Genomic DNA, 136,192 nt, shown 5'->3' with positions numbered 1-136,192 from the left:
TTTCCGAAGAAATATTGGGAAAAGCTCCTCATGTGTGTTTAGGAAACAATTACTGACACTTTAAGGTCCTCGAAAGGGTAAATGCAGAGATTCACAAACAGTTACAACACAGGAAAAATGCTGCAAGTCTCAGACAAGGAGAAAATTTGAAGCCAGCAAGAGAAAACAAACTCTGGCTGACAAAGGAATCCTGTTAAAAATAATGGCTGGATCCTGAACAGGGACAATACAGGCAAGGATGCAGTGGGAAGAGACATTAAAGTACTCACAGCACAAACTGACCGCAGAGCCTGCACCCAGCAAAGCTATCTTTATAAATGAAAGTGGAATACTTTCCCAGATAAACAAATAAAAAAATGAGAATTTGCAGGAAATACTGAAAGCAGATAACCTCAGATGATAATTTGAACTCAGAGAAATAAAGAACACCATGAAAGGTAACTATTTGATTATAAAAATCAGCATAAATGCATTTTTCATCTTTTTGTCATAACTGATTTTAAAAGCAATTGTATAAAATGTTTATAATGTTCATCTTGTGACACAGAAAAATGTAGTGTGCACAATAATGTATTTGTCAGCAGTAGCAGGGTAGAGGCAGGTAAGAGCAAAACTGTTGGACTAAGGAGGTAGTGACAGATGGTAAAGTCATAATCACAAGAGCTTATTACTGGGTTTGTAACATTAATAGGTAGAATCTGCATGACAATAATAGCATGAGCAATGGAGGAAGGGAGTAAGGCTATATAGAAACCATGCTTCCAGGGGTGGGCTTTAGGCGAAGCAGTGAAGGTGCCACTTGGGATACCCATGTCCCGCACCCGAGTGCCTGAGTTCCTGTCCCAGCTCTGCCTCCAATTCCAACTTGCTGCCAGTGTGCGCCCTGAGAAGCAGTAGATGATGGAGCGAGTACTTGGTCCCTGCCACCCATGTGGGAGAGCTGGATTGAGCTCCTGGCTCCTGGCTTTTGGCTGACACAGCCCTGGCTGTCACAGGCATTTGGGGAGTGAACCAGTGGATGCAAAATCTTCCCTGTGTCTGAGTTTCTCCTTCCTCCTTTTTCTCTATTTCTGCCTATCAAATAAATAATAACATTTAAAAATAGTGCTTCCACATATCATACTCATTAAGCCAATATAAATCTGAAGGTAATTCTAAACAGTATGTGAGAAACCCAAGAGCAAAGGCAAGGTGAAAAAAATAATTAAGGATATCAAAATGCTGTTTAGAGAACAGTCAAAGCAGAAGAAAGCAGGAGAGGAAAACAGAGGGAACAGTGACGTCAGACATAGAAACGAGAAGCGGAGCAGCCTGTCAGCTGTATCGGTAATGACCTGATGGTGACCATGCCGATGACGCGAGGGTAGGCGTTTGGCACAGCGGTTCAGGTGCCGCTCCGACTCCCACGTTCCCTGGCCGAGGGCCTGCTCTGAATCCCAGCGCATTCACTTCTAATTCAGCTTGCTGCTCATGTGCGTCCAGGGCAGGATGGTGGCTCAAGGGGTAGGGTCCCTGCTCCCCACGTGGGAGACCCAGGTGGAGTTCTGGGCACCTGCTTCAGCCTGGCCCTACCTTGGCTGTTGCAAGGCATTTGGGGAATGAGCCAGTGCATGGAAGCAGAGCTCTATCTTTTTTTTTTTTTTTTTTTTCTTTTTTGACAGGCAGAGTGGATAGTGAAAGAGAGAGGGACAGAGAGAAAGGTCTTCCTTTTTGCCATTGGTTCACCCTCCAATGGCTGCTGCGGCCGGCGCATCGCGCTGATCCGAAGCCAGGAGCCAGGTGCTTCTCCTGGTCTCCCATGCGGGTGCAGGGCCCAAGCACTTGGGCCATCCTCCACTGCCTTCCCGGGCCATAGCAGAGAGCTGGCCTGGAAGAGGGGCCACCAGGATAGAATCTGGCGCCCCAACCGGGACTAGAATCCGGTGTGCCGGCGCCGCAAGGTGGAGGATTAGCCTGTTAAGCCATGGCGCCGGCCAGAGCTCTTTCAAATAAAATGGCATAGATTGTTGAGCTAAATTTAAAAATATGATACAACCATATTCTGAGTACAGGTGGACAAGATCAGATTCAAAGATACAAACACATTATATGTACAAGTATGGGAGGAAATATGCAAACAGCAACCACAGCACATCCAGAGTGGCTCTGGTAATATCAGACAAAATAGACCTGCAAACAGAACACTGGTGCTGGAGATGAAGGAACATTCCACCGTGATGAGAGGGTCACCCAGTCAGGAGACGACAGACGTTGTCAGCATGTACTCCTTGTAGCACCAAAATACACAAAGTGAAACTGCTGTACACAAAGGGAGAACTAGACCGTTCGGCACTAGTAGTTGGACACTTCACCATCCACTTTGAGTAACAGAGACTCGATGGAAGGGCTGCCGCTGTGGTGCAGCAGGTCGAGCCGCCACTGGCAGAGAACAGGTACAAATCCCAGCTACTCTGCTTCTGGTCCAGCTCCCTGCTGGTGCTCCTGGGGAAGGCCTGGGAGAAGCCCCAGGTATCTGGACCTCTGCCGTGCATGTGGGAGATCTGGATGGAGTTCGGGCTCCTGGCCTCATGTTGGCCCAGCCGCAACTGTTGCAGCCATTTAGGAAGGGAGCCATCGATGGAAGATATTCATTCTCTCTGTCTCTCTGTCTGTCTCTCTCTCTCTTTCTGTCTCTGTCTCTGTCTCTCCCCCTCTTCCTTTCTCCTCCCCTCCCTCTCTTTTTCTTTGCCCTTCTCTGTAGTTCTGCCTTTGAAATATAAATAAATGAATGAAGACTAAATGAGGATCTACACTGTAGCATTAGACCCAAACAACACTGTAAACCAACTGGACCTAATAAGCATCTCCAGATGCTCTACTCAACAGCAGCAGAATACGGATCCTTCTCAAGTGCACGCGGAGCATTCTCCAAGATCAACCATCTGCTTGCTTGTAAAACCTCAGCAAATTTAGAATGGAAGTAATACAGAGTGTGTTCTCTGGCCACTGTTGGGATGAAATTAATCAATAATGGAGAAGCCGGTGCTGTGGCGTAGCGGGTGAAGGCACTGACTGCGTGCTGGCATCCCATATGGGCACCAGTTTGAGACCCGGCTGCTCCACTTCTAATCCTGCTCTCTGCTATGGCCTGGGAAAGCGGTGGAAGATGGCTCAAGTGCTTGGGAGAACCAGAAGAAGCTCCTGGCTCCTAGTTTCGGATTGGCACAGCTCTAGCCATTATGGTCAGTTGGGGAGTGAACCAGTGGATGGAAGACCCCTCTTCAGGCAGTGGCTTAACCCACTATGCCACAGTGCTGGCCCATAAATAAATCTTTAAAAAAAAAAAATACAAACCTCCAACTGGTCCTTGTGCATCATTCATAATAGCTCCAAGCTAGAAGCAAGCCATATGTCCACCAATAAGAAAAGAGAGGCAGAAATTGTGGAATATTATCCAGAGGAATACCTCACAGCAGCAAAGAAAGCAGCCAACTGTGGTAACACACAGGGGCAGGATGAACCTCAGAGCACCAAGTAACAACAACAAGTCGGAGAAACAGGCTGGCCATCTGATTCTGTTCATGAATATGTGAAGTGTCTTCAAAAAGTGCATGGAAAATGCACATGGTGGAAACACTGCATGTGGATTTTAGAATGTTTTGCATCAAAATAAACTGGTGCTTTCATTGTGTTTTCCATGCAGTTTCAAGGGGACTCTTAAAATACAAACAAGACACAAAATTCATGTATTAGGAACACGTGCTTAGTGTGATGAAACAGTCAAGGCGAGAGGAGACTCCATCGAGATCCAAGCCAGGGTGGCAGTTACTGGAGGGCAGAGGCGGGGAGGGGAGGTCTCTGGGGTGCTTGCAGGGTTCCACGACCTGGTCAGTGGCTCCATGGGCATCCACCTCGCGGTAACTCACTGGGCTGCTCGTTCCAGGGTGATGCTGGCGAGTGCCTTCCCTCACAACCCCCAGGGAAGACGCTAAGGGGAGCACCTGTGTCTCTGCCTGTGCCCCCATTCATAGTCACGTTCTTGTAGACTCAGCGCTCGCATTCTCCCCAGCACTGAAGGCCCAGGGTGGCGGCTCGCCACGCTCCCCTTTCCCAGCTCGGGACACTGGGGCCGGGGGCTGTGGCTGTGTTCGGAGACAGAGCAGGAGTGCAGCATTCCCTCCCCACCCTGCTTCCGCGTTACACAATGGATACGTTTGGGAGAAAGACGCAGATCACGGCTTGGTAAACGGATTTCATTTCCAATGCGCTGGGGAGCCTGCCACTTACAGAAACCCCAGAGCGGGCTCGGTTGTTAATTGATTCAGCAAATATTTATCGAGTGCCTGCTTCATTCACAGACTGTGAACCCCTTCGAAACCTACGAATTTCCCTCCTGAAGTGAATGGTTGCCCCGATTTATGGGGTTGTACCCTTCTTAAATATCTTTCTCCGTTTACTTCTCCAAGAGTCATGCACTGACTGTAGAGCATGTAAAAATGGAGCAACCAAAAGGAAGACAGTAAAATCGCGTGGGCCCCGCACCGGGGGTAACCATGGCCAGCATTTCGGTGTCCCTCATTGTAATAGCTCTTTTTTTTTGTAATCACAGTGGAATCATATTAAAAATCATATGGTTTTTTTATCTTTTTAATTTTCATTTAAAAAAATTTATTTCATTTGAAAAAAAAAGAGTTACAGAGAGGCAGAGATAGAAAGAGGAAGAGAGGTCTTCCATCCACTGGTTCACTCCCCAGATGGCCGCAATGGCCAGAGCTGGGCCAATCCGAAGCCAGGAGCCAGGAGCTTCTTCTAGGTCTCCCACATGCGTGCAGGGGCCCAAGCATTTGAGCCATCTATGGCTTTCCCAGGCCATATCAGAGAGCTGGATCGGACATGGAGCAGCTGGGACTTGGGCCGGCACCCATGTGAGATGCTGGCACTGCAGGCAGAAGTTTTACCTGCTACGCCACAGTGCCAGCCCCTCATTGTGTTTTAAAAATCCAACTGGAATCCATCCCAAAGCAAAGAGAATTATCTGAAACGTGAGTCACCTCCCCTCCCGTCTGGCTGAAAATGAAGTGGGAGGGGCCCCCTGGGGACTGCAGGGGTGTCCCTTGCCCCAGGGACAGCCCTGGAAGTGGCTGCACGGCTCACAAGTCCAGATGATGTCCCTGTGGCCATCACCGGAGCGGCGCAGGGCTGTGAGGAGAGACCCCGCCCCCTGCTCCAGTAGGGAGAGAACCCCAGGCAGCTCTCTGCAAGCCACCTTTGAGACTTCCCTGGAAGCCTCCGCTAAGCTCCAGATAAGCTGGGCTCTTTGCTGACTGCGTCTCACCGCGGGGGTCTCTGCACAAGGCACTTGCCAGCCTGCCCACATGCTGTGTTTCTGGAAGAATCCTCTGCCACCCCAGGGTGCTGGATCCACCGCAACAGTTTCCTTAGAATGGGAAAAGGTAGTAAGTTACGGCGGGAAAACAGCTGTCAGATGCCGTGTCGTCCTGATCTTCCTGTAGGTCGAGGCACTGCGAAAGGCAGTAAGCGGAGACAAGCCAAGCACAGCGCGTGAGGGACAGAAAAGAGGGCCCGTGATCAGGACTCCCCAGCCAGCCAGCGGCTGGATGCCGACAGCCCACAGCTAAGCCGACAGCATCAGAGAAAGACCTTGACCTGACACCTGGATTCCAGGCGCCCCACGGGAGCGCAGGACGATCACAAGGTGAAGGATCAGGAGAAGCACCGGACGCGGCTACCACGGACAGCGCACACACCACGGCCAGAATCGCATCCCCGTGAGATCCACCTTCCTCCACCTTCTTTGCCAAAACTTCGGTCAGGATTCTATCTTTTTTTTAATATTCAAGTGTGGAATTATATTTTGTAGCCTTTTAAAAATATTTGATTTATTTGAAAGAGTTACAGAGAGAGATAGAGACAGAGAGAGGTCTTCTATCCACTGGTTCATTCCCTAAATGGCCGCAATGGCAGGAGCTGAGCTGATCTGAAGCCAGGAGCCAGGAGCTCCTTCCGGGTCTCCCACGTGGGTGCAGAGGTCCAAGGACTTGGGCCATCTTCTGCTTTCCCAGGCCATTGCAGAGAGCTGGATTGGAAAAAGAGTAGCCGGAACTAGAACCGGCACCCATAAGGGATGCAGGTGCTTCAGGCCAGGGCTTTAACCCACTGCGCCACAGCACCGGCCTCAGGGCCAGGATTTTATCTTAATCTTATAGCACCAAGCACTGCCTTGGGAAAATGCACCTGATGGCTTTTGTGAAACAAAACCATTCTTATATCAAGGACAAAGTCACCGGACCAGACAAAAAGTGAAGAGCGAGCAAGGATTAAAATCATCGTAGCCGGTGAAGAACTGATTCTCTCGCAGCTGGTGCACAGTTTCTCCAAAGCCTTTTCAACAGTTTCCCCAAAAAGTGAAGTGAAAGAGGCCGGCGCCGCGGCTCACTAGGCTAATCCTCCGCCTTGCGGCGCCGGCACACCGGGTTCTAGTCCCGGTTGGGGCACCGATCCTGTCCCGGTTGCCCCTCTTCCAGGCCAGCTCTCTGCTGTGGCCAGGGAGTGCAGTGGAGGATGGCCCAAGTCCTTGGGCCCTGCACCCCATGGGAGACCAGGAGAAGCACCTGGCTCCTGCCATCGGATCAGCGCGGTGCGCCGGCCGCAGCGCGCCTACCGCGGCGGCCATTGGAGGGTGAACCAACGGCAAAAGAAGACCTTTCTCTCTGTCTCTCTCTCACTGTCCACTCTGCCTGTCAAAAAAAAAAAAAAAAAAAGTAAAAAAAAAAAAAAAAAAAAAAAGTGAAGTGAAAGAATCAGCGGAACCCTTGCTTCTGGGTTGGTAATGAGTTTTGCGATGCCTCCAGTCTCTTTTTGGATATCAGCTTCTAGGCCTTTGTTCTGTGCTGGGAGGAATCTCGCCAGAGAAGGACGCTTCCAGAGGTGCTGACCTTGGACGTGGACCTTTTGAAGAACTTCCTTTTCAAGGGCGAATGTGCTCCAAAGCAAGAGTCGTGTTGCACGAGCAGCAGGTGCACGCGTGCAGTTCAGTGTGAGAGTTTGGAGAGGAGGTGCACAGACCGCCGGAGGGCGACGACGCACGGAAACCGGCTGCCCTGTTTGTCTGGGACTTAGTAAACGGGTCCCATGGAAAGGAGCGTCCCCCTGAGCCTTGCCATCTCTGCTCTGGACACACAGAGGCACCGAGCCCTGGAGGAGCAGGGGCCGGGCCCTGAGCAGCCTCCTGCTCCCCAGGCTGCCGCGCTCTGCACACCTGTTTTGCTTTTACCCCGCTCAGGGCACTGTGAAAGCCGTTCTGTGCCACTAGAGGGTCTTCCATCAGATTTCTTTTTTTTTTTTTTGACAGGCAGAGTGGACAGTGAGAGAGAGAGAGAGAAAGGTCTTCCTTTTGCCATTGGTTCACCCTCCAATGGCCGCCGCGGTTGGCGCGCTGCGGCCAGCGCACCGCGCTGATCCGATGGCAAGAGCCGGGGGCTTATCCTGGTCTCCCATGGGGTGCAGGACCCAAGCACTTGGGCCATCCTCCACTGCACTCCCTGGCCACAGCAGAGAGCTGGCCTGGAAGAGAGGCAACCGGGACAGAATCCGGCGCCCCGACCGGGACTAGAACCCGGTGTGCCAGCACCGCAAGGCAGAGGATTAGCCTAGTGAGCCGCGGCGCCGGCCCCATCAGATTTCTTAATGGTGCCCAGCATTCCCGGGTCCGAGTGCCAAGTAGAGGATTAAGTCAGTTCCCTCAGATTGTAGTTGTTTGAGACTTTGTGCTATTCTAACTGCTCCTCCAGGGAACACACTTGTAGCTACATCTTTACTCACTTAATTATTACCTTGGCATAAATTACTAGAACTGGAATTGCCGGTTCAAAAGGTATGCGCATTTTAAAGGCTTTGGTGCATAGTGCCAAATTGCCCTTCCAGAATGTTCCATGAATGTGCTCTCAGACCAGCAGGGTGGGCGTGTTCCTGTTTCCCTACCCACCCCCAACGCTGGGTCTGATCTTTTTGTTTTCCTCATCTCTTGCCAATCGAACTGGGTTTGTTTTTTTTTTTTCTTTTTTAAAGTGTCTTATTGTTGTTTGCATTTGCATTTCTATGATCGCTGGAAATATTCGGCACTTGTCATGGATTTATTAACCACTTGTGTTTTCAGGTCTTTTGTCCGCGCTCCCATCGAGGTACCCGTCTTCTCCTTAATGATTTATAAAAGCTCTCGGCGTACCTGCTCTCCCCAAGCAGAGCCCAGCTGCACCCGGCACCCTCTCTGGTTGCTATGCAGATGCTCAAGTGGCGGCACCGGTCGCCATGGCCACAGATGCCCGGGTCTCAGCGAGGAGCAGAGTGGGGAGAGGTTGCCATGGCGATGCTACCCAAGCAGGGCCTGGATCCCCGCCCACTCTGCAGAGCCGCTCTGGCCGTGCGTGCCCAGGCAGAGGCTCTGCCCGCTGCGGGGGAGGAGTTGAGGGATGCAGTGCCGGACACCAAGGGCCAGGGGGTTTAGCCCACTGCATCCCTGACATAGAGATGCCAGGTAAGATTAAAGGACGAGGCTCCTCACTGCAGAACTTAGGGAGCTGTGTCCGTGGCTGCACCGGGCACCTGTAAGGCTCTGAGCATCGGTTAAAAATCTCTGGTCCCCTAGATGCTGTCAGCACTGTGGGGAAGCATCATGTGCAGTTCGCTTGAAATGCTAACTTGGTAAAGTGGCCACTTAAAATATAGACTGGCGTTTTATCTTTTTAAAGACGGACTTACTTACTTGAAAGGCAGAGTTAAAGAGAGAGAGGAGAAGGAAAAGAGAGATCTTCCATTCACTGGTTCATTTCCCACATGGCCGCAACAGCCAGCGCTGGGCCAGGTCAAAGCCAGGAGCCAGGAGCTTCCTCTGGGGCAGGGGCCTAGGCGCTAGGGCTATCTTGCTCTGCTTTCCCAGGCACATTAGCAGAGAGCTGGATCGGAAGTGGAGCAGCCAGGGCTCAAACCGGCACCCAGATGGTGTACCGGCACTGCAGATGGTGGTTTAACCTGCTGCATCACAGTGCTGGCCCCTTTACCTTCATGTTTTAATACACGGAGACCCCAAAAATGTATAAATAAATGAGCTGCAGGAGCCTGGCGCCTCTGCTGGCAACCTGTGTCCCCATCCCGTGGGCCAAAGTCCGAACCCCTGCGTCTAGAACGTGACTTCACGCAGACGGTCTTCTAGACGTGATCATGTGAAAATGAGACCCTTAGGGTCCTGACCAATATGAGGGGAGTCCTCGTGAGAAGGGGAGATCGAGAAGCAGGCCCTGGATACAGCTGCCAAGGACGCCATGGGAGAAGCCCGCAGCCCGCGTCAGAGAGCTGAGCTCAGACCTCGGCTCTGCTGCTCGCTCCAGCCGCTGTGCACCCCGGGAAGCAGCAGGTGATGGCTCACACCCAGGTTGAGTTCTGGGCTCCTGACTTGGCCTGGGCCGGATGCAGCCAGGGTGGGCATGTGCGGGAGTGACCCAACAGGTGGGAGATTATGAGTTTGGTTCTGGATCGCTCTCTATATTTTATATCTCATGCAAATGAACAACTTTTTAAAAACTGTTTTGAGGGGCTAGCGTTGTGGTGTAGCGGCCACCAGCTGAGATGCCCATATGGGCACCAGTTCGACTCCCTGCTGCTCTGCTTCTGATCCAGCTCCCTGCTAATGACCGGGGAAAGCAGAGAAGAGCCAAGTGCCTGCGGCCCTGTACTCATGTGGGAGATACGGAAGAAGCTCCTGCCTCCTGGTTTCGACCTGGCCCAGCGCTAGCTGTTGCGGCCATTTGGGGAGTGAACCAGCGGATGGAGGATCTTTCTCTGTCTCCCTCCGTGTCCCTGTCCCTCCTTCTCTGTGACTCTGCCTCTCAAATAAATAAGCACAGCTCAGGAAGGAAGCCAGCCCTGGCCCAGGACCTGGTGGATCTTACTTTTCCCCTCGCTGGCATTTCTGTGCAGTCCCCACTTAAATATCCGAGGGTACTAAACAGAATTCCAGGAAAAGGTGAAATCAAAGATCAGTTTATTTCAGTGGGAAACGTCTGGGCCCCATGCCCGCTGTCTCAACGTGCACGGCCCACCACCCCTGATGCCCCGCCCACCCGCTGCACTGGCCCACCGGCCTCCAATTGGCTGGTGTCCCCCGTGTCCTGGATGCCGGCAGCACACAGTGCGCAGTGAGTGCTCCTTACAGGTATCAGAAGATGAAGGAATCGTGTTCGTGATCCTCAGTGTCCAGTCTTAAATTCGCCCTCCCAGTAGAACAACCCTGCATCCTCGCTGAGCGCCCAGGTCCCCACATGGAATCCCGGCATCCAAGTGCTGGCCCCGGAAGCGAGAGAGGAAGTGACGAGTGTGACTTCAGTTTGTGCTATTAGAAAGATGGGCCAGCGCCGTGGCACAGTAGGTTAATCCTCTGCCTGCAGCACCAGCATCCAATGTGGGTGCCGGTTCAAGTCCCAGCTGCTCCTGTTCTGATCCACTGCTCTGCTCCTGATGGGCAGTTAGAGCCGAGAGTTAGAAAACCAAACTCCAAGTTCCACAGGGGCTCGGCCTAGCAGAGGGCAGATCTGCAAACTCCAAGTCAGAACAATAGAGGTTCCTCCACCTGTACAACAGAGAGAAAATAAACTTAAGAAAGGCACAGGATAGGGCCGGCCCGGTGGCTCACTTGGTTAATCCTCTGCCTGCAGTGCCAACATCCCATATGGGTGCCAGGTTCTAGTCCCAGCTGCTCTTCTTCCAGTCCAGCTCTCTGCTGTGGCCCGGAAGGGCAGAGGAGGATGACCCAAGTGCTTGGGCCCTGCACCCGCGTGGGAGTCCCGGAAGAAGTTTCTGGCTCCTGGCCTCGGATCGGCGCAGCGCCGACCGTAGCAGCCAGTTGGGGAGTGAACCAACAGAGGGAAGACCTTTCTGTCTCTCTCTCTCTGTCTATAACTCTACCTGTGAAAGGAAGGAAAGGAGGGAGAGAGGGAGGGAAAAGAAAGAGAAAAGAAAAGAAAGAAATGAATGCACAGGATCTCAGGTTCCCAGGGCCGGCTGCAGAGCCACCATGTGTGTCAACAGAGTCCCAGAAAGAAAACAAAAAAGGGCAGAACTGTCAGACCACGGCTAAGCAAAAGACGTAATGCTCTGGACTCAAGCGATCAAGCCAACCCCAAATCACAGAAACCAGGGTGCAGCCTGTGTGTTAAAACTCCTGAAAGTAAAAGACGATTCTTGGGAGCCGCAAGAGAGAGAAACAACATCCCCTTAAGGGAGGGGGATTTTAATGACAGCAGATTTCTCATGGACACCCAGGAGCCCGGGAGCATTCCTCAAGCCCTGACAGCAGAGACCAGTCAGCCCAGCTTCGGCACTACTGGCATCCCATGTGGGCCCCATTTCAAGTCCCAGCTGCCCCGCTGCCCAATTCCGATCCAGCTCTCTGCTATGGCCTGGGAAGGCAGTAGAAGATGCCCAAGTCCTTGGGCCCCTGCACCCACGTGGGAAACCCAGAAGAAGCTCCTGGCCCCTGGCACGGTCACTTGGGGAGTGAAACACTGGGTGGAAGACCTCTCTCTCTCTCTCTCTCTGCCTTTCAAATAAATAAATAAATCTTTAAAAAAAAAAAAAAGAAAGAAAGAAACGCAGAAGAAACCAAAACGTTTCAGAAGAAGGAAAGCCGAGGGGCTCTGCCCTGCCCACAGGAGTCCTTAAAGGAAGCTGTCCAAGCGGAAAGAAGGAAGGACAGGAACAGAGCTCAAGAGAGGAAGAGAAAGCGGGAGCCTGGGAACCCCAGCAAGGACAAGCGTCGGCAGAAAGCACAGGTGCACAGACGTGAGCTGCTGCCTGGGCTTTTCTGAGTGACGTTTGCCGGTCCAAGGCAACCTGGTGGCACCACCAGGCGTGACTGTCCACGTACGTAAAAGAAGCGTTTGAGACACTAGGGAGTGGCGGAGTGGACACGTAAAGGGACTGAGGTTTCTACACTTTATCTGACTGGTTACCGGTAGTGCAAGTCCAGATGCAGTCAGAAACACAGAAACAAATACAAATGAAATTATAAATATGTATTTATTTGGAAGGCAGAGTGACGGGGTGGGGTGGAGACAGAAGAGAAAGAGATCTTCCACCCGCTGGTTCACTCCCCAAATGACCACAATGGCCAGGGCTGGGCCAGGGCAAAGCCAGGAAGCCAGTCTGGACCTCCCACGTGGCTGGCGGGGTCCAAGCCCTCGAGCTGCCCTCCACTGCCTTCCCAGGTGCACCAGCAGGAAGCTGGATCAGAAGCAGAGCAGCGGGACTGGACCAACGCTGCAGCCCAGCGCACTGGCATCGCAGGTGGCAGCCGAGCCTGCCGTGCCACGGCGCGGGGTCCCCGGACGGAATGTTTCTGAAGGTTCTGGTCATCAGGAGTGGGGACACGGAATGCAGGAAAATTGACACCAGGAGGGACAAATGGAAGACAAAGCCATGGACCTCAGCACAGCGACGATTGCATGAAACATTACGGTGGCACTGGGGGTGCCTGTGAGAGGGAGCAGGGAGCTGGGGCCTGGGGTGGGGCCCTCCTGGGTCTGAAGACGGGGCGGAGGGGTGTCCTTGCAGAAGGGGGGGGAGCTGCTTGTCCCTTCCAGCGGGAAGGGACTCTGTGAGCCAGCAGCCACCGCCACCACCACCGCGGAGCCCACCGGGCATTTTTGTCCACACATATGGGCTAAGACGCGTGCAAACGGTCTGACATGCCCATGAGTGGGCAGCGCCCAACCCAGCCCTGTCACAAGTCACTTCAAAGCCAGCTCTGTGGGTTGGCTAGAAGTCAAAGGCTGGGAGAGGGTGGCGACTGCGCCACCTGCTGGCGAGGGCGCGGAGCTACAGGAACCCGCATTTATTCCTGCGGGCGTCGAGGGTGAACGTTCACGCTGATGGTGGCACAGCCAGGCCAGCAACACAAGGGACAAACGTGATGGTGCAGCAGTTTGGGTGGGAGAAGTCGCACAGGGAACCTTTTTTTCTGCCGAGGGCCCTTTAGATATCTGTAACATCGTCTGCGGAACACGCACAATGACCAGCCTAAAAATGAGCCTGGTATACATTCACTGAATTTTGAGCCCTGCCTGCAGTTACCCTGGCTGAGCTAGAGCAAACACTGCAGGGGTGTCATACAGCCAGTGGGCCAGTGTCCCCACCCCTGCTGCATTTCCATAAAAGTCCCGCTTAGGATGCCAGCTGAGGCGTCGGCGTCCCATAGCACAGTCTTGGGTTCAGTCCCGGGCTCTGGCTGATGACTCCAGCATCCCGCTAATGTGCACCCTGGGGAGGCCACAGATGATGGCCCGAGTCCTTGTGTCCCTTTTGGATTGAGTTCCCAGCTCGTGGCTTTGGCCTCTACCTTAGCCCTGGTTACTGTGAGTACCGGTGGAGTGAACCAACAGGTGGATGGGAGATGTGTGTGTGTGTGTGTGTGTCTCTACCTCTCTAATCAGCCAATAAATGTTGAAATCATTCAGCGAGAGAGCTGAGAGCAGGTAGTAATGGTTGTCAGGGCCGTGTGACAGCCGGGGGGGGGGGGGAATGGGCAGCAGTGGGGTGTTTGTGGTGCGGGGGCAGTTCTGTGAGTGACAGCAGGCGTGGTGACAGGGATCCACCCACGGGACCAGCAGGCAGAGGCACCGCCTCTCAGTGCACTGCTCAGCGCTGTGTCGCAGGGATCACTGAGAGGCCACCGTCATGGGCCTCTGCACTTCCTCTACGGCTTCCTGAAAAAAATCTGAAAGTTTTTCCGAGTTAAAATTTAAGCAAAGTTTAGAATGCAAAGTTCTGTTCCTTCCTGTGAGCGCGTACGTGGGCATTCCTGAGGATAATGACCCGGCAAATCCAAAGATTTGTGGTCAGGATTTTTTTTAAGGAGTTGATGGTGACCATGTTGTTGGTTACCTTGCCTTTTTCTAATAACCCACATCTTCAGCAGTTTCCAGCAGTCTCCTGAGCTGAGGGAAATGAGGCAGAGCAACACCTCCCCCCCAAAAAAAGCTGAAATCCCACTTCCCGCCCGCAGGCCTCCCGTGAGCACGCCGTGCACCTGCGTGGAAGCCCCTGACAGCACGAAGCCCGTGGTGCCACTCCTGATGCCTGGGGCCCAGAGCGGCCCCTGTTTGCCCGCAGTTCTCCAGCCAGGAGCTCAGGGACCCCCAGTCCCATCCAGTCCCGGCTCCCAGCACTCCCTGTGTCCCCTCTGATGCTGCTCTGCTCCCGCCTTGCCCGTCCCCGCTTCTCCGTCTGCTAGGAAGCCCGTTCGTCTGCTCTCTGGGTGTCTGTCTCCAGAGATAAGGGTTGAAGTTCACGTGCCGGGGAGTGCAGGAAGGGAGCACTGGGAGGGCAGGGCCTGCACTAGCAGGAAGCTGGAGTCAGGAGCAGGAGCCAGGAATAGAACCCGGGGACTCTGGTGTGGGATATGGGTGTCTTTATGCCCGGTCAGTCGCCAGCTCCTGGGCACCACGAACTTTAGACGTCCTGGCACAGCTCTGCTGGGTATTCCCGTTCTGACCGCCAAGTGGCGACAGACCGCCCTCATCCGAGCAGGTGGACTCCCACACCTGGATTCTGGCTCTGTGAGACGTGGCTACCCCAGGTGGAAAGACCAAATCTCTGCTCGTCCAAATGACCAACTCACCCTCTGTGCCCTTGCACGACCATCGGCCCCCTGAGGGTGGCCTCTTGGAGCTCGCTCGCGTTCCTCTGTGCTCCATCACAAGCCAGTGTGGAAGCTGGCCAGATCCTTTGCCTCAAACCCAAGAGCAGGAGCAGCCCCCAGGATCAAACCGTTTTCAGAGCAGCCAGAGGGGGAGCTGCCATCTGCAGTGTCATCGCTGAAGCCAGAGGTTTCACACGGTGTCTCCCCGGCCACACTGAGTCCCCAAAGCAGCCCCTTGAGACTCTGGCTGCCACCTGCCCAGCCTGGGCATCAGCCGGACCCACGACCCTCGGGCTGTGCTCCGCGGCAGCCAGACCCCTCACTCCGGTGCTGGGGAGGGTCTCTGTTCCCTTCTGTTCTCTCTAGAAAGAGTCCAGGGCCGCTTCGATGTGCCAGGCGCTGGGGACAGAGCAGCAAACAGCGAAACAACCGTGGGCACCACACACTCAGCCTCTCTCGGCCTCAGGGCCCTCGAGTGTGACCTGGAGCCGACAGCAACTCCCGCATCCTACGCTGGTGCCGAGGGCAGCACCACTTAGCATGCACCAGGGGGCTTGGAACAGGGCTTGGCCCGTAGTAAGTGCTGAGTAAATCTGCTATTATTGGATGCCAGAGCTTCTGTTGAGTGGATGAGACGGGGTCGAGAAGTCTGGGAGCAAACAAGATCATGTTGCAGAAGGATTAGTGAACAGGAAAAAGCCAGCAGCCATGGGGTGCGGGGGGCGGGGCGGGGCTACGCTGGGCAGCGAGGGCTGGAGGTGACAGAGCAAGGTGGCCGAAGGAAAGGGCAGTGAGGCCTGGAAGGACTCCCTCCCTGGTGGGTGCAGGAGCCCCCAGGTCCTGCAGGGCCAAGAGAAGGGGGAGGCAGGGCCGGAGGGGACCCAGAGAAGAGAGCCCCGTCCAGGGATGCAGGATGTACAGCTGCGCCTAGGCCAGGGACAAGGCCCTGCCCCTCCCCGCCACGCCACGCCCTCTCCTGCCGCCCTCCAAGCTCCTCCCCCACACAGGCACCTCCTTTGTCTGCAGAGGCTCCAGCACTGCAGTCCCTTGGTTGCTAGGTGATAGGAACTGGGCGGGGCGGGGGAGAGGGGGGAGAATGGGGCACAGAGCAGGTCCTGGGGTCCCGCAAACTCCCGTGGAACACGCAGCCCCACAGACACGGAGGACACAGCCACACCCTGCAGAGGGGCTCACACACTCACACGCTACACAGACCACCCAACCAACCACGTGCACAAAGACACACAGGCACAAAGCTGCACCCCAGACGCCACTCTTGCCTGCACACGGGAGCACGCGCAAGGCAGGGAAGGGGCCACCATGATGCTGCCAGGGCCAGAGACCCCCAGGGGATCCCCGGTGGGAAAATGGGACACCCGTGGTAAGCCACGTCCAGCAGTGCCCACAACTATATGCCCACCAGGTGAGCTTCCTGAGCCTAGACGCCTGCCCGGGTAGAGGCCTGCCCAGCAAGCATCTGGGGACACCCCGGTGAGGACAGCCCTGGGAAGACGAGCCCCTCGTCCCTGAAACAGGAGGCTCCAACCTGTTGGGGAGCAAGGGAGCCCTGAGAGATCACATAGAGATGAGGAGCATCCCAGGCACGCACACAGGGCCTGAGGACCAAGGCATGGAGCCTAGGGACCAGCCAAGGCCCAGCTGCAGGGACACAGCAAATGCTGAAGAGGGGCGAGGGTGTGGGAGCAGCCAGCCAGGGCCAGTGGGGAGCTGGTGCCTGGGCAGGAGTTAGCACGGGAGCGTTCTAAGCAGGGGGTGCCCCGAGCTCTGAGGGCTCAGGATTGGGTCTGGAGAGGAAGCCAGGAAGGCAGAGGCCACGGCATTCAGACAGTGGGTGAAGGTGGCCTGGGTCAGAGAGAAGAGGCAGATCTGAGACTGGCAGGTGCAGGGCCAGGTGGGGTGTGGAGGGAGGGAGGGAGGGACGGGCCTGCACCTTCCACGTTCTGAACCAATCTGAACTTCATCCGTTCTTCCCACGTGTATCACCGGCGCTCCCCGGCACAGGGCTGGGCTCAGGTGAGAAGCCGAGAGACCGGGAATCTCAGCGCCGAGACCTCCGCAGGACTGCTCATGCCCATAGGCCAACCCGGGTCAGCACTGGAGGGGCCAGCACTGTGGCACAGCAGGTGAAGCCACATTCAGGATGCTGGCATCCCGTATGGGCAACGGGGCAGGTCCCAGCTGCTCCACTTCCCATCCAGCTATCTGCATGGCCTGGGAAAGCAGTAGAAGATGGCCCAAGAGCTTGGGCCCCTGCACCCGCAGGGAAGACCCAGATGAAGCTCCTGCCTCCTGGCTTCAGCCTGGCCCAGCCCTGGCTGTTGCAGCCATCTTGGGAGTGAACGAGTGGATCAACAGTCTCTCTCTCTCTCTTTTTCTGTGTCTCTAACTCTGACTTTCAAATTAAAAAAAAAAAAAGAAGAAGAAGCCGGAACTTCTGTGCATAGCACAGGGACCTGAAAAGAAAAAAACAGACCTCCAGCTCCGTGCGTGTGTTTCTCTAAGAGGGAGAGGTCCGCTGTAGTCATGCACACGTGCAGGGTGCCGCGGGCCCGTGCGGAGCAGCCACGTTCCTCCCCTGGGGAACAGAGGGGCTGGCCCAGGCTCCTTCCCTGGCTGCAAACCCCCCCGGGGAAGTGGATTTGTGGATTAGGGTTTCTGATTTTAATTAAACGAACCCTAACAAAATGAGCAAGTGGCTTAAGACACTCTGTGCAAAGGAAAGCCGGATCGCACCTCGCGGAAGCTGGGGCTTACACGCAAGCCGGTCACGCCGCGCTCTCCTCCCCTCCTGGAGGGAGACCCTTGCGGAGTGCGGTACCCCGATAAATAGGGGGTCTCTCACTGGCCATGACGGCAGGGCAGGCACAAGAATTTGAAGTCTGGTCTGACCTGGGAGAGGTCCCGGGGCACGAAGCACGGGGCAGGACAGACTGTGCCTCATAGTGCGCTCTGGACAGTGGCAGGAGTAAGTGATGTATGTTAGCGTGAGGATAAAAGCCAGCCGCACTCTGGCCGCCCCCAGAGCGGGAGCTTGGCGCTGGGACTCGGCTGATCCAGATGACCATGGATGTGAGTTACAATGAGAAACACAAATGAGAATGCTTAAGTACCCGGGTTTGTTTTTTTTTTTTTTTGACAGAGAGAAAGGTCTTCCTTTTGCTGTTGGTTCACCCTCCAGTGGCCGCCGCGGTAGGCGCGCTGCAGCCGGCGCACCGCGCTGATCCGATGGCAGGAGCCAGGTGCTTCTCCTGAAAAACTCGGAGATTTACTGAAGAGTTACAAAGAGGGTGGGGTTCCCCGCCCACTGCCCTCTCTGCCCCCAGCTCCTCCCAGGGTTAGCACCTGCGGGGTGCACTGGTCGGACCCAGAAGTGCACGTGGCCCCCTCTTTCCCACTTGTCTTTTTCTGTTCCAGGAAACAACCTCTCTGCCCCCACTCCAATCCGTGTTCCTTCATCTCCCCTGACCCAGTCACCCCCCTGGCCAGGACACGGCCGGTTATTTCACGGGAAGTCTCTCCGTTGAGGTTTGCCCCATGCTGCGTTACAATTGTGCTGGAGCTGTGGGCTTTCAGGTATGTGAAGTGAATATTTGGTCCATTTTCACAGTAGGGTGTTCAGCTGAGAGGCCACAGCTAGCTAGCTAACAGCCAGGTTAGATGCACCTGTAAGTTCTCAGGCAAACAGCTGAAGGTGGTAACCCCGGAGCTACTCGGCCAATGAGGAGCCAGGGGAGGGACCTGTGTGCTAGGAGATAACTAGCTGGCTGAAAGCCGGCCACCGTGAGCTGGTTGGTGAGCCACTGCATCTCGCAAGATGTCTTTCACTGCTGTTCCTGGGTGCAGCTTTATTTCTTGAACAAGGGACTTCAGAGGTGAGGTGGCCTTCTTTTTTAAAAAAAATACATATATTTATTTATTTTGGAAGTCAGATCTTCTATCTGGTGGTTCACTCTCCAAATGGCTGCAACAGCCAGAGCTGGGCTGATCCAAAGCCAGGAGTTTTTCGCTGTGCAGGGGCCCGGGAGCATTAGCAGGGAACTGGATCGGAAGTGGAGCAGCGAGGACTCAAATAGGTGCCCATGTGGGGTGCTGGTGCTGCAGGCTGTGGCTTAACCTGCTGTGCCCCAGGATGATTAATCTCTGCCCCACATGCCTGAGGCCTCCGTGGGAACTCTAGGGGCGGCTGGGGGGCTCATACTGCTGGGGGCTGCATCACTGCACTACGTGAAGGGGGCGGGGTGGAGCAGGTGCGCATGATGGTCTCGTGCAGCATGGTCACTGGGCTCCCAGAGGAGCGTCCTGAAAACCGGCCATCGAGGGAGCAGGCAGAGTCTGTGGATCCTCTCAACTCATGCCCTCACAATGTGGCCACACTGCAAAAAGGCCCAAGGCATGGGAGCAGTGTGGAGGGTGGGGGGCCGTGGAAACACGCTCTGCCCAGGTGCTGCCTCTCCTCTGCACCCCCAGCACTGTGCCGGGTTGGTCCAATCCATGACCATGTTCCAGCCCCAGTTTCCCCCACTGGACACTCCATTCCCGACAGTGACCTTGCCCCATGTCTCCACACTGTCAGCAAAAGTCCTCCACCCCGTGAGGGTGAACCTGGTACCAGTTCCATTCGCACCCCCAGCCAGCCATGCTTCCCAGAAGCCATCGCTTCTCCTCTGAGTGGCTCGGATGTCCACAGCCGGCAAGAGTTAAGGGGAGGGGGCTTCTGGGATCTGCAGAGAGAGAAGGAACAGGCGGGCTAGGGAAGGCGGAGCAGTTTGTGATACCGCCCCAGCTGCAGGAACTTGTTCTGTTTGTTTGAAAGGCTGGGGAAGAGAGACAAAGCTCTCCTCCATCTGCTAATTTATTTTCCAAATGCCTACAAAAGCCAGGGCTGGGCCTGGCTGCAGCCAGGACTCCAGGCAAGCATGGCACATGGGTGGCAGGGGCCCAGGTACGTGAGCCATCGCCTACCGCTGTCCCAGGTGCAATGGCAAGGAGCTTGGGTTGGAAGTGGAGCAGCCAGCAGGAACTGACCCTGCAAGCAGGTGACTCGGGCCAGTGCCTGGGCATCTGAAGGCAGATGGCCATTCACCACTGTCCCCAGTTGGGGAAGAGCCGGTCAGTCCCTCGTAGTGAGGGGGTGTGGCCTCAGGAGTGGGCGAGCCCCTTATTAATGAGTCCCAGGGAGGTGTTGTCTGAGTATTTCCCATGAGTACTATTTTAATTAGGATGGTTAAATTTTTTTAACTTGAAAGAGATAAACATAAAGATCTTCTATCCCATGATTCATTCCCCAAGTGCCTGGCCAAAGCCGGTACCCAAGCACTTGAGCCATCACCTGCTGCCTCCTGGGGTACCTGTTAGCAGGAAGCTGAAATTGGGATTGGCGCTGGGTCTCAAACCAAGGCACGTCCCCAGCTGGCAGCTTTGCCAGACGTTTGCCCCTCGGTGGCTGACTTGATGTGTACTAGCTGCTCCTGCCTTGGCCTCCCCGCTGGCCAGCTTACAGAAACATGTGAGCCAGTTCCTTAAAGAGACAGACACACACACACAGAAAGCAGACACACAGACCGACCCATCCTCACCCTACTGATCCATCTCCAGAGAACCTTGGCTCCCAGTCTGAGGACACAGCATTTGCCGCACAGACACGTGGGGGCATGGCTGGTTAGGACTCTGGGATGGCTGGGGTGTGACTTGCTCCGGGAAGTGCCAGGAGGCCCGAGCAGCCGGGCGTGGTGGTGCAAGGGGCCCAGCCGCGTGGGGCCCCTGAAGGGTGCCGAGTGACACTTGGTGTTTGTGGGCAGGTGTGGGAGGAAGGTGGCGCTTCCTCTGGCTGCCAGGCGGGCAGTCGACCACCAGAGGCCTGCATAAGGCAGAGGTTGGTGAGCTGCTGCTGTGGTCCAGGGGACAGAGGACAGCTGGCGATGGCACCAGGGTGACGGCCACGGAGCTGGCACCCCCAGTGACTCTTGACATTTTGGAGCCAGAGTCCAGGGGTCCGACTGCCGGCCTGCCTTTGGGCTTTGAAGGAGTGAGAAGAGGCCAGATGGGATAAGGATGGTTCTGCCCCGGGCCTGGTGATGGCTCCAGATGTCCTGGCGGCCTATTGGTCTCTGCCCATCTCCCCCGGCACCCGAGAGCTCCAGGGAACAGGGGTGTGTGGCCTTGTGAATCCCGCTGCTCCCCTGCACCTGCAGGTTTGTTTGCGAAGTGAGTGGATGGCCTCTACGTGGTGCCTGGGGCCGTGGGGGCCACGCCCAGCCAGGGCAGCAGGCAGCCGCAGCAGGAGGCCCAGCCGGAGCCAGAGCACGGCTGTGCCTGGAGGCGCACTCATGCAAGCTGAAGAAATAAGACACGGAATAATTAGTGAGCGGAGTGTGTCATTAAGCGCTAAATTGCGTGTTTCAGACTGGCTGGGTTGCGGGAGTGTGAGCTGGGGGTTTGACGCCAGGCCGCCGTGGCTGGGGGGGGGGGGCACTCTGCGGGAGCCTGGGGGGTGGCTGGGGGTCCCAGCGAGGCAGTGGCAGGGCTGGGGCAGGAGCAGGGCAGTGAGGAAGGTGGGCACCCACAGTAGTAGGGGGGGGTCCCAGGACTGGACGGGGTCAGCAGTAGGCCACGTCTGTGAAATGGGGTCACAGGAGCCCCCAGTGGGAGAGTCCAGGGGCAGGGGCAGCACGAGGTTTGGAATCCTGGGACATCCAGGCAGGCGGAGAGGCAGGAGACGTTCAGGTAGACACCTGGGCTCCCAGCTCCTGGCAGTGCAGGAGCCCCGACCGCAGTAGGTCCTAGCTCCCCTTGTCCCGCTCCAAGAGGCAGGAAGCCTGGGTGTCCCTAAGCTGGGTCCAGTCCCTAAGGGCCTGGGTGGCAGGCTGTCGACCTCGATGCCTTCTGAAGCCTGGAGTTCTGGGGGAAGCACCCAGTGTGCGCTGCAGGCCTCGGGAGCCAGGTGGAGAGGCCCGAAGGGCAATGGGGCCCAAGCACAGGGATGTGGGAGCAGGAGTGGGCTGCGCTGGGCTGGAAGGCAGATGGGGAGACAGGGCTGGGAGGGTCACCGCCAACCAGGCCAGGCTGGCCCCCCACCAGGCAACCAGGCCAGATGGAGCAAAAGGGACAGCCGTGTCCCCAGCGCCGCGGCACGAGAGGTTCCCTCTTGGCAGTGCCGTGTTTGCAGGCTGGCTTAGCAAGCCGCTGCCTGTTAGACAAATATTGTGACAAGCCCACTCCACGCGGCTGGGGACAGCGGCAGCCGCAGCTGTCACCAAGGGCGGCCCGAAACGCAGCTCTGCCAGGCCAAGCCTCTTGCTGCAAGGTAGAGGTCAGGCACAAGCTGGCCCAACACAGGGGGCGTGGCCGATGCTAGCCACATCCAGAGGTGACGTGGGTGCGGGGCCACGGCAGGAAGCTGGCCGAGAGCTGGCATCTCCGGCTTCTGCACACCCCATGCACTAATTTACCCACTTGGCAAGTATTGCTCGAGCAGCTAGTGTGTGCCACGCGCGGCCTGGGGTCTGGGCTGCTATAACAGGTAACAGGCTCAAAGGCCTGCCCTGTATCACTCGCATCCAAGCACAGGAAAGGGGACGGAGACTGGGGCGACAGGAAGGGAAGGAGCCAAACAGCAATCTGGGAGAACACTCCAGCAGCAGGAGCAAAGGCCCTGGGGCACACCTGAGTGTGATGGAAGTGAGCAGCTGGACAGGTAAACCCCGAGGCCGAGGGGGCACCAGGGCACCTGCCCAGGGCATCGCCTCAGCAGAAAGGGGGTCAGGCTGGACTTGAGCTGCACGGGGTCCTTGTACTCACCGGGGGCCAGGGCAGAAGGAGGGAGGCCCGGCAGGGGGCTGCTGCGATAATCCAAAAGGAAGAGGCAGCTAGGTGTCTGGGAGCTGCAGATGGCCGGGTTCCCTGGCAGACCAGGTGTGGGGTGTGGGGACAGGAGGTGTTGGGGTCCCCTCTGGGTTATAAGCTTCGGAACAGCGCAGTTTCCACAATCATTCGTGTATTCGTGGTCCACCACTTTTTCTTTTCGGTGGGGAGGAGGAGGGGCAGGGAGCCGGTGCCCCATTGTAGCCATAATCCTGAAGGGGGGAGTGGCCCCAGCTACTAGGCTCACAGTGGGGTAATAAATAAATCAAGTGAGCCCAGGCAGATGGAGGCGCAAGCGGCTCTTAAGTTGCAGTCTTTGGAGAGCGTCCAATCCATCAGCCTCTCTGTCCAGCCTGGAGCCCCTCCCAGCCGTGTGCAGAGCCCCAGGGACTCTGAGACAAAGACCTGGCCGAGGGATAGCCCAGGCCAGAGACAGCTCCCCGCCCAGCCTGGGGGAGACACGGGGACCAGCGCTCTGGCAGGCGAGGTGGTGGGCGGGAGGCTCGGGCGGGCAGGGGAGTGGCAGCCTGTCCCTGCTGTTACGTTCACTGCGCTCCTTTCTCCCGGGCTTGGCCAAAGCGCTCTGCCCCTGGGGCCTGCGAGTCCTGGTTCCACTCTTGTCCTTGACGGGGCAGCAGCCCTCAGCAGAGCTGTGTCCACTGTGGCGGCGCAGCTGAGCAGCCGCGTTCAGCGGCTTGACACAGAGCCTCCAGCTGGGACTGGGCTACCGTGCGGTGGGCATGCAGGCACTGCCGGCTAATTGGATCCCCGGGGGAGGGGAGCAGCCGCCAGCCCCTCCGTGCACCCATGCATCCAGCCATTCATTCACAAGTTCACGGGGACCCTGCCACGTGCCCGCGGTGCCGCGCAGATGAACTCGGGCCTGCTGGCGGAGGGCTCGGAGGCAGCGTGTGGAAGGCAGAGAGCTCCACAGGGTGCAGCGAGCCCCTGTCGGGGGGTTGTGGCTCTGCTGGGAGGTGACGGTAAAGTTGGACTCTGGCACATGCTCCCGGCACAGGCCCCTGCAGGCAAAAAATCCAGGGGATCTGCTGGTTACTTGGGACGCTGGGGTGTGTGTGTGTGTGTGTGTGTGTATGTAAGATGTATTTATTCAAAATGTAGAGTAACAGGGAGAGACAGATCTTCCATCTGTTGGTTCACTCTCCAGATGACCACAACAGTGAGTCATGAAAACCAGGCCAAAGCCAGGAGCTTCTTCCAGGTCTTGCAAGTGGGTGGCGGGGGGTCCAAGGACTTGGGTCAGTTTCCGTTGCCCTCCTGGGCACATTAGCAGGGAGTTGGGTAGGAATTGGAGCAGCCAAGACTCGAACCGCACTCAAATACGGGAATCCAGCCTCTCGAACAGAGGCTTACCTCACTGCGTGTCACAGGGCCGGCCCTTTGGGAGATGGCGAGGGATCGCGGAGCCGAATGGTCAAAGGGAGGAGTAGACAGAGGTGGCTGGGGGTCTCAGCAGGCGTCCGACTGGCCATGGCTTGTGTGTGTGGCAGGAGAGTTCGCAGTGCAAGCCAAGGGCCACAGAGGGAAAGACCTGAGCCTGGTGTGCGTCACAGCCTCTGTGGCCATGTGGCTGGCGATGCCACCCTGCCATGCGGCCTTCTCTATTATTAGCACACAAAATCCTCGCTTCATGGATGGGGAAGCCAAAGCTCCGGTACCCAGACCTGGATTGGAGTGGGAGCCCACAGAACCCTTCTGCTTGACCTGCTTAGTTTTTAAACGTTCCATCGGTTGCCAACAGCTAGAAGTTGGGTGGCTTGTGGCTTGTTGGCGTCCCTGGGATAACCAGTATGGGGCTGCCCCCGGCCCCCTGCAGTGGGCTGCAGCTCCCCCCTTCACATGGTAGGGGTGGGGTGAGTACTGGCAGAGCCGCCCCCTCCTGTTTGCACCACGCGTGGTGCTGCCCCTCTTGGGTGCCCTCCCCTGCTGAGCTGACAAAGGACCCCCAAATCCAGCCTTCAAGATGCAAAGGATTTCAGAGACCCTCGCTGTCAGCGCACAATGGAGCCATCCCATGAGGGGAAACTGGTCCCAGCCGCTCCTGGAGCACAGGACCTGGGTGGCAAGCCTCAGTTTCCCCATCTGCTCCCAGGGTGGGGTGTCACTGTGGCAGTGTTGGAGGCGTTTCACATCATGGGTCTATCGATTCAAAGTCCGCCTCCTCCACTTACAGCTGCGTGACCTTGGGCAGGCGGCTCCACCCACGAAGTGGAAATCGGGGCATGAGGTTAACAATGAGACCCCATGAGAGGAGTTGAACAGCACCGGCCCGTGTCGGAGCTCAGCCTGTGTAAGCCAGAGCAGGGGGTCGGGAGCTGACCTGGGTCCTCCCCCCCAGGGGTTAGGTCCTGGTCATGGCACAGAGGCCAGCTGTCGTGTCACCGAGACTGCCCTGTGCATCAGCACCAGGGAGGAGGAGGGGAGGGAGGGAGGGATCTGCCCAGAGGAAGGAGGGTGTCGGGCACGAGCGCCGGGAGTCTATTTGAAGGTGACAGGAGCCCCTGGAGGTGGCCTTGCTGGTTTAAAATGAGGCCATGGGCAGGGTCGGCTCAGCCCGAGTCCGGCGTCAAACCCACAGCTCCAGGCAGCTAAAGCCCAAGGGAGGGCCCGGGGCGTTGCTCAGGCTGGGAGGGCTGGGCATGGACCGCTATATCCGGGTTATAGCCCGAGCTAGGGGGTGGGCAGGGGGGCACGGGGTGCAAGGAGTGGGGTGGGAGGTCCACTGAGCAGGGTCTGGGGGCAGGACCCAAGCTGGAGGATGGGATGGGGTCTCGGGGGGGCTCGTGCTGGATTTGGGAGAGGAGTCCCAGGGTAGGGTCTGGGGTCCGAGCCAGTGGTCCTCACGGGGTGGGCGTGGCTCGGAGCTCTGCTGCACCGCAGGACCCAGGGAGCGAACGGCGCGCAGAGGGCACTGCGCAGCCCGGACGCCCCCTGCTGGCCGCGCCGAGCACCGCGCCCGCCGCTGAGTCCGGGGAGCCCCACCCCCGAGGCTGGACCTGGGGAGCCCTGCTCAGTGTTCACCCTCTTCGTGCCCCTCCCCGGTGTGGAGCGCGCTTCACAGGGGGCCGTGGCCGAGGTCACCCAGCGGGAGTGGCAGGCCCAGTCCGGGCAGTGCTGTCCTGGCCGAGCTGACCTCACGTGTCCACCCCAGGCTCGCAGCCTTCGCCTCTCAGGGCCGTTGTAGTCTGGGCAGGAAGAGCTTGAGTGCGAATTCTCTTAGTGTCTAGTGGATTTAGTTGCAGTCTCCCTGCTCGGCCATTTGTTTTTGGCACTGGGGTGAATGAAACACAGAGATAGAGGAACGAGCTCCCAGCTGCTGTGTCTCGCTCCGGATGCCCACGGCGGCTGGGGCGGAGCCCAGTGCGGGCCTCCCTCCTGGAGGGCAGGGACACAACTGTCTGAGCCATCACCTGTTGCCCACCTGGTTGTGCCCGAGCAAGGAGCCAGCATCCGCTGTGGAGCCTGAGCTTGAACCCTGGCACTCCAGCGTGGGATAGGGCGTCTTCACCACCGGGCCGAGCACCTGCCCGGCCATGGCCGTCTTGAAGCTCTCCAGGACGAAAGGGTGCTCGTGGGTGCTGGTGACTGTGGGAAGAAGCCCTCCAGGAGGCCACAGGTGGTGGCTGCCCAGCACGGGTGCCAGCAGCAGAGACGACAGAGATTCTTAGCCACGATCAGGGTTGTGGCCAAGCCCCATGAGGATCTATTTTCTATTCACAAATTTAAAATGTTTATATAATGTAGATGGCTCTGAGGAGGAGGCAAGAAGCCAGACCGGGAGGAGTATATATAGAACGCTACAGTGTGTGTGTGTGCGTGGGAGGGGCGTTCTCCTGGGAGGGGGCTGCAGGGGAACCCACCTTGCACTGCGGACGCTCTGGGATGGTGCATTTTCTGTCTTTGCCGAATGCAGATTTGGGGGTTTGCAAGTCTGGTGCAAGGCCTGGGCACTAAGATGACCTGCTGCTGACCGTCCCTACAATGCGGCAGGCCCAGAACTGCCCCCAGATGCTCTTGGACCAGCCGCTGGAATACAGAGGGGTTCTGTGATCTTATCCCCACCCTGCCCCACCCGAACACCCTCTGAGCCGGCTGTGTAGCTTTTGCTGGAGCTGTCCCCCGGTCTGACAGTTGGATCCAAAAGCCCCTCGTCAAGCTCAGGACGTGGGCCGCTCTGCCCTTGGGGCCGGATTGCTCCCTGCGCTGAGCTGGGCCCTGTGGGCCCCTGACTGGGGCGCCTGGACTGCTGTTGAGGTTTAGCAGTCCTGACTCCCACGGCCGCCCCTGCTGGGAAGTTCAGGCCCGGCCCTCTCCCTCCCTGGGTCGTAGACAGCATATCCTCCAGGAGTTTTCTTGGAGCTCCACAAGGGCAGGACTGCCCCCACATTCTGCTGTGACTCCGTGCTGTAACCATTTTACTCTTTGGTCTCGCCCATGTTAAGCAAACCCAGACATACCACAGGGCCTTTGCACCTGCTGTGGCCTCTATATGAAAAGCTGTCATCCTTATCAGGATGGTAACTGCCTCAGGGAAGCCTCGGCTCACCCCCCCACCCCCCACCCGCCACCTTCCTTGCTTATGTGTTTGATCTTCTGTGTCCCTGGTAGAGCAAAGGTTCCAAGGGAGAGGGACCTTGTCTCTTGCATTCTCTGCTGGATCACAACACCTAGATCGGCACCTGTCATGTGATAGTCATTCAACAAACACACGAATGAATGAATGCTGCAGATGGTAGCAGGGAGGGACAAACCAGGCCGTGGCTGCACGCGCCCACCCCTGGAGACTGCCCTGAGCAGCCATCGCCCAGCCTCCTGCCTTGAGCCCCGCCCCTCTTCCACGCTGGGGAGAAGAGGCGGGGCTGTACGTTCCAGGTAAAGCTGGGCCTAATTGCCTCGCTCTCCGGGGCAGTTTGTTAACAGAAGGGATCCTGCAGCAGCTAGTCCAGCCTGGCAGAAAATTGGCAGGGAGTTAGAGGCAGAGCGCCGCGGCCCCATGGCCCTGTTCCGCCCCCAGACCTCACCCCGCGGGGCAGGAGAAGGCGGAGGGCGGAGTCCTGGGAAGCCAGGGAAGCCACGGTGGGGAGGGGGCCACTGGGTGGTGCCTCTGCGGCCGGGAGACCAGCTTTTTCTGGCGGCGTCTCTGCTGGCCACTTCCCTAAGCGTGGCTGGGCTTTCTTCTCCTTTGTTTTTAATTTAGGCTCTCACATAGGAAACACATGCTAATAATGCAAAAAAAAAAAAGTTTGAAAGTCAAGCTATAAACAGGTGTGCAGTTAGGTGTAGCTCCACCTGGTCACAGCCCACGGTTCCTTGCCTTGGAATAAACACTGCTACTGGTTTCCTGGGGCTCCTTCCAGAGGTCTGTGTGTGCGCGCACGCAGGAAAATTTGCCTAGAACCGACGGCGTGCTATCAATACTGTTGTTGTTTTGCTCTGGTCCACCTCATACGTCTTGGAGACGCTCCCTCACCACAGCTCGTCTGGAAAGCTCTCTCACACCCGCGGGTCGTACCCTGGGAGGACTCTACCTCCGTTTCTCCGTGGCTCCCCTCTGGCCGGAATTGAGGTTGGGTCCAGCCTCGCGCCTTCATACGCGATTTTCACACGTGCGCGCCAAGTTCACGTTTCTTTTCAAAACTGAGTGGAGAGGGGGTGCCGCCGCCTCATAGCTCAGAATCGCCCGTGGGTACACCCCCGGCAAGTCTCAGGGCCCCTCTTCCACGCTGGCTCTGACCTCCGCCTTTCCCAGGTGGGCTCCTAGCGTTCAGACCACAGCGTGGGCTGCCCTGTTGCTTTCGCTCCATAGTAAGCGGCGCTCGCCACGCGTGCGCTCTGCGGGACGGGATAGCGCGCACGCCGCCGTCCGCCCAGACCGCACCCTGGTCCCCTCGGGTGCCGGACGGTTGCCCGCGCTGTGCTCTGACAAAGCAGCACTGCGGAGAAGTTGCTGGGCTCGGCGCAGGCCCTGGCACAGCGTCCGGCGGCGGTGGAGTTTCCCAAGGGCGTGCACCTGTTCTTTGCAGTGGCGCGTTGGAAATACGTGTGATGTGATGTGTGGCGCTGAGCCTGCCGGCCCGCACACGTCTGCCCCGTGGTTGTGCATCCAGGGGGGTGGGGGCTTTCTCATGCCACGTGTTTCCTGAGCGCGGGGAGGTCACCGCAGACACGTTCCCCGGGGCAGATGCTGGGGTGTGGCGGCACAGATGGCTGCACACAGTGCAGGTCCCTGGCTTCCGGGTGGGACCCCCGACCCCCGCCCCCTCTCCCTGCTTTTGCCTGCTGGTCCAGACGGCAGCTGGGAGTTTGCTGGGGTTGGCCCATGGCCATCTGCGAGGAACCCTCTGCTGTTCCCACGAAGTTGTTTTGTCTCCCCAACCCCCACATGGAATGACAGGGCCATGGCTTGATGCTGAGACTGAGCCGTCACAGATGCTTCTTCCATCCCATATCCTATAGGGCTGGGTTCTGGGCTTCACTGAACTCCTACTCATCCCTCAAAACCCTCCTCAGTGTATCCTCCTCAGGGAAGCCTTCCCTGAGTCCCTTTCAGGCAGGCCCAGGCCAGCCACCTCTGTCCCCTGAGACAGTGCCACTCATCTCCTCTGGGATGGGGGCTTCAGACTTCTTGCCTCATACCCCTTCATGCCATGAAAGGAAACTTAGGGTTGAGTGGAATTTTGATCATCAAAAGGACTAGTACTTTTATTCATTTGTTTGCATAACATATATAGGGAGAGATAGCACTTACCAATACCAAGGCTTGTACTGGGTGCCCCCACAGAGATGAAAATCACGCGTACAGGAGCAACGCCAGCACTGGAGGGGGCTCGTGTGCAGGCGGCCAGCCCAGGGCAGCAGAGAGCGTGGTCCCCGAGCCAGCCTGCCTGGGTCTCATCACAGCTCCACCAGTTACCGGCCGGCTGAGCTCGGCCGAATCATCAGCCCCTCTGAGCCTCAGTTTTATCATCTGCCAAATGGGAACCTGCGCGGTACCTGCCCAGGTCTTCTGTTCAGAGGCAGAGGGTCTTGTGCGGGGCTTGGCTCTGGGCAGGCGCTCCACACGTGGCTGTGCAACAAAACCCTTCCGGGCAATGCGTGTCGTGGGGGCCACTGGTTGCTCGTGTGGTCCAGGGAGGTTGAAAGATGAGAAGGAGTGAATCATGGGAGGAGGAGAGGGAGCCACGGGTGCTCGCTCCGGACACCCCGACCTGCTGCCCGTCACAGTTGACCAAGGAGAAGCAGGAAGGGGAGTGAGAGCGCCCACGTGACGCGTGGTGAGAACGTGACATTCCCCAGTGTTTGAAGAATATACTCCATTTTGGAGAGGAATTAAATTTCCAAATACAATACCTTCAAATATGCAAATGAAGCTTGAATTGGCTTCTATGAATGTGACTTTTTTAAATAGACCAATATATCCGGTTTCGTGCTCGAAATCGCTAAGCACAGCCTCCGATCCAGAATCTCTTTCGGGGGCAGATGTTTGGTTAAAATGCTGCTCAGGATACCCTGGCACCATGTGACGGTGCCTGGGTTCAAGTCCAGCTCTGCTCCCGACTCCAGCTTCCCCGTAATGAGCGTCTTGGGAGGTGGTGGTGGTGGCTCAAGTACCTGGGCCCCTGCCACCCACGTGGGAGACCCAGCTTGAGTTCCTAGCTCCTGGCTTCAGCCTCCTACAGCTCCAACTGTTGGAGGCATTTGAGGAACAGACTGGCAAATGGGATCTGTTTCTCTTTCTATATTTCTATTTTTCTATATCTATCTCTGCTTTTCAAATAAACACGAACACTTTTTCTCAGTCAGCTCCCTGGGTTCTTGGTCACCACTGATGAGGAGTGGCAGGGACAGCAAATGACAAGTGTGTGGCCTCCCTGTGTAGCTGCTACAGAGAGCCCTCTAGTGGCAGGTGGGGAGGCTACAGGATAACGTCACCGGTTCTGAATTACATTTACGACAGATGCCAGGATCGTGTTCTTATGTAATCTGCACTCCTGTACATCTTTGGATGGTTGTGAAAAGGTGACTTTGCAGTGTGAAAATGTACAGTGTAGACCACCTGCTGGCAAGGTGACTGTTAGGGTGTGAAAACTCAGATTGGGGCTGGGAGTGGAGCCCCAGGTGAGGAGGGGCCTCGGGGGGCCTCCTGAGGACCCAGGTGTTCACAGTGGAAGGGGGCTAAGGGATGGCCGGGGCTCGGGGCAGAGCTGTGTTGTGCAAAGATTCGGGGCAGGGTGGAGGGGCAGCAGCACGGAGCAGGCTGGTGCCACTGGAGAGGGACAGAGCTGCGTTTTAGAAACCAAACGCACAGTTCTTGTTGACAGAATGGGGGCGTAGGGTGGCGCTGAGCCAAGGAGAGATGTCGGGACTTCTGAGGCCTGGATCCTGGAACTAGGTGGGGAGGGGTCCCTAGGGGTGGTGGAAGCAGGTTCTCCTTTAGAGGAAGTCAGCCGGGCGGGGGCGGTAGTGAGGGAGGTCGTAGGTGGGTGCACCTGCCAGGGCACTTTGCTGGGGGCAGTCCTGAGGAACTATTGCCCCATCATTCTATTTTTAAGATTTCTCTGAGGCCGGCACCGTGGCTTAACAGGCTAATCCTCCGCCTTGCGGCACCGGCACACCGGGTTCTAGTCCCGGTCGGGCGCCGGATTCTATCCCAGTTGCCCCTCTTCCAGGCCAGCTCTCTGCTGTGGCCCAGGAAGGCAGTGGAGGATGGCCCAAGTGCTTGGGCCCTGCACCCGCATGGGAGACCAGGAGAAGCACCTGGCTCCTGGCTTCGGATCAGCGAGATGCGCCAGCCACAGCGGCCATTGTAGGGTGAACCAGCGGCAAAAAGGAAGACCTTTCTCTTTGTCTCTCTCTCTCTCACTATCCACTCTGCCTGTCAAAAAAAAAAAAATTTCTTTGAGAGGCAGAATTAGGGAAAGAGACAGAGAAAGGTCTACCATGTACTGGTTCACTCCCCCAGATGGCTGCAATGGCCGGAGCTGTGCCAATCCAAGCCAGGAGCTTTTTCCGGGTCCCCCATGTGGATGCAGGGGCCCAAGCACGTGGGCCTTCTTCCACTGTTTGCCCAGGCCATTAGCAGGGAGCTGGATCAGAAGTGGAGCAGCCAGGACTCAAACTGGCACCTGTATGGGATGCTGGCACCACGGGTGGAGACTTAGCCCACTACGCCACAACACCACCCCCCCACAACACAACCCCCCCACACACACACACTCTTAAAAGTAACCTTGTTCTCCTCTGAATGACCCCTAGAGTACGTGGGTCATCAGTGAGGTCCCCGTGAGCGACTGCAGGGAGAGGAGGTGGCGCTCTGTGCAGACAAGTGACCTGCAAATGGGCACAGTGTCACTGCAAACTTGTCACATGGCTGACAGTTGGGGAAGAATCGCAAGTCAGGCTACGGTGTAGCTTCAAGGTGACAAACAGCGTGCACACCCAGGCTCCCGAGTGGAGGGGTGGGGGCGCATTCCCAGGGTGGAAGTCCACAGGACCCTCCTTCCATGATCAGGTGACAGCCTGGCCTTGGGGCCCCTGGCAGGTGCATGGAGAACAAGAGTCGCTTCCTTGACGGTCCCCCTGAGCACGTAACCTGCATCTCGGCACCAGGGCCCATCCCTCAAACCCAAGCTGCAGGACTTCCCATGGAGAACACAGGAGGGTGACCTATGGCATCCAAGTCTCAAAGTCAAAGACCGAGGAATGTTCCAGACTGGGGAAGACGCGAGAGACGGGACGCACAGGTCAGGGCAGGGTCCCACCTCTGACTCGCGGGCAGGGACGTTCATGTGGTCTGGCCGCTGCTGTGCACCCGGCATGAGAAGCGGGCAGAGCGAGGGGGCCGCTGGTGGGGGCAGGAGGGGAGGAAGTGCTGCTGCCAGGGAGGCGAAGTTCAGGCCCGGCCCGGTTCTGGGGCAGAGCTGATTCTTCCCCTTGGTCGTGACTGTTGTGTGGAGATCCCTTCCCCCTCTGTCTGACTTCCTGCTGCTGGGACCCTCCCCTGGGAACAAGCCAGGGTGCAGCCACCCGGACCCCCGCCCGGCCTGTGGGTGGAGCGCTGACTCAGCCCCAGGAAGCAGGTGTCACCTGAGCCCGTGGTTGCCCGGCCTGGGGTGGGACCCGGTCACCGTGACACACACAGATAGTGCCACCTAAGCCATGTTCTCAGACAATTCTGGGGAAGCCAGATTTCTCCAGAACCTTCCAGGTGCTGGTTCCTCCACACAGTCAGGTCAGGGAAGTGAGAAGTGGTCCCCTGGGAAGGGAAGGGCCCTTGTGGAGACAGAGAGTCCCTCTCAGGGTGGGGGTGTCCCCTGGCTGGACAAGGACTCTCCGCTCCGGGTGACTCAGTTCCCCGCAGTGGGAATGGAGTCAGAGAGGCTAGGTTGGCCACATCCCTTTGGCAGCCCCCCCCCCCGGCCCCGGTCCCTGGCTGGGCTGGGCTGCAGTCTCTCTGAGAGATGCCAAGAACACGAGGAGTGCGTCCCATGTCACCGGAGCTGGAGCTGTCTCCCGAGAGGCGCGTGGCAGGGCAGCCAGCCAACGTGGGCTCGTCCCCACCGGCCGGCCCGTTCTCAGATCACTTTGCCCTTGGCGTCCGAGGAGTGGAGCGGGCAGAGCCATACGGCTGCAGCAGCCCGGACGCCACTTCCCTGTGGATTGCCCGTCACGTGGCCCAGCTCTCGGGGTCACGACGCGGGGTCTGTCCCTTGGCAGAGCTGCAGCTCTTGGCCCTCAGAACTCCTTTACCCTCCTAAAACAGTGCGAGGGGTGGGCGTGTGGGGCAGCTGTTAGGACATTGCTGGGGTTGCCTGCATCCCCTATCACAGTGCCTGGGCTGGAGTCCCGGCTCCACTTCCAACCCAGCTTCCTGCTAGTGCGCGTTCTGGGAGGCGGCAGGTGACGGCTCAAGTAGCCGGATCCCTGCCACTCAAGTCAAAATGACTTCCAGGCTCCTGGCTTCAGCCTGGCCCAGCCCCAGCTGTTGCCTGCAGTGGGGAGTGAGCCAGGAGATGACAGACCTCTCTCTCTCTCTCTCTCTGCCTTACAGATAAAGCACCCAGGATAGCTATCAGTAGAAAGAATACTTGGCTGCAGCAGGAGTGGATCTGGGGCCATGTGCGCCCATGACCCCAGCAGTTTCATCCATGAGGATGACCCCCAAGGGCTCCTGATAAAGTCACTTGAAACATCAGAACCTCATTTGCTGTCCGTTTGCTAACATCCCGGATCCCCGGGAGAACTGAAGACTAACATACTGCCTCGTTGATGTAACAGAATAATAGTCATTGCAGGTGTCAACATAGAGCAGCCCCCAAAACCAAACAGGAGGGCACAGCAAGCTGTCAGAGAGGCCATCGGCGCCACCCTCTGATGAATTTCAGAGCACGTGAGACCAGACCTCCTGTTTCGTGTGGATACAGAAACTGCTGCGTGGGGGTCAGGTGAGGGAACAGAGAGGGGTTTCGTTGTATCCGTGATGCCGTAATTCGTCACATGATTGTGAAACGGCTGTGGGTGGGTGTGAGGACGTGGGGAGCCCCATCGACAACTCCCCAGTACTCCTGGCGGAGACCGCCAGCTTCACTCCGACATCTGTTTTCTGTCTGTCTTACTGATTGGGGACAGCATGTGCACAGCACCCCTCCACACCCCCCACACAAGGAAATGCTGCATTTCACGGCCTCCCTGCCACGGCAGCCGTGAAGTGGAAATGGAGGCCAGGAAGCACCGCTCGTGGGACAGTTCCTCCACCAGAAGGCGTGATGGCCGACCGCACTGCGGAGCGAGGCGGGACTGGACAGCTGGAGCCACGGCCACCCTGCTGTGCCCAGGAGGCTGAGGACAGCAGAGGTCACAGGGACAAGGACCACACACAGTTTGGATGGGGTGATGTCACGGGGCCCTGCCCGCGCCTGGACCACACCACCAGAAGCCCCTCCTGGCCAGGTCACGTCCACTCGCAGCCCCTCGCTCTGGCCACGTGGAGCCGCCATCTGCCCTGAGCCATGTGCCCCACACCTGCGTCCCCTTCCTCTCTGACCCTGTCCTGCTCTTGGCCCCGTGGAGCCTGCTTGCCTGTCTCCCCCTGCTGCCCGGTAATGGGATTTCAGCAATGCAGGAGGAGGGACGGCTGCCACCCTCCGGGCCGTGGGGGTGGAGTCCGCCGGGGACACCAGAAACCCGTGCTGCCTTCCGTTCTGGGGGGAGCCCCGGATCAGCAGCTGACAATCCGGATGTGTGCAAGAAGCCCCAGAATACTGAAATTCTGAGAACAGGTTTTTTACGAACCATGTGGCAGCCCACAGAGGATGAGGGGTCGCACCTGAAACCAGAACAAGAGCAGGAACCTTCAGGAAGGCCGAGACTATGGGAGCCTTGGCGCCCGCTCCGGCTGCGGGATTCCCAGGCTGCAGCCCTAGGGGGCTCTCCCGTCTTCCCCTTGCATCAGCCCCTTCCTCGCCTGAAAGCCATTTGTCTCTGGCCAGCGGGAACTGCTTTTGTGTCCCTGGGAGCCCCAGGCTGGAGCCCAGCTGCCAGCATTGTTCACAGCAGCTGCCGGGATCTGCGTGTGCTCCCTGGTCCACGGGAGGGCGACACTGCCCAGGAGCCATGACCAGCGCTGCAGTACAGGTGGGGAAACTGGGGCGCGTCCGGACCCAGCTGTGCCACAAGCACCCTGGCAATTCTGGGGGGGGTCTCCTTGGCACCCCTCCCACCGGCTATGTGTGCTGCAGGTGCCACACCGTGGCACGGCTGCCTGGGAACCAGGCTCAGAGCCCACTCTGTATGGAAGGCGTTTTGGCTGGCTGTGACTGTAGCGCAGTGGTCAGAGACCTGGTCTCTGAGCCTCACTGCCAGGATGCCGTCCCACCCAGCCACATGTGCACCCCCGGGGGTCCCATCTGTCCAGTGGGGGTATCAATGCCGAGAGTCTACACTGCTGTCCCAGCACGGCGCTGGGAGCCCCGGCCTCCCCGCTTCAGCAGAGCTGGCAAAAGCCGGCCTGAGGTTCCCACGCGGGACCCTGTGGGGAGGCCCGGCCTTGCCCACGCTTAGTCTCTGCCCGTTCCTGTCCGATTGCTCTGTCCTGGGGCGTGGCTGTGGCATCACCTGGTGCCACACTGCATGCGGCCACCCCCGCACGCGGCCTTCTCGTCCGGCTCCCCAGAGGACAGCTGGAGCTGGGCAGGGCAGGGCTGGCCCAGATGGCCATGCAAGGGGCAGAGGAAGGACCGCTGGAAACCTCACGGGAGAGGCCGCGACTCCCCCGGCTGGTGACATCTCCCACACACACGCAGGGTCTGGCGTCTGCGTCTCGCTGCGGCCAGCCCAGGGCCTGGGTGCTGGTCCGTGTGTCTTGGCAGAGGGAGCATGAGGCCTGGGGAGCCCCCCAGCCCTTGGGGTTCCGGAAAGGGACAGGCCCAGGCACTGCAGCCCCATCTGCCGCTTTTCCTTTTTATTAAAAAATAGATCACGAAAATATACACGCTTCAGTCCACCCACCCTGGTGGGCTTGGAGGAGGCCAGAGTGCCGTGGGGACGGGGCAGCGGGGCGAGGGAGCTACCCGCTGCCAGCCTGCCCTGGGCGGGGAAGCCGAGGGCAGGCGGAAGGGGGCCCCAGGGGGACTGGGAGCCCCGGGGGCAGGACAGGAAGAGGCCCTGAGCCTGGGCCTGGCCCTGCCACCTCGCCCTGCTGTGCCCGGCCTCGGCCCCGGGTCCCCCAGGGCAAGTCCGCGCCATGGCCCCGGGCAGCTGTGCTCAGGCGTTGATGACCCTCCAGCGCTCGCTGTCTGTGCTGTTGATGCTGCCCGTGTGGCAGGGCATGGAGGCCACGTCGTCCAAGTAGGCGACGCCAGCCGAGTCGAACTGCGTGCTGGAGTAGCAGGCGGCGGAGGCCCCGGCGGCCCCTGCGGCCTCCAGGCCCTCGCGCCGGGCCACGGCGTAGGGCTGGGGCAGGTGCACGTCGGGCTCCTCCGTCTCGTCCACTTGGCATTTGTAGGAGAAGAGGATCTTGGGCTCCGAGCTGCTGGGCAGGAGACAGGGTCAGAGGCAGCTCCCCGGCTGCCTTGGGCACTGAGGCCATCGGATGCGGAAGGGGAGCCGCCAGCAGGTGCCTGATGGCCGGGTCGGCGCCTGCAGCGCGCCCTCGGCCGGGCACTTCTCCAAACGCACGCGCTTGCGAACGCTTGGGGCAGGGGTGCGCGGAGATCCGCGAAGTGGAAAACGGCCATGCGGGACCATGCCCGCAGCCGCGCTCTCCCGGGGAGAGGACAGAGCCCACGTGGGCGCGCACAGCGTACGCCGCGCCCCCGTGGTGCCTGGCGGGGCCGCGCCACGGCACGCGCACGCGCACGGTTCCGCCGGCAGCCACGTGGGGGCGCCGGAGGCCCGCGCACACAGGCCGGCCGGCTGGACTCACCCGAAGAAGCCCCGGAGGAAGGCCACGTAGATGAGCGGCGCGAAGAAGCTGAAGTAGAGGAAGGTGGTGGCGTCCACACAGCTGGAGCGGGGCGCGCAGGTCAGGGCGGGTCCTCGGGGCCCCGCCCCCCGCCCCCCATCCCCGCCCCCCGCGCCCGTACCACAGCCCCTCGATGATGTCGGCGCAGAGCAGCGCGCTCCCCAGCCCCTGCAGCAGGTTGAGCAGCGCCAGGATGGCCGCGTACACGTAGAAACTCCTCCGCGCTGCGGGAGGGCAGGGCGTGAGGCTCTGTGTCCCCTGGGGCCCGCCCCCACTCCTTCCCCCCCCCCCTCCCCAGCCCGCCCCCAGCCGCTCACAAGGCAGGGAGATGCGTTCCTTCAGCGGGGTCTTGGGCAGGAGGACCACCAGGGAGTAGACCTGCGGGGAGAAGGTGGGAGGCGCCGGACTCAAGCCTGCGGCCCAGAGCCTGCACACCGAGCACCCCGGCCGGCCACAGGGCTCACCAGGAAGAAGCAGCACGAGCTGACCAGCCAGAACTGGCGGCCCCCGTGCCCGTAGATGTTGAAGTCCTCGGCTGAGAGGTGGGCGTCCGGGTACAGGATCTCCAGGGTGCCCTGCGGAAGCGGGCGGCGCAGGCTCAGGCTCCTGGCCCTGCCCTGCCCTGCCCTGCCCGCTTTCCCTGGATGCGAAGCCGCATGCGCTCATCACACCTGCCGGCCCACCAGCTGTCTGACTGCCTAGGGGCTGCCCCAGCCTGCTCCCTGCAGGACCTGGGCTGTCAGAGGCCTGGCCCTGGCCCCAGCCTAAGCGGGGACTCTGGACGCTGGTCTGGGTGGCCCTCAAGCCTGCCTTCCCCCTCCTGGGGCTCTGAGCCTCCTGCCGGTCGGACAGGGAACCTTAGAAGCAGCTCAGGGCCTCCCTCGGGGGAGCAAGCACCCCAGGTGTTTTCTCAGGTGTCCCGAGGTGTCCACGCTGTGCTTGGAAAACCTGCAGAACCTGTTCCAGATCCAGACCAGGAGGCCACGGGGTCCTGCCTGGCGCCCCCAGCCCCACTCACCTGGGTGACGGAGTAGGCCAGGGACAGCACGGTGGTGATGGCCAGCACCCGTCTGATGCTTGACTTGCTCTCCAGGTGACCTGGGGGACAGGTGCGGGCCGCTCAGCAGGAGCAATCAGGACGGGCCACCCACCGGGTGGGGGTGGGGAGGCGACCACCCAGGCCCCGGAGCCCCAGCAGCGCACGCACCGAAGGCCAGGCCCAGGATGACCACGCTCAGCTCAATGGCCAACAGGAAGAAGCGGGTGATCTCCCACAGGATCTGGGCACAGAGCGGGCAGAGTGTTGGCCTGGGTGCCCCGCGCCGCCCCCCGAGCCCGGCCTCCCCAGCCCACCCTGCCGCAGCCTCGGCCACACCTTGTCAGCCACCGTCGCGGCATCCGAGGCGCTCACGGTCATGGACACCACGGCGCGGGCGATGCCCACCAGTGCCACCACGAACACCTGGTGGGCAGGGAGAGGCAGGGTCAGGAGCAGGGCCTCGAGGGGGCGGGGCAGGACGGCCTGCCCACCCCACACCTGCAGGGGACTTGGATGCCAAAGAAGGCAAGGAGGGGCTGGGTTGGAGGCTGGGGCAGGGCAGTGGGGAGACCCTCTACTCTCGGGCCACGGTTTCCTGTGTTATGCCAAAGTGGCTGGGCTCACAGCTGCACCCTTCATTGTCTCCCCTCCCCCGAGTGTGGTTGCCGGTGAGGGTGAGCCTGAGCCTGCCCCTCCTGCTGCAGGGGCGGGCCTGCGACCCCGGGCTGGCCTTTCCCAGGCTTCGGGGCTGGGACCCAAGACGGCTTCACGGAGGTCAGACCCAGGACATCGGCTGCGAGCGGAGCGGGCTTCTGCGGGGCTGTGGCGGGGACACGGTGCCCCAGCAGCACCATGGAGCCCCTGAATCTGGCCAAGCCTGATGCAGCATCTCAGTTTGTCAGCCAGCGACTTCCCCGGGTTTTCTGACGCCCAAGAGCCCAGGCGTAGCCACACTGTGGCTCTGTCTGAGCCTTGGGCAGGTGCACTGGGTGGGATGGGCTGCAGCTGCCCCGCTGGTGCTCCGGGAAGGCCACAAGCTAAGGCAGAGCCCACACGTGTTACCCAGGAGGCCGGTACAGTGCAAGGAGGCCCTAGGTCACCCAGCTGCACGGTCAGGGCCCGGGACCCACCTGTCCAAGTCCACTCTCGCCACTGCCTCCGGAGCCCCGTGGGACAAAGTCCCCGAGTAAGCAGGCTGGGACGGCCTGGCTGCCCCGGCCCTGCTGAATGTTCTAGAACATCAGCCCTGGCTCCCTTCTCCCTGTCTGCTCTCCCAGAAAAGGCACCTGCCTGGCACCCAGGCCCCTCGCCTGCCTCCCTGCCTGCCCGCTCCCCTGACGGGGAAGTTCTGAACCAGACCACGAAGAGGGGCCCAGGGCTCAGCCCGCAGGGGCGGTGGCTGAGAGTGACGGCTAGGGGAGGACTCCAGGGAGCAGGGGTTCCCTTGGGCAGGGGAGAGGGGCCCTGGAGGAGGACAGCAGGGACAGCCTACACCGGGGGGGGCGGCCTCTCAGCCCCAACACCCCTCTCTCCCAGGGATGAGGACACAAACACCCCCAGCAGGGCTCGTGGGGTGGGGGTGTGGCGAGTCCTGATGACATAGTCTAATGCCCTGGACCCAGCCATACCTGAAGCCTGTATCTCATTACAGAAGCGGTTAATTCCCTTCCTCCCTTGAGCCATATGGAGTCGGGGTTTCTGTCAGCAACTGGAGTGAACTCACCAGGATGTAGAAGGTGATGAAGATAGGGCTGGGGGTGATGCGGATCTTGGCCCGTGCCAGCGGAAGCTTCCAGAGCAGGAAGATGAAGAAGAGCACGTTGGGGATGAGCAGCAGGAGGTCCCAGTACCGGACCCTGGCAGACAGGGGAGAAGTCGGCTCCCCGTGAGGCCACGCCTCCCCCCCCCGCCCCCTCCCGGCTGTCCCGCCCCAGGGGCCGCACCTGGAGGTGCCAATGTCTTCGTAGAGCAGCAGCAGGCAGCGGTGGGGCACGGTGATGTTCGGGGCCATGGGCGCGGGCGACGCTGTGCTGGCGCCAGTCCCGGTCGCCTCCTCCAGGGTGTCCATCCTGCCAGCAGGGGCCCTGCGGGAGAGCCACCGGGGTAGAGGTGTAAGAGGGCCCGGCGGGGGGATCACAGGGGCTGCACAGGGTGCTGGGGCCGCTCCGCCCCCGACCAGGAGTTCAGCCCCAGGCTTGATGGCCGGGAGGAGACGTGAGGGTCTTGTGCAAGTGTCACGCCCAGGCCCTGGGCAGGCGCCCATCCGCCTGTCCATCTGTCCTTGTGTCCGGCTCCATCTTGTGTCCACCAAATGGTGACATCGATGGAGCATCTCTGTGGGGCCTGAGGATGGAGCCAGGGAGTAAAGCCTTGGGTCAGAGCCCAGCCCTGCCCTACCCCAACTCCATGTCTGTTCTGTGCCTCAGTATCCCGGCTCCCGTGCCTCCTCGCGAGGCACCCCCACCAGGGCCCGCACGTGGGTGACCGCGGCCCCACCCTGCAGAGCTGGCACAGAGGCCACACAGCTGTGGAGGGTCACGGCCAGCCATCACATACTCCTGAGTGGGACCCTCGAGCCCTGTCTCCCTCCGTGGGACGCTGAGCTGTGGCTGGGAGACACACAGGCCCCCAGGTGGAGACCCTGCAGAGGGAATCCCAAGGCCAAGGGCGGCAGGGGCGGGCCCAGAGGCCAGGTGTCTGGGTGGCAGTCAGTCCAGCCTGGGGGACGGTGGCTGGGAGACTAAGACACAGACTCCCAGGTCAGGGGCCTCCGGGGCATGACAGCAGGGACTTCTGCAGAGGCTACCGGAGAGTCCGGGGCAGGATGAGCCAGGAGGGCGTGGGGCATGAGCAGAACCTAACGGGGCCAGCATTCAGAGTGCAGAACACACAGGCGAACGAAGGCCGGCTCAGCCAGTGGGATTCCACGTAGCGATAGAGAGAGTGGTCGACAGCACGGGCTGAATCTGCCAAGCTCGGTGTGCAGTGCGGCTGGGCACGCGACCTGCACGCGGTGTGGCCCGTGTGGAAATGCAGACCGGGGAAGCAGGGGTTGCCTGTGTGGGGGCGGAGTGCACGCCAGCGACTGGCATGTCGCAGGTGACTTCAGCAAAGGTAGAACGTCAGACGTCGCCCTGACAACACGTCAAGGGCACAGCGCGGGCAGCTGCTCGGCCGTGCAGGGCTCGTTGACGCCTATGACATCGGCCCGAGGGAGGGGGGACTTAGAGACCTGCCTGAGCCAAAAGGAAAGAAGACCCCGGAGTGAGTGGAAGAGTGCGGCTTGGGCCCCCATCCTCTCCACTGGTGCTGGGGCTGCACTGCCGCTGGGATCTGTGACACGGAGACCTAGCAGTGACCTCCAAGGTGACTGGGAGCTGATCACTGAAAGGTAACGGCTCCCCCCCTGCTGCCTGCTGATGGGGGATCTGAACAAAGAAGCCCACCTGCTCCTGCACCTGCCTCGCAGCCCTTACCAAGCACCCGCTGTGTGCCAGGCACAAGGGCAGGCGCTCGGACTCAGCAGGGAGCAGAGAGGGCTGGGACGTGATGATGGGACGCACAGACGAGGCCCTGTGGGTCGGCGACAGTGAAGCCTGCAGGTGTGTCCCGGGCGGCTGGCACCCAGAGTCCCGCAGCAGACGGCAGGCAGCCCGAATCCTGCTGCTTTGGATGGCATGGTGAGACAAGGTGACCCCTGTGCGGAGGCCTGAACAACTGAGGAGGAGCCAGCCTGGCAGCAGGCTGAGTGAGGGGCATTCCAGGGGGAGAACAGCAAATGCAAGGCCCCTGACGTCGAAGCAGGCTGGGCCCGGGCAGCCACAGGGCAAGACGCAGGCCGGCGTGGCAGGAGACGAGATCAGGAAAGCTCACGGGGCCAGGTCGGAGGGGGCGATGGGGCCCATGTGCAACGGGAGTTCACTGCGCATGCAGCGAGCAGGGTGCTTGGAAGGGAGGTGACGGGGCCTGGCTTCACACGCACAGGATGGCTGTGGCTGGATGAGGGCGGAACGCGGTGGGACGGTGGACCCTGAGGCGCTACTGCAGCTGTCCTGGCAAGAGAGCACAGTGGCTCCACCTGGTGGCGGCAGTGCAGTGCAGAGGAGGGCTTTGGCACAGCCCTGGGAGGGCCAGGGGAGGGGACCCTCAGTTCCCCTGCTCTCTGGGAGGCTTCCTTCTGGCTGACTCCACCCCTTCCCAACTCCCGGTAATGTGCATGTGAGCTAAGCCTGGCCAATCAGGGTGTCCTGTCACCCTGGCCAATGAGACTGTGCCCTGAGACTTTAGCTCTGATTTCCAGGAAACAGTCTGAGATCAGTGAGTGGGGGCTATGGCCCCATAACTGGGGACCCCTGCCCCAGGAGAGAAACTGACACAGGACTGCACCGAGCTGAGAGACAGGAGCAGTCACATCGCAGGGAGCTCCCTGAGCCCCGGGATTCGGCCTCACACGCTCTGGCTCTAAAACCCAGTGAGTTCCCTTCTCTGCGTGGGCCCATTTGTGTCTGATTTCTTGGCTTTGCAAAGGAAAAGCTTCCAGCCAACACAGGTCACGGAGTTAGGCAGGCCTGTGCTCCACTCCTGGCTCTGCCCCGTGCTTGCTGGTGACCTTGGCTGAGTCACTTCCGCTCTCTGAATGTCACTGGGACGGCAATACCTATCTCACAAGGTTGCTGGCGGGAGCAAACCAAACCGGAGAAGTGAATGTTTGTGACAGTGACACTGACATGGCTTCCCGGGAAGGGACCCCGGGGGGGATGAAGGGGAAGAGGGTGGTTCCAGGGGCTATGAGCCCCTTTCAAAGCCCCCACTGTTACGGGGGCTGCTCCCCCTGCACCCACTGCCCTGCAGAGAGCAAGCCCTGAGCCCTCCCAGCCCCAGGAGAGGGACCCTCACTGTTCCCCCCCCAGACAGCCACCTGCTGGGCCTGCAGTCCAGGCTGGCAGCCGCCGGAGCCCAGCCCCCAGCCACCCCCAAGGCAGGTGTCTGGCTCCATCTCTCGGTTCCTGCAGCCGTGGGTCCAGGGCACAGGCCCTCTCCAGAGCCGCGCTTCTCAGCCCTGAGCGTCTGCAGGGATCACGGACATGCAGGTCGCCACACAGGTTCTGGGAGGGCAGAGAGCACCCTGCTAACGTGGTGACGCTCCACCAAGCTGGCATCCTGCGGCTGTCGCTGGTATGTGTCAATGCTTATAAACCCACTGACGTCATGGTTTTAAAATAACAACAGCGCACACCTCCCACGTGCATACTAGGTGCTGAGTGGTAACGTGTCCCCGCGCCAGTCTCTAAGAATTAACAACCTCAGTACTGGCCCCATTGCATAGAGAGGAATGCAGAGGCTTGGCCTTGGCCTTCTCTGCCCCGAGTCCTGAGAGATGGCCCAGAACACCCACAGTCTCCCCAGCACACTCCCTGATGCTCACAGCGTTGCCCTCGGATGGGTTCCCGGCCTTGGGGACATGGCCCAGGCTGGCTCCTGGACAAGGAGAAGGCAGGATGGCCGGATGAGGACAGGGCGGGAACCCTGGTGCAAGAGAGGAGAGGGGCTTCTCGGAGAAGCCTGCAGGAAATAGAGAACCCGGGGGCAACCCCAGGCCTCAGGACCAGAGAAACTGGGGCAGGCTGGGAGGGAGCTTCCCGGCCTCGTTAACATTGCCCTGCCACCTCTCCTCCCACCCTCTGCCGCCAGCCAGCCGGTGGGGCAGGATGTCACAGGTCATGGGGACCTGCTGTGTGCCCCTGGGCAAGCACCTTCTTCTCTGGGCTCTCCCGTCCATGAGCTGTGCGAGGGGAACCCCTGAGCACAGCAGAGGGGGCTGATGGCGCCCAGGGCTCCCTACCCTAGCAGGTTGTCGAGCTCTCAAACGCTGGGCCCTCAGCGGGGTAGGGAGGGCTCCGGGCCACAGCTGCCAGGTTCCTTTGCTGCGCCCCCATCGCCCTTCTGTGCCGGGGGTGGGGGTGGGGTGGACACTTCCTAGAGACGCAGGGCTGAGTGTTGTGGCACAGCGGGTGACACCACACTTGGGATGCCGGCTCCCCAGATTCCAGTCCCGCCTCCTGCTGGTGCACCTGGGAAGGCAGCAGCAGGTGGCTCAGGTGCTCAGGCCCCACCTCCGTGGGAGACCCTGATGGAGTTCCTGGGTGCTGGCTTTGGGCTGGCCCAGCCTTGGCTATTGGGAGCGTGTGTGGAGGGAACCAGCAGGTGGAAGATCTGTGTGTGTGTGTGCGCGTGTGTCTCTCTACCTTTCAAATACATAAAGCCTTATGAAACAGCAGCAGCAGCTTGGGCAGGAGCCCCCAGGGAGCAGGGGGCCGGCCCTGCTTCCCTAGGCCTCCAAGGCCCAGTCTGAGCTGACCCCTGCCCCCCTCGGCCTCAGTCCCTCCCCCCAGCCCAGCCAGCCGCTGGCTCTCAGTTTGTTCCTCCTGCACACCAAGCTTAGTCTTAACCCCAGGGGCCTCTGTGCTCACTGTGCCCCTGACTCTGCCTCCTCACTCAGGGCTCAGCTGTCTTGTCACCTCCTCCAAGAAGCCCCCCTGTGATTTCCTTGCTACACTTTCATTCTGTGTGAGGTGGCCCTAGCTGTGTGTTTACACAGCCTCTGAGTGTCAGGACCCACACCCAAGAGCAGGGCTCACCAGAACACTGCCAATGTGAACAAGTGACCCCGCAGCCCAGGGCAGCTGGGCTCCTCTGGGAGTGGGGAGAGGGGACCCCACCCTCATTCCCCAAGTCTGGTGGAAGTCTGGTCCCTGGGCCCCCACAAGGGCCCCTCACAGAACAGCAAAGCCCAGGGCAGGGCTGTGGCCCCAGCTGAGAACAGCTCCTGGAAGCTGCAGGGAGGGCCTGGACCCCTGTTTGTGCACCGGGTTGGGGGTGGGGGGCGCTCTGAAGCCCAGATCTCTTCCTGCCCGGCCTGAAGCCAGGTGCAGAAGCCCTCCTGCTTGTGGGCGACCCGGGGCCATTCCCCTCTTTCTGGGCCGTGCCCCGACCCCACTCCCGAGGGGACCCCCAAGTACCGCCGCCCCTTCCGCTGAGCCCGCACACTTCGGGGTCCCAGGCGCCCCGAGACCTGCCCAAGGCTGCCTCCTGAGGCTGCGCCCTCAGTAGGCAGGGGTCACCCAGGATAGAGGAGCGGGGACAGGGACAGGTGGGCCCCAGTCCCTGGGGATAGGGCCGGGCAGCGAGGGAAAGGGACAGAGTCCCCCTCCTTACCTGAGGTCCTGGCCGCGCTCAGGCCCGGCCCCCAGGGCCGCCCATCAGCCGCCGCTGGGTGCGTGAACCCCACCGCACAGGCCGCGGGACCCGGGCCTCCAGGGCCGGCCGACGGTAGCCCAGGCCGGGGAGCGTCGTTCAAGAGCCGCGGACGGCTGACTCCGCGGAAATGGGCGGGAGGCAGGAAAGACAAGACTCGGGGAGCGCCGCGGGTCCGCGGGCCCCCGAGACACCGCGCTGTCCTCCCCGGCAGCGGCGACCCGCAAGACAGCACCGTCTCTTCCGTCCAGCCAAAAATGCGAAAACAACCACCGTCCCTACTTGTGGCACCTAGGTCCGGCCCCCGAAGCCGCAGTAGCCTATAGGAACGGACTTCTCCCGAAAGGCGCAGAAGAGGCCAATCAGGTTTCCAAGGGGGCGGGGCGGACCACTGACCTCTTAAAGAGATAGCACGGCTGCACTGCGTGCGGAAGAAGCCGCTGGGTTTCTCACCGGGAAGGCCCCCAGTTCCGTGCACTCGAGAGCCACAGACGCTCCACCTCTTGCCCTGCTCGCCTTCCAGGTGTCAGCAGCTGGCGACTGGCCAGAACCCGCAGACGGGTGCTCAGCCTACGGCCAGGTCGCCCGAGGTGGAGCCTCCAGGGATAGTCCCCTCGCGGGCCGCCGCCTGGGGGCAGCTGGCAGTGGTGACTCTGGGTCACCCGGGCCAGGGAGGAAGCCAGGGAAGGCCCTCCCTCGGAAGCACGCACTTGCCCAGGAAGCCTCGCAGCCGGGACGGGCGTCTCAGCCCGGAGCTGTACCCCTCTCGCTGCCATCAGGCGGCTTCCTCCGGAAAGCCCTCCCTGGCTGCCCCCACCCCCCAGGACCCCTGTCCCTGCGGGCCTCAGCGCTCAGTTCACTCAGCTCTGCGAGATGGGGCCCCACGTGCCCCCGGGGGCCTCCTCTCCTGCCCGCCCCCTCCTCATTCCCCTCGCCTGGTTCGGGTCCTCCACCCCTCTCTCCGCCCTGACACCTGGCTGGCTCCTTGTCGCATCACCTGCCCAAGGCAGCTTTCCTGGTGCAGCTGTCCAGTCGCCAGCCCATAATGCTCTTTTAGTCCCTTCAAAGCACCATCCCTCCCTCACATGATTTGTGTTCGGCTGCTGCTCCCCACCCCCCACCCCCCGCATCAGTGTCGTGCGGGCGTCTGCTCGGTAGCATCCCGAGGCTGACTCAGTGCCTGACGCAAATGGTAGGCACCCCGTTATTACAGTCGCCCCAAAATACACACCCGTGACAGCACAGCTGGGCTGCAACGAGGGTGGGCCCCGTTCCTCGTTCCAGACCGCGAGGCGGCTGGGCAGAGACAACCTTGTAACCATGTGGGGCTTTTTCTGGAGCTTTCCCAGCCTGGGCCGCGGCCACGGTGTGCACAGCTTAAGTGTCAGTGTCTGTGTTTGCTGGGAGCTACCTGCCGCTTGGATCTCCAGGGACCACAACCTGCAGCTCCCGCCGGTTCATTCCTGCTCATGTTGAACTGGCAGCAGCGCGTCCTTGGCTGCTGCTAGCGTCCAGGGGGCAGGACACTGCCATCCTTGCCATGTGCCGGGAAGCAGGTGTCCGGGGCACCTCCCATCAGGCCTAAGGACGACCCTCTCATTCCGTGCTGAGACACAGGCGGAGGTGGGGGTGGGAGGCGAGCGAGTTTTCTGTCACCGCCACCACCCACGATCCTTGACCCTCCTCTTGACTTTCGGGCCCCATCGGTGAGTTTCTGAGTGGTTTTACTGACTTTGTGGAGGAACCGCAGGGTCCCCAGGGGCGGAGACAGTGTGCCTGTGCCGTATCCCCATATCCCCGGGGGGCATACAGGACACGCGCTGCTTCTGCCCAGATCAACAGTAGTTTGACGTGCAGATGCGGCTCGCAGGAGGTGGCCCTCATCCCACCCTCCCCAGGCCACGGCTGGCCGTGTGGACGCGCTGCTGCGGAACGGGCTCCCGGACGGCAGTGGGGATGATAGCGATCCCAGAGCAACAGAGCAGCGCTCAGATGTCATCAGCGAGTCCTGTGACTGCCAGGTGGAGGGAGTGGCCGGGAAGGTTCCACATATTCCTGGGGTGGACTTGCTGGCACAGTGCCGGGGCTGGCTCCTGGTCTGAGGTGCCAGGGTTGTCATGGTGAGGAGGTGAGGTGTGGGTGGGGCCAGCGTTGTGGCCCAGGGTTGCCATTAGCTGTGCGGATGTCCCACATAGGAGTGCTGGTTTGGGTCCCCGTTGCTCCACTTCCGATCTAGCTTCGTGCAGATGTGCGTGGGAAAGCAGCAGAAGATGTGGGACACCAGTTTGGAGCTCCTGACTTCTGGCTTTGACCTGGCCCAGACTTGGCTGTTGTAGGCATTTGGGTAATGAACCAGTAGACAGAAGATATTCTCTCTCTCTCCCTCCCCCTCCCCTTCTCTCCTTTCCCTCTGTTGCTCTTCCTTTCAAATAAATCAATTTTTTGAAAACATTCAGTTAAAGCCCTTGAGCCCCCCCCACCCCCCGGTCGCCGAAGCCAGTGCCACCTTGGGAGACCTGCAGCACCTGGGGCAGGATTGAGCTCCCATTCACCCACCTGGCCTTAAAAAAACAGTACAGAGAGTGGGCGTGCCTTGTAGCACACTCAACCAAGAAGTCCCAAGGGCAGCTGCAGGCTGGTGAACATGGCCTTGGCGACCCCAGGGGCAGGGAACCATCTGCATTCAGAGCTGTCCCCGAGGCCACGGGACCCACAGGGACACTAGAGGCATAGGGGGTGGGGAAAACGCCGCATGGGGTTTGCTGGCAAACCCTAGCAGCAAAACCACAAAGCAGCCCCTAGGGGAGCTGGAGAAACGCCAGCGCACCCACCGCAGGCAGCTCTGCCAGGCTGCTGGGCCCTGGCCAGCAATGCCACGGGGACATCCAGTGACCAGGAGGCCAGAGCCCCCTAGGCTGGAGATCCAGATGGGCCCAGAGCTGCAGGCCTGTGTCACCCGTCGTCACTAACACAGTGGCGGCTCAGGCACCACCGTGGCCGACAGGCTGGTCCTATTTATGGAGGAAAAGACTGCTCTGGATCACAGGGGAGCTGGCTCATCCTATGGGCCACACGCAGCGTCCGGAGGTGGGACAGCTGAGCGCACCTGATGGCAGAAGCAGCAGGTGGAGATGCCTGCTGATGTGCGTCCAGCACAACTCCGACTGTGTTAGCCGGGGCCTGCAGCTTTTCCCTGCGCCCAGGTGGCTCCCCTGCAAGTGAGCGGTCTGCGGGGTAGGTCAAGGTCAAGCACACCCACTGACTTTTCTCCAGCTGCCTGTGAGGCGCTGGATCCCGGAGCTTGGAAGTAGACCGGCCCCAAGAGCGAGGTGAAGCTAGCCGGACCCTGGGATCATGTATTTCGTGGCAGCAGGTGCAGGCCTGAACATTCCCACCGAGCCCCGCTCCCCGCACCTGGGCTCCCCTGGGTGAGGGGAATTTGCACCGAGAACCTCGTCTGTGAATGCCCACAAAATCCTGGGGTTCTCTGGGTGCTTGTAGCTTTCGGAAAAGTGGACACTGCCCACTCACAAACGAGGCACCAGCAAACACGGCTCTGAGCCTCATCGGCCCCGTCTGTAAGATGGCCGGAGCGCCACCAAGCCCACGCAGCCAGCGAGTGGGGTGGGACCCGGGGGACCCGCCCCCGCGGCGCCCCCGCGGCGCCCCCGCGGCGCAGCCCAGCCCAGCCGCGTCTCCAGCTCTCTGGCCTTCTCCGGGGAGCGCAGGGCCGAGCGGCGTGGGCGGGGCCAGAGCCTGGCCCCGCCCGCAAAACAGACGTCATGACGTCATGACGTCGCCTTCCTCCGGGCGCTTCCCGGGATCGGGCGCGTCACGTGAGCCGGTTTTCGCGCGAAAACTGGTTGTTGCTGGAGGAGCCTGAGGGAAGAGAGCGGCGCGGCGATGGCGGTGAGCTCGGCGTGCGGGGCGCGCGGGGCGCTGGCGGGGGCCGAGGCGTCGCGGCCGCCGCGCCTCAGGTTCTCCGGGCTTCTCCGGGCCGCGGGCGGGACTCCGTGTTCGGGCCGGCGGGCCGGGGGCTGGGGGGCCCGGCGGGGTGCAGTCCGCCTGGCGATCCCTCTGCCCGCGGCAGCCTGGGGTCGCCGGGCACGCCGAGCCGAGCGCGCCCCTGTCATTGTTCACCCTGCACGTGCTGTTTAGGGCGCCCTCTGTAAGCCTGCCGGGGGGCGCGCGCCCGGCACGCCGGGGGCCGGGGTCTTCCTCCGCTGCTTCCTGCTGTGTTTTCCTGTTCCTTTGTCTGGCCTGCTGTCCGCTCCTCCAGCCCGAGGCTCCAGACTGCTGCTGGTTTGGTGCCTCTACCTCATTTCCTTGGGGGGTGCTCAGATGGGTGGGATTCCTGCTGCAGGGGGAGCAAAGAGCCGTAACCCCTGCGTTGCATGGAGAAGACGCAGGGTGCTGTGAGTGGCCGGGGTTCCCCTGTGCTCAGCCGAGAACATTCCAGGCAGAGGGAACCTCAAGTGCGAAGGTCGTGAGGCTGGAAGGGGCTGGGGTGTTTGAGGACCGCTGCTGGTGGTCAGAGAGCCAGGAGGGAAGACCCCCGTGGGACCACTAGGAAGCTGAGTCGCCCCCCACCCCCGGTGCCCCAGTGTTTGACCGCGGCTGCTTCTCTTGCAGGAATCGTCCGAGTCCTTTACCGTGGCGTCCAGCCCGGCCCGGCGTCGCCGAAGCAATGATCCTCTCACCTCCAGCCCCGGCCGAAGCTCCCGGCGCACCGAGGCCCTGACCTCTAGCCCTGGCCGTGACCTTCCTCCCTTTGAGGATGAGTCCGAGGGGCTGCTGGGTACAGAGGGGCCCCTGGAGGAAGAAGAGGACGGAGAGGAGCTTATTGGAGATGGCATGGAGAGGTACTTTCCTTCAGGGCCCCAGACGCGGCCTTGCAGAGCGCCCAGGCGTAGACATCTCGGCTTAGGGGGCTGGGGCGCAGGTGAATTGGACAGCATCCTCCCCTGTGAGCGCAGTGTGGCTCAGGGTCTGGGGGAGACACAGCACAGCTTAGGTTGGTTTAACTTGCCATATCTAAGCTAGAAGGGTCAGGTCCCGAGGCCTGGGTGGGCCCAACTCCTTGAGAGTCGCTCCCAGGGGATGTGGGGGTCTGTAGGCTGGAGGAGAAGCACCAGCACAGAGAGGTGGATTTATTTTATTTAAAATAGTTGTAGAGGGAGAGAGGCAGGCAGAGGCAAAGGCAGAAGAGAGAGAGGGAGAGAGATCTGTCCTCTGGTTGCTCCCCCAAATGGTTACAATGGCTGAGAGTGGGCCAGGCCAAAGCCAAGAGCTTCATCTGGGTCTCCCATGTGGATGCAGGGGCACAAGGACTTGGGTATCTTCGCTGCTTTCCCAGGTACATTAGCAGGGAGTTGGATCAGAAAGGGGACAGCCGAGGGGCTGCGCTGTGGTATAGTGGGTAAAGCCACTGCCTTCAGTGCCGGCATCCCATATGGGTATCAATTCGAGTCCTGGCTGCTCCACTCCCAATCCAGCTCTCTGCTGTGACCTGGGAAAGCAGTGGAGGATGGCCCAAGTGCTTGGGCCCTGCACCTGTGTGGGAGACGTGGAAGAAGCTCCTGCTCCTGGTTTCAGATCAGTGCAGCTCTGGCTGTTGTGGCTGTTTGGGGAGTGAACTAGTAGCTGGAAGACCTCTCTCTCTCTCTCTCTCTCTCTCTCTCTCTCTCTTTCTTTCTCTTTCCCTCTCTCTCTGCTTCTGCCTCTGTAAAACTACGTGTCAAATAAATAAGCAAATTTAAAAAAAAAAGAAAAGAAATGGGGCAGCGGAGACTCAACTGTTGCCTGAATCAGATGCCGGCACCGCAGACGGCGCCAGCCCTCAGTGCAGCTGTGGGCGTAGACATTCAGCTTTGCCTGAGAGTGTGTTTTCGGTTCTCTTGGTATGTTTCTAGGCATGGGGGCCAGGCATAAGACTTTTTTTTTTTTTGTATTCATCTGTGTGCCGGAGAGACCCTTCATCTGCTGGTTTACTCCCCACATAGCTGTGATGGCTGGGGTGGTCCTGGCTAAAGCCAGGAGCCTGGAACTCCATCTGGGTCTCCCACATGGGCGGCAGGGGCTCCAGTACTTGGGCCATCTTCCTCTGCCTTCCCAGGTACATTAGCAGGGAGCAGCCGGGACTCGAGCCAGCTTTGATATGGGGTGCCGAGGACACCACAGGCAGCAACTCGACCCACCGTGCCACAGTGCCTGCCCCGCCTTCCGCGTTCTTAGAAGCGAGGCTTAGGGGTTCCAGTTCTCTGGCTGCTGTGACGGGACACGTCCCTGTGGCTTAACTGGCATTTTCCTGGTGGCTGATGACGCTGGGCACCTTTCCGTGTTTTTTTTTTTTTTTTCAAGATTTCTTTATTTTGAAGATCAGAGTTAGAGGAGGGGAGAGAGAGAGAGAGAGAGAGAGAGAGAGAGAGATCTTCCATCTGCATTCATTCCCCAGATGACTTCCATGGCTAAGGCTGGGGCAGACCAAAGCCAGGAGCCAGGAGCTTCTTCCTGGTCTCCCACGTGGGTGGCAGGGGCCTAAATACTTTGGCCATCCTCTGCTGCTTTTCCCAGGCCATTAGCAGGCAGGTGGATGGGTGTGGAGCAGCCAGGACTCGAACCCACACCCATATGGGATGGAGGCACTGCAGGCAGTGGCTTAATCCACTACATCATAGTGCCGGCCCCTCAAACACCTTTTTTGATTTTAGTGAAATACATAAGAAATTTACTGCTTCAGTCTCTGCAGGCGTTACAGGTGGCGGCTTTACCCGCATGGTTGAGGGATGTTGAATGTGTCCGTATGGTGCAGGCCTTCTGAGCCTGCCGTGTTCCTGGCCTGCCCAGACTGGGGCCTCTTCGGGAGCGGGCCCACGTCCTGGGTGGGATTCTCTCCCCGGCGTTCACCGTGTTCACTCTGGGGCGTCTCAGGGACTACCGCGCCATCCCGGAACTGGACACCTATGAGGCGGAAGGGCTGGCCCTGGACGACGAGGACGTGGAGGAGCTGACTGCCAGCCAGAGAGAGGCGGCCGAGCGGGTCATGAGGCAGCGCGACCGGGAGGCTGGCCGGGGCCTGGGCCGCATGCGCCGTGGGCTCCTGTACGGTGGGTTCAGATGTGTGCTGGCCGGAGAGGCTGGTCCTGGCTTCCAGAGCCCCAGGGGGCTGGCAGGGCGTACCAGGGAAGCGGTGGGAGGTGCTGGGGAAGACTGGACGCGTGGGTGCCCCTCGCCTCCCCAGACAGTGACGAGGAGGACGAGGAGCGACCCACCCGCAAGCGGCGCCAGGTGGAGCGGGCCACGGAGGACGGCGAGGAGGACGAGGAGATGATCGAGAGCATCGAGAACCTGGAGGACCTCAAGGGCCACACGGTGCGCGAGTGGGTGAGCATGGCGGGCCCGCGGCTGGAGATCCACCACCGCTTCAAGAACTTCCTGCGCACCCACGTGGACGGCCACGGCCACAACGTCTTCAAGGAGCGCATCAGTGACATGTGCAAAGGTGCGGCTCCCTACGCCCTGCACGTTGGCCTTGCTGGGGCGCAGTTAGCACGTGTGAGGTGTGGGCAGTGTCCGGCTACAGGTCCCAGACCAGATGGGGCTGGCGCCGGAAACACAAGACGTCCGTCCTCCAGAGAACCACAGTGTATTGAGTGTTTGCAGTTAGACTGTCCTGGCTGTGCAGGGACCACCAACCTGGGTTCATCCCCCACCCCCAAAAAATATTTATTTATTTGAAAGGAACAGTGACAGAGAGCTTCCATCTGCTGGGTCATTTCCCAAATGGCCACAGTGGCTGTGGCTAGGCCAGGCCAAGCAGAAGCCAGGAGGCTGGAGCTCCGTAGGAGTCCACCAGTGAGGGGCAGGGGCCCAGGCACTTGGGCCATCCTCTGGTGCTTTCCCCGGGCCCATTAGCAGGGAGCTGGAATGGAAGCAGATCTGCTGGGGACTCGAACTGGCAACTCACGGAGGGCATGCCGGAGTCACAAGTGGTGGCTTAGCCTGCCGCACCACAACGCCAGCCCCACCAAAATGTTTTTTTATGTGTTTTGAAATAGCCAAGTTTTGTGTAGAAATCTGGACCACTTGGCCGGCTCCATGGCTTAACAAGCTAATCGTCCGCCTTGCGGCGCTGGCACACCGGGTTCTAGTCCCGGTCGGGGCGCCGGAGTCTGTCCCGGTTGCCCCTCTTCCAGGCCAGCTCTCTGTTGTAGCCCGGGAGTGCAGTGGAGGATGGCCCAAGTGCTTGGGCCCTGCACCCGCATGGGAGACCAGGAGAAGCACCTGGCTCCTGGCTTCGGATCAGCGAGATGTGCCGGCTGCAGCGGCCATTGGAGGGTGAACCAATGGCAAAAAGGAAGACCTTTCTCTCTCTCTCTCTCTCTCACTATCTACTCTGCCTGTCAAAAAGAAAACAAACAAAAAAAAATCTGGACCACTGCCTGGTCACAAAGTGGCATCACATTGCTGTGTGGGGAGATGGCTTTAAAAGGGTGTGCAGTCCCCCCCACTCCCTGTGCCGGGCAGTTGACCCATCAGTTTCCTTCCTGGTCCTTGAAGGGACTGTGCATCTGTAGCTCTGCAGGGGTCCTGTTCATGTTCCCTTTAATCCCTGCAGCAACTGACACTTTGGGGCGGCCCATTTTACAGAGCGGGGAGTTGAGGCTCAGGATGTCTTGCTTGTCTAAGTCACGTAGGTAAAGCACGGTAAAATCGGAGGGCCCCAGGGTTGGGCCAGTCTTCCTCTTCCTCCTCGTGTGGCAGAGGGCACCTGCCTGGGCCCAAGCTGGCCCCTGCTCAGTGCCGTTCCCTCTCGCCCACTCTCAGAGAACCGTGAGAGCCTGGTGGTTAACTACGAGGACCTGGCGGCCCGGGAGCACGTCCTGGCATACTTCCTGCCCGAGGCGCCGGCAGAGCTGCTGCAGATCTTTGACGAGGCTGCGCTGGAGGTGGTGCTGGCTATGTACCCCAAGTACGACCGCATCGCCAGCCACATCCACGTGCGCATCTCCCACCTTCCTCTGGTGGAGGAGCTGCGATCGCTCAGGTGAGAACCACGGGTCCTTGGGGTCTAGACGCTGCTCCGGGATGGCAGTGCTGTGGGTGGGGCAGGGTGCGGCCAGGAAGAGCCCTCTTCCCAGGTGGGTTCTGGTTGTGTGGGAGCGCTCTGGGGTGGGTTTGTTGGGTGGGCACTGGGCCCAGTCCTCCCCCCCCCCCCCCCCGCCAGGGGTGTGTCCTCCTGGGCAGTCCTGGCCTTGTGTGGTCAGAGCAGCCTGGCTGCCGGCCTCTGATGTGTCCTCGTCCTCCACAGACAGCTGCACTTGAACCAGCTGATCCGCACCAGTGGGGTGGTGACCAGCTGCACGGGTGTCCTGCCCCAGCTCAGCATGGTCAAGTACAACTGTAACAAGTGCAACTTCGTCCTGGGCCCCTTCTGCCAGTCCCAGAACCAGGAGGTGAAGCCAGGCTCCTGTCCCGAGTGCCAGTCGGCTGGCCCCTTCGAAGTCAACATGGAAGAGGTGAGGGAGCACACGGGTCCTGCTGCTGGCTGCTGTCCTGTTTCAGTGGGTCCCCAAACGCAGGGCTTGACCCACCTCAGGCTCATGAGATGGGCAGCAGAGAGCAAGATGGAATTGTGTATTTGCCACACCTTACAGAACTGCGCTATTTATTCCAAAGACAGAGTTCCAGAGAGAGGTCTTCCCTCTGCTGTTCTCTCCCCAGATGGTCACAGTGGTTAGGGCTGGGCCAGGCTGAAGCCAGAGCCTCGCAGTGCAATCCAGGTCTCCTCTGTGGGTGGCAGGGGCCCGAGCACTTGGGCCATCTTCTGCCGCCTTCCTAAGTGCATCAGCAGGGAGCTGGATCAGAAGTGGAGTTGCCAGGACTTGAACCAGCACTCATGTGGGATGCCAGCATCACAGGTGGCGGCCAAAGCTGCCCCGTCGCTCTGGCAGCCCTGGTAGTTTTGTCTGAAATGTCCAAGTGGACAGCTTCTCCTGTAGTGGGAGAAGCTCTGGCAAACTGGACCCCTTTTGACCTGGCTGCTGCTTTCAGGACACAGCTGTCCCGCCTCTGCAGAGCTGTCACTCACATGCACAGCCCCCATCCTGTGTGGACTCTGTCCTGGTGCCTGCCTGGCTTGTGGGGTCCTGGATTAGAACCACCACAGACACAGCTATGCCACATTCGGGAGGCCTTGCTTAGGCCCGTGGACCTTAAGGACTGAGGCGTGTCACGGGTGCCTTTGCGCTGTCACCGTGGTCCCTGTGGCGCACGTCCAGCTCCCCTCTACTGCCTGGCTGCTTGCTTGGCACACTGCCATTCTGAGCGTTGTTGTACGTGGCTGGGGCTGCCGTGTCGGGACCTGTCTGAGAGCCCCCGTGTGTGCGAACCCACAGCCCAAAGCTAACCGAGGTGAGGGTCTGCGCCCACCTGGCCAGGGTGCTGCTCAGCCTGTGTGGCTTCCTCCGTTCTTCACAGGCCCCTCTGTAGGTTTCTTTCTTTTTTTTAAAAGAATTATTTTAATTTATCTTATTTCGAAAGACAGAGTTGTACAGAGAAGTAGAGCCAGAGAGAAAAGAGAGGGAGGTCTTCCATTCCACTGGTTCACTCCCCAAATGACTGCAACAGCCAGAGCTGAGCTGATCCAAAGCCAGGAGCCAGGAGCTTCTTCCAGGTCTCCCACATGGGTGCAGGGGCCCAAGGACTTGGGCCATCTTCTACTGCTGTCCCAGGCCACAACAGAGAGCTGGATTGGAAGTGGAGCAGCTGGGACCAGAACCGGCGTCCATGTGGGATGCCGGCACTGCAGGTGGCAGCTTTAACCCACTGCACCACAGTGCTGGCCCCTCTGTAGGTTTCTTGCACAAGAGCAGTGTCAGGCCCTGCTCCTAGGGAATGTGAGACAGTGACTAGGAAAGGAGTCATGGTTGCTACGGAAACATGTGGAGTGCTTGCCTATGCCAGATGGTGGGTGACACTAACAGTCTTGATCGTGCCCTGTGGGGGCGGGGTGCTGGACAAGAAGTGAAAGGTTAGGGCAATGGCTGAGGTTGCCCAGTAAGAAGTGGCCCAAAGGACCAGAACTCAGCCGCCTTTTTTTTTTTTTTTTTTTTTTTGACAGGGAGAGTGGACAGTAGGGGGAGACAGAGAGAAAGGTCTTCCTTTTGCCGTTGGTTCACCCTCCAATGGCCGCCGCGGTAGGCGCGCTGCGGCCGGCGCACTGCGCTGATCCGATGGCAGGAGCCAGGTGCTTCTCCTGGTCTCCCATGGGGTGCAGGGCCCAAGAACTTGGGCCATCCTCCACTGCACTCCCTGGCCACAGCAGAGAGCTGGCCTGGAAGAGGGGCAACCGGGACAGGATCGGTGCCCCGACCGGGACTAGAACCCGGTGTGCCGGCGCCGCAAGGCGGAGGATTAGCCTACTGAGCCGCGTCGCCGGCCGGTTTTGTTTATTTTTAAAGTAAGAGTTACAGAGAGGGAGGTTCTCAGGCCATTAGGGAGCCGGATCGGAAGTGGAGCTGCTGGGACTTGAACCAGTGCCCGTATGGGATGGCAGTGTTGCAGGCGGCGGCTTTACCTGCTATGCCACAACGCTAGCCCCATAACCGGGGCATTTTGGTTCAGAGTATGTATTTCCAACTGCTACATCGTTCTCTCTTTGAGACAATAGTGAAATGATGGACAGCAAATGGGCTGGCACAGCCCATCAGAGTAACAGAGCTCTTTCATCATTTGCTGCTTTCCTCCCCAAATGGCTGCACCAGCAGAGCTGAGTCAGGCCAAACCCAGGAGCTAGGACCTGCATCCTGGTCTCCCACATGGGTGGCATGGGCCCAAGCGCTTGGGCCACCTTCTGCCTTCCTGGGCACGTTATCAGGAAGCTGGATCAGAAGCAGAGCAGGTGGGACTCAACGTGGACCCCCAGTATGGGATGCCAGTTTTACAAGCAGCAGCTTGACCCGCTGTGCCACGAGGGCAGCCCCTTGGTGCTGTGTCCATGGGACTGATTCATCCGTATCATGAGTTAGAGCATCGGCGTCCCCGTAAGTCACTTGCCCAGGAGCACGGAGGCAGGATTTGAACTCAGGCAGCGTGGCTCATGGTGGCTCAGCCTGTACGAGATGTGCCAGGTTGGCCAGAGTGGGGACCGCCTGCCAGTGTGCTGGGGCGTGGTGGGCTCCCTCCTGCCATCTTTGGCTCTTTCTCATTGCTCCTTCTCTTTGGGAGACTGGGGCCGAGGTCAGGTGGCCTGGTAAGCTGTTGCTTTCAGGAGGGCACGAAGCGTGTCGCTCAGGACAGGCTGCCCTGACCCTCTGTCTGTCCCTCCAGACTGTCTATCAGAACTACCAGCGCATCCGCATTCAGGAGAGCCCGGGCAAAGTGGCGGCCGGCCGACTGCCCCGCTCCAAGGACGCCATTCTGCTGGCTGATCTGGTGGACAGCTGCAAGCCGGGAGACGAGATCGTAAGTCCTTGGGGGCGGGAGCTGGTGGGCGCGGTCACGGCCAGGGCTGGGGATGGTGGAAGCGGGAGAGTCTGCCTGAGGTTGGTTCTTGAGTCAGCTGGGCAAAGAGCGTTTCCCCCTTGTGACGGCCGGCCGGGTGCTGGGATTATAGGCAGTGTTCCTTTGGTTTTGCTGAGCTACTCGTCTTGGTGTCTACAAGTATGGTGTGGACAACTGGCAGTGGGAGAAAGTTGGGTAAAGGCAGCCTGGAGTTGGACCCAGCTCCTGCTTGGCACCTGGCTTCGACCCTCTGACCGGTTGGCCTCTGCTGTCCCTAGGAGCTGACCGGCATCTACCACAACAACTACGATGGCTCCCTCAACACCGCCAATGGCTTCCCTGTCTTTGCCACCGTCATCCTGGCCAACCACGTGGCCAAGAAGGACAACAAGGTGGCCGTGGGGGAACTGACGGACGAGGACGTGAAGATGATCACCAGCCTGTCCAAAGATCAGCAGATCGGCGAGAAGGCAGGTGGCAGGCGGGCTGGGGGCTGTGGGACGGTGGCTGCTTGGCCGTGATGCCCTGGAACCTTGGTCACGATTCCCTGGTCTTAGAAACCAGGCACCCTCCTTACTTAGCTCCCAGCCTGGAGCTCAGTCATCGCCTCCATGGGAGGCCCTGTCGCCCTGGGGAGGAACCTGGATGTGGGTACCAGGGATGGGCCACCCCAGCTCCTGCTCTGCCACATGCCAGCTGAGTGGCCTGGTGGCTTCTGAGCCTGTGCCCCCTCCCGTGAGACATGGAGGAGCGTCACTGGTTAGGACAGGATTGGGCTGACCACTGGGTGGGTTTCTTTCCCCTTCGGCCTCCTGTGCCCTGCCCAGGCCTGACTCTGGAGCCAAGACAGAGCCTTGGGGTAACTGTCGGCTCACGGGGCATCCTGGCCCCCGGCCCTAACCCACAGCAGTTTCTCCAGGAGGAAGGCTCCCCTGCTGTGGCTTTGTGGTGGTTTCTTTTTTTTTTTCCCCCTCATGTAGACATTTTCACTGGAGGTTAGGGAGATGAGGGTTTAAATTGGATGTTAGATTTTTCTCTGTAAAACTCCGCTGCCGTGTCTCCCGTCTGGACTCTCCTGCTTCCTGGTGCCTACTTGTTCTGAAGTTACTGTTCTCCCTCTGTCTTCCTCAGCTCAGTTTCTTGCTGGTTTTGTTGATGGTGTTGGATTTTCTTTGCTTTTTTTAAACATTTGTTTATGTACTTGGAAGGCAGAGTGACAGAGAGACCTTCCATCTACTGGCTCTCTCCCCAGATGGCTACGACAGCCAGGGCTGGGCCTGGCTGAAGCCGGGAGACGGGAACTCCATCCTAGTCTCCCACGTGGGAGGCAGGGGCCCAAGCACTTGAGCGGTCACTGAGCATCTCCCCAGGTGGTTAGCAGGAAGCTGTATCAGAAGCAGAGGGACTGAGGTGCCTGGCACTCCAGTATGGGACAGGGGACGGCAGTGTTGCGCGTGGTGGCTTCCCCCTCTGGGCCTCGACCTCGGCCCCTCCTCCTGCAGGGTTTCAGTGCAGAGCAGCTCTGTCCTCTCACTTCCACTTGGGCTGTGGAAGCAGGTGCTAAGGGCCGCGTCCACTGCACTTTCCCGTGGGCTGGCTTAGTGAGTGGGCTCATCTCCTTTGCGGGTGTGATCTCCCCAGGGACAAGGGCCACCCCCGTCCCTAGAGGCTGGCTGGAGACAGCACAGTGAGTGAATGAATGAAGGCTGCTACGATTGGGGCGGAGCTGTGTCCAGGCGGCACAGCAGCTCCTCGGTCATCTTTCTCAGTCCACTTGGCCTTGGAGCCCGTGAGCCCTCTCTGCACAGCCGTGCCTGTCCCTTCTGGTCCCCCTCATCTTCCCATGCCTTGTGTCTGCTTGTCAGTGTTCCTGCACGTGCATGGCTGTTCTGCTGCCTGCTTTACTCCTCAGTGTGTCGTCTTTTTTTTTTTTTTTTTTTTTGACAGGCAGAGTGGATAGTAAGAGAGAGAGACAGAGAGAAAGGTCTTCCTTTTTGCCATTGGTTCACCCTCCAATGGCCGCTGCAGCTGGCGCATCTCGCTGATCCGAAGCCAGGAGCCAGGTGCTTCTCCTGGTCTCCCATGCGGGTGCAGGGCCCAAGGACTTGGGCCATCCTCCACTGCCTTCCCGGGCCACAGCAGAGAGCTGGCCTGGAAGAGGGGCAACCGGGATAGAATCTGGTGCCCCGACCGGGACTAGAATCCAGTGTGCCGGCGCCGCAAGGCGGAGGATTAGCCTGTTAAGCCACGGCGCCGGCTGTGTCTTCTGCCAGTTAGCAGAATAGTTTTGTGTCCCATGTCCCTATCCCCGGAATGTTCAGTGGCTTTGAGTCCACGTGAGAAACTGCTCTGTCACCCAGTGGTAAACCCGGAAGGATGAGGCAGCTGGTGTCTGCAGGCCTTGTCAGTGTGGGCTCGGCGTTCAGGAGTTTTCTGGGTTCTTCCCAGAAAGTTAACTTGGCGTGTCTGTTCTGTTCTTCCTCCCCTCATCCCGTCTCCCACCCCTAGTCGTCCCTGATTCGGTCTTTTAGTCCAAGGGTGAAGGAGAGCATCATGCCTTAGCAGTGTGACCACAGAGGAGGGCTGCTTGTTTCATTGTGTGTTGCTGTCATTGAGGAAGTGTGGCGGGAAGGGTTGCTGTGAGTGCCAGTCTGCCCCCGGCTAAGGCAGACATGGCCCCTGCTCTCACGCAGCTCCACAGATGCCCATGACAGCTAGGGCCAGGCTGAAGCCCGGAGCCTGGGACTTACTCCAGGTCTCCCAGGTGAATGCCAAGGAACCAGGTACTTGAGCCATCACCTGTATCCTGGACACACCAGCAGGAAGTTGGATAGGAAGAGGAATAGCCTGGACTTGGACTGGTGCCCCGGTAGGGATGCAGGCATCCCACGTGGTCACGTGGCTCTGTGGCAAACACCCACCCTAGCTTGCTTTGATGTTCGTGTCACATGAGAACCTGGGCGTCTGGGTTTTTTGAAGTCTTAGTGTCTGAGTACTGGCCCCTGTTTCTCTCTGGCAACACTGACTAGGGCTGCGTGGCAGGGCGTGTGCCTTCCAGCGTGTTCTGTACCCCCTCTGGAGTTCTGTCCAGCCTGGTGAGCTCTGTTTTGAGACTCAGGTTGCCTTCTGGGGGGCATTTAATTTTGAGGGCCCTGGGCACTGGTGGGGTCAAGTATTAAAGAGGTACGTGGCACACTGGGCACAGAGATGTAACAGGAGAGGCACACGGTATGCAGCCAGACTTCATTTGGATTTTGGCCTAATCCTTAGTACGACCAGATGAGCCGCCCTCATCTGTAAGTTAGAGGGTAAGAGGACCTACTAGAGTTGTTACAAGACCAAGCAAGGGGCAGGCATTGGGGTGCAGTGGGTTAAGCTGCCACTTGGGACACCCATACCCTGTTTTGGAGTTCTTGGTTTGAAGCCCCAGCTACTCTACTTCCCATCCTTCTGCTAAGGCATCCTGGGAAGCAGCGGATGATGGTTCAAGATCTCGGGCCCTTGCTGCTCCTGTGGGGGTCCTAGATGGAGTCTGGGCTCCTCATGTCAGTGTGGTCCACAGAGAAGCAAAGAACTAGACTGAATCAGTATTTGTAAAGTCCCTGTCCATGGGTAACTGCTCAGTAACTTAGAGATTGTTAGAAAAGAGCTGGTGTAGGAGGGTCAAAAAAGAACTTGTGGTCCAGGCTCACGGTGCCCATGTGGGGTGTGTGTTAGACCCATTTTTGGCGGGGAGAGTCTGAGGAGTTTTGGGAGACTGGACCTCAGGTTCGGTTGAATCTTGGCTCCGGCCCTCCTTCTCACCCAGGAGAACATAGTTTGACCTGAGCCCTGGTTTCCTCCTTCACAGTGGCGGGAAACCAGGGTTGTATGTGGATTAAATGAGATAACATTTGGAAAACACCGTGACTCCTTGGCGCATTTGAGATTTGATTCTGTGCCACTCACCCGCTGTTCAGTGAGCCCGTCCGTCTCCTGGTTAACCGGGTCGGTGGCAGAGGGCACACGGGCAGTGTGGGCCTTCGCGTGTTTGCTCTGCTGGCGCCCGGGAAGGCCTGCCTGGCACCGCCGCCGTGTGTACAGGATCGGCCTGGGCTTGGAGACTCTGCCCCGCATGGTAAGCAGGACGCCTGCCGCCCTTGGTACTGAGGGAGACGTTACCTCATCCTGCAGGGTTGCCCGCTGCCAAAACAAGAGCGGGCGATGTCCAGGGGGAGAGAGGTCAGGCTTGGAGTCTTAGCCGCCTGGCAGGAGGGCAGGGGTGTGAGGAGGCTGTCTGCCCGCAGTCTCCGCACAGCGAGCGTCTGACAAGAGAACCTTGTGCTCGGTGTTTGCTGGGAAAGGTCGAGGCGGTTTCCACATAGTGACAAACGCTCGAGGTGTCCCCTGCGCCCGTTTTGCTGATGAATACGCTGAGCACAAGGGGTTAAGTAAGTTGTCGGTGGTCATAGGACCAGGATTTCCACGTTGGCAGTTGGGCTCCAGAGACTGCTCCTTGGACTCTCGTGTGGCTCCTTCATCCGGTCGCCACAGCTCGTTTTATTTGGGTACGAGGAGTTCCATGGGGGCACTCCATAACGCAAGGCTGGGTTCACACTGGAGAGCTGGCTGTCACAGAAAACTTCATATGCGTGTGCAATGGTGTCATGAATCCGTCTGTCTGCCTAGTCCGTTGTGTGCTGCTGTAGCAGCGCCACAGACTGGGTAATTTTTTTGAGATGCAGAGAGGGAGACAGCATCCATGTGCTGGTTCAGTCTCCCTGGCCCCCCCGTGCCTGCAGTGGCTAAGGCCAGGGGTCAGGAACTCAGTCCAGTCCACAGGAGTGGCAGGAACCCGACTGAGCCGCCACCTGCTGCCTCCCAGGGTCTGCGGCAGCACGAAGCTGGAGCCAGGACCAGGAATGGAACCTTGGGACTCCAGTGTGGGGCAGAAGCAGCTTGGTCACGAGGCTTAACCCAACCACAATGCAATTATCACACTCTAGAAACAGATGCCTTAACACTGAATGATTGGGTCTGTGTTAGATTGCCCTGATGATCTGACCTTTAAAAATCTGTATTTGGGGGCTGGCCTTGTGACACAGCGGGTTAAGCCGCAGCTTGCAGCCCTGGCATCCCCTACCAGTGCGGTGGTTGAGTCCTGGCTGTTCTGCTTCCAGTCCACCTTCCTGCCCGTGTGCCTGGGAGGCAGCGGATGATGCCCACGTGCTTGGGCTCCTGCCAGCCACGGGAGATACCTGGGTGGAGTTCCTGGCTCCTGTCTGCAGCTGGTCCACCCTGGCTCTTGCAGCTGTCGGGGGAGTGACAGTGGATATGATTTTTCGCTCTCTCTGTCCTCTGTGCCCACCTCCTATTCCCCCCAGCTCTCTGCCTTTCAAATACATAAATCCTTGAAATGTTTGTTAGGTGTTAATGGCTTCTTGGAGCCAGCTTCCAAAAAAGGCCCGCGATGATGACCGATTTATTTCTAGAGCTCATCTCTGAATCTCTTCATCTTCAGGTCGCTTCTTTCTCCCTACTCCCCTTCAATTGTTCGGGAGAAACTGGGTCGTCTCCCCTGCTGAGTCTCCCCGAGTCCAGATGTTGCTGATTTGTGCTCACTGCACACACGCCCGTCACCTGTGCATCAGTACTGGCGTCAGTTAGAGACGCTGAGTCAGGCTGTGTTCGGTTTTATTTCTTTTTGTGTGGGGGCCCTGGCTCTCACGGGCGGACTTCCTTCTGATGGGAGTGGCCGCCAGGGACCGCCGATCGTTGGCCTGGTCCATTGGGTCGTGAGGAGTTGCCAGATGAGATTCACTTGCCAGGAATCCTTGGCAAGGAGGAGCTTCTTTGCGAGCTGTGTTTAACACCAGGTCAAGCCCCAGGAGGAAGCGCAGGACGAGTGCTCGCTTGTTCCTCTTTGATTTGCCAGTTTTCAGAATGGAGAGTTGGTTCTGCAGCTTCCTACGACGTGACCGGCGCGTCGATACTGAGTGTCGCTGCGGTCTGTCTTGTGGTTGTCATCCTCACTGAGCTCAGGGTGGCCCATTTTTGTCATGTTGGATTCTAAGAGTCCTGCTGACCCCACCCTGGTTGTCTGGGTTTCTGGCAGAAGATCCCGAAGGCTGCTCTTGTACGTTTCCTGCTCAGACCCGGTATCGGCTGCTTCTCCAAGGAATGGGAGGTCTTCCTTTGAGCGGGAAGCAGTGTTCAGGAATGTCTGACTCGGCGTGAAGGCGGCCGGCAGGTGGGGTGGGCCTCCTCTTCCACCATCACTGCCGGTTTTATTTGGTGTCCTCCTCCCCGGGGCCCTGGTGCCCTCTGAGCTCCTCCTTGCTTTGTCCTGGAAGGAGGGAAGCGTGGGGATTCCAAGCTGCTCCTGCTGGCCGGGATGGGGGTGGGGAGGAGGCAACGAAGGTCAAGGTTAAGCTGTGCAGCTCCTCCAAGCAAGAACTTGGATGCCTCTAATTCTGTCTTTAAAATTCATGCAGATTTGGGTTCTCTCTCCTGCACACACCCTGGCCCAGGCACTTGGCTGTCTCTGCCATGTGGTGACACAGGCTGGGGCAGGGCAGTGTGGTGAAGCGCCCCCGCCCCCGCCCCCGTGTCTATTATGGGCTACACTTCGTCTGCATGGTGCCCTGCTCTCAGATGCGGCTCTCGTCTCATCTCCACTCGATCTGTGATCTTGGGAAATAACTTCCTGGCGTAAGAGAGTCAAGGGGTCTTTGAATTACGGTTCTGTGGTTGTCTAGTACTGTCTAGAACTGATGGAAAGGCCCCGAGTCGGGGCAGGGCCTGGTGGGCCGGGTGCCTGAGAGCTGGGGCCAGAGCATGTGCGTAACCTGATGCGAGCGCTCACATCGGTCTCCCTCCCTGTTCTCAGATCTTTGCCAGTATAGCTCCTTCCATCTATGGCCATGAAGACATCAAGAGAGGCCTGGCCTTGGCTTTGTTTGGAGGGGAGCCCAAAAACCCAGGTGAGTGGCTCGGGCATCACCCCTTCCTCTCTAGGGTGTTAGCGGCTTTTCCTCTACCAGTGTGTTGGGGAGCCAGCACTGCAGTAACAGGCAAGGCCACGTGGATGCTGGGTAGAGAGAGTGGGTCAGGCTGTGTGTGTGACCCGCTCACCAGGAGGGAGGACAGCCCCTGGCCACTGCTCCTCAGGCTGCTGGGGGATCCAACTCCATGGCTGCCTGCCTTTGTGCTTGGAACAAATTAGTCTTTGCTTCTCTCTTATTTTTAAGCTTTAGCTACAACCATAGCATAGAAATCTTTATTTTACATTTTGATAAAAGAAGTCATGGATGAGGCTGCTGTCAGCACACACTGCCCTTTTTTTCTTTTTGATAGATTTATTTATTTGAAAGACAGAGTTAGAGAGAGAGGTAGAGACAGAGAGAGAGGTCTTCCATCCTCTGGTTCACTCCCCAGTTGGCCCAAATGGGATGCTGGCACTGCCGGCTGGGGCTTTAGCCCGCTGCACCACACCGCCCGCCCCAGACTGCTGTTTCTCGTCCCGGTTCCCTCCCTGCCATAGGTCACTCCCGGTCAGGTTGGTGTGTGTGCTCCAGGCCCTTGTGGAACTTTAGCCGATGTGTGCAGTGAACAAGGGGCTTCCTGACATACGTGCGCACTGATATTTGCAAACATAGGCTTCCCTGTGCGTGTGCCCCGTGCCTGCCCACCCCTGAACCACCAGCTGACCTCCCCCCCGCAGCCTGCAGAGCAGGCTCATTCTTAGGTCTCCATATCCTGGTCTGTACAGCGTGGTTTGTTTAGTTCCGGTTGTGGATTGAAATCGCTCACTGCTTTGCGCGTTCACAAAGGCTGCCTTGTGCAGGCTGCACCCTCGGACGTGTTCCTCAGGGTTAAATGCTCAGAGCAGAAAGACTGCTGGTGGGGGCCGCCCCTCCCTGGCAGGGGGCTGCGCCTTAGCCATTGCTAATAAGCAGGCTGAGGGGTGGATGGGGTGCACCCATCTTGCCCCCCCTCCCTTTACCCCCCACCCCGTGCCTCTTCCAGGTGGCAAGCACAAGGTGCGGGGGGACATCAACGTGCTTTTGTGTGGAGACCCTGGCACGGCGAAGTCTCAGTTCCTGAAATACGTTGAGAAGGTGTCCAGCCGGGCCATCTTCACCACCGGCCAGGGCGCGTCAGCTGTGGGCCTCACAGCCTATGTGCAGCGGCACCCCGTCAGCAGGGAGTGGACCTTGGAGGCCGGGGCCCTGGTTCTGGCTGACCGAGGAGTGTGTCTCATCGATGAGTTTGACAAGGTGGGTCCCTGGGTGGCGTGGGCCTCGGCACTTGGCAGAGGGGGAGGGCTAATGGGCTTGGGCCCTCCTGAGACCGGCGGAAGGGGCTGGGCCTTGCTAACGGTTGGGCACTTGACTCTGCCAGATGAACGACCAGGACAGAACCAGCATCCACGAGGCCATGGAGCAGCAGAGCATCTCCATCTCCAAGGCCGGCATCGTCACCTCCCTGCAGGCCCGCTGCACCGTCATCGCTGCCGCCAATCCCATAGGTACCCTGCGGGCAGCTGCTGGGCCTGGGGCCTGCCGTGGGGCTAGGGGGCCTCCCCGGCCCGGCACTGGGCAGCACAGGGTTCATTCTTCGTGTCTTATTGGAGAGGGGAGGAGGTCAGACTGGAGGCACGGGTGTTTTGGTAGAGACAGCATCTTGGACCCACCATGGATGTCCTCGGGAGACAGGCATCGTCCTAGCGGGGGCAGAGCTGGGTCTGAGCCCGTTAAGCTTGCTCTTCAGGCTGTTTCAAAGCATTGCTTGTGGAAAGAGCACTTTGCCTGATGGACAGCAGGTGCTGCGTGGCCATTCCGTGTCCTCCCTTCCAGTGCCCTCGTCCCCTCCACCTCTGATGGAGCCTGGGTCAGAGAGAGGCTGGGGGCACTCGCTGTGATGCAGGGTACCCTGTGTTTCAGGAGGACGCTACGACCCCTCACTGACCTTCTCTGAGAACGTGGACCTCACGGAGCCCATCATTTCCCGCTTTGACGTCCTGTGCGTGGTGAGGGACACGGTGGACCCGGTCCAGGTACAGCCGTCTCTTCTGGGGTTCTGGGGCCCTCGCGTGAGGCTTAGGGCCGTGCAGTGTGCCTGGTGCAGGGAAGTGGGCACTGCATGGGCGTGGCCCGCTGTCCAGTGTTGTTCTCTCGGTCTTGTGTCCAAAAGTCCCGACTTCTCTTTCTTCCGCCGGCTGCTCCCTGGCGGCCCTCCCAGCCTAATCCTCAATCTTCCTGCCAGACCCTGTGAAATCTGGGCTGCCGCCAGCCGGTGGCACACTGCTCTCTCTGCTCCCTGCCTCTGCTGGCACTCGCCTGCTTCCTCTCCTTCCTTTCTTCCCGGCACATGTAACTCTGTCCTAAAAGTTTGGAACTCCTCACCTCCTCCCAGCTGTGTGACATTTCCCAGCAGGCACCGAGATCTGCACCAAGAGGGTGTGACGCGTGCATTGGTGAGAGGCCGTCGCTCTCCTCGCGCACGCCACTCTGTACTCACGCAGGCCGGGCTGACCCTCCCCTTCCTCCCCGCTGTAGGATGAGATGCTGGCGCGCTTTGTGGTCGGCAGCCACGTCAGACACCACCCCAGCAACAAGGAGGAGGGGCTGGCCAACGGCAGCGCCGCGGAGCCTGCCCTGCCCAACACGTACGGCGTGGAGCCGCTGCCGCAGGAGGTCCTGAGGAAGTACATCATCTACGCCAAGGAGAAGGTCCACCCCAAGCTCAATCAGATGGACCAGGACAAGGTGGCCAAGATGTACAGCGACCTGCGGAAGGAGTCCATGGTGAGGGGTGCGGAGGGGACGCGCCGTGTTGTGCGGGCTGTGGCCTGTGTGCTCAGTCCCCAGAGCACGGGGCAGGAAGGCAGTACAGAAAGCAGCACGTCTCTGTGGTCTTGGTCTGTTTTTTTTTTTTTTGACAGGCAGAGTGGACAGAGAGAGAGAGACAGAGAGAAAGGTCTTCCTTTTGCCGTTGGTTCACCCTCCAATGGCCGCCGTGGTAGCGCGCTGCGGCCGGTGCACCGCGCTGATCCGATGGCAGGAGCCAGGTGCTTCTCCTGGTCTGCCATGGGGTGCAGGGCCCATCCTCCACTGCACTCCCTGGCCACAGCAGAGAGCTGGCCTGGAAGAGGGGCAACCGGGACAGGATCGGTGCCCCGACCGGGACTAGAACCCGGTGTGCCAGTGCCGCAAGGCAGAGGATTAGCCTAGTGAGCCGCAGCGCCGGCCGGTCTTGGTCTGTTTTATGCCTTCTCTGTAACAGAGTACCCAAGACTGGAGCTTAGGAAACAGAGGCTCTGGGACCTGCTGTTAGTGATAGCAGGTGGAAGGGTGAGAGGTCACTTAGTGGGAGGGGAGCTGGAGAGCCGGCTGCCAAAGCCTTGCGGGAACCTGCTGACCCTGCGCTGATCCCTCCTGCTGGCTCACTGGTCTGCCAAAGGCACCCCTTGCCAGTATTACGCCAAACCATGGCATACGCCTGCCTCATGGTAGGGCCAAGGTTGTTGGATTGACCAACCGTCATCCTAAGTCAGCCACAAAACTCTGACCTTCGCTGGTTAAATTCCACATCGGCTTTGCGTAAATCTCACCCAAATTAACGTGAGATCTGAGCTCCAGGCTTCGTTTTGGTTCATAATGGAGCAGGAATTCTCTTATTTCCCTTACTCCTTTCATTCTAAATTCTTCTTGTTTTTAAATTTTTGTTTATTTACTACTTTATTTTATTTGAAAGGTAGAGAGCCACACAGAGCTCCTCCGTCTACTGGTTTACTTCCCAGATGCCCACAACCACTGGGGCTGGACCAGGCCAAAGCCAGAAGCCCAGAGCTCCATCCAGGTCTCCCACCTGGGTGGCGGGGCCCCTTGTACTTGAACCATCCCCTGCCGCCTCCATGGTGCCCATTTACAGGACATGGGAGTTAGAAGTGAAGCCGGGACTCGAATGCTGTCACTCTGATACGGGACGTGGGTGTCCCAGGTGGTGTCTGCACCGCTGTGCCAAATGTCACCCTGGGAGGAAGAATTTCAGGGCAGCTCGTAAGCAGCTGGGACGCAGAATCCTCGCGGGTGGCTCTTCTACCCACAGCGTCTCAAGGCAGCAATGTCTTTGTTTTGTTTTTGCCTTTTAATTTTACCCTGTCTTTCAGAGCATTCAACTCCGTTTTCGTAGAAACCACTCTTTTTTCTCACTTACATTTCACTGGATTATGTGGTATTTAGTATGTGACAGTAGATTTTCCAGCCGGCCACAGATAGGACCAGCTCTGAGCTGTGTAGAGGTTGGATGGGGGAGCAGCCCCGTGAAGATGTGAGCAGTCAACACACACTGCACACCGTCATGTTTTAAGAGAGACACAGAAAGGGCCGGCGCTGTGGCACAGCGGGTAAAGCCAGCGCCTGTAGCGCCAGCATCCCATATGGGTACTGGTTTGAGTCCTGGTTGTTCCACTTCTGATCCAGTTCTGCTGTGGCCTGGGAAAGCAGTAGAAGGTGGCCCAAGTCCTTGGGCCCCTGCACCCACGTGGGAGACCCAGAAGAAGCTCCTGGCTTCAGATTGGCCGTTGTGGCCGTTAGGGGAGTGAACCAGCAGAAGGAAGATTTCTCTGTCTCTCTCTTTCTTTGCCTCTGCCTTTCAAATAAATAAATAAATCTTTAAAAAAAAAATAAAATGAAGACAGACCTGGGAGCATGAGTTACCCGGCACCTTCGCTCTGTGAGATAAGCCTGGGTTCTGGCCACCCAGAGTGCCCCCCTCTGCCTGTCCTTGCCTCTCTTCCCCACCTGAGAGACACCCGACGCCGTGCTCCCCCGCAGGCGACGGGCAGCATCCCCATCACGGTGAGGCACATCGAGTCCATGATCCGCATGGCGGAGGCCCACGCGCGCATCCACCTGCGGGACTACGTGATTGAGGACGACGTGAACATGGCCATCCGCGTGATGCTGGAGAGCTTCATCGACACGCAGAAGTTCAGCGTCATGCGCAGCATGCGGAAGGTGGGTGTGAGGGGGCGTGGCCCCACGGGCCAGCTCGGCTCGGGCAGCCACGGATGGCCTGCGCCCCGGCACCCCGGCGGCTCCCTGGCCTGGCGCTGTGAGGCGTGGGGAGCGGCGTGTGACTGTGCTGTCTCCTGCAGACCTTCGCTCGCTATCTGTCGTTCCGGCGGGATAACAACGAGCTGCTGCTCTTCATACTGAAGCAGTTGGTGGCAGAGCAGGTGGCTTACCAGCGGAACCGGTTCGGGGCCCAGCAGGACACGATCGAGGTGCCCGAGAAGGACTTGGTGGACAAGGTATGCGCGTGGGTGGGAGGTGGAGGTCGGGCTGTGCTGCTTTGGGAGCTGTCGACATCAGTGACATCTTAGCGTCACTGAGTGGGCCGGCCTCTGATGATAGCCGTTTGTTGAGTTTCCACAATTCCACATGTGTGTCGTCTTGATCTTGTCGTTTCATTTCCTAGAGGTAGAGAAAGGCACAGGGCCACCAAGGAACTGGTCCAAGTTCCACAGCAGCGGTGGAGCTAAGATTGGAAGCCTGGCTCCCGGCTCCGGCCCCTTAGCTGCCCCTCCGGGTTCTCCTGCTCTACACGGATGTGGATGGCTCTGGGGAACACGGCCTGGCTCACTCCGTGTTTGCTCTTCGCAGGCTCGGCAGATCAACATCCACAACCTGTCCGCCTTCTACGACAGTGAGCTCTTCAGGATGAACAAGTTCAGCCATGACCTGAAGCGGAAGATGATCCTTCAGCAGTTCTGAGGCCCTGGGGTTCTGGGCCTGGGAAGTCGGGCCAAGTGCTCAGTTTTACGGACTTTAGCCGAAGCCACTGGCGCTCAGAGCGTGCTGAGGCCACAGTGTGCAGCCGGACGGCTGGCTTCTGCCCTGGTCTCCTGGGCTCAGGTCGTATCTCGGAGGGAGGGTATTTATTTCTTTGGCTTTGCTTCCTGCTTCTCTCACCTTCCGGGTGGGCAGACTCTGCCAGCGTGTTTTCTCTCCAGCTCAGTAGGCTGCGCCCACACCAGTAGTTGTCACCATATAGCACCTTGCGCCACCAGAGTGCGCTTTAGGGTAATGACCGTCCTTGCACGGATGTCGGGAGAGCTGTGCCCTTTCGCCATGGGTTTTGTGTCCACACTGCTTCTGCCGCCTTTGGCCACAGAGCAGTGTAGACGTCTCTGTGTTCTTTATCACAGCTCTGTCCCGGGGTGGGAGAGCACCGCCCGCCAGCGCTTGCCTGCAGGGCACCTGTGTGCCGTAGGCGTGGTGGGGCTTACTTCCCCAGGCTGGGGCACTTGCGGGAGTCGGATTGGGCCATGAGGCGTTTCCATTAGCCACGACTGTCAGCCAGCATCGCTGTGCTCATCTGTTTCCTCGTTCTCCTGTTTGTACATGCAGGTCTGTTTCTATAGTTTTAATTTTTAATAAAGAAATCCCAGCACTGGATGTATCCGTTGGCCTCAGGTCTGCGTAGTATCCCAACCCGAGCTTCCCGGGCTTCCTGCGAAGGCCCTTTCCATCGTTGGCCTTTGGGTTTTGTAGGAAGTAGGGCAGGTTAGGAAAGCAGCTTTGTGAGTGTGACAGTAAGAAATCACACGGACCTCCCTCAGGAACTCGGTCTTGGTGCTGTCTGTGACGTCTGACTGGAATCCGTGGGGATCCAGGAGCAGGCGTGTGTGTGGCTGGACCAGGGGAGTGCGGCGGCATTGTCCTTTTCCACGGTGTCGCTGGCTGAGCTGCCGGAGGGCGTGGTCCGGGGTGGGGCTGAAGTGTCTCCTTGCTCCCCCTGCCTTGTCCAGTTGCCCCCTGGGGAGCTTTCCAAGGTGCATCTGTTGGAGGAAAGCCCTGCAGATCCTTGGGGAGAGTGAGTGTCTGGGTCCCTCCTCATTTCCCAACACAAGCAATTGCCTAAGAGCCTGCTGAGCACCACCCCTAGGCGGCCAGCAAACCACGCGTGGTTTCCTTTCCTTGCCCGGCCTGCAGCCCATACAGGGCACGGGGGTCGGCACAGAGTCTGCAAAGTCGTGCCATGCCGCGAGGGGAAGCAGGCAGAAGTAGGAGGCTCCGCTGGCAGAGGTGGTGGGGAGTGGGTTGCCGAGGAAGGGGTCCTTTTAAAGGTGAGGTTTCTGGAAGGATGGAGAAGGGGCCGGCCACTAGAGCGAGTGGCTGAGGCGCAGAGCTGGGGCGGTGAGCTAGGCTGTAGCAGGCCTCAGCGCGGTAGGCAGCAGGGAGAAGGGTGTTGCCAGAAGCCAGAAGCAACCGTTTGGCAGGGTCGAGGCCAGCTGGCCCGAGTATCTGAAAGAGCAGGTAGAGTGACAGACCTGTCGACGGCGATGTGAGCTGTGGCTGTGCTGTCACCAGTGTCCTGCGCAGACATCTCTAAGGCGTCCTGATGTACATGCGTCCCTGACACTCGCGTTTGTGGTTGCGTGGAGGGGACCTCAGTCTGGCGCTGAGGGCAGCCCGGGGGGGACAGCTGACTGTATGTGCAGCAGGGGAAGCTTTTCCGTTGCTGTTCACCTTGGGATTAAGCAATTCAGTTCCTTACTCTTGCCATAGTTTATCAGATTAATTTTTTTAAAAGTCAAAAAATGTGATACCATATGCATTAACTTTTCATTAATTTTCATGAAATTATTTTCATTTTTATTTGAAAGGCCAAGAAAGATCTCCCATGCACTGGTTCACTCCCCGAAATGCCCACAACAGCCAGGACTGGGCCAGGCTGAAGCTGGGAGACTGGAACTTAGTCTGGGTCTCCCACGTGGGTGGGTATCAGGGACCCAAGTGCTTTTTAAAAACTTTATTTATTTGAAAGGTAAATCAACAGAGAGAGACAAACGGTTCCCCATTCTCTGATTCGCTTCTCAAATGCCTGCAACAGCAAGGCCTAGGTGACCAGGCCAGGAGTCTGGAACTCCAGTGCCATCTCATATGTGAGTGGCAGGCACCTGACTAGGTGACGTATCAGCTGCCACTCCACTTCCACAGTGCACTAGCAGGAAGCTGCAATCAGAAGCAGAGTAGCCGGGACTTGAGCCAGGCACTCCAGTGTGGGATGAAGACATCCCAAATGTTTTATTTTTGTTGAAGATGTATTTATTTGAAAGGAAGAGTTACAGAGACAGATTTCCATCTTCTGGTTCATTCCCCAAATGACTGCAATGGCTGGGGCTGGGCCAGGCCAAAGCCAGCAGCCAGGAGCTTCTTGTGGGTCCGCCACGTGGGTGCAGGGGCCCAAGGACATGGGCCATCTGCTGCTGTTCCAGGTGCTTTAGCAGGGAGCTGGATCGGAAGTGGAAGAGCCGGGACTTGAACCAGCGTCCGTATGGGAGGCTAGTATCACAGACAGCTGCTTAACCTCCATGTGCCAGCCTCCAAATATGTGTGTGTGTGTGTATATATATATATATATATATTTTTTTTTTTTTTTTGGGCAGGCAGAGTGGACAGTGTGAGAGAGAGACAGAGAGAAAGGTCTTCCTTTTGCCGTTGGTTCACCCTCCAATGGCCGCCGTGGCCGGCGCACCATGCTGATCCGAAGGCAGGAGCCAGGTGCTTCTCCTGGTCTCCCATGGGGTGCAGGGCCCAAGCACTTGGGCCATTCTCCACTGCACTCCCAGGCCACAGCAGAGAGCTGGCCTGGAAGAGGGGCAACCGGGACAGAATCCGGCGCCCCGACTGGGACTAGAACCCGGTGTGCCGGTGCTGCAAGGCGGAGGATTAGCCTGTTGAGCCACGGTGCCGGCCCAAATATGTGTATTTTTAAAATAGAGTTACACTACATGTTTGTGTGTGTGCATACATGGGTGTGCAAATATGTTAAATATATATATATATATAAAATGTTTGTGTATCACTTTTCCTAAGAGGTTTATTGATAATTTGCATATAATTTAATGGTTTTTCATATTCAGGGTTGGGCATCATCACAATGAATTTTAACACTCTCTCATCCTTCCTCCCACCCTGGCCCCGGTCTAAAACCCCATACCAGCCCTAGGCAGCCAGTAATCTGTCTGTCTCTAGGGGTTTGCCTCATCACACGCTTCACGTGACTGGGATTGTCGACTGTGGCCTGCTGTGTCCTTTGAATGTGTCCAGACTTCATTTTGCTTTATTGCTGGGTAGTGCTGTGGTGTGGGTGGGCAGCTACGTCTTGTTTGTCCATTTGTCAGGGTTGTTTCCACCTTTTAATTCTCATGAACACTCGGAGCATCTCCCGTTTCCCTGTGTTTCCTATTCACTTTTTTTTTTTTAAAAGATTTATTTATTTAAGTATTTGATAGAGTCAGAGAGAGAGAGGTCTTCCATCCACTGGTTCATTCCCCAGTTGGCCGCAGTGGCTGGAGCTGTGCTGATCCGAAACCAGGAGCTTCTTCCAGGTCTCCCACATAGGTGCAGGGGCCCAAGGACTTGGCCCATCTTCTGCTTTCCCAGGCCATAGCAGAGAGCTGGACTGGAAGTGAAGCAGCTGGGACTCGAACCAGCGCCCGTTTGGGATGCCGGCACTGCAGGCAGCAACTTTACCCACTACAGCACAGTGCCGGTCCCATGTATTTTCTTCTAATAGTTTCGTTTTCACGGTGTTAGCTCCTAGGTCTCAGATCCACTTGGAGGTAAGTTTTGTATGAGGTAGGAGGTCGAAGCACCAGCCCTCATTCTCTTGTGTGCGTATACAGTCGGCTCGGCACCATTTCCTGAAGAAACCATTGCTTCCGCATTGAACTGACCGGCTTATTGACAATTGACTAGTGATGATGAAAGTTTATTAATAGGCTCTGAGTTCTTTTTCAAGGACATGTCTACCCGTGTACAATTTGTTCTTCAAGTTCTATTTTCGATGCGTTGGATTTTTGTGTGAATTTTAGGGTCAGCTTGTCCACTTGTGCAAAGAAGCCAACAAGAATTTCACAGGGGGATTGCATTGACTCTGTAGCTCACTACTGGGATTGCTGTTCACTGTTAGGTCCTCTGAGCCAAGAAGTTGGAACGTCTCCATTTAGTAAGTCGTCTTTCATGTCTTTCAACAGTGTTTGTGTTTTCAGAGTAAGTTTTGTGCTTTCAAAATTAGATATTAATAGGACTGGCAGTGTGGGATAGCTGGTTAAGCCGCCATCTGCAGTGCTGGCCTCCCGTATGGGTGCCGGTTCAAGTCCTGGCTGCTCCACTTCCCATCCAGCTCCCTGCTAATGTGCTGGGAAAGTCCTTGGGCCCTGTACCCACATGGGAGCCCTGGATTGAACTCCTGGCTCTTAACTGTGTTTGTCCCAGCTTTGGCTGTTGCAGCCATTTGGGGAGTGAACCAGCGGATGGAAGATGTGTCTCTCTCTGTCTCTCCCTCTGTTATTCTGCCTTTAAAGTAAATAAATAAATCTTTTAAAAATTAGATTTATGAGGATTTTTTTTAAAAAAAAAGCTCAGGAAAATGTAATTAAAATAGAAGTTTTTTATGTAATAAAATTTGAAAATCATGAGAAGTTTTAAAAAGTTCATAGAAAATGCATACTATGAAAAAGCTGCCTAAATTTCAAAATTTGATTTTAAATTTTTTGATAGGTGATGGTTGTAGTTTTTCAATCTTATTTGTACCTTTGTTCCCTCTTTCATTCCTTTGCATTTACTTATGCCTTTTCCTTTTTTCTTAATGCTGCTTTATTCCTCTTACCCAGTAACACGCTCTTAGCAATCGGTTCTACTTGGTTTTTGTTTTTACTTCAACAACCATAGAAATTTATTGATTGGCTATTGTGTGTGTTTGTGTTTTTAAAGCTTCCTACATTGAATGCTTCGTGCATTTATTTTTAATGTCTTTTTAAAAAGTGAGTGTATTTGTGGCTATAAGATGTCGGTTGACTTGGCCACATCCCATGGGTTTTGATGGACGGAGTTTTCACGTTGTTAATTTCTGAACGGACTCCGCAATCGAGGAGTCATTAGAGGCGCACGGACTTTGGACTGCGGTTTGCTTTGTCAATTAATGCTCATTTACTTTGCATCTTTCAAGAGATTCCTCGGCCTCTTAGATCCGCCACTGTGCCCTCGGGTTTCCCAGTGCTATTTTCCATGTGTGTGTTGGCACGTGTGTGTGTCTTCCTGTCACTCCTAGGAACTGAACAGGATGGAAGGCAGGTGCACACTTCCATCTTACCTCCCCCAGTTTTTGCTCTTGTTTGTGTGTGGGGGTCTAAAGACTTATTTATTGGAAAGAAGTATGGAGAGAGAGGAAGAGATGGGAAATCTTCCATCCAGTGGTTCATCCCCAAATGGGCGCAACAGCCAGGGCCGGGCCAGACGGAAGCCAGGAGCTTCATCCAGGTCTCTCCAAGGCCCAAGCATCTGGGTCACCTGCTGCTGGATCAAAAGTGGGGCAGCCAGGATTCAAACTGGTGCCCCTGTGGGATGCTGGCACCGCGGGCAGCAGCCTAACCTGCTATACCACAGCGCCCGTCCCCTTGGAAAGTTCTCGAAAGGAGTTCAATCATGTGACGATGAGCTCAATAGGAGGAACCTGGCCTGTGGGCCACAGGGACGCTTTAAAGTCCAAAACTGCTTTACACTCTGTAGCAATGACCCCGTCATGCTCCGGTCTCCCCTTGGCTGGGGAGGGGAGTAGCTTGGCCCGGAGCTGCTGTTTGGATGGAGACCAGCAGAGGAAACACGGCTCAGCGCTGTCATTCTCTGTGTGCTCTGACTTGTACCTCGGGAGAGTTTGCTCTGCTCTAACCCTGCTACGCCAGCCCCAGGTCAGACCTCACCCCTGGCCACCAGGACTCCTGCAAGTCTCTTCACTGGCCCTTGGCTCTTCCTTCTATCACAGGCCTTCCTCCCAGGTGGCCGTCGGATTCATCTAAAACAAATACCCAGTTTACACCATGATGCCTGATAAGAAAGGAAGTTCTAACAGGTTGGAGGGCAAATGTATCACATTCAAGACCCCTTACTACCCAGTACCTCTGATACCCAACCAATAAAACAGGCTATGGCAGCCGGCGCTGTGGCGTAGTAGCCTAAGCCTCCGCTTGCAGCACTGGCCTCCCATATGGGTGCTGATTGGAGTCCTGGCTGCGCCCCTTCCAATCCACTCCGTGCTAATGGTCTGGGAAAGCGGTGGAAGATGGCCCAGGTGCTTGGGCCTCTGCACCCACGTGGGAGATGCGAAAGAAGCTCCTGGCTTTGGTGTGGCCCAGCTCCGGTAGTTGTGGCCACTTGGGGAATGAACCAGCAGATGAAAGGTCTGTCTTTGCCTCTCAAATAAATAAATAAATCTTAAAAAAAAAAAAAAAAGGCCATGAAGCTTAAGTTGGCCATAAGCTGAGACATGGGGTGGTTCCTTGAACGAAACAAGCCTTTACTAAAGTCTAACCTGACATGACTGCTCTGTTAGGTTCTTAGATTAGCCCCTTCTTCCCTGGGCTTACGTTCTTCATGGAAAACTCATACAAGGGCACAACCAAAAACTCACTGAGCTGTTTAGCTGAAGCCGTTTGCCCGTCTTCTGCCCCTGTCTTATCGTGAAATCCACCCAGGCTCCTAACGCTGTGTTTTTCCTGGAAGAACCGTGTGAGGTCACAGTGCTACACCCCGCACGGGGGAGAAGGTATTGTTGGACAAAGCAGACTCCATAGAAAAATCTATTTTCCTAATACACCGCCTATAAGGAAAGCGCCCACAAAACCTGTTTAAGTTGCAGTCATTCTCAAAGGGTCTGGGCGCCTCTCTAGCCGGGGAATCGCCAACAGGTGTTTGCCCTCTGTCTGGAATGTTCTGAGAACCGAACCTCACGCCCCACGCCCCTCCCAAGGGCGGCTACACTGGTGTCTGCAGGTTCCCCTGCCCGCTGTCTGGCTGCACCTGTGCTTGCTAACGGTTCAGCGACAGCACCACCTGCGCGCTGATACAGGTGGGCAGTGGGGTGGGAAGTGGCTGCACCTGCCGAGCTTGGACAGCGCGTGGCCTCTGGGAACCGGGTGGGGAGTCGAGTCAGCTGCGTGGCCGAAGCCCTCGTCCACAGAGCGCACCCAAGCCGAGGTGGACCTGGTGGTCCTCGCCTCCTCGGGCTCCCCCGACGCAGCTGACCACGCTGCCTCTCGGGGGTCACTCCGACGTGCTCCCCCTCTCCGGCGGGCGGCCGACTGACCCGCACGCTGACCTCTTGCCAGGCCCCCAGGGCGCAGGTGCCGCCACAGGTGCGAGGCCGAGGCCCTCGGGCAGCTCGGGACCCGCCCTCCTCGGGGTGTCCGCGGCGCTGATTGGCCGCGGGGGCTGGGGCAGCGGCGGAGGGGCGGCCGGCCGCGCGCCCGCCTCGCCTGCGCGGGGGCGCGCCCGCGGCACGAGGCCGGGCGGGAGCTGGCGTGAGTGACGGCCGCGCGAGCCAATGGGGCGGGCGCGCGCCGCCGCCGCCGCCGCGCGGCCCCTGACGCGGGCCCGGGCGCCGCGCCGCTGCGGCTGCGGGCGGCGACTGCTGCACCATGGGCCGGCTGCTGCGGGCTCCCCGGCGGCTGCGGCTGTCGTCGCCGCCGCCACCGCTCCTGCTGCTGCTGCTGCTGCTGGCCGGGGGTGAGTGCGCGCGGCACCGGGCGGCGGGCGCCGTGCTGGACAGCTCCCCGGGCCGCCAACAAAGGGGCGGGCTCGTGCGGCGCGAGAGCGCGCGGGCCGCCCACCCGCCCGCCGGCTGGCCGGCGGCGTGGGGATGGTGGCGAGTGGCCCCCGGGGAGGCGACACCTGGGGCCCGCCGGCCGCCCGGTCCCGACACACCAGACACGCGGGAGCGGGCCGGGGGGGTGCGAACGCGCGCCGCCATCGCGGGGGGCTCCGCCCGGGACGCGGCAGGTGCGCAGGGTCGCGCGCGCTCGGCGGGGAGGAGCGGCCTGCGTGACAGGGGCTCGGGGAGGCAGGGACCGCGTTCGTGCGGGCCCCGCACACGGCCGCGCGGCGTGGAGGTGTTGATGGGTGCGCGCCCGGGGCCACTCTGTTAGGAGCGGACACACACAAAACACACACAAAAGGGAGTGTCCCAGGCATGGGGAGGGCTCTGCTCGCGACGGCGACACGGCCGGACGCTCCCACGCAGCTGTCACACATGCGCGTGTGTGTGTCTGTGTGTGTCCGCGCGCGGGATGTGTGCAGGTGCGCAGCGGCTGGCGCGGTGTGGGAGAAAGCGCTCCCGAGGGGCGTGCGTGCGTGTGCAGGGGGTGTGACAGCCCGAGAGGGGGGTTACGTGAGGACTTGGCGCGGCTGGCACAGCAGAGGGGCCTGAGTTGTGGTCGCACGCCCCAGCGTGGCGTGTGCCGTGGAGAGCGCTGCTGTCCCCCCGCGTGTGCGTGTGTGTGCGTGGCTGGCAGGTAGCCTGGCCTGGTTTCGTTCCTGAGTCACGCGTGCGTCTGTTGGGAGCGGTGTGCGTGGCTCCGTGGCTGCTTCACGGGCTTGTTGTGCGCAGGTGTGTGGGAGGGGAGGGGCCGCCAGATGGGCTCACGGTGACAGGCTGGGAGGGGACAGCGGCCCTTCGCTGGGATCCGTGAGGCCACCGAGGATGGACGGTGCCTAGAGGAAAGTGTCCGTCGCTCGCACACACCTGCCTGAATCCCGAGTACCTTAACTCCTCTTTGGACCAAGTGCGGCTGATTGGTCCGCCGATCCTTTGTGTGACGGCCACACCAGAGCTGGCCAGCAGAGATGTGGGGCTATGTCCCTGCGCGACCTGCCAGCGGGCTACTGCCCCAGCTTCCGTGCAACCCCGGCCCCCGCCCCCGCGGCCGTCTTGTCCCCCAGCGTGGAGGGCGCAGGCCAGTGTGGCGCCCTTGGCCAGCTTGGCGTGGATCCTTCCCCGCGGGCTCTGCGACGCCCACGGGCACACACGTGTGACGCTGTGTCTGCTAAGGGTGATGGGGAGAGAGGTGGCCCTGGGCTGGTGGTGGACGTGGGAGGGGGAGGTTGGCAGCAGGAGCTAAGGTGGAGCCCGAGGTAAACACGGCTTCCGCCCCAGGGCCGTCAGCGTGCGTGGCTGGGTGGATTTGGGTCAGGTTTTCTTTGAGGCTGATCCCCTAATTCTTTTCTTGTGTTGTGTGTGTGTGTGTGCACACGCCTCTGTCTCTCCTCGCCCGCGCCACCCCGTCTCTGTTAGGAGCGATGAAGTGACAGAAAATTATAGGTGCCAGGAGGGGGAGAAAAGAAAAAAAAAGGAAATCCATCACACAGCGAGTGGAGATCTGCAGTTTGAAGTCACGTGGGCTCTCCAGTACGGCAGATCAATTAGGAAGCGAAACAGTGACTGGACCCAGGCTGGTGAGGCCCCTGCGGATGTCCTGGTGCTGTCTCACGAGGACAGCTTTGAAAACAAGGTCTCCTAATTACCAAAACAATTGTCTGCCAAGGCTGTCGAAAACAGCAGGTGCCGGGGCCTCCGTTGTGGCACAGCGGGCGAAGCTGCCGCCTGCAGCACCAGCATCCCATATTGGTGCCGATTGGAGTCCTGCCTGCTCCACTTCCCATCCAGCTCTCTGCTGTGGCTCAGGAAAGCAGTGGAGGATGGCCCAAGTGCTTGGGCCCTGCACCGGCATGGGAGACCCGGGGGAGGCTCCCGGCTCCTGCCTGGCCCTGCCCTGACCATTGCGGCCATTTGGGGAGTGGGCCAGCGGATGGGGGATCTCTGTTCTCCTGCTCTAACTCTGCCTTTCAAATAACTAAAAAATAAAGGAAATTAGCAAGGGCTATAGGTCAACAACAGTCACCACAAGGAAAAACAAGGTCAAGGCAGTGGAACTGCTTACCAGGGAAAGAATGAAAACCAGGAAACACTAGATTCCTCTTTTTTTCTCAGCAGGATTTTTCAAAATCTTTGTTAAAAAAGGAAGACAAAGAGGAAAAAGAGCGATGTTGGAGGGGGCCTGTGGCTGCCCCAGGTGACCGGCAGGGAGAGGTTCAGAGAATGGGGGACCTCCCCCGAGCTGTGGACAGGGCAGGGGACAGAGCAGTGAATGTTCGGGACTGCCGTCCCCTGCCCAGGCCGCGTGGCCGGCCGACACCTGTCTTACCCCACAGGTGGGCAGTCAGCGGGCTCCCCTACTCGGACTCATCTCACGAGGGCACAGGCGGCTTTCCCGAGGTCCGAGAGTTCTGGGGCGCCACAACGAGGCCGAGGTGGCAGCGGCTTGTCCCCGAGGTCTCAGAGGCCCTGCACATCTGCCTCTTGGGGGCAGAAGGGGAGCTGCAGGCTTCCCCAGGGAGACCACCTTGCCCTTGGCCCGGGAGGGAGAGCCCCAGCTCAGGGCCCTCTCGGCACAGCCGCTCGAGTGCCCTGGGACCCGGACAGGAGCTGTTGGGTGATAATTAGAAGCATTTCTCATCAGTTGGCGCTTTGTCTTCCTGGAATGCATGAATGAGATTTCCAGGTTAATTTCTCCTTTCTGGTTCCGTGCCAGTCGCGCTCCCCATCCCAGGGGGGCCGCTGGTTCTGCAGGGCAGGGCTCTGAAGCATAGAGGTGGCCCCTCCCCGAGGGAGGCTGTCTCCAGGGAGCGCCTGGTGCACCTGTTGGTGCAGAGCGGGAGCTGAGTAGTGATCAGGTTTTCTGTGTAACCAACAGCCCAACACAAATGTTAGCTCTGCCAAGACAGCACAGCCAGCCTGAAGCCAGAGCCAGACTCTCGCCTGCTCCCTGTCTCAGGGGCAGTGTCTTGTGACTCTGATCCACTTCCTAAAAATCAGGAAATAACTGTGAAGTAAGTACAGCGTGTGGATGAAATACTTCCAGATACAGGGCCCCTGTGGAATAAAACAAGGAGGTTCACGGTGGTGGAAACTCGGGGAACCTTCACTGCCTTGGTCTTTAGTGACAGGGTCTTTCCCTCACAGTCTGCTTTAAATGTATGTATGTATGCATGCATGATTGGAAAGGCAGAGTTACAGAGAGATACAGGAAGATGCTCCATCCGCTGGTTTGCTCCTCAGCTGGCTACAATGGCCAGGGCTGTGCCAGGCCAAAGCCAGGAGCCCAGAACTCCTTCCTGGTCTCCCCACAGGTGCAGGGGCCCAGCCACCTGGGCCGTCTGCTATTGCTTTCCCAGGGACAATAGCAGGGAGCCGGATCGGAAGTGGAGCAGCCGGGGCTGGGACCAGCACTCATATGGCGGTGGCTTTTTCTTTAGCCCCGCATCCCTGTGACATATTTAAGCAGTCTGGGGTCTGGTCGTCCTGTCTGTACACTGTGGAGGGAGGGCACCCAGCTCAGCAAGTGGCAGCTCCTGGTTCCTTCTCCATAGAGCTTCTAGACCTTTCTGGTGAGAGGGGACAGCTAATGACAGCTGTTGCGTTCACTTGCTGTTTGGCCTGAATCCCACGACGGCTCACGTATTTCATGTGTGAAACAGGGGATTGAGCCGGATCCTTTTTTGTTTATTCAAGGATTTACTGAGCCCCTATTGTGTGTCAGAGACCAGGAGGCCGTGGAATTAAGGGGCACATTGACTAAGCACTCCTCATTTATTTATTTATTTGTAAGATTGATTTATTTGGAAGGCAGAGTTAACAGAGAGAGGGGAAGAGGCAGAGAGAGATCTTTGATTTGCTGGTTCACTCTCCAAATAGCTGCATAGGCCGAGGCTGGGCCAGACTGAAGCCAGGGTCTGCTTCATCCAGGTCTCCTACATGGGTGCAGGGGCCCAAGGACTTGGGCCATCTTCTGTTGCTTTCCCAGGTAGGTGAGGAGGGAGCTGGATTGGAAGTGGAGCAGCCGGGACTTGAACTGGTGTCCACGTGGGATGCCAGGTGCTGCAGGCAGTGGTTTAACCTATTGCTCCACAGCGCTGGTCTCAGTGCTCCTTGTTTATAATGGAGGTTGTACAGGGGCCTCAGGTGAGGAAGAGTGGTGACAAGAATCTGTCCAGGAGGCTCTATGATAGGGAGGAAGTGCACCTCATCCAGGCTGGAGGTGGGCAACGAAGGTGACTCGGAAACTGAGGCCGGGGTCAGTGTGGCGCAGCAGGTTAAGCCACAGCCTGTGACCCGCCTCCCTCTTCAGAACACTGGTTGAAGTCCTGGCTGCTCTGCTTCCAGTCCAGCGCTCTGCTAATGGCCTGGGCAAGTAGTGGCAAATGGACCAAGGTCTTGGGCCCCTGCACCCAGGTGGGACACCCAGTGGCGTTCTGGCTCCTTGGCTTCAGTGTGGCCCAGCCCCAGCTGTTGAGGCCATTTGGGAAATGAACCAGTGGACAAAAGATGGCTTTCTCTCCTTTGGTCACTCTCTGACTCTGCCTTTTAAGTAATTTTTTTAAAAAAATTTTTGACAGAGTGGACAGTGAGAGAGACAGAGAGAAAGGTCTTCCTTTACCATTGGTTCACCCTCCAATGGCCGCTGCAGCTGGCGCATCGTGGCCAGCGCACCTCGCTGATCCGAAGGCAGGAGCCAGGTGCTTCTCCTGGTCTCCCATGCTGGTGTAGGGCCTAAGGAGTTGGGCCATCCTCCACTGCACTCCCTGGCCACAGCAGAGAGCTGGACTGGAAGAGGAGCAACCCAGACAGAATCTGGCGCCCCGACCGGGACTAGAACCCAGTGTGCCGGCGCCGCAAGGTGGAGAATTAGCCTAGTGAGCCGCGGCGCTGGCCAGTTTTTTTATTTTTTTAAGATGATGTATTTGAAAGTCAGAGTTGCAGAAAGGAGACAGATTTTCCATCTGCTGGTTCACTCCCCAAATGGCCGCACGGCCGGGGCTGGGCCAGACTGAAGCCAGGAGCTAGGAGCCAAGAGCTTCCTCTGGGTCTTCCACATGGGTGCAGGGCCCAAGCACTTGGACCATGTTCCACTGCTTTCCCAGGTGCATTGGCAGGGAGCTGGGTCAGAAACGGAGCAGCCAGGACTTGAACTGGTGCCTGTGTGGGATGCTGATGTTGCAAGTGGCGGCTTTGTCATCCCCACACTGAATAACATTTAACCATTCAGGTAAAGCCGCCGCCCATAACATCTGAAAGCAATGCAGGTGGTACATCTTGTGCTATGTTTACATTTAAAAAAATATTTATTTACTTGAAAGAGTTAAACAGAGAAAGGAGAGGCAGAGAGAGAGGTCTTCCATCCACTGGTTCACTCCCCAGATGGCCGCAGTGGCTGGAGCTGTGCTGATCTGAAGCCAGGAGCTTCTTCCAGGTCTCCCTCGTGGGTGCAAGGACCCAAGCACTTGGGCCATCTTCTATTGCTTTTCCAGGCCATAGCAGAGAGCTGGATGGGAAGTGGAGCAGCCAGGACTTGAACCGGCACCCATATATGGGATGCCTGCACTGCAGGCAGCGGCTTTACCCACTACACCACAGCGCCGGCCCTGTGCTATGTATATTTTACCAAAATTAAGAAGGTGTTGGAGGGGCCAGCACTGTGGTGTAGGGGACTAAGCCAGGGGGAGAGTTGGGGAAAAATGGATGCTCAGGCCGAAGGGCTAGCAGGTACACAGACCCAGAAGGCCAAAGAGGTCATCGTGTTCTGCAAATTGCTGGACGTATGGTTTGCCTGAGGCATTGAGTGTGAGTGAGGGGTGGGTGACCCTGGAGAGAGTGAGTGAGGGGTGGGTGACCCTGGAGAGAGTGAGTGAGGGGTGGGTGACCCTGGAGAGAGTGAGTGAGGGGTGGGTGACCCTGGAGAGAGTGAGTGAGGGGTGGGTGACCCTGGAGAGAGTGAGTGAGGGGTGGGTGACCCTGGAGAGAGTGAGTGAGGGGTGGGTGACCCTGGAGTGAGTGAGTGAGGGGTGGGTGACCCTGGAGAGAGTGAGTGAGGGGTGGGTGACCCTGGAGAGAGTGAGTGAGGGGTGGGTGACCCTGGAGAGAGTGAGTGAGGGGTGGGTGACCCTGGAGAGAGTGAATGAGGAGTGGGTGACCCTGGAGAGTGAGTGAGGAGTGGGTGACCCTGGAGAGAGTGAGTGAGGGGTGGGTGACCCTGGAGAGAGTGAGTGAGGGGTGGGTGACCCTGGAGAGAGTGAGTGAGGGGTGGGTGACCCTGGAGAGTGAGTGAGGGGTGGGTGACCCTGGAGAGAGTGAGTGAGGGGTGGGTGACCCTGGAGAGAGTGAGTGAGGGGTGGGTGACCCTGGAGAGAGTGAGTGAGGGGTGGGTGACCCTGGAGAGAGTGAGTGAGGAGTGGGTGACTCTGGAGAGAGTGAGTGAGGGGTGGGTGACCCTGGAGAGTGTGAGTGAGGAGTGGGTGACCTGGAGAGAGTGAGTGAGGGGTGTGTGACCCTGGAGAGAGTGAGTGAGGGGTGGGTGACCCTGGAGAGAGTGAGTGAGGAGTGGGTGACTCTGGAGAGAGTGAGTGAGGGGTGGGTGACCCTGGAGAGTGGAAGGGGCGGAGGTATCCGTGTAGGAGGCTCCTTCTCTTTGCTGGCCCTTTGTTTTGGCGACAGGAGTGACAGGGGCAGTTCTGTATTCACGAGGGGTTCCCTAAGCTGTGTTACTCGAAGCGCGGCCCGTGGGCCTGCAGTGTTGTTCATCCTGCTGAGCTGGGGCTGGCTAAAGTCTGACCAGTATGGCTTAAATTATTGAGTTCATGATTCCCTGCGATGGCCATTAGGCTGGGGTCAGCTGCGCGGTTCTTCTGGTCTCAGCTGGGCTTCTTCGGGTTTGCTGTCAGCTGCCGGTCACCCTGCTGCTCTTGGCTGGCTCTGTCCCGTTGAGATATCAGCTGGCACGCGGAGCTGACGTGGTGTCGTCCACGTGGGCAGCTGGCGGCCCGGGCTGGTGTGGACAGGGGAGTTCACGGAGGATGGGGGCAGGGCCGGCCTCTCGGGGCCTTGCCTTGGAAATGGCACGGCGTCACCACTTCTCTGCCTTCTCGTGGCTGTTGGAACTTACACGAGAGCAGCTCCGATGCGAGGAGTGGGCAATTAGCCATCAGCTCTGGACAGGGGGAGCATTGCAGTTGTATGATGAGGACCCGTGGCTTGGAGGTTGTTGACTGGCCTCGGTGGACCGTCCATTGACCACAGTGCCTCAGGGAGGAAGCTTAAGAAGATAGTTTTTCATGGTAGGACACGTCACCCTGTCTCTTTGTCATGCACGCATTACAGCGTGGAAACAGTTTTCCGTCATAATGATAGGGCTAGGAAAAAAACCAGGAGTAGTTTACTGTCCCCTGCCCTCCCTGATGGGACAGAGAACTGACAGAAGGGGCCGTGGGAAGGCCTGAGCTGCACGGAACCCAACATCCCTCACTCCCCCTCTCCTGAACAGAAGGGAAGTGGACCCTGAGCTGATTGGCTTGGCTTTCCTGGCCTCTTAGAAACTGCAGAGCGTGAGGATCCCGCACCCTTGTTGGTGCTGGGGACACAGTCGCAGGCTCGAGGATCATGGCGTAGCTTCATGGAGCCAGGGCCTCGGGTCTGGAGGAGAGGTGGTGACTTCCCGGTCTGCATTTAGCAGAGAGCCGTCTGCTGCGAGCCAGGAGTTCCCCGGGGCTGCTGGTGGCCAAGCTGTCCCGGAGTGGCGCAGCGCCTTGGGGCCTGCCCTCCAGAGCTCACAGGAGACGGTTTCGCAGAGTCTCAGAGCTGGACGTGACCACAGTCCCTACCAGCTCTGGGCAGAGGCTGAGGTCTCGGGGTCTGCCCGCCCGTGTCCACCCCAGCCTGCCCCCCACTGACTCTGCCTAGCATTTTGTTGGAAGGCACGGAGAACGCCTCTGATCTTCATTATTGCGGCAGCCTTCCTCTGGGCGTGTTTGAAGATGCTGGCCGACCACGGTCTCCTTTAAACATCCCCTTTTCTAGGCCACGGGCTGCCCAGGTCTGTTCTTTCTTCGGGATGATCACAGGTTTGCAGAATACTCTGGTCTGTGCAGCTCTGTGGAGAACAGCGCGCACACGCTGCCTGCTGGGGTGAGCTCATCTGAGGCCCCTCCCCCGCAGGGGCTGCGGGAATCACTGGCCTCGTTGTGCACACAGGGGCTCAGCCAGCAAGCCAGAAACACAAGCCTGCTTTGCTGGCACCCGGCTCTGGCCTCCAGAGCATCCTTCTGTCTCAATTTCAAGGCCCGTTTATCCTCTGCCTGTCTCTCTTCCTCCCCATTTACGCTGCCGCAGAATGCCTCCCTTGTGGCTGCCCTGGCGTTCCCCGTCCTGCGTTTTCCGGCGGCTGCATCGTGCGCGGAGCCTCCCGCACAGCCCAATGTCCCCTCTGTTTCTCCCAGAACAGCCGGCAGCATTCTCCCTTTCTCCGGGGGCCCGTCGCTGGCTTGGCACGTCCCTAGCTTCAGGCTGCTGCTCCGTCAGGGACTTGTGGAGGTTAACATCCAGAGGCTGCTCGCGAAGCAGTCAGCACGTGGCACCAGTGGTGCCGGCTGTGACCTGTGTTAGAAACAGCACCACCTGTGCCGCTGTCAGGCCGGGCCGGGGGCACGTCCCGCCCCGGGCAGGAGGCAGACCCTGGAGCTCGCCTTCTGACGTCACTGGAAAAAGCCTGGAGGTCACGCCTGCCCGCTGCCTCGCCTCTTGGAGGGGACCAAGACCAGAGGCCGGAAGCCGCTCTGCAGGAGGCCAAGGGCCAGCGCCACATGCCCGCTGTTGGGCCGAGAGACAGCGAGTGGGGCTACCGTCCTCGTTTTCGCTGAACGAGAGGGGAAGAGGGCTTCCCTTTAATCTGGTGCTGCTTCGTGTCTCTGTTTGTTTTCTGAATTAGGAGGGAGATTCAGGGTTCTGAGCCCTGTGTCGGATCACCAGCCCGGTGTGAGTCTCACCTGTGGCCTCGTGTGGTTGGTGAAAGGCCGTGTCCGGGACACCGTGCTGCCTTGGTGCAGACTGGGGAGAATCTGAGCCCCAGGCAAAGCCTGGTGAAGAGTGTCCACACGGGAAGCCGGGGCCCCACCGGGCTTGTGTTTGTGCCCCGGCCCCTGGCCCCACTGCTAAGGGTGTTGGTTCCTCGCTCTCCCCACCCATTGCCTCCGTGTCCCCCTTGCTCAGTGTTTGGCCTTTTCAGAATGAAGACAGCATCTCAGAACCCCCACAGCCTCTGGGTGTCGGAGGGGCCGTGGAGGACCCCAGCCCTGGGCTCTTTGGGGTCGGACGCGCCCTCCCCTGGGGCTAGCCCGCCTTTGCCCTCTGCCGCCTCTCCTAACCGGCTGCCTTTGTGTCCCTGCAGGAGCATCCCTGGGTGCCTGCACAGCTGGGTCTGATGAGCCCGGCCCAGAGGGCCTCACCTCCACCTCCTTGCTGGACCTCCTGCTGCCCACTGGCCTGGAGCCCCTGGACTCTGAGGAGCCCAGTGAGGCCATGGGCCTGGGAGCTGGCCTGGGAGCCCCTGGCTCGGGCTTCCCTAGCGAAGAGAGTGAAGAGTCTCGGATCCTGCAGCCCCCACAGTACTTCTGGGAGGAAGAGGAGGAGCTGAACGACTCCAGCCTGGACCTGGGCCCTACCGCAGGTAGCCCTTCTTCCCGGAGAGCATGCACCACGTGCATGCCAGAGTGAGCCACACGACCGTGCCCCTGCCCCGCTGCCCAGTCCTCCCTCTCCCCACCACTTTTTCTTTCCTTTTTTTTGGCAGGCAGAGTTAGTGAGAAAGAGAGAGAGAGAGAGAAAGGTCTTCCTTCCGTTGGTTCACCCCCCAAATGGCTGCTATGGCCGGTGCACTGCACCGATCCGAAGCCAGGAGCCAGGTGCTTCCTCCCGGTCTCCCATGCAGGTGCAGGGCCCAAGCACTTGGGCCATCCCCCACTGCCTTCCCAGGCCACAGCAGAGAGCTGGACTGGATGAGGAGCAACCGGGACTAGAACCCCGGGGTGCTGGCGCCGCAGGCAGAGAATTAGCCAAGTGAGCCACGGCGCTGGCCTCTCCCCACCACTTCTGACTGTGCTGCCATCCACCTGACGTCGGGGCAGGGTCCCTGAGACTCGAGCGTCCGGCTGGCCCAGGACACCCCTTTGTCTTTCACTGCTGTTACTTTGCTCTTACTTTATATAATGCTTGTCACCTGGGAGACGAGGAGCGGTGGCTGCATTCTGGACAAGGGAAAGGGAGGCTCGGGAGGGGAAAGCTCGCCCGAGGCCGGGCAGCTGCGCACAGTCGTGTTCCAGAGGGGTGGGGGTTGCGTCTCCCCGCCTTGGTGCTCTGTCGGGGGTTCCCGTGAGACCAGCACATCTGCGTCCCTCTGGGTCTGTTTGCATCCAGTCCAGAGGCTCCAGTCGCCTCCCTCTGGGGGCGTCAGAGCCGGTGGCTGGGTCAGCAGAGCGTTTCTGTGAACGTTGGCGTCCTGGGGCGAGTGTGAGGCCTGGGGCTCTGAGCGGGAACGAGTGTGGCCGTGGGCCCCAGACGGGGGCGGCTGATCCTGCTGGCAGTACCGCAGCTACAGCAGCTGTGCCGCGTCCTCGGCAGGCGGGGCCCTTCCTACACAATGACCTGGTGCGTGTGTGTATGTGTGCGCGGGGCCGGCGTGTTGCAGATTTTAGCCAGAATATGCATTCTCAATATAGATAGTGTTGATTGGATGTAGTCTCTCAAGTTGCAAAGAACCACATAAACCTTGTAGAAAATCTGAGAAATACAAAAACAATACGTAGAAGAAAAAAACCACCCATAATCCCACAGCTGGAGGATCATCACCACTCACGGTTTGGGGTCTGTCCTTCCGATCACCGCTGTGTGCAGAACTGGCGTCGTAAGGGACAGTTTTATTCCACATCAATGGCCACCCTTTTGTGTAACCCGATTTTTAATGACTACGTGGTATGTCATGTCGTGGGTCATCGAATGATGGCACCAGTTCCCTGTCATCACTGAAGCTGTGTCCAGGTTTAGTCGTCACACTTCGCTGGTTGTTTCCTTAGGGTGCATTTCTAGAGTAAAATTGCTAGGTCAGAAGATGGGTCAGTCAGCGTCCCTTCCAGTCTAAGGTGACGCCATCCGATCAAGTGGTCCATGGAGGGCTTACTTAGAATGCTCTGGGGACACAAACCCAGAGGATCCAGGAGCAGCAGCAGCTGAGCGGTCACGTCTGAGCCCCAAGGGACAAGGAGTGGCCGGTGAAAGGGGCCCACAGGAAGAGATGTGAGCAGGTGGCTCTGTGGGGAGGAGACCGGGAGAGCAGACCCCAGCCTCAGCCACAGGAAGCCAGGGCATGGGATCCTGTGGCTGCGGTCCACCGGCTCCCCAACCAGGGCCAGGATCCGTGGACGTGGGAAAGTAGACCTGGACAGCAAACAGGCGCTGATCCGCGCAAAGGCCACAGTGAACTGTTTCCTGGTGACCCTGCTGAAGGTCCCTCCCTGTGCAACTCAACACACGCGGGCCGGGTGTCAGGGCTGTGAATCCTTCCCAACAGAGTGTTGTCATTTAGAAACCTTTCTCAGCTTGATAGGAGAAATTATCTTGGCTTTGATTGTGAGTAAGTTGTGTCTTATTCATGATACAAGTAAGCATTACATAGAATATATGTATTCTTCAGAGAACACTAGCCAGGTGCTGGCTCCGATGAGAGCAGCCAGGACTCAGACTGGCACTGTGGTGTGGGTGCCAGTGTTGGAAGTGGCCACTGAAGCCACCTCCTGGGCTGGCATCGTGGCCCAGCCCTTCAAGCAGCTGCTTCCGACACCGGTGTCCCATACCGAGTGCCAGTTCCAGTCCTGGCTGCGCCTCTTCAGAGCCAGCATCTTGCCCGTGTGCCTAGGAAAGTAGCAGATGAGGGGCCAGGTGCTTGGGCCCTGCCGTCCATGTGGGCGAAGACGGTGGAGTTCTTGGCTCTTGGCTTTGGCCTGACCCCGACCTGGCTGTTGCAGCCATTTGGAAAGTGAACCAACAGACGAAAGATCAGTCTGTTTCTCTGCCTTTTGAGTAAGAAAATAAGTCTTTAAAAATATGCATTCTGTCTATGTGATGAATATAATAAATAGTATAACATTCATCATATGTAACATACAAGAGTTTCACAAAGTTCATGGGAAAATAAGATGAAAACTGTTCATTTTGGGGCAAAATTTAGAAATCTATGCATAGTTTTTTTTCATGATACGTATTTTCCATGATATTTTTGAAGATTCCTGATAAAATATATTTGAATAATCCGTATGAATAATGCATTGTTGTATAGCAATAATAACTATTTATAGTTCTTTCTGATTTGAAGCATAGTGTAGTTAATAGAACAAGCTTTGCAGGCAGGCGGGCTCCACAGTTCCAGTACTGTGATGTGAGTTTTGGCAGGCAGCTTAATGGGCGCCTTGGAGGTAACAGCACCCGTGCCGCAGGGCTGCGGGTTTCGATACAGGGAGCCATTTCAGGTCCTTAGTATGCTGCTTGGCACGAATGAAGCACTTTGTGGGTATTAGTTTGGTTTTATTTTTTCCCCAGATTTATTTATTTATTTATTTTATTGAGAGGCCAAGTTACAGAAAGAAAGAGGCCTTCCCTCTGCTCGTTCACGTCCCAGTTGGCCACAGTGGTCGGAGCTGAGCGGATCTGAAGCCAGGAGCTTTTTGCGGGTCTCCCACATGGGGGCAGGAGTCCATGCCCTTGGACCCTCTTCCACTGTTTTCCCAGGCCATGAGCAGGGAGTGGATGGGAAGTGGAGCAGCTGGGACTCCAACTGGCACCCATCTGGCCACCGGCAGAGATTTAGCCTACTAAGCCACAGCACCGGCCCCAGGTGTTAGTTCTTAATGCTTTCCCATTTGTGTCCCTGCAAGCTCAACGTGCTCTTATCACTGCACACATTTTTTTTTTTTTTTTTTTTGGACAGGTAGAGTTATATATAGAGAGAGACAGAGAGAAAGGTCCTCCTTCCATTGGTTCACCTCCCAAATGGCCACTATGGCCGGCACTGCACCGATCCGAAGCCAGGAGCCAGGTGCTTCTTCCTGGTCTCCCACGTGGGTGCAGGGGCCCAAGAACTTGGGTCATCCTCCATTGCCCTCCTGGGCCACAGCAGAGAGCTGGACTGGAAGAGGAGCAACCGGGATTAGAACCGGCACCCATATGGGATGCCAGCGCCGCAGGCGGAGGATTAACCAAGTGAGCCATGGCGCCGGCCCCATGCTCAGATCTTCATATGGAGTGGGTACTCACTTGTCTTTGACATATACAGAAAATACCTTTCTTAAAGGCTTGTTTATTTGAAAGTCAGGGTTAGAGAAAGAGAGAGCTTCTATCCACTGATTCACTCCCCTGAATGGTTGTGACAGCCTGGGCTGGGCCAAGCTGAAGCCAGGAACCCGGAGCTCCTCTGGGGTTTCCCCATGGGTGGCAGGGTGGCATCTTCTGCCTTCCCAGGTGCATTAACAGGGAGCTGGATCGGAAGTGGAGCAGCCGGGACTCGAACTGCTCTCTTACTGGAAGCCAGCATGTCGAAGGCAGCAGCTAAACCTGCTGTGCCACAACACCCGCCCCCAAACACCTTGTCCGTTTGTCATTTTTTAATCTTACTGTGGCAATTTTCAGCATACAGAAATTCAATATTTTGTCAGCTTACACTTTGTTCTGACATGACTCCAATGTTTTTACGTTTTTTCGTTTGCTTTGTGTTTGGAGATGCCTGCCCCTCCCCGAGATCTGTGCACCCTTATTCCCTCCTCTCTGGATCTTCACGTGGGACTGTAGCGGGTGTAGCTGGGAGTGTGCTGTAGGGCAGGAGTCCGGTTTGGTTTTCACAGTGAAGACCCCTGACAGCCGCAGTGGTCACTGACAAATCCGTCCGTTTGCTGTTTGAGAGCAGCGCCCCCTGTGCCTTGCACCGGCCGGTTCTGTGTTCTCGGGTCTCGTTCCGGAGAGCCTGAGAGCCTCTGTGGATGGAGAAGGCGGCAGCTGTGCCCTGGGCCTGTGCAGGACTGCAGTGGGTGCTCCTGGGCGCTGACCGGTCAGACCGCTGTCCCTCCTCCCGTTCCCTGGCTCCTGTCCCGTCCCTTGGCTTCTGCAGGTCTCTCGGGACTAGCTGTCATTCGCCCCCGTCCTCTGCGGTCTTCCCCACGGCTGCACGTGGCCCTCCACCTGCACATCCGAGTGTGGGCGGGCCCTGGCCCTGCTGTCCTCATCTCGCTGCTCGTCTTCTCCGTGGGCCCTCGGCCACAGGCCTTCCTGCCCCTCGGCCGGGCCCTTCTCCGTACCGCCTGGTGTTGAAACAACTACGGACGCCCATCCGTCATCCGTTCATCCTTTTTTTTTTTTTAATTTGAGAGAAAAACACAGCGTGAATTCCCATCTGCCATTCATTCCCCAAATGCCCCCAGCGGCCAGGGCTGAAGCAATGAGCCGGGAGTGCAGTCCAGATCTCCTACGTGGTGACAAGATCCTGATGACTAGAGCCTTCACCACTGCCTCCCAGGGTCTGCCTTGGCAGGAAGCTGGAGCAGGAGCAGGTGTGGACCCCAGGCGCTCTGATGGGGGGGTGCAGGTGTCTTTACTGCTTAGCTGAGTGCTGCCCGCCCCCCCCGTTGTCTTAAACACCTTCTGGAACCCCAGCACCCAAGGCGTAAAGATTAAACTTCTTAGCATCTCAGAAAATGCTCTGCATGGTGTGGCCCCAGCCTTCCCCGAGCCTCCTCTCCCTCCCCTGTCTACTGTCCATTGGATTAGCTCATTTAATCAGCAGCTGTATCCCTGATGCTAGCAGACTTGAACTGACGCCCGGGAAGCTGAGTGCCTTGCCCGAGGGTGCACAGCTGTGTGCAGTGAAGCCGGGTCTAGAATGGGTGCTGCTCCTGACAGCCCAGGCCGTTCCCTGAGCGTACAGTGTCTTCCTTCCTGGCAGCCCACCTGCTTAGGGAGCTCTTGTCCATCCCGCCCGCAGCCATAGAGGCCTGAGCGAGCAGGGCCACTGTAGGCGGTTACGTAGGCGGTGCCATACCCAGAGCACTTGCTCAATCGGGACCACCCGTGCACCAGGCCTGGCTGGGTGGGAGGAGTGCCCTTTCCTAAGTCACCCCCAGAGGGGACGTCCCTAAGTGCTGGCAGTAACCTTGAACCGAGCGGGCCGTCCCGGCACCTCGGTGGCGTTGGATGAGGACTTGGCAGAGGCAGGCAAGTGTGGTGGTGGCTGGCTCACTGACGAGGCAGAGTACGCCGTGCGCCACTCTTGCGGCTCTCTGCTCTCCTCGCACACAGCCTGGGTCCCAGCCGCCTGGGACATCTCTGGGGAAGGGTGTACCGCCCTTGCTCTTCAGGTCAGAAGGGACCGCTGGGAGCCCACCCAGGGCTCAGATTCCAGACTCTGCCAATTGCATTCCCCTGGGGACGCTGCTAACGTCATGCAGCCGAAAACCTGGCTGCAGCGGGTCCGATTGCCAATCAGTAGCTCTTTGAGTCATTTGCCAGTCCCCTTGGAAAAGTCCCCCTGGATCAGCTCATCACGAGCCAAGCTGCCTGCCACGCCCTGAACCCCGGCTGTGTGCCGGGCACCCGTTAGGAGTTAGGAGGTACGGGTTCTCATTTAGTTTACTGAAGAAACGGGTTTATATTCTTATTTCCATTTGAGCAGTGAACAAACAGGCTTAGCGTGGGGGCAGCAGCCCAGCTGTTACGCTAAGAGCCAGGTTGTCAGACCCCAAAGCTTCTGTTCTTTCTCTGGGGACACCTCAGAGAGTTTGTGGAAAACAAAGTGAAAAGATGAGTTTGTGCTGATGTAAGTTCTTTTACAAGACATTGTCCGTGAACTCCCTGAAGCCCCCGTGCACGTGACCCCTCGGCTTGGCGGTGTTGCAGGGAGCGGCCGCCGTTTTCTCGTAGAACTTTATAGATTGAGCTGGTTTGAACCTCACCACCATGCAGTGAGGCCAGCCAGGCATCATTACTGCCTTTGCCTGACACGTGGTGCAACTGAGGCCGGGGTTCAGGGCCCGCCAGGGGTTGCACAGACTGCGTGAGGCAGAGCCCAGCGTGGGGCCGGTGCCCGCTGAGCGCGGTGCCTCCAGACTGGCTTCTTGACCAGGGAGCACAGCCACGCGCCTGCTCTGTTGTCGCTGGGCCACGCAGCTCCTTTGTTGTGCCTCGGCCTGATGCCGCCCTCCCCTTCTGGGCTGCCCCCTGCAGTCCGGCGGGCGGGCAAGCCCTGGTGGGCGCCCTGTGGGCTGGGGACCTGGGCGGGGCTTTTCTACACTCGGCTTCAGTCTATAATGAGACCAGCAAGTAATACACTGAGGTCTTTTTCGACTTCAACACGCGGGGCTTCTGGGCCATTTTAGGTGGAAAGAGCTGTCAGGCCGTCACAGAACACCCAACACCAGAGTGAGGGAAAGGGTTTACTGGGGAACACCCAGCAGACCGGAGGGGTGGGGCGAAGAAGGGAGGAAAGGGAGAGAAGGAGACTGTGAGAGAGAGAGACAGGGAGGAGAGGAGAAGAGAGACGAGAGCGCGGAGAAGAGAGCAGGGGAGAGGAGAGATGCCAAGAGCCACGTGTTCAGGAACAGGCCCTTTTAAAACGTGGCCAAGGGGCGGCCAGGGAAGCAGGAGCAGCAAATCCCATTAGGATGGGGGTGGGGCTTGACACCAGTGGTTGGGCCATGTGGCCACCTGGCTTCCAGCAGTGGTGGCGTGGGCTAGAGCCTAGGATGGTGTCAGGGTGTAGATCGCGCCATAGATAAAACTGCGCCATTTTTCTAACAAGAGCAGGCTCAGCCGAGTCAGGAGTGGGGCGTGCACTGCCCCCCACCCCCGGGCCAGCTGTGAACTGCATCAGGGGCTCATGGACCACTGTTGGTGCTTACGAATGGGCTCCCAGCTGTGCGTCCAGTCCCAGGGCCATCCCCATCCCCACCCCCACCCATGGGTGCCCTCCACCCATCTCCTTTGTCAGGGTCCTTAAAAAAGTCATCTTGGCGTGCAGTTTGGATTTTCCTGGTGAGCAAGCCGATTGTCGTGTTCTGCGAGAAAAGACAAGTCCTAGGGCCCACCCCAGGTAGGCTTTCCCTGTGGGATAGGTATCCAGCTGCAGCTGGCCCGGTCCAGGAGGGCTGAGCCCCGCATGGCAGAGCCCACCTCGCTCGCTTCTGCCCTGCCTCCCCGCCGGCTTCACCCTCGGACAGACAGGCTGTTCCTGGGTGCAGGCTTGGGGAGCCCCGGTGACCCCTTCACCCGGTTGTGGGTATGGACCGCCCACGACTGTGTTGAGCCACCCCAGACGCCGGGGCAGGGCCCCCAGTCCTGAACCACAAAGAGAGGTGGAGAATCTCCCAAAGAACCGTGGAGCCCTTGGCCGACAGAGACGGGGAGTGTGTGTGCACCACATCGGGCCCGCGTAAGGACATTGACAGAAGTGCGTCTGCACGTACGGTAACATCTGTGAAAGCATGCGTGATCAGTCTGTTCTACAACTGAGAAACTGGGTTAGAGATGTAGAAGTGGCACTGACTCCCATGGTTAAGTTGAGTGGCAGAGCTAAACCTCCGATTTCTGCCTGCAGACGGCTGCTCCCCCTCTGCAGGATGTGCTTTAACGATCAGCGCCTGTAATGAATTGGGGAGGAGCCCGATCCTCAGAGCAGCTGTCTGCTGGGGCCTGAAGTGCTCTCTGTTCAGCGACTGTGTCTGCGGCAGTGAGCCGACCTCGTGGGCTCGGGAGGGCTGGCTGAGGCCTGCGGGGTGGCACACGGAGCCCAGGAGCACCCTCTCCCTGAGGCCCTGCCCCCTGGCCAGGACCAGTATGGAACAGAGACACAGAGTAGCAGTGAATGTCAGTATATGAAAATGTAAAAAATGCCAATAGGTTAAGAAAATAAAAATGGTCACAATCCCATCAGCATTTCCCCTGGTAGGAAATGCGTAAAACAGACTTTGACCACCAGCGGGGCTGGGTCCAGCTGTTTGACTCAGCCAGCAAGCTCCTCTACAGCCTGGGGCCGGGGACTGGGAGCCTGACAGCGCAGCTCCGCAGGGCGGTCCCCTGCAGGGTGGGGGCCGGCTGCTCCAGGAGAGGGCTTCCAAGAGAGGAAAGAATCCCAGAGGGGCTGGGCGTAGTGGGGTTTTAAGTATAATTTCGAAGGAGAAAAAGCTGACAATCAGACTGGCATTAGGTTCCCAGGCGGGACAGAGCCCATCAAAAGGCCTGGCTCACAGTGTTCCATCCTGTCTGGCTGCTCCTGGTAAAACAAAAACCATCCAGAGGGTGGGGTGGGTGACCTGTTTGCACAGTCAACTGTGCACTCTCGCGGAGCTCCCGTGCTGTTCTCATGGTAAATTGGGAGATTCTGAAGGAAGGAGGGCAGCCTGTTTGTTCCTGGTGAAGATAAGGTTGTGAGGGAGGAAGCACATTTTTTTTTTTTTTTTTTTTTATTTTGACAGGCAGAGTGGATAGTGAGAGAGACAGAGAGAAAGGTCTTCCTTTTTGCCGTTGGTTCACCCTCCAGTGGCCGCTGCGGCTAGCGCATCGCGCTGATCCGAAGCCAGGAGCCAGGTGCTTCCCCCGGTCTCCCATGCGGGTGCAGGGCCCAAGCACTTGGGCCATCCTCCATTGCCTTCCCGGGCCATAGCAGAGAGCTGGCCTGGAAGAGGGGCAACCGGGATAGAATCCAGCGCCCCAACTGGGACTAGAACCCGGTGTGCTGGCGCCGCAAGGCAGAGGATTAGCCTGTTAAGCCACGGCGCCGGCCCATATTTTACACCCCAAATTCCATAGGGATCCCCTGACCTGTTACCCACTTGACTCCTCCCATTCCCACCCCCCCAAGATTGAAACCCTGACTCTGTTACGGGGACTGGGCCATGACTGCTCCAGCTGCTGCTGCTTGCTGGAAGGCGGTGTCTTTGGGAAGGGGGGACCAGGCAGGGTTGCAGCAGGAGGGGGCCTCTCCAGGGGGGTGCAATGCCAGCTGCAGAGGTGTCACGTGCATAGCCACCTAGGGTCTAAAACCGAGGATAGAGTCCTTGTTGGAGGCCCTAAAGAGGTGCCTACACCACGAGAAAGCTTTTTAATTGAGAGGTAAATAACAACTGACACAGGCTTGAAAATCATCAGGTGGGCCTCAAGGCCTTGCCCGCTCTGAGGCTCAGACCATATACTTGGGATACGTCCTAAGGGAGGCACCCTGCTGACTTCCGTCACCTGGCTGGCCTGGGAGGAGAGCTGGCTCAGGAAATATTTATCAGTTAATAGTCTGCCTGCAATGTTGCTGACCCTACTGGCCATCCGCTCCACAGCGGTGGTTACTTTGGAAGCTGGGCCGAGTGACGGGCTCTTCAGCTCAGAGCTAACAAGGTCTCTGGCTCTGACGGGAGCCCTTCGACTCCAGAGCAGGTCTGTTTGCAGTGACCCCAACTCCTGGCTGGCAGAGCTGCCAGGGCTCTCCATAAGCTGACTTCTGCTGCAGCCCTGGCTTTCCACATGGAAAACCAATGCAGTGGCCTGGCCTGTGGGTCTCCTTGATTGCAGGTGTGCAGTTTGCTGTGCAAAGCAGCCGTTGATTGGCCTGCCGCCTCCTTACATTGCTTCTGCGGCCTAGCGTCCTCTCCTCCTGGGTTTTGTTAGAGCAGACCAGAGGGAACCTTTGAGGGGTGCCCCGTCCCTCAGCTTTGGTGGGCTAAACTAGAAATCTGTAGTCACGGGGGTGGAATAAGGGCACCTCGCTGTTCTACGCCTCTTCTCCTAACAGCAGGCATGTTCTGATAGTGGTTTTTCTTCGAGGTGCACAGTCAGGCTTCTGTTAAGTGAACCGTGGTGGGAGACCTGAAGCCAGGCCGCGGGAGCACCTCGGTGGTTTCGCGAGGGCGCCTTCCTGAGTGGCAGTTTCTGGTCAGAATGTTTGTTTCTCGAGCTTTTCACTCACACTGCCCAGTAGCCCTCCCCAAGCGCAGCCCCGTTTCTGTTTCCATTGGCTGTTAGGAAAAGAGTTGTAGATTGGTGCCTCCTCCCACGGGCACCAAATCTTAGGAAAAGATGTGCAGAACAGAGAGGAGGCAGTGTGTGAATTTACAGCCAGACCGAATCTATGCAGAGAAAATTCGTAGAGGTGGGTGACCAGCTGCCTGCATGGACACTGATGGAATGCATGGCAGAAGGCTGGGACCCCCAGGGCTAGGGAGGGCTAGGGGTGGGGGTGGGGAATTCCTGGAACTGGGCGGGGCTTGGGAACCTGGAAGAGAGTACAGGGTAGGGTATGAAGGCAGTAGGGTGTGAGACCCAGGTGAGATTCAGAGCAAGGAGTACGCCCCCATGATTGTCTCTGTTTTGGGCAGTGAGCGGAACGGCTGAGGCTTATGTCCTTGTTCCGTCTTCCCAGTGGTCGAGTCCTGTTCCTGCTCCACCCAGCACCGGTGTCTGCTTCTGTGTGTGAGACACATGCCTGTTTGTCAAGGTGGTAGTCAGACTTTTTTAAAAGATTTGTTTGTTTGAAAGGCAGAGTCACAGAGAGGCAGAGGGAGAGAGAGAGATCTTCCATCTGCTGGTTCACTCCCCATATGGCTGCAATGGCCAGAACCGGGCTGATCCAAAGCCAGGAGCCAGGAGCTTCTTCCCGGTCTCCCATGCGGGTGCAGGGGCCCAAGCACTCGGGGCCATCTTCTACTGCTTTCCCAGGCCATAGCATAGGGCTGGATCAGAAGTGGAGCAGCCAGGACTCTATGGAATGCTGGCACTGCAGGCGGCAGCTTTACCCACTACATCCCTGTCTAAACATTGTGGTATTTGTTTAGGTCTCTTTGATGACCACCAAGGTTAACCATTAAAAGACCACCATCTTCCTTCACACCTCTGTTGAATACAAGCCCATTTTGAACCTCCAATGGTTTTGCATCGGCACTTGGTTGAATAGCTGGCCTGAGAGCTATCCTCAGGGGCGTTTCAGTCACTGGACGTTAACCTAAGAGGACATTTAAAGTGGTCTTTCAAGGGCTTGGGCCCCAGGCCTGTTTTTAATTTTGAACACAAGAATCAGTTCATTAATATTTCAGCTGAGGCCAAAGGTCATCCCTAAGATTATGGCTGCCCAGACAGAGGTAAAGTCCAGTGTGGCCTTGATAATTTCAGCAGGTGTTCCTGCTGGGAGTAGAGCCAGCAATGCAGACATGCCCCTCGAAGGAGGCCTGGACGTGTTCGTGAAGGTGGTTGGCAGCCCGTGTTTGCTAGGCTTAGTCACCTGCCAGAGGCTGGGGTGTCCGTCAGGGGGGCCTCAGAGGCTTCGTATGTGGCAGGACCGTGTAGGTGCTTAAAGAGCAGATACACAGCGTGCCTTCCCGGGGGGGCGGGGAGGGCATGCCACGTGCATTATCTGGTCATCAGGCCACAGCGTTGGTGTCCGGTGTTGGGGACCGGGGCCCGTCCTTTTGCCAAAGCCAAGAGAACCCTGAATTCCAACCGCTCCCTGCCCATGCAGCTGTGAAGCGCGGCCTGGGCTTTCACTGTTAACCACTCTTGGATCCAAGCCCAGCTTCAAAGAGACCTGTGGTCACGGAGACACAGAGGGACTGGGGAGGGGCAGTGACGCTGCTTGTCAGCTTGTGCCCCTCGCTCAGGGTCCCACGGCAGGAAGTGTCAAGACACCGGCTGTAGCTACCACGTGTCTAAGAGACTTACAGCCTTACTTCCGTGCCGTGCCAAGTGTCAGGACGTAGAGCTCCCTGTCTGTAGGGGGCGGGAGGCGGCCCTCTGTCACCCTCCTGGGCCCTGAGTCTGGGGTTTAGAGACTTTCTTCCAGGGCCCCAGGGAAGATGTAGTTTCCAATTAAAGCCACCAGGGGACTGTCACTTCACAGCGCTGTCCCCAGCGGTAACAGGAGCGAAGTGACAGAGCCTAGGGGACCGTGTGGTTCCTGGCAGCTGATCTGTTCCTTGTCTCGAGCCCCTCCCTGGGCACTTGAGTGGTGGAGGGCCCTTTGCCTGTCCTGGGCCATGAGCCGTTGCTTCCACGGAACCAGCCCTTGGACAGGGCTCGGTGCTGTCTGCAGCGTGTCCCCTGTGGGCTGCGCTTGCTCGCACCCATGTGCAGGTGTGGGCCCTAGGGGTGCTCAGGTTCTGGTCCAAGAGGCTTTTGGAGTTTGGCTGGAAACTAAAGGAGCTTCTTTGAGGGTCTCTACTGAGCCCAGGAGGAAGGTAAAGCCTAGAGCTGCAGATGCGTGGGCCTCCCTGTTGGGAGCTGCAGCCCTGCACAGCATGGCGTACCTCGCTGAGCCAGGCCAAGAGAGGCCTGGGGAGTCCGTGGGTGCCTCTCCCTCTCTCCAGTCTCCTCCATCTCCGTCTCTCTCGTGCTCGACGTCACGTCTTTGTTTCTCATCCTCCAGTGCCAGTTGACTCTCCTTTGCCCTCCAAAATGTCCGCTGGGCGTGCCCGCCCCGCACCATTAGAGTACCTGCAAGCCGCTCTTCATTGCTCCGGCTGCCGTGTGGGGCAGCTCTACCCCATTTGCCGAGGTGGTACGCCTGTCTCCGGGCAGCTCTGTCCCTCCTCCTGGAGGTCCAAGCTTGGCTGCAGGCCGGCCGGCGCTGGCCCCGGCCCGTCCTTTCTGGCGGCTCAAGGCCGTTCACTACCACTGGGAGGGTGATTCTCTCTCAAGCCTGTAACCCTTCAGGCTGAGAACAAAACTTCAGAGCTGCAGCAAGGATTCCCACGCACGTTATTAACAGTTGGTCCCTTTGGCTTTATCGTTCTGTGTGCATGGGAAAATGGAATTAAAAGATGAGTTTATTTTAGTACAGACATTTTTTAGATCCATGCGTAGTTTTTCCATAACATGCCAGCTTCGTGAACTCTTTGAGGCCCCTCATATGGGTCAGTTATTTTGTGGGCTGTCCCTGAATTTAGGATCATCCCATGTTTCCCCGAGGTTAAAGTCAGGGTATGCACTTAGGGCAGGGGTGACAGAAGCGATGTGTCTTTCTCAGTTGTTCGGAGCAGGGGTCAGGTCTACCCTTGGACAAAGCCTGGTTCCCTCACTGCTTGTTTCCCACTGGGCTCCGGGCTCACCAGCCACTCTCGGGGCTCTATCCTGTCCCTGTGCTGCCCGTGGCACACTCGGTCACACCGCTGGTTCGTAGTCGTCTGTGTCTCTCTTGGGCTTCCCTGTGAAATTCTTGATTCTGGTGTACGAGACGTTTCTAGAATTCAGGTAGTGTCTGGCCTTGTCCATAGAGGCTCCATTCTTTCCTGTACCTTTTCTTTTTGAGCTTTACTTATTTATTTGAAAAGAAAAGTAACTGACACAGAGAGATATCTTCCATCCGCTGGTTTGCTCCCCAAGTGCCTGCAGTAGCCAGGAGTTCTGTCTGGGTCTCCCACGTGGGCGACGGGGACCAGTGCACAGGCCATCGTCTGCTGCCTCCAGGGTGCATTAGCAGGAAGCTGGCTCGGGGGCATGGGAGAAGCAGTCTGACGTTGCAGACCGGCGTCCCAAGAGGCGCGTGGTCCACTGCACCGCTGCTCCTGCCCTGCCCGCCCTTTGCCCCTGCGTCTCACTCCAGGGCTTTCGTGTGGCCCCCCTGTGGAGAGGACTCACAGAGCAGGGCTGTTTTACCCAAGGATTTTACAGCTGCGATTCCTTGAATGATGGTATTGCTAGTGAGAGGAGGAGGTGGAGGGGCAGCTACCGTGAACTGTTCACCCTGCGCTGTGGGCTGTGACCCCGAGGGCCGCCATCTGTGGTATGCAGACACAGGGAGGTCGGGTAACATATCCACGGAAGAGCTGAGGTCATGTGGTGAAAAGAAGGGGGCACCGTGGGAGCCTGAAGCTGTGGGCAGGGGCTGTGGCAGAGCCCAGGACCCAGAGTCACTTAGGGGCTGGGACAAGGGCAGCGCTTGGACAAGGTGCGGATTTTTCGCTGGAGACAGAGGACGGTCCCGGGGATGAGAACTTTGCGAGGAAGGGGGTGGAAGTGAGGAGTGCAGGCCGGACTCTGGGAGCGGTCACCTTGTCGGGGAGACCGGCAAGGAGCTGCTGCACATGCCGCAGGAGGAGAACGGAGGCCAGGCACAGGCCCTGGGCTTGGGAGGCAGCAGGCGGGAGTCGGGCTCCCGAGGACCCCTGGCTCCCGGTGCTGGGTGCCGGGTTGCTTGGCGGCCAGGGTGTGCCAGCCGGTGAATCTCGTCTTGCTCCCGTGTGCGGCGGTGGAGTTGAGTTAATATTGTAAGGCCTGTTTCTCAGAAACTGGCTCCAGGGTTTACAATTCCGGTGCTGGCACAGCTCTGAGTAGTCTTACTTAGTAGTGCCCTCCTGTGACATAAAGTGAAAACTGGAGCCCGGGACCTGCAGGTAAGCTGGGCGGAGCCTCCCGAACCCCGGGTCTGTGGCCAGTGGCGTGGCGCACAGTGGCGCTGTCTTGAGGAGATGGTGGGTCGCCTCCCCTTACCCCCGGGCAGTACCTGGGACTCCCAGGCGTGCCAGAAATAGCCTTGCAGGTAGTACCAAACCCTGGGAGTACATACATATTAGGTGAAGTTTAGTTTATAGATGGGGCACAGTAAGATTTAACAGTAATGGCTAATAAAATAGGATACTGACAGCAATACAATGTGGCACAAATCATTGTAACTGCGTGAATTGTTTGTTTTCCACATCCTGCCTGAGCCACTGTTGATTGTGGGAAACTGAAACTGAAGATAAGGGAAGCGCTGGGGTGGGTCAGGGCGTTCTCTGGGCAGCAGCTGCTCTCTGGAGATGCCGAGACCCCGGCTCTGCCAAGTCCGTGTCCCGCTGTGCTGATGCGCGGTGTGGTGGGCCTGCCCTCTTGGGAACCCCCCCACTAGTGGGATTCTGCTGGGAGGGCGTCACCCTCCACCCTCTTCTGCCAGTCCCGTCCTGACTGGGTCCACGGCTGCCCTGAGTGCCTCTGGGAGCTTCCAGGATGCTTTTCCTCTCGGCTTCACCTGCCCTGTTCTTGGCATGGCCACGCCCACCCCTGGCCAGGACTAACTTCCTCTCCCCACGCAGCTCAGTGCTGGGTCAGCGCTCCCTCAGGGTCCTGCCTCACAGCCGCCCCTCACGGAGTCCTGCCTGGCTGTGTCTGTCCCGAGCAGCTGCACAAGTGCCTGCTCTCGGCGCTGCGTTCAGTAAGCCACCCCTCCGTGTAGTTCTAGCACGGCGCTGGCAGGCTCATTTCCTAGTAATGAAATCTTGGGCGTGCAAGGGATTTCCTGTGCTGTATCTCCACAGCCCTCATCCGCCTGTTAGTGTGGTACCTAGTGTTCCTGCTACGTGGCCTCCAGCCCGTCTCGGCGGTGGGCTTCGGCCTGCCTTTTCATTAGGCACAGATCTGGCTGTTAGGAAGTCCTCACGGCCGTTGAAGCCGAATGTTCCCCAAGCGCCTGCTCGATGGCTGGAGCGTCTTCCTGACTCTGCAGATCAGACGTTTTTCCGAGTTCTCTTGTTGCAGATCTGTTCTGTCTCAGAGGTCAGCTGCTGTGAGGTCGGCCTCCCGCAAGTGTCCCGTGGGTCTCGAGCGTCCCTCCGTGTTTATAAAGGTGACACTCGACGTGGCAGTCCTGGTGGCGAGGGTGTCCCCAGCGGTGAGGTCGCTGTGTCACCGTAGGCGACTGCTGTGCCTGGGAGCCCCGAGCTCCCCTGCAGAGCGTGACAGGGCTGGAGCAGAGCAGGGTCTCCTTGCGGAGTCTCTGCCCCTCGGAAGGGGTGGCCCACAAGGCGTGCTGGTTATTCAGTTAGGTGTGGCAGTGGGCTTTGGGCTGCCCCAGGGCTTGTTCGGCTCCCCCGCCACGCCTCCTGTCGCAGGGAAGCCACTCGTTCCCAGAGCTCGCTGGATCCCTGCTCAGGGCTGAGCCAGCCGCCTCCCGGGCCTGCTGGGCAGCTTGAGATGCGTTGGTAGGACATTGCTCTGTGTCTTGATTTTCTGTGTCTGCTGTTGTGGACTTCCTGGACAGCCTCCTTAAGTCACTCAGAATCTGTGGATAGCGAGACTGTTAAGTCCTTGCCATCACTGGAATAACGGTTCAGTTGGGTATGAAACCCTTTGGTTCAAAACAAATACCCTGTAGGATTTTTATTGCATTTTCAGTTTTCTTCCTGCAGTCTAGGGTTAGTAGAAGCTTGATAATTTGATGATTTATTTTTCTGAAAAAAGGATTTGTTTCTTTGAAAGGAAGATTAATACAGAGAGAGGGAGAATGGAAGAGAGAGAGAGAGAGAGAGAGCGAGAGCGCTTCCATTTGGTGGTTCACACTCCCCAGATGGCTGCAGCAGCAGGGCTGGGTCAGGCCAAAGCCAGGAGCCAGGAGCTCCATCCACATGGGTGGCAGGGGCCCAAGCACCTAGGCCATCATCCACTGTCTTCCCAGGCACATTAGCAGGAAGCTGGATTAGAAACAGCACGGGGCTGACATTGGGGCTTACTTGGCTAAGCCATTGCCTGTGGCACCAGCATCCCACGTGAGCTCTGACTGAAGTCCTGGCTGCTCGACTTCCGATCCAGCTCCCTGCTGATGCATCTGGGAAAGCAGTAGAGGACGGCTCAAGTGCGTGGGCCCCGCACCCACGTGGGAGACCTGGATCTGGACTTGATCCTGGCTCGACTCTGGCTGCAGCAGCCATCTGTGGGTGAACCAGTGGGTGGAAGACTGTAACTCTGTCTTTCAAATAAATAAATAAATATTTAAAAAAAAAAAAAAAAAAAAAAGACGGGAGGGAGGGAGGGAGGAAGCGGTGAGCAGAGCAGCAGGACTGGAGGCCGCGCTGCGTTGCGGGTGTGGTGAGGCGAGCAGCGGCCGGGTCCCTGGCTCTGGGCTCTGTGGGTGCTCTCCCCTTCCCCTGGCTGTTTCCTGGCTTGTCTTGCTCTCAGAGCAGGGCAGTGTCCCAAGAATGAGGTTGGACGTGAGCACCCTGGGGACTCACCCGGCCTGTCCTGGGAGGAGGTTTGGTTCCTCCGTGCTGGTTCGACGTTGGGACCCTCTGTGTCGGCTGTCTTTCTCTTTCAGCTCCTTTCTCCTGTCTTTTTGCTTTTGTCCTGGAGGCTTTTCCCCGACTTTGTCTTCCAGCCATTGGAAACATTGAGTTTTCTATCTGTGCAATTTTAAAATTCGAGCAATGGAAGTTTGAGGTTCAAGAACTCTCTCTTTTCGGAAGATGACTGCTCCCCCAGGCTGCGCTGGTTTTCCGTCCTTCTGAGCACGCTAATTAGGATTTTAAAGTCGGCTTCTGCTCCGCGTTTTCCACGTCCCGTGTCCTTGTCACCTCTGCAGTTGTGTGTCCCCCATTGCTGCCTTTGGCCCAGAGATGATCTGTTCCCCCCGCTCTGCTTTCCACGCCCCGGAGACGCAGCTGCAGGTTTCCCCTGGGGCGGTGCACGGGCGGTGGGGTGCCCCCTCGTGTACACGGGCGGTGGGGTTCCCCCTCGCGTACACGGGCGGTGGGGTGCCCCCTCGCGTGCTCGGGCGGTGGGGTGCCCCTCGCGTACACGGGCGGTGGGGTGCCCCCTCGCGTGCACGGGCGGTGGGGTGCCCCCTCGTGTGCACGGGCGGTGGGGTGCCCCCTCGTGTACACGGGCGGTGGGGTGCCCCCTCGTGTGCTCGGGCGGTGGGGTGCCCCCTCGCGTACACGGGCGGTGGGGTGCCCCCTCGCGTACACGGGCGGTGGGGTGCCCCCTCGCGTGCTCGGGCGGTGGGGTGCCCCCTCGCGTGCTCGGGCGGTGGGGTACCCCCTCGCGTACACGGGCGGTGGGGTACCCCCTCGCGTACACGGGCGGTGGGGTGCCCCCTCGCGTGCTCGGGCGGTGGGGTGCCCCCTCGCGTACACGGGCGGTGGGGTGCCCCCTCGCGTGCTCGGGCGGTGGGGTGCCCCCTCGCGTACACGGGCGGGGGGGTGCCCCCTCGCGTGCTCGGGCGGTGGGGTGCCCCCTCGCGTACACGGGCGGTGGGGTGCCCCCTCGCGTGCTCGGGCGGTGGGGTGCCCCCTCGTGTGCTCGGCACAGTGGTGCCCCCTCGTGTGCTCGGGCCGTGGGGTGCCCCCTCGTGTGCTCGGGCGGTGGGGTGCCCCCTCGCGTACACGGGCGGTGGGGTGCCCCCTCGCGTACACGGGCGGGGGGGTGCCCCCTTGCGTGCTCAGCACGGTGGGGTGCCCCCTCGCGTGCTCAGCGCAGTGGGGTGCCCCTCGCATGCTTGGGCGGTGGGGTGCCCCTCGCGCGCGGAGTACCGCGTCTGAGTCCCACATCCGCCTCTGAGCCCAGTTTCCCGCTGCTCTGTACCTGGGAGGCGGCAGGTGTTGACGCGGTGGCTGTGTCTGTACCCGTGTGGCTGAGTTCCCAGCTCCTAGCTTCATTGGAACGTGAGCTGGTGGATGCGAGATTCTGGTCTCCCCGTATGTCAAAGTCGTAATTTTTTTTTTAAATGAGCGCTCAGATGCCTATCCCATCCTCCAATTAAAAATAAAAATAAAGCTTTGTACCTTCATGCTGCCAGTTAAATGTTTTTCCTGTCACGTGATAGACGTTTTGGAGGAAGGGGAGGTGAGTGAGTCGCCTTGGCCGTCTGCCTTAACCTCCTCCCTCTGCTGTCCTGTCCGAAGTCGCCTCAAGCCTGACTTCGGTAGTTACTGTTTTGGAACACGGTGGCACCAGTACAAGCTGCTGCCCAGATCGGGCTTCTGATGTTTTGAGTGAATTTCCAGAAGACCGGTCAGTGGCCACCCTGAGGGAGAGCGGGGTCCCTGTGCAAACCAGGAGGCCTCCCGCGAGCTCTGCGTGCACACGAGGCTCCTGGGCACAGCGGGGGAGGAAGACCCCTCTGCCGCAGCCGGCAGTGGCCTGGAAACCTCTGGGCGCAGCCCCCAGGCCCCTCTCTCGGCTCCCCTTTCACTGGGCCTATACTATGGGGATGGTGGTCGGACCTTGTGGCCTCCCCTGTGGCTGTGGTGAGAGGGTCCTCAGGCCTCCTCCAGGATTTCACTGGGAAGACCCCTCAGCAGCACCCTGGGGGAGGGGCCCAGGGAGCCCCTGACGGGTGCTGCAGGGGTCCTCCTGGGAGACTGCGGACGGGGAAACCCCGGAGACGGTGAGCCTGGAGCGGCTGCCGGCTGCTCTGAGGCGTGCGGGCCCCTTTACACGCCCACGCTCACTGATGGGGGGCTGACTGCATCACTTGTTAGCCTAAGGGAGCTGGAGGCTGGCTGGCCGTTGGGTTCCTGCACGCTCTTTGCCCTGTGCCCTGCCCCCCGCCTGCCCGCTCTGCCTGGGCAGCCATCACCGTCTGATGGCTCCCTGCCCCGCGTGTGCCCAGGAGGAACCAGTGACCGCTGTCATCTCTGTCCCTAGATTATGTCTTCCCAGACCTCACCGTGAAGGCAGGTTCCGTAGAAGACACCGGCCAGGCCCAAGAGCTACCCAGCCTCCCCTCGGGCTTGCCCAAGATGAATCTCGTTGAGCCCCCCTGGAGTATGCCTCCCGAAGAGGAGGAGGAGGAGGAAGGGGAGGAGGAGGAGGAGAGGGAGGAGGAGGAAGAGGAGGAGGAGGAGGAGGAGGCGGAGCTGCTCCCCGTGAGCGGCTCCCAAGAAGAAGCCAAGGCTCCTGCCCACGACGCCTCTCCCACCAGCAGCAGCCAGACACCGGGGGCCACCACACCCAGGCCCGAAGGCCCCGGGGGCCAGGCCTCATCAGGTGTGGAGGTGGAGAACAGTGTGGAACCCAGCCTGTCACCGCCCTCCGTGACCCCGAGCTCACTGACCCTGGGGGATCGGGACTTCACCATCCAGGAGGCAGGGCCCACGATGCTGCCAGCTGCGGGGCTTGGGGTGGAGTTGGAGGCTCCCCCAGAAGTCGCGGAGGAGGCCACTGTGGGGGCAGCTGGGATGGCTGGCAGGCCAGGGGCAGAGCTGTCCTCGGTGCTGTTCCCTCACACCGGAGCTCCCAGTGGGGCTGAGGCCCTCGATGAAGGTCACCCTCACCCCAGGACCCCAGCCTCTTTCCCACTGGCCCCCCGAGATGTGGAACCCACGCCCTCCTCTGCTTCCTCGGGCCAAGGTCTCAGCCAGCAGCCGCAGCCAGGGCAGGCGGTGGAAGCTCCGTCCAGAATACCCTGGGACTCCACTCAGGTAAGCGCAGGTGCAGCCCAGCCGCGCGGGCCAGCGTGGCGAGGTGGTAGCATCTGCCGGCCAAGGAGCCCCGGCCCTCGCTGCCCATGCCCCACTCACACACAGAGACCGTGGCTGAGCGGGGGGCGGGTCTGGCCTGGTTTCCGTTTGTTCCCTGCGACCCCCGTTTCTCCCCAGCATGCGCACCCCTGGATAGCGCGAAGGAAGGAAAGGTGTCCCAGGCTCAGCCCGTGTGTGTGGCCCACAGAGAGCGGGAAAGCAGCTTGCTGTGAAGTCGTGCTGCCGGGCGTCCTCTGCAGTCAGCTGCTTGACACAGGCCCCTCTGCCTTCTCCTCTCAGACTCTGGGCTCCTGGGCCTGCCCTGCCCGTGCAGGCGCTGGCAGCCCGGCTCAGCACAGCGAGCCAGCGCTGGCTTCCACCCAGGGCGCTCTCCCCGACGCCCCTCCTGCTGCCCTCCTCACCGCTGCCCTTCCTTCTGTCTCGTTGGACAGGTGATCTGCAAGGACTGGAGCAATCTGGCTGGGAAGAGCTACATCATCCTGAACATGACGGAGAACATAGACTGCGTGAGTGCTGGGCCAGGCTCTGTCAGCAGGGGACGGGGCGGGGTGGGGGACTTAGTCCTTAGGTAGGAGGGCCGCCAGCACTCCCCCGCCTACAGAAGAGGTGTGCTCTCCTAGCGAGATCCCGCCTGCCTCCCTTGACCACCAGAGCGGTTGTTTCGTTCCATGTGCAGCGTCTTCTCGCTCTGACAGTACGGGGCTCTTCCCGCAAGGTGTTTGCTCCCTGCCTGGGTGGTTTTCACCTCTGCTTTGGTCTCGGCTGTTTGATTTACGCACTCGCCATTCGTGCGTCTCTGAGTTAGGTGACAGAACCTGGCCAGGAGCTGCGAGCTGGGGCGTGGGGCCGCCCCGTGTAGCACCGCCCTTCCTCCAGGCATGGTCATGGTCTTTACAAGGAGCTTGTGTCCCCGGCTGTCCTGTTTCTAGGAGCCAGGGTGGGGCAGAGGACGGGGTGAAGCTGTGTGCATGGATGTGAATATGCACGCCCCCCCCAGCCCCCACAGCCGGGCCCGGCGCCCTCAGGTTAGAAACTGTCTCTCGCAGTCTTCATCCAGGACCAGGGCCGCTGGGCGGCCGTGCAGCCCTGGGAGGGGGCTGGGATCCAGCGGCTGCCCATGCAGACCCAGCGCGGTGTTCATGCCCTTCCGCAGAGGGGACCAGAGCTCGGTGCTGCTGCTCCCGGGGCGCACAGCTCGCGGCTGCACGGCGTTCCCCATTTGGGCTTAGGGTGCAGCTCTCCACGACGTGTCAGATTGGGAAATTCTCATCCCTCTACTTCCAGGATCCACGTTCTGTGCCTCCTGTCGCCTCTTTGGTTTGGCCTGGTGCTGGCCTTGGCGGTTTGAGACCCTGAGCCCTTGGCTTGTGCTCAGCGGGTTGAGGGAGGGGCAGGACGGGCATCGTCTACACGAGCACCAGCCGGAAGCTCGTGTCCTCCCCACAGCGTCAGTGGAAGCTGTGGGCCTCCCAGAAGGCGTGCGTTCCTTCCTCTTGGTGGTGCTCGATCCCTCGCCTGTGGCCAGTGGGGTCCTCTGCACGTTGGCCCCTGTGTCCTTGGTCTTCTTGCCTCGTGGTGCAGCAGGACCCCTGCCTCGTGTCCCTGCCCCAGGTGGGAGCCCGCGCTGCCCTCGGGAGCCCTGAGTCCTCGGCGTGGAGAAGGGTTCCTGGCCGCCACGGCGCGTGCACGGGGCTCTTAAAGCTTCGGTATGCGTGTTGAGCAGTCGAGGCTCAAGTGTGTGTCTCTGTTTCCACACAGTGCCTAGATACTGAATTGCTTTTATTCTGCTTTCCTTATTATTTTTATGGTGGATTTTTTATTGTGATATAAAACACAGAACATAAAACCTAGCATTTCTAAGGTCAGCAGTGTCAAGTGCATTCACATTGTTGGCAAACAGATCTCTTGAAGCTTCATTTTTTTTCCCTTTTTTTTTTTTTTAAAGATTTTATTTATTTATTTTGAGAGGTAGAGTTACAGATAGTGAGAGGGAGAGAGACGTCTTCTATGCTCTGTTTTCCCCTCCAAATGGCTGCGATGGCCAGAGCTGAGCTGATCCCTTCGATCTTTTTCCGGGTCTCCCACGTGGGTGCAGGGCCCTAGTACCTGAGCCGTCTTCTGCTTTCTCACGCCGCAGCAGAGAGCTGGATCAGAAGCGGAGCAACCAGGGCTCGAACTGGCGGCCACATGGGATGCCGGCGCCACAGATGGAGGATTAACCTGCTGTGCCGCAGCGCCAGCCCCGAAGTTTCCATTTTCCAAACTGAAATCCTGTAGCTGTTAAGCAACTTCCCACTCCCCCACGCCCAAGCCCTGGCACCCACCTTCCACCTCCTGTCTGTGAGTCTGACTGCGCTAGGTGAGCGCACACCCGTGCAGTGAGCGCTGTGTGTCCTTCCGTCTGGCTTACTTCCCTCAGTATAAAGTCGTCCGGTTCGCCCGCGCTGTGACGTGTGTCAGTTTCCTTCCCCTTGGAGGCTGCAGAACACGCCAGGCTGTGCGGCGGGCACAGTGGGCTCCTCCGTCCCTCCGTCCGTGGACACCGGGTTGCTTCTGTCTTGGGTCTGTTCTGAGTGATGCTGCTCTGAGCTCTCCTGGAGACCCTGCTTCCGGTGCATTTGCGCATAGACCCGGAGCGGGGTGGTTAGGCCATTCTGCTTTTAATTTTTGAGACTCGCTCCTGTCTTCCTCCGTGGCTGCCCCATGTCCCAGCCCCGCTGGCGTAGCGCCAGGGTTGCGGCTGCTGTTCTTTTCTGTCGCCGTCGTTTTTGTGGAGTGGCCGTCCTGACAGATGTGAGGTCCCATCTCGCCGTGGTCAGCTGCTGACTTGTGAGGCTGAGCATCAGCCACTGTTACTGCCCATCCGCGCTGATTCCACTTCTTACCGTTCATTGCAGTTGGAAGGCAGAGGGACAGACAGAGGTCTCCTGTCTGCTGGGTCCTGCCCCGCTGCCCACAACAGCTGGGGCTGGATTGGGCCGAAGCCAGGAGCCTGGGGCTGGACCCGAGTCTGCTGCGTGGACGGCAGGGACCCAAGTCCTTGAGCCGACACCCGCTGCCTCCCAGGGTGCAGGTTCGCCAGGAGCTTGCGCTGGAGGCAGAGCGGGGGCTCAAGCCCAGGCCCTCCAGTACGGGTTGTAGGGGTCCCTAGGGGCGACCTAACTGCTGGGCTGAGTGTGCGCCCCAGTGCGTCTTGGGCTTCATTGGCGAATTCGCAGCATCCTCTCGTTAGCTCTGTGGCCCCTCACACTGCCCACCCCATCCTGCTCCAGGTCCTTCTTCCCGAGGGGCCTCCATCGGTGCCTCGCGTGCCGTGTCGTTCATTTTCATGCTCGCTTTTTGTAACTTTGTGTTCTGACGCAGTCGCAGACTTACAGTAAGAACGGGGAACTCCCCAGCGCCCTTCGGTCGGTGTTGCTATTTGTGCAGCAGATTCTCAAGTCGCTCGTGAGAAAGTTTTGCCCATGCCTGTAAACACCTTAGTTGTATTTTTGGAAAACAATTTTTTTTTTATTTTTTATTTTTTTTTTTTTTAGTTAACTCTGATACAGTGATCAGAACCGGGAAATTAAAATAGGCACAGAACCGTCCTCTCGCCGGCTGCGCTGCTTGGACTTCAGCAGCGGCGCCCGTAACGTCCGTTGTGGTTTCCTTTGCCCTTGGTGCAGGACGTGACCCAGCATCCGCATTGCGTTGGCTGTCGCGCCCCGGGGCCTGCTTCGAGCCGGCGCAGTTCCGCCGCCCTCCTGTGTATTTAATGCGCTTCGCGTAGTGCAAGAGCCACAGGAAAGCGTGTACCAAAAGTGATGGGCTCTCTGGAGCCCACGTCTTCAGAGACAGACAGGGAGGGGAGCAGCAGTAAGCGCCCCCGGAAAGGTGTTTCCTGATCGAGCTGCAGTTCCAGCCGTTCCATCCTCAAAATGGAGAAAAACAATGCCGAGCGGCTTCTGCTGTGTTCCCGAGCTCTCGGGGGAAGCTAGAAAGGTGTCCCCCAAGAAGACCACGGCGGGAGGGTCAGGTGCTGGTGGCGAGTGTCATCTCCCAGCTCTAGAAGGCGCTAGAACAGTCCCTGCTGCAGAGGTGTGAGGGGTTTTTTTTTTTTTTTTTTTTTGACAGAGTGGATAGAGAGAGAAAGAAAGGTTTTCTGTTTTGCCGTTGGTTCACCCTCCAATGGCCGCTGTGGCTGGCGCATCTTGCTGATCCGAAGCCAGGAGCCAGGTGCTTCTCCTGGTCTCCCATGTGGGTGCAGGGCCCAAGGGCTTGGGCCATCCTCCACTGCACTCCCAGGCCACAGCAGAGAGCTGGCCTGGAAGAGGGGCAACCGGGACAGGATCCGGCGCCCCAACCGGGACTAGAACCCGGTGTGCTGGCACCGCAAGGCGGAGGATTAGCCTGTTAAGCCATGGCGCCAGCCTGGTGTGAGGTTCTAATCCTGTGCCCCGCTCACCAGAGCCAAGTTCCGGTGCAAAGACGAGCGGGAGGAAGATGCTGGCCGAGAGAGGGCTGCAGTGCCAAGCACTGGTCTGCTGAGGCCCAGAAAGGGAAGCAGAGCGGCCCGGAGCGGGGGGCGCTGGGCACGTGACGCACCCTCTCCCCCCGGGTGTCCCAGGCTGCTTTGCACTTGTCCCACCCCAGGGAAAGTACAAAGGGGGTGTGCACAGGAAACCTAACTCAGCATTCTGAGGGGGCCCACGTTCCTGTTTAATGAGGAAAGGGATCTAGAAACCAAGATCTGAGCGGCAGGTGTGCTCCTGGCTGTGGGGCTGTCACTGCTTGCAGACCTCTCCCATTTTTAAAGATTTTATTTATATATTATTTGAGAGGTAGAGTTACAGAGGGGGAGAGAGGGAGAGGGAGAGGGGGGTCTTTGATCTGCTGGTTCACTCCCCAATTGGCCACAATGGCTGGAGCCGGGCAGATCTGAAGCCAGGAGCCAGGAGCTTCTTCTGGGTCTCCTACATAGTAGGTACAAGTACACATGTACACTGCTGTTAAACTGGGCGTTCAGGGCCCCCAGCCCCAGCACGTTGTCGCTGGCGCGATCCTCTGTGCTCACGGCTGAGCCTTAGATCCGCAGTGCACCTGGGATGATTTTGGTGGCTGGTGTGAGGCGCGGGTCACAGCCTCCTCCTCCCCTGGGTTAACCAGTTGTCCCAGCACCGAGCTTGAATAAGCACCTTTCATCCTCACAGGAAGTCAGGACTGTTGCTTACGTTCGCAGATGGGAAACTGAGGCTCAGGGAGATAGAGTACTTTATTCAAGGTCACAGAGCCGCCAAAGGGCAGAGTCGGGATTTGAACCCAGATTAACTTGATTCCGAAGCCAGAGCTTTTCCCTCTTGCCATGGACGCTGAATTTTCCGGTCTGCATCATGGGCGGTGTAAGGCTGTGGCCATCAGGCCCTTCCAGAACTGACATGGTGGGCGTGTGGGCTTGTGCCAGGAGGATGTGGGGCATGGGCAGGTGGACAGACACTGCACTCGATGGGCATGCGTGCTTTGTAAGCAGTGGGGCCGCTGGGCCGCAGTGCGCACCTTCACCCGGGCAGGTATGGGCATGCAGGGAAGGGAAGGACCACTACAGGCCCAGGGTCTCCTGCCCGTGGGCGGCTGCTCCAGGTGCCGGCTGCTCCCAGATCCTGAGCTGTGGGCGGCTGCTCCCAGATCCTGGGCTGAGGCGGCTGCTAGGCCAGTGTCTGCACCTGGCACTCGGCCTGGTGACAGGAAACAGAGGCTAGCGCGTCAGTCACCTGGTGGCCATCAGGTTGGCATGACAACCAGGGCACAGCTCACTTGCTGGGGCTCCTGCAGGAGAGAGATTAGGAACCGCAGGGGCCCCACAGGGGTGGCCTGGCTCTCAGCTCCATAGCAGGGCACCTAAGAGAGCTGAGCAGCCGGGAGAGCCGTGTCCGGCTGAGCGCTTTGGAGGCTGGGGGTGGGAGAAGAGCCGTTGTACACTCACGGGAGGGGGACTGTCTGCTGGGGACGGGGGCCACGGGGACGGGCGGGGCTATTCCTCCACAGGACTCGGCAACCACAGCGGGCCGCCTCTCAGCCTGGGCCCGCCCCTCGCTGCGTCCTGGTGGAGGGCAGGCTCTTGCTTTTGTCTTACGTCACTGCGTGTGAGCACGGTCGGGAATCTGAGCGGTGAGAGCATCGCCTGAGAAGGAAGTGTCCATCCCCGGGTCCCCGTTCCCAGCACCACCTCGCCACCTCTGTCAGTTCTCGGGCAGCTCTCGCAGTCCACCGGCGTGGGGCCGTGCCTCCCTGGGGCCGGTGGTCCTCCCGCCTCGGCCCGGATTCTGGCCACTGTCCTGGGGCAGTGTCCCTCTTCAACCTGCCGCCCGCTCCCCAGGGCAGTCCCTCCACGGTGTGCTTGCTGTCGGTCCTCTGTGAACTTCACGCTGTGCAGGCCCAGCTCCGAATCCTCGCTCTTGAGCTGTGGACGCCTCCGCTGGAGGCGGAGTGGACTGTGCGGGTGTGTCTTTGTGTCCCTTCCCCCGCCCCCCAGGCCAAGCTCACAGCTCTGTCCGGCCCCAGGGCTGGCCAGAGCCGCCTGCCTGGGCCTCCGGCGGAGTGGAGCGGGGCTGGGCCTGAACAAGGGGCTCTTTCTGAACCTGTAGGAGGTGTTCCGGCAGCACCGGGGCCTGCAGCTCCTGGCCCTGGTGGAGGAGGTGCTGCCGCGCCATGGCAGCGGCCACCACGGGGACTGGCACATCTCCCTGAGCAAGCCCAGTGAGAAGGAGCAGCACCTTCTGATGACGCTGGTGGGCGAGCAGGGTGAGCGAGGGCCGGCGGGCGGGAGGTGGCGCCACACCAGCTGCCTGCGAGCCACACGGGGCGTCGCCGATGAGGCCTCGAAACTGGGTCCCCGGATGGCAGGCCTCTCTGGGTTAGGGTTCAAGGCGTACCAGCAAGCGTGGGCCCTGAGGAGAGGGGCTGGGGCTAGGTGGTTCCAGCACGGTGTGCGACACACAGGCCCTGCCACTGTGACGGGAGGGGGCCTGTCCCGGTGAGCAGTCGGTTCCGTGGGAAGCAGCTCGCGGTGCCATGAGGATGTGTGTGATCATCCGCAAAGCGCGGCGAACGCGGCCCAGGCCGGCTGCGGGCGAGGCGGCCGGGGCTGATGGCGGCGTTCCTTGCCCTCAGGGGTGGTGCCCACGCAAGATGTCCTTTCCATGCTGGGCGACATCCGCAGGAGGCTGGAGGAGGTAAGGACGCAGGGACTCGGCCCCTGTACTGCTGCCCCGCCCCTCTGTGCCTGGGGGACAGCACGGCCTCCCTGGGGACGCAGCTGCCCACGCGTGCAGTTCAAAGGAGCAAAAGCCAGGGCCCTGCTCTGGGCAGGCTCATTGCCAGCCTTCCGGAGACGCTGCCTGGAGCGCAGGGAACACACGGACAGTTCCCCGACGGTGCAGTGCGTGTGGCAGCCGTGAGGGGAGGGGTCAGGAGGGGGCTCAGAGAGGGGGCAGCTGCAGGGGCATGAGGGGGGACTGGGAGTTGGCTGGGTGGACAGTGGGGGACAGCATGATGGCTCCAGCAACACGAGAGCACTCCAGGCCCGGACGGGGTGCCACAGCCACGCCTTCCCAGACGGCAGCCTGCCTGTGCCAGGCCAGCTAGGAGGAGACAGCTGGGTACCCCGAGCCGGCGCACAGGCTTGGCGGGGAGGGGCAGAGGCCCGGTCTTCCTGCTCAGATGCCACCTTCCCTGGAGGGCAGACCCTTCCGCACCTCCACCGAAACGGCCTCAGCGCGCTGGGGCTCCCCGTGCCTTGCTGTCTGTCCCCGTCACTCAGGAGGGCTCTGCGGTATCTGACGGACAGGATCTGTGTGTGTCACTGCGGCCGTCTCCTTATCTGTGCCACCCAGGGGCGCCGTGTGTTTTCCTGCCTACTCTACGCTAAGTTCTCTCGCGTAGTCCTGGCCGCCACCCCCTGGGGCCCGAGGGCTAAAGAAGCCGCCTGCCAAGCACTGCGGGTGTCTGCGGAGCTGGCTGGGGTGGGGGTCTTCTCACGCAAGGCAGAGCTTGGGTGGGAGACAGTGGCGTGAGCAAGGCTGGGCACCTGTCCAGATGGAGTCTGACAAGCAGACTGGGGTGGCAAGGTTAGAGTTTAATGGAGAGAACACACCTGGTAGGCAGGCGGGCACCTGTGCAGACATGAGAGCTGGCACACAGCTGACAGCCCCGGCCGGTGGCTTGGGAGGACTGGGGCTGGTGAGGGAGTGGGGGCCAGGTGTTCCTGCGGTTTCATCCCCCCCTCCCAATCCCCACCCTCTCCTCCTGGATGAAGGGATTGTTTGGCTATGAAACAGGTAAAACTGCTTGTAGGGTTTAATTGCCCAGTTACCTGACTGGTAGCCCGCCCGGCGCCGGGCCTCCCTGGGGAAGGCCGGGACCCCCTGTGAGGCTCAGGGTCCAGGCAGGACTTGGCTGAGAGCTGCCTCACTCCTCTCCATGGACACTTTGTTGCCTTCGGCCGCTCCCACACGAGCTGACTTCTGTCTTCCTACATAACACTGGTGCTCCCGCCTGCGGTGAGAGCCGACCCAGAGCGGCTAGGTGGCCGCCGGAGGCTGCACAGCTCGTGGGCTGCAGAGCCGGGCTTTGGGGCAGGCCCAAGTGGGAGCCTGGGCGTTGCACCAGCTGCTGTGCTTCCTGGAGGGCCACTGAGAGCCCTTCCAGGTCTGAGATTCTGGGTTCCTGAGCACAGGGGAGGGGCGGGGCTGCTGGCCTTGCCCCTCGCACACACACCTGCCTGCCCTGGGCACTGCATTCAGGCCAGCGGGCGAGTCCAGCTGCGAAGACGGATGTCTGCTAACTTGGCATCCTGCGGGAAACGTCCTGGGAGCGAGCAGGCGTTTCATGGAGACGGCGGGAGAGCTGCAGCCTGGGACCTGTGGGGAGGGCGGTGTGGGAGGGCTGCCCGGCTCCTGGGGGAGGGCGGAAGTGGGGAGCCAGGCATGGCCCCTGAAATGGGCTGCACCAGCCTCCCTGCACCTTCCCTGGCGATGAGGGGCTGGCCGGCGCCCCGTGGCCGTGACCGTGCCCACACCCGAGGTGAGCACCGTGCTGTAGGCCGGGTGGTGTGTGGGGAGGGGAGGCCGGGCACGGGGCCTCAGACTGCAAGCCCTGGTGAGCACGGGCGCCCGGAGCGTGCCAGCGGCTTCCCAAAGCCTCAGCTGCGACACCCGGCCCCTCCCACCCCCAGATTGGCATCCAGAACTATTCCACCACGAGCAGCTGCCAGGCACGGGCCAGCCAGGTGCGCAGTGACTACGGGACGCTGTTTGTGGTGCTGGTGGTCATCGGCGCCGTCTGCCTCCTCATCATCGCACTGGGGCTGCTCTACAACTGCTGGCAGCGCCGCCTGCCCAAGCTCAAGCACGTGGTGAGCGGGTGCGGGAGGCCAGGATGCCGGGAGAGCCAGCCTGTTCTCGGAGATGCTGCTCAGCTGTGTGGGGCTGCCGTCAGGGCCAGCAGGGGCAGTGCCGGAGGTCTGGGAGCGGCCCCGGGCGGGGTGGGTTGGTGCCAGGGATCGAGGTGAGGCCCCCGCAGCCTGGAGGCTTATCCAGAGGAGAGGGCAGGGACCCTGGCCGCACCCCCCCATCTCGGTCTTTGGGTCTCAGCGTCTCTAACGGGTTGGTTGCTGGGAGGGAGCCGGTGATGCTAGGGACGCCAGAGGGCTGCTCTGCGCACGGGGCCGGCCCAGCTGGGAGGACAGCAGGGCCTTCCCAGGCCCGCGGCCGTCCCCAGCAGCGTCCCCCCTCACCCCCCCCCCCCCCGCCGCAGTCGCACGGCGAGGAGCTGCGCTTCGTGGAGAGCGGCTGCCACGACAACCCCACGCTGGACGTGGCCAGCGACAGCCAGTCGGAGATGCAGGAGAAGCGGCCCAGCCTCAACGGCGGCGCCACCGTCAACGGCCCGGGCAGCTGGAGCGCGCTCATGGGGGGCAAGCGGGACCCCGAGGACTCGGACGTGTTCGAGGAGGACACGCACCTGTGAGCGCGGCCGCGTGGGGCGGACTCGGAAGTGGACCGCAGCCGCCCTGCGGCCCCAGCCTGGCTGTCGGCGCGGGGCTTCTCGCCTCCCCGACTTCACCAAGCGCGCTCGGCACAGCTCACCCCACCTCCCGCCCCAGGAGCGGCCCCGGCCCCGGTCCCTGCGGCAGCCGCTTGGGGCGGCTCCGCTTCCCGGCCCCGTGAGCCCGGCACCGCGGGCGGCGGGCCGGCGCTCCCCGCGCCCCGGGGCTCCATTAAACCTCCCGGAGACCCGCCGGGGCCAGCCCGTCCGCCTGCCCGACTCGTTCTTACTTCCGGGGTGGGGGCGCGGCCGGGCGGGGCGGGCGGGGCGGGCGGGCCTCGGGTCCTCCGGGCGCCAGGCGCCGCTGCCGAGCGGGGCGGGCCGGCCGCGAGTGTTTACATCCGGCCGGGGCTCGCGTCGCCGCGCTGCGAGCCTGCTGTGCCATGGATACCAGCGACCTGTTCGCCAGCTGCAGGAAGGGGGATGTGGGCCGAGTGCGGTGAGAGCCCGCGGGCCGGGGGTGGGGGGCGCCCTCCGAGTGCCGCGGCTGCGCGGGCGGGGGCGGGCGGCGGGGACCACCCGCCGGAGCGGAAGCGAGCGCGGGGGCGCGGGGCCCGGAGCCCCTGGAGGCGGAGGGCGCCCCGCAGAGCCCCGCAGAGCCCCGCAGAGGCGGGCGGGGAGGAGCCGCTGCTGGGTGGCGTGGCGGGGCCGGCCCTGGGACACCGGCCTGGGACACCGACGTTGCTCCTCCGACCCGGAGCGCGGCATCGCCCGATCCCCCGAGGCTCGGGAACTCCTGGTGCGCCCGGGGGAACTGGCCGGGGGGAGCGGTCTCCGCGGCCTGGGCCCGCCCAGCTGGGGTCTGGGGCGCCTCTTGCTTGGCTCTTCGCGCTCCCCTGACTTCTTAATTCCCTGGTTCTTACCCCCAGGAAGCCTCTCGGGCTGCTCCTCAGTGGCAGGTGCCTCCCGAGAGTTGGGGGAGACCCCCATCCCGCCTCCCCCGCTAGCTCAGTCTGGCCCCACCCACACCCTCCGCACTCCTGGCTGCCCCCACGCCAGCCGCGGCGGCGTCTCACCTTGCGCGTGGCGTCGGCTGCCTCATCCTGTGACCTGTACCTTCTAGAGTGTCTCCCCCTCTTCCGGTGCCGTCCACACCCCGAGGTGCCCACAGCCGCCGAGTCCTGGCCGCCTCCGCCCAGCCCGGCCCCGGCTCCGGAGCCCATCACCGCGCTGACTCGCTGTTGTCCACACTGCTTTTCCGTGTGGGCCTGGCTGTCTAGCTGCACCCCTGTGTGCCCCGTGCCGCAGACACCTTTCCTGCTGGGTCCTCTCTCACCCGGGAGGCCCCCCAGCTAGGAGGGGGTTCCTCCCCACCCCAGCCCCACGCAGGGCAATGACCTGGGCTCTGCGTTCCTTCCCTCCCAGGTACCTGCTGGAACAGCGAGACGTGGAGGTGAACGTGCGGGACAAGTGGGACAGTACGCCCCTGTGAGTGCCCGGCAGGGGGTGGGCGGGGTGGGCAGGGTGGGCAGGGGGCGCTTAGCGGCTGACGGCTGCCTCCCGGTCCTGCCTCCCCAGGTACTACGCCTGCCTGTGTGGGCACGAAGAGCTGGTACTCTACCTCCTGGCCAACGGTGAGGAGAGGTCGGGGGCGCGGCCAGTGGCCGTGCCCGTGCCTCTGTGTGTGTGTCCGGGGGCCTGGCATAGCTTTGCAGACACCCCGACGTGTGATCTGCAAGTACTTTCACACCCTGCCGGTTCCTCTGCCTGGTTCACCGGCCCTGGCCTCGGCGCCTTACCCTTAGGTCTTCCGGCTGCTCCTCTTGCCCCACCTGCAGTGCGTTCTCGGAACTGGAGTCAGTAGGATCTCATCAGCGCTTGGGATTAAGCCAGAGGCTTTGCCAGGCTGTGGCACACCCCCTCCCCCCACAACACACACACACTCCTCCCCACTGCGGCTGGACCTCCCTGGGCTTTCCCAGCTGCTCATACAGCCCCACTGGCCGCCTCTGGCGCTCCTGGGCCTGCCCCAGGGCCTCTGTCCTGTCCCCGCTGCTGTTCCCCAAGTCCGCAGTGCTGCGCGCTCACTTCATTTGCGTCTCTGCACTCTGTCACCTCCACGGTGACCTTCCATGACCTCCCCGAGTGACAGCTACCGGCACTGTCGCCGTTCCCCCGGCTGTTTGCATCGGCACCCTCTGAAGGCAGCCACCCCTGCCTACAGAGCTGGGCTGGCAGGTGGGGGGGGCTTGGCTTGGCTCGGCTCCGCGCGGGTGTAGCACGTGCAGAGTGTGTGTACAGGTGTGAGTGTACGTGGACTCTGTGTGTCTAGGCCTTGCCATGGAGGATCCTGGGGTCACGCTGGGCCCAGGGTGTTTTGGGGAGGGGTTTCCGTGTGTGTGGAGGGTGCTCAAGGAGATTCAGGTCTCCCCTGCCACCCCCAGGAGCCCGCTGTGAGGCCAACACCTTCGACGGGGAGCGCTGCCTCTACGGGGCGCTGAGCGATGCCATCCGCCGGGCTCTGCGTGACTACAAGCAGGTCACCGCCTCCTGCAGGCGCCGGGATTACTATGATGACTTCTTGCAACGGTGAGCAGCAGGGGGCGGGGCTCGAGCACGCACCCCAGCGGGGGGGCCGTGTCCCTACCCACTGCTCTCCCGTCCCCAGGCTCCTGGAGCAGGGCACCCACAGTGACGTGGTCTTCGTGGTCCACGGGAAGTCCTTCAGGGCGCACCGCTGTGTCCTGGGGGCCCGCAGCGCCTACTTCGCCAACATGCTGGACACCAAGTGGAAGGGCAAGAGCGTCGTGGTCCTCAGGCACCCGCTGGTACGGTCCTCGGGGTGCTGGGGAGTGGCGGCCCGCCTGCGCCTGCCGGGGCTGGTGCTGGGCGCCTGGCCCTGATCTGCCCTCCTGGCTGTCTGTGCCCACAGATCAACCCCGTGGCATTCGAGGCCCTGCTTCAGTACCTGTATACAGGTGACCACCTGTGCCCGGGCTCTGGGAGGGGCAGGCTGCCTTTCTGGGGGCCTAGGTGGCGCTGAGCTGGCCCTGGACAGCTGGACACTGGATCGTGCCCATGGCAGGGAGCAGCCGGCTGCCTCCAGGGTTGGGTGGTAGGACGCTGGGCTGGTGGGAGCCTGGGGGGGGGGCCCTCACCCCTGCCCCCACTCACTCGGTACCCAGGCCGCCTGGACATCGGCGTGGAACACGTCAGCGACTGCGAGCGGCTGGCCAAGCAGTGCCAGCTGTGGGACCTGCTCAGTGACCTGGAGGCCAAGTGTGAGAAGGTCTCCGAGTTCGGTGGGTCGGGCTTCAGGGCTGCAGTCACTGCGCTGGGCACAGGCAGGGCCGGCCTGGCTCCCTGAAGCTGCTCCCCTCCCCGCAGTGGCGTCCAAGCCCGGCACGTGTGTGAAGGTGCTGACCATCGAGCCGCCCCCGGCAGACCCGCGGCTGCGGGAAGACCTGGCCCTGCTGGCCGACTGTGCCCTGCCCCCTGAGCTGAGAGTAAGTGCGGGGCTGGTGGTGGTGGTGGGGTACACTAGAAAGCCCGCCCGCACTCAGGGTCCGTTCCTTGTGACCCCAGGCCAGGCCCTTGCCCTCTGAGCAGCTGCACTCTGACGCCTCTCGTTTACCCAGGGCGACCTCGGGGAGCTGCCCTTCCCCTGCCCCGACGGCTTCAACAGCTGCCCAGACGTGTGCTTCCGTGTGGCCGACTGCAGCTTCCTCTGCCACAAGGTGCCGGGCCTGTCTCTCCTGTCCCCCAGCCCCTGCCCTGAGCCCCGGGCCCTTCACGAACCCCAGCCTCCCCCAGGCCTTCTTCTGTGGCCGCAGTGACTACTTCCGGGCCCTGTTGGACGACCACTTCCGAGAGAGCGAGGAGCCGGTGGCCCCCGGGAGCCCCGCGGTGGTCACGCTGCACGGCGTCTCGCCCGACACCTTCACCCACGTGCTCTACTACGTGTACAGCGACCACACAGAGGTGCGCCGCGGGCGGGGGCTGGGGCAGCGCCGCTCTCCCCCTTGGGCAGTGAGTGTTTGCTTGATGGGCAAAGTTAGAGATTTGCCTATCTGCTTGTTCATTCCCAAGCTGGCCTCAAGGAGCAGGGCGTGGCCAGGCTGAAGCCACGAGCGTGGAACGCCGTCTGGGTCTCTGCTCTGTGAGCAGGGGCCCGTGTGCTTGGGTCATCTTCCACTGCCTTCACAGGGCAGGGGTGGAAGTGGAGCAGCCGGGACTCGAACCTGCGCCCATACAGCATGGTCTGCTCCTGCTCTAGGCTGTAGCTTGACCCGGTCCTGGAGAGAGAGGCTGGAGGAGCACCTTGTATTTTTTTTTTTTTTTTAAAGAGATTTATTATTTTTTGAAAGTGAGAGTTACACAGAGAGGAGGAGAGACAGGTCTTCCGTCTGCTAGTTCACTCCCCAACTGGCTGCAATGGCCGGATCTCTTCCCAGGAGCTTCTTGTGGGTCTCCCACATGGGTGCAGGGGCCCAAGGACTTGGGCCATCTTCTGCTATCCCAGGCCATAGTCGAGAGCTGGATCGAACGGGTGCCCATCTGGAATATCGGCACTGCAGGCGGTGGCTTTACCAGCTACACCACAGTTCTGCTCCCCACCCCCTCTTTCCATTTTCATTTCAGACAGGAAGGATTGTCAGAGTCCCGGGGCAGTGTCTCAGAGTCCCGGCTTCTCGATAGGGACCGGGCTGGGGACAGTAACCTTGGAGTTCCCTCAGGGAACCACGCCCCACCCCTCCTTTCAGCTGCCCTCATGTACCTGTGTCACTCTGTGGGGAAGCAGACCCCAGAGGGGAGCTATGTCCACAGGGCAGGGGCTTGCTAAGGACCCAGGCTGTCCCTTCCCTCTGGGGCTCCGCCCACCAGCTGTTTCTCTAGAGGCAAACAGTGTGGGTTCCCACGGCTGCTCCTCCGTGTGTAGGGCTGTGTTTCCCTACAAAGCTCTGTTTCCGAAGCCGGACTGCCTTTGCCCAACCCTGTCCGGGGCACAGTCCTGGGGGTGGGGAGGGCATGACAGGCCAGCTCGGGTGCTAGCAACTAGAGAACAGGCAGGGGGAAGTGGCAGTGCCCCACCCCCCACTGCATCCACTCTTGGCCAACGGTAAGGCAGCCAAAGGCCTCCTGGGGACTTGACAGCCTTCTGCCCCAACCGCACGGCCTTCTCTGGGGATGCTGTCCTGGGCCGAGGCCTGGGCTGGCAGGATCAGCCTCTCGGGAGCGAGTTGTTCTGCCGGTTTTCCCCTTCATGAAATGGGGATAGCAGTAGCCCTTGCTTCCTAAGGTTTTGTGCAGGTGAGTGTGTCCTGCAGGCCAAGTAAGTGCCCAGGCACCTTGCACAAATAAGCTCACAGAAGTGAGCTGTCCGGTGCAGACCCGAGCCCTTCCCAGCCTCTGCCTGTGGGTGTGCACGAAGCGCTGTGAACCCCGAGGGGGGACAGCAGGGAACAGTGACCCCACTCCTGCCACCAGCACCTGGGAGGAGAGGCACTGAGCCTGCACAGGCTCCGCCTTGTTTTCACTTACCTGGCAGCCTTGGGGGCACCTCGCAGACAGGACAGCAGCAAGTGGCTTGCCAGGGGTCCCCTGCCATGCCCTGTCTTCCACCCTGATGCATGGGAACCCCCCTCTTCTGTCATCTTGGGGAGTCATGGATCGCTGGGGGACTCTGGGTGGACACCAGGGGTGTGGCCAGGAGCTGCTGCTCCTCCCGTACCCCCAGGAGCTCGGGGTCCACCTCCTCCCCCTCTCTCCCTGCAGCTGTCCCCGGAGGCAGCCTACGACGTGCTCAGCGTGGCTGACATGTACCTGCTGCCCGGCCTGAAGAGGCTGTGTGGCCGCAGCCTGGCGCAGCTGCTGGACGAAGACAGCGTAGTAGGCGTGTGGCGCGTGGCCAAGCTCTTCCGTCTGGCGCGGCTGGAGGACCAGTGCACGGAGTACATGGCCAAGGTCATCGAGAAGGTGTGTGGTGGTGATGGGGATTGGGGATGGGGGTGGGGTGGGGTGGGAGGCCGCGGCCGCTCTGAGCCGGCCTGTCCCGCTGCAGCTGGTGGAGCGGGAGGACTTCGTGGAGGCAGTGAGGGAGGAGGCCGCGGCCGTGGCCGAGCGCCAGGAGACCGACTCCATCCCGCTGGTGGACGACATCCGCTTCCATGTGGCCAGCACCGTGCAGACCTACAGCGCCATCGAGGAGGCCCAGCAGCGGCTGCGGGCGCTCGAGGAGCTGCTCGTGGCCATTGGCCTGGACTGCTGAGCCCCTGCCCGGGCGGCCCCCAAGGCAGGCATGTGTGTACGCGTGTATGTGTGTGTGCAGCTGTGCTTCCTGTGCCTGGCAGGCTCAGGGGCTCCGGGGGATGAGCCCCTTTCCCCCGGGGCCCTGGGACTGGCACCACTCAGGGACACCTGGGGTGGGGGGGTGGGCGTTGGTCACTCGGTGCCACCTGCCCCTCCACCCCCGGTCCTGGCCTGCTGCTCAGGCAGGCTCTTCATGCACACGGGGCCAGGCCAGGAGAGCCTGGCGTGCCAATAAAGCTTGAACTCACCGTGGCTCCCGTCTGAGTGTCAGCCTCACACGGGCAGGGGTGCGGAGGCCCGGATGAGGGGAAGCAGGTTGAGGGGTCACAGGAAGTACATCAGAGTGGCCCTGATGCCCAGGGGGTGTGCTGCTGGAGTCAGACCCGAGGTCTTCTTGCCGCGTTCCTCTCTGCCCGAGGCGCTTGTCTTCTCCCAGTCTCTCAACCTCCTTGAACTTGGGCACGTCGCGCCTTGCTGCGTGGAGCGGGGAGGCCCAGGCAGGAGCCAGGCCGCTATACTGAACGGGCTGCAGGCCAATGTTCAGTGGATCGTGCGTAGCTGCTGGGGCAGTTGGGTTTAACCTAGAGGTGGACGTTGGACTAGACGAACAGGCGGAAAGCAAGCTTATTCTTGAATGAGTTCCACTGTTGACCTTGATCCTAACCTAGCCCACGGCTGCTGTCGGGCACGTGCCTGGCCGCGGGAGTCAGCGGTCCCCTAGTGTTCGCTCCGGGGCAGGAAGGCCGTGGCCTTGCTCTTTGGTCTTCCTCTTTGATCGTCTCAAACCGTATTTTTTGTCACTGCAGGCAGCCCTTGGGAGCGGAGGCAGCCACAGTGAGGGCTGCAGGGTCTCAGGGGGCTGCTGTCTCTGCTGTTCTTGCCCTGTGTGGGGCCTTGGCTGGAGGTCAGGAACTTTCCATCTCTCTCCTCTGCTGGGGCGTGGGGTGGGGCTGGCCCATGGGAAGGAAGTGGCCTCTGGAGCCACCATCAGGCCGTGCTTCGAGGTTGCTCAACCCCAGCTTTGGCTCCACCTCTCATGCTGACCTTAGAAATGGCCGAGTCCCCGTTTGAGGTGGGGCTCACTGCCCACCACTCCAAGTCGTGTGAGGCTGAAACGGGTGACCCAGAGGAAGCTCCAGCAGGAGGGGCCCTGAGCCAGCACGAGCCCCGGGGGGGACCCCAGACCCCATTCTGCGTCTTCTCTCCCCACCCCTCTGCCCTTACCCCTACCTGGTCACCTGCCTCCTCCGGAGCTGCTGCCCCTCACCTTTCCATGTCCCCACTGCCATGGCCCCGTTCAGGGCCCTGCCTCACTCCCTGCCACCTCTCGGTTGTCACCGTTCCTGGGCGCGTGGGGCCTGCACCCCGATACCAGCCCAGCCCCTGGTGTGGGCTGAGCAGAGTGCTGCAGGCCCTGCAGTGGCTGCTTCCTCCCTCGCTGTCCCCACCGCCTCGCCTCCCCTCCCCTCCCCCACTCAGTCCCGTACCCGGTCGCTCGGTCCCTCAGCCCGTGCCCTGCTGGACACACTTTGGAGGCCCCTCTGGAAGCAGGCAGAGGTTCAGGGAGGGCTGGAGACAGGCAGGGAAGGGACCAGGGTGGGGAAGGCTTCACAAGGGCGCCGTGTGGACGGGGGTGTGGGGGGGGTCACAGTGCACTGGGAGCCCCAGGAGCAGTGTAGTCGGCCCCGTCCAACTCACGTTTCAGCAGCCCCGGCCGAAGGGAGGCGCGGCCGCCGTCCTGCAGGAGCCCCAGGACTGGAGACGCCGTGCGGGCAGAGCTGCTGAGGCAGGCGTGGAGCGAGGCCGTGGAGGGGTCCGACGACCTCAGGCAGCCAGGTGGGACGGTGGACGAAGCTGGTAGCCACAGAGGCCGGGCACGGCAGCCTGTGAATCGGTACACAGATGAACCCACTTGCCGGGCACACAAGCTCCAGTGTGGACAGCAGAGAAACTGCCATGAGGGGCGGGCCGGTGCTCCCATCTCCTCTCGAAGTGCCCGGTGCAGGTCCTGCCCCTAGTTCCCGGCCGGGTCCCCGCTAGCGTGCATCCTGGGAGGCAGCGGGCGAGGGCTCAGAGGCTGGGGGTCCTGCCACCCCGCTGGGAGACTCGAGTTCCTGGCTTCGGCCTGGGCCAGCTCTGGCTGCTGAAGACCGGGGGAGTGAACAGCAGATGGAACTTTCCATTGCTCTGTTGCTCTGCCTCTCAAGTCAATACACATAAATGAACAAACAAGAGACCCCACACGCGCCGGCCCAGGCCTGGAAGGAGTGCTGGGCGCGTCCGATGCTCGGTGCTGTCCCGGAGAGGAGCCTGTTCTTTGTGGAAGGAAGACGTCGCTGCCATCAGAGGCCGTGGGACAGACAGGACAGACGCACCCCTTCAGAAAACACCTGTTTATTACGATAAGCTGTGGCGTACATGGGTGCTCGGAACATCTCGAAGCTGGTAACGCGTTCCCCGCCTACGGCGTACACATGGAGGCGGGACTGTGCCGTGGTGACAGTGACAGAGTGGTGGACGGCTCGGAAGATCACGGTCATCTAACAGGTTTACGCTGGCAATCGGGAAGACAGGAGCTAGTGGGAGCCGGGAGGTGCGTGGGGAGGCCCAGGCCAGTGGGTTCACCGAGTCTCCCCCAGCACTCGCTCTCCGAGCCCCAGCGCCAGCCAGGAGCTGAGGCAGAGCCTGGGGTCGTGCTGGGAGGGAGGTGGCCATCTGCTCATCGCCCATCTCGGCCGGGGGCCTGGGGGGAGGGGGTCGTACCCCCACTGATGCAGGCATCATCTCTCCCCAGTCCCCTCCGTGGGTCTGCGGTGCCTCGGGGATGCTGGGGAAGGTGCCGTGTTCGCATCAGGGCTTTGGCCTGGTGACCCAAGTATGGAGGGCCTCCGCCCTCCACTCCCATCCAGAAGCCGAGCCGTCTACGGCCGTATTCCCCTCAGAACCCCAGCTGCTCAGCAGCTCCGAGGCCAGCACGGGGCCTTCCTGGTCCCGAAGGCTGGATTCAGAGCTCCCATGCCTTGCTCAGGACAGGGTGCAGGGCATTGCTCCGGGGGCCTTGCCCAAGGCGTGCCACCCCCAGCCCCCTGCCCACCTACAGAGGAAGGTGGATACTCTGGGTTCAGACCGTAGGGTTTGCTACTGGGGGTTCTTCAAGCACATGCGTCGCCTTGACAGGTTTTGCACGTCTGTAAGGGCTGTCCTGCCCTAGTGCACGATGTCTAGTGTAGGAACAGCTGTTGCTGTCCTGTGCTTCTGGGGAGGCAGCATGGGGACCGGGGGTGGCCCGGACTGTCCCAGCTGGGGGTAGGGGTGGCAGATCTGACTGCATGGGCCCCTCGGGGTCCATGGTGGGGTCCCGGTTCTCCCCCGCCAAGAGCAGGCACATCCCTGTGGAGGCCTGGCACGGTGGGGCTCCCCACATTCTCATAGCTCTGTCTTCCCAAGAAGCCAGAGTTACGAGGTGGGGCTGGGGAGCTGCTCCCTGCGGGGACCTGGGCTCGGCCAGCACCTGGGCGTCTCTCTGCCATGCAGGGCTGGCCTTTCGTAAGGAGCAGGGACAAGGGAACCCACATGCATGGCCTCCAGTAGGTGGGCCAGCTCCTGACCCCAGTCTCTGCCTTCTCTGGGCACCCAGACCCAGTCCGGAGAAGGGCAGGCCATGGAGGGGACAGATTCCAAGCCCCCAGTGCCCAGCCTCCGCCGCAGGGTTGGGCCCCCGGGTTGCGTCATGGGCCGTGGGGTTTGCCGGCACCCAGCAGCCGCCCCCCCCCCACCCCCAGCCAGGGCCACATTTGCGCTCATGAGGCTCCTGAGGTAACAGCAAGGCCCCTTGGAAAGGTGGGAGTGGGCCTGCACTGGGCCGTGGGCCCCGTTTATTGCTGGCGCTAAGTGAGGCCAAGGGCGGGGCCAGGGCAGGGTGGGCACCTGAGTAGGGCAGGTCAGGCAGGGGCCTTATCTGGGAAAGGCTGGCCAAGGCCAGCCATGGCCTGGGGCAAGGACCGCTCCGCACATCCTGCTGTGCCCAGGGATAGGCTGGGTCCCTGTGAGTGCTCCGTGCTGCCTGGGCAGGGCGGCCACTGGGATGGACAATTCCCTCTTCCTGCCACTAGAGGGAGCTGTGCTGCCAGCACTGAGACCCTGGGCGCTGTCCTGCAGGGCTGGGGAGTTCCCCCAGGCTCAGGGGCACTGGGCCGTCTCCCGCTCAGGGGCTCCCTTCCAGCTCCCCTTGCTCCCACCCCTGGGCCCACCAAAGCAGTGTCTGCTTCCGAATATACATTCTGTATCAGGCGCGGTGCAATCCCCCAGCAGCAGGGGGGGTTAGTCACGCTGGCGCTGGGTTAGTTACGCAGTGCAACACGGGCAGCCCAAGTCCCCCATAGGAGTCAAAGGCTGGAGGAGGGGGCGCCAGGCTTCCTGCCTCCCTCCCTTTCTGGGCTCAACCTCACCCTCGGCCCCAAAGCGGGACTTCAGGCTCCAAGAGCCCACTGTTTTCTGCTCATCTCCAGAAGTGCGGCCTCCAGGGGCACACAGGCACCTGGGGGAGCTGGCCTGGATGTGGATGGCGGCCACCTCGTCACATGGCCGCAGGCAGGCCACAGGGCCAGGCCAGTCTGGGTAGGAGCTGGGAGGGGGCAGGGCAGGTCTCCTCAGTTGCAGCCAAGCCTGGCATCCCAGGAATCCCAGGGAAACTGGTGGGACTGGGAAAGGCAGGGCCGAGGCTCCACTCAGGATGGTTCAGCCATCCTTGGCCACGTGGCCTGGGACCCTTTTCTTTTTTGCATAAAGTGCCTGCCCCCTGCCAGCCTTAGGGTGACAGAAACGTATTTCTAGGTTAAAAAAAAAATCCAGTTGAGCTAGTGATTCCTCCAATTGGTGGTGGCTGTGTTGTGTTCTGTGTGAGTGTGAGTGTGTGTGGAAGCCACTTCTGAGAAGCCGGCGCTGCCCTCCCTCCGCCTGCCCCCCCCCCAGACCGTGAGCCGGTCACCTGGCCAAGGTGCTCAGGGCGGGGAGCCCGTCCCGGCCGCAGCTGTCCTTTGAGAGACCCACATGTTGATTTCGTGGAAGACGGAGTTGGTGACTTCAGGAAGCTCTTTGTGGAGAACATGGTAGGCACCTTCGTAAATCTGCAGTTAGAGGAGACACAGGCAGTCACTGTCCCCCCATCTGAAAATGGGGCAGGTGGGGGCCCCAGCGCCGCTCCCACACCTCAAGGACTCGGCACAGGCCGACATCACGCGAGCCCCACGGCCTTTATCAGCTGAGGTTTGAACGAACCACAGTGTTCCGGCATGTTCCAGAACTTCCCTGGACCCCTCATCTCCGGCCAGACACCAGCCGTTCCTGGGCTTCCGGCTCCAGAGTGGTCTCGTAGGGATGCTCCTTTCCTAGTCTTCCATGGGGCCTCAGCCCATCCCAAGCCACTGTCCCTCCCTGCGGTCCACGGAGATTGTCCGTGGCAGGGTCTCCACGAGCGCCAAGTGCCACAGCAGGGGCCCCCGGCGCTCTCAGGTTCGCACTTCTCGGCCTCTCTCCCCACGGCTCAGTCCCACCTCCTGGAAACGGGGGTTCAGTGGCCAGGCGCTCCCCTCCCCGCAGCTCCGTCTCAGCACAGGTGCACAGTGCCCCCGGACCTCCGTGGCCGGCCTGCACCGAGCGCTCAGCCACAGCCTTCTCTCTCCTCCTCACTCCCTGTCACCTCGCCTCGTCCTGTAGCTCTCCAAGCCATGTGCGTGTGGAGGACTCTGGGACCCTGCTGTGCCGCCAGGGGCCACTGAGCACGGAGCCCTCGGGCTGCTGCAGCTCTGATCCCCTGCCCAGGGTGAGCCGCCTCAGGCCCCCGGGCTCATCCTCCCTTGCTCTGATCCCACTTTCTTCATCTCCCTCCAGGCCAGGCCTGCACTCTTGGCCTTGGTGCAGACACCAGCCTCCACACTGGCCTCCCTGGGCTGCTCTTTGATGCCAAGATGGCCCCAGACCTGGGACTGGAATGTTCGTTCACTGTCACCTCTTAGGCCCCCGTGTCCCCTTGGCCCCTCCCTTCCGCTCAAGTTCCTTCGCCCTAAGCCATCCGCTCTTTTCTTTCTTTCCTGTCCAGCCCACTAGGATCGGGGGAGGGGAGGACTTGGCACAAAGTGAAAGCCCACCGAGTACCTTACTCACAGAAGCAGTGGCTGACTGAGTGGCCAGGAGATCGCTCTGGGAGGGGCAGCAGGGCAGCACACGGGGGGCGGGGGTGCTAGGGTGCCTGGGGCTTGTGTGCGGCTCATGGCAGAGGAGGCCGAGTCCATCCACCAAGGCTCGTCCCGCTGGATCCCAGACCACGTCAGCGATCTCCGAGTGCGTCCCTTGCTGCCTCTGTCTACCGTCCCCAAGGCCCAGTCCTGACCCCCCGCCCAAGGCCCTGCACTTCAGGGTGAGCACCTGCAGATCCCCTGTGCCCCACGGGTGAGAGGCAGCTCGGCCAGGCCCCTCCCCCGGAGCTTTCCTCTGCTCAGCGCCCGGGGCAGGTCCTTTCCTTCTCTCTGGACTCACACATGTGAAGCCCTCACCAAACGGCTCTAGCGCGCTCAGAATTGGCCGATGCCCCAGACCCCAGCTTATCTGTCGCCTGGCCGGAGGCCATGGGGGGCCGTGCGGCTGCTCACCTTGAGTGTCTTGTCCTGGCTCTTGGCCAACTCCATGAGCAGGTAGGCCCCTTTGCTGTCACACAGGCGGTCGGCGGAGCCCTGGAGCAGCAGGAAGGGCAGGGTCAGCTTGGGCAGGGCCCGCTCCACCCGCGACACGGCGTTGAGCAGTTGGATGCCGAAGCACACTTTGAGCCCAGCGCGGCAGATGAGAGGATCCGCGTTGTACAGGTCCACCTGCAGGGGAGGGGGAGGGCGAGTGTCCTGTCAGTGCCCCACCCCACCCCGCGGGAGCTCTGCCGCACTCCCCTGCCTGGTCTCCATGGGACCCCATGCTCCTGGGGATGCTCGCGTCCTATGGAACCCACACATTTCCTCCTGCATCCCCCAATAACGTTGGGACAACTTGTAATGCCCCATACTAGGTAAATGCCGGGTATGGGGTTGCTCGACTGTGTCACCTGGGGACTGGTGACAAGGACCAAGGTGCACGTTCAGAACACAAGTCACCTCCCCCAGTGTGTGTTCAGTTGCTGCCGCTGGAGGGCAGGGACTCCCAGGAGCCTAAGGGCCCACTGCTCCTTCCCCCATCTGCCTGGGGGAAGACAGAAACATCCGGGGCCCGGCCAGGACCTGCCTGCTGGGATTCAAGCCAAGGGCCAGCCTGGGCCATGCAGAAGCTGTGGTCAGGTGGACCCTGAGGCTGGGCCCTCGACACCAACCCCCAGCTCTGAACCTGGCCCTGCCTTCCTCGGAGCCACCCTGGCACCCGGTCACGGCTCCCTCGGGCCTCCCTCCTCCTGCCTCCCCTGGCTGAGGTGCATAGCCCACAGAATGTGGCTGTTTCTAGACAGCTCTCAGGCACTTATGGGCACGTCCCTCACCCTTGCCCGAGGGTTTTTGGGGAGGGCCTGGGGACAGCTGGGATCATGGCGTCCCCTGGACTGACTCAGATCCTCCCAGGGCAGGGCTCCCCCCGCAGAGCCTCACAGAATATGCCAGATCCCCACTGGCAGGAGACAGGCTGTCCTGCAGCCACCCCTGCCATCCCTGGCTTCCTTCCCAGGCGAGGGACTGAGCACCGCCGACCAGAGCATTTGTGAAAGCCCCACGAGGCGGATTAGCCACTTCCTGCAGCCGAGCTGGCGTGGACCACAGGGCCAGGCCATCTGTCCGGCGGGCTGAGGACACGACACTGCCAGGGCAGTGTGTGGGCAGTCCAGGGCCAGCCGGCCAGGGACCGGGGGCGGGCGGAGGCTGGATACCAACAGCACGGCATCACCACCTACCAGGCTCGCAAGGACAGCGAGCTTTCCTAAGCCCCTGCTCCATGCGCAGCATGGAGCGCTTTCTGTGTCACAGCCCAGCGACCTTGTCCCCCTGCCCTCACCCAGGTGAGGCGGCTGAGGCATGGAGAGGCAGAACAAGCCGTCACTCATCACCCCAACTTCTTCTTCCCCCCTTTAGAACCCTGGATGTTTACTCCAGCGCTCAACCACTCAGAATAAAAACTACATTTCCCAGCCTTCCTTGCAGCTACCTGCAGTCACATGATCACATCTGGCCAATCAGAAGTAAGCACTGTGGGTCAGGGGCTTTCCCCCTCCCCTCAGTTAGATTAGGAGCTAGGCCACATGGGCAGGGGTCGCACTGGATCACTGCTGCCCTGATCTAAGAACTGCCAGCCAGAAGACGAAGCCCTGTAATTGCTTAGGCTGCTGTGTAGGACTCAGTCCCAGTAGGCTGGCTGGTTCCCGGGGGCAACAGCGCCCCGTCTCCCCGAGGGCTCCCGGGAGACTGCACACACAGGGGCAGGCCCTGCGGCTGTGTGATGTGGTTCCTGTAACCACCTTGTCCTTCCTGGAGCGGCCCGAGGCTCTGCCCGGCTGACCCCAACATCCCAGGCAGCCCGGCCCCTCGGGGACTCTGCGCTGGGGTTTAACTGCTCTGGCGGCCCAGCAGCTTCCGGCTCTTGGCCTCGTTCTAGACGTCCCCATCACACAGGTCCTGTTTACACAGTGGACTATTCTGGGCCCGGGGAAGGAGCCAGCAGATGTGTGGAGCAAAGAGCAGGTCCCTGATGCAAGCCACGGGGAGGCGGGGGCAGGAAGGAAGAGGGAGCCTCGTGGGCAAACGCACGCTCCCGAGGGCCCACGCTCACTCTTCAGCTCTCGTCCACAGAGCGGCTGCTGTTTCCTGAGCGCCCACAGCCCCAGGAATGTGTCCTGCTCTGCCTGCGCCCCCCAGACCAAACCCAGGCTAGACCAGTGGCCGGCAAAGCGAGCCTGCTCAAAGCCACAGATCCGGAAGTCAGTCCCCAAAGCTGACCACGGTTCACACAGAAATGAACCCACCTGTGGTTGCCAGGACTAGGGAGGCGATGGGGGTGAGAGGTGTGGGTGAGAGAGGAGGGGGTGGGGGTGAGAGGTGTGGGTGAGAGAGGAGGGGGTGGGGGTGAGAGGTGTGGGTGAGAGAGGAGGGGGTGACAAGCGTGTACAGCACGAGGGGTCCTTGGGGAGGGAGTGCTCCGTGGCCTGTGTTGATGGCCAGACCCTGGCTGGGATGCCGTCCTGCAGCCATGTGAGACTTGACTGCTGGGGGAACCAGGTCCTGGGATACACAGGCACTCTCCACGTTATTCCTCCCAGCTGCCACGATAATCCCACACATAGCTAACGAAAAATCAGGAGCAGGGACCCCAGTGTCCCCCCGTCTCGTCTGGACCACCAGTCTTCCACCACCCACTGAGATCAGAGCCTGTGGGGGACACAGCCACAGGCAGCAGCCCAGCCGATCATCTGGAAGTGACCACGTCCTTGCACTGGGTAACTGGAGTCTGGGGAACGTGGAGTCTTGTTCACCCTGCAGCTTCCTGGGCCTCAGTTTCCCCACGGAGGAGACCACCGAGGCCCCTCTTGGGTTTCCAGTTGCACAACCTGCGACTCCCATCCTGGCCCCGTGCGTGCGTTAGCGACTCACTGGCACGGCCCCTGCTGTCCAGGGCTCTCTGCAAGGCTGCTCTTGACAGCCAGGGCCCTGCACGCCAGCCGGGGCTTCCGCGTGTCAAATGCTGCCCTCAAACTCAATTCCCAAACTGCTGGCTGAGCCAAGGCCAGGCACAGCCTATCCCATTCACCTCCCTGACCTGCTAAGTTTAAAAACCTGCTCCAGGAAGAGATGCAAGACCACCTGGTCGTTAGAGTCGTGCTAACGAACTGCCCGCTGAGGCTGGGTGCATGGCCTCATCGCCCACTTGCCTCTTTAACCTTCTCAGGAAGTCTGTGGTGTGAGTCCTGTTGCTACCAACACTGCTCTCCATGGGGCAGGAGGGGACTGACCCCACCCCACACAGCAGGCCAGGCCCACAGCCACCATGAGGACCGAGGTGGGCCAGCTCCTCCGTGAGCACCCTAGCCCTATCGTGCTATGCTTTGCCCAGAGAGCAGGACCCCGGTGCTTGCCAGAGAAGATGGGCGTGGGCCTGGCAGGTGTCTCCATAGGCCTTTCAGAGGACCTGGGGGGCGTGCCAGAGTCCACCACCCTTCACAGCCAGCCACAGGGGGCCCAGGAGCCTGTCTGGGCACAGAGACCTGTGTGCCCTGACTGCACCCTCACCGCACCCCAGCCGTCTCACATCCTGCGGGTTCCCCTGCCCCTCCTCCCCCCTGTGCTGCACGGTCCCCACAGGGACCCCACCTCCCTCCTCCACTGTTTAGATCTCCACCGGCCTCCAGCACAGGGAAGCCGGACGCCGCCTGTGGCAGTAGGCACGGCTCCACCCACTGACACCTGTGAAACCCAGAAACCCCTGGGACCCACCTTTGGAAAAGCAGGAGACACCCCCTTCTGCATGCGGGCTGCGTCTCCCACCTCCGGGGGCTCTTCCGACCCTTTGCTTCTGTTCTGAATCATGCCACCTGCTCTTTCAGTTCCCAGCTGGGACTTGAGAGGAGGAGGGGAGGACCCCCCCCCCCCCCAGACTGCCCCCCGCGGCCCCGAACCCAGGCCCAGGCCGGTCAGCACGTCTGTCTCCCACAGTCTGTCCGTCCTGCTCCTGGCCAGGCCCTAGGAGGCCCCGAGTAAGCCAGCCGTGAACGCGCCTCCCACCCCCTCGCCCTGCTCCTCCGGCCCAGAGGCCCCTTGACCTGCATAGCCCTGCCTCGGCTGCCTGTGGAGTCTGTCCTGCCCCTGCTTCACCCTCCCAGGGGCCTCCTCCTGGTGACCGCCCCCTCTTCCCTCCGTGCTGGTGGCGTCGCTGGCTCCCCGGGACCTCTGCCCTTCTGCAGGGCCCAGGCAAAGCCCTTCCCCCTGCTGGTGCTGACCAGCACCCAGCCTCCCTTAAACAAGCCCCGTCTCACAGCTGGGGCGACAGCTCCCATCCACCAGCACCCCCCTCCCCCGACACACTGAAGACCCGAGGACCAGCAAGACCAC

The 136,192-nt window shown here is 59.9% G+C and overlaps 5 protein-coding genes across 7 annotated transcripts in view; 3 read left to right on the top strand and 2 right to left on the bottom strand.

Annotated features, from left to right (window-relative positions):
* Positions 1–36,261: 36,261 nt before the first annotated feature.
* On the bottom strand, positions 36,262–45,957 carry TPRA1 (transmembrane protein adipocyte associated 1). 2 transcript variants are annotated; one of them, XM_062200577.1, is made up of 11 exons: positions 45,742–45,957; positions 40,035–40,175; positions 39,815–39,947; positions 38,428–38,514; positions 38,260–38,332; positions 38,071–38,150; positions 37,517–37,627; positions 37,370–37,430; positions 37,174–37,276; positions 37,014–37,094; positions 36,262–36,617 (listed from the first exon to the last, which is right to left on the bottom strand). In XM_062200577.1, the coding sequence occupies exons 2-11, from the start codon at positions 40,157–40,159 to the stop codon at positions 36,353–36,355; spliced, it is 1,119 nt and encodes a 372-aa protein (XP_062056561.1). In that variant the 5' UTR covers positions 40,160–40,175; positions 45,742–45,957; the 3' UTR covers positions 36,262–36,352. The 2 variants fall into 2 exon arrangements, with proteins under 2 accessions (XP_062056561.1, XP_062056560.1); XM_062200576.1 differs by lacking the exon at positions 45,742–45,957 and adding an exon at positions 45,307–45,685.
* Positions 45,958–49,145: 3,188 nt separating this feature from the next.
* Positions 49,146–71,270, top strand: MCM2 (minichromosome maintenance complex component 2). Its single transcript, XM_062200575.1, has 16 exons — positions 49,146–49,254; positions 49,978–50,207; positions 52,276–52,451; positions 52,586–52,846; positions 54,172–54,391; positions 54,656–54,863; positions 57,676–57,810; positions 58,128–58,319; positions 64,718–64,811; positions 65,857–66,107; positions 66,232–66,358; positions 66,774–66,886; positions 67,389–67,637; positions 69,669–69,851; positions 69,992–70,147; positions 70,500–71,270. The coding sequence occupies exons 1-16, from the start codon at positions 49,249–49,251 to the stop codon at positions 70,608–70,610; spliced, it is 2,712 nt and encodes a 903-aa protein (XP_062056559.1). The 5' UTR covers positions 49,146–49,248; the 3' UTR covers positions 70,611–71,270.
* Positions 71,271–78,319: 7,049 nt separating this feature from the next.
* Positions 78,320–118,860, top strand: PODXL2 (podocalyxin like 2). The gene is made up of 8 exons (XM_062200573.1): positions 78,320–78,407; positions 87,953–88,231; positions 107,965–108,740; positions 109,232–109,306; positions 115,424–115,580; positions 115,950–116,011; positions 118,012–118,191; positions 118,593–118,860. Exons 1-8 carry the CDS (start codon positions 78,320–78,322, stop codon positions 118,803–118,805), a joined length of 1,830 nt encoding a protein of 609 aa, XP_062056557.1. The 3' UTR covers positions 118,806–118,860.
* A 350-nt stretch (positions 118,861–119,210) lies between these two features.
* ABTB1 (ankyrin repeat and BTB domain containing 1) lies at positions 119,211–125,379 on the top strand. Of its 2 annotated transcripts, none has more exons than XM_062200572.1 (12): positions 119,211–119,322; positions 120,249–120,311; positions 120,402–120,457; positions 121,268–121,412; positions 121,492–121,651; positions 121,756–121,801; positions 122,009–122,104; positions 122,211–122,329; positions 122,462–122,560; positions 122,637–122,804; positions 124,599–124,799; positions 124,885–125,379. In XM_062200572.1, the coding sequence occupies exons 1-12, from the start codon at positions 119,267–119,269 to the stop codon at positions 125,089–125,091; spliced, it is 1,416 nt and encodes a 471-aa protein (XP_062056556.1). In that variant the 5' UTR covers positions 119,211–119,266; the 3' UTR covers positions 125,092–125,379. The 2 variants fall into 2 exon arrangements, with proteins under 2 accessions (XP_062056556.1, XP_062056555.1); XM_062200571.1 differs by having other exon boundaries at positions 122,009–122,125.
* Positions 125,380–127,516: 2,137 nt separating this feature from the next.
* The window catches only part of MGLL (monoglyceride lipase), a 108,246-nt gene continuing 99,570 nt past the window's right edge, over positions 127,517–136,192 (bottom strand). Inside the window, exons 7-8 of the mRNA XM_062200095.1 lie at positions 131,780–131,995; positions 127,517–130,258 (exon numbers count right to left, since the gene is read on the bottom strand). Of these exons, the coding sequence (XP_062056079.1) occupies positions 130,133–130,258; positions 131,780–131,995 (342 nt within the window). The 3' untranslated portion in view covers positions 127,517–130,132. The remainder of the gene's footprint in view (positions 130,259–131,779; positions 131,996–136,192) is intronic.

Source organism: Lepus europaeus, chromosome 9, assembly GCF_033115175.1.
Source record: "Lepus europaeus isolate LE1 chromosome 9, mLepTim1.pri, whole genome shotgun sequence".
NCBI classification, from domain to species: Eukaryota; Metazoa; Chordata; class Mammalia; order Lagomorpha; family Leporidae; genus Lepus; species Lepus europaeus.
The sequence above is the reverse complement of the archived record's forward strand: the minus strand, read 5'-3'. Positions and strand labels throughout refer to the sequence as shown.

Excerpts from the sequence above, each read along its gene's own strand:
- TPRA1 (XM_062200577.1), bottom strand. The coding sequence starts at position 40,159 with ATGGACACCCTGGAGGAGGCGACCGGGACTGGCGCCAGCACAGCGTCG. Across the intron at positions 37,628-38,070 it reads TGGCCTACTCCGTCACCCAG|GGCACCCTGGAGATCCTGTA; the intron begins GTGAGTGGGGCT and ends CCGCTTCCGCAG. Across the intron at positions 37,277-37,369 it reads GGAACGCATCTCCCTGCCTT|CGCGGAGGAGTTTCTACGTG; the intron begins GTGAGCGGCTGG and ends GCCCTCCCGCAG.
- MCM2 (XM_062200575.1), top strand. Across the intron at positions 52,452-52,585 it reads GCGCCGTGGGCTCCTGTACG|ACAGTGACGAGGAGGACGAG; the intron begins GTGGGTTCAGAT and ends TCGCCTCCCCAG. Across the intron at positions 64,812-65,856 it reads AGGGGAGCCCAAAAACCCAG|GTGGCAAGCACAAGGTGCGG; the intron begins GTGAGTGGCTCG and ends TGCCTCTTCCAG.
- PODXL2 (XM_062200573.1), top strand. The coding sequence starts at position 78,320 with ATGGGCCGGCTGCTGCGGGCTCCCCGGCGGCTGCGGCTGTCGTCGCCG. Across the intron at positions 108,741-109,231 it reads TACCCTGGGACTCCACTCAG|GTGATCTGCAAGGACTGGAG; the intron begins GTAAGCGCAGGT and ends CTCGTTGGACAG. Across the intron at positions 118,192-118,592 it reads TGCCCAAGCTCAAGCACGTG|TCGCACGGCGAGGAGCTGCG; the intron begins GTGAGCGGGTGC and ends CCCCCGCCGCAG.
- ABTB1 (XM_062200571.1), top strand. The coding sequence starts at position 119,267 with ATGGATACCAGCGACCTGTTCGCCAGCTGCAGGAAGGGGGATGTGGGC. Across the intron at positions 119,323-120,248 it reads GGGGATGTGGGCCGAGTGCG|GTACCTGCTGGAACAGCGAG; the intron begins GTGAGAGCCCGC and ends CTTCCCTCCCAG. Across the intron at positions 121,652-121,755 it reads TGGTCCTCAGGCACCCGCTG|ATCAACCCCGTGGCATTCGA; the intron begins GTACGGTCCTCG and ends CTGTGCCCACAG.